The following is a 144,179-nucleotide window of genomic DNA, read 5'->3' on the forward strand; positions in this document are numbered from 1 at the left end:
AATTATTACTCAATGTACTCTTCACCCTATACCTCTACAAACCTAACAGCCCACAAATAACATATAATAAAAATGAATCAATATTAAATCTTCCTGAGATGCAGTCGCAGAATCAGAACCGGAATCAAAATTTGCCTCTAGTATTTGAATTAAGGCCCTGGAAGCAGTCATCCGGGAAGATGCATTCTCAGTTTCCTATCGACAACATTTTCCTCAATTATTGTTTGAAAGGTAGAATTCAGAGGCACTAATGGAAATGTTAATGCACTGAGAATGCTATGTGCTATGCGCAGAAAGTGAAAGTGAAATACAATTCAGTGCAAGTGAAAGATGGATATAAATAGTAGCAAGTAAAAACATTAAATCTTACCTGGTATAGCACCTGGAAGCAAGCCCTCTGGATACAGGAAAAAACTAATTACATGAAAGGATAAAGATAAAATATGTATTCAACTTGCAACACATACATAAAGGCAAACTTCTCAGTATTCACAAGAATCTGTGGTCCATTCCTGGCATCCAGTGCTAGGACATTCCAAAAGTATGTACTACATCTCTTTACTCCGCATCAACTTTGCTATCAAACCCTGCAGGACTTTGGGCAAAGACAGGTTTGGTTCCAATCAGTGCCATTAAGATTAGAAACCTTCAAGCATTGGACACTACTAATCAAAAACGGCTATGTCCAGCCACTGATACCTTGGAATGAATGAGGGGGGTAATATGACTATCTGAAGCTTCAGAACTCTATTGTGGTGTCTGTGTGCAAGACTGAAATAGCAAGATTCATTGTGGGTACGTGGGCCTTTACTCACCCTTCCACCATCAGGGCCTTTTGTCCTGAAAGATTTTGTTTGTATTCAGCAGCAGCCTTTCAGTCTGAAAATGGACTCGTCTCAAATTTGTAATGACTAGGATGAGGATGAAAGGGGTCAGGAGTTCATCTATAATTTCAATTCTATACATATCCTTCTGTAGTGAAGTAAAACTTACCTGCCACCTTCCTCTGCTGATATCCCTATTGTTTCCCAAAGCTCCTTTCCTAGGGCTTGTGAATTATGGTTTCCATTTAGACAATGATTTCCTAGCTATTGCTCTGCTGTTCTCTTTCAAATTAGGCAAATAATTGAAGTTGCCCAATGATGACAAAATCAGCCTAGTCCACTATGATTCAAAAACCTGTTGACAAAACACACATGTGGACACATGCCATACACCGGAATATTCCACAGAGTAAAATAAAAAATGGGGCATCTGAAGCTGATATAACCAATATGTAAGAATTCAATACTTTTTTTTCCCGATTGAGTCTGGTCCGTATCTTCCAGAGAGCCCGCAGCAAGCCGACAGCCAGTCTTGACAAAGCTGCAGCAGTGAAGGAGCCCGCCACTCTCCGCCACTTCTTGCTCACTTCTATTCTTCTACGCCAACATTCTCGACAATTCCAATTCGCTGAGTGAGCGAGGAATCAAGTGGCGTCCCGCGGAGGAAGGATTTCTTTGATCTTTTGTCAGCTCTGCACCCACCGTAATCAGCCATACCCCAGGAGAGTAGTCGCCTGGGCCCGAGCCTGGTTGACCTCCGTGTGGGGGGGCCATCACCCACCACTCAGCACCTTGCTCCCAGTCCCTGGATGCAACGAAAACAAAAACAAAAAGCACTCGCGGCCGCCGGTAGGAGGTGGCTGCGGAGTGTGTGTTCCCCTGCTTGTTTTTCTTCTTTTCTTGCTCTCTCCTGGAAGGAAGGTTCTCCTAAAACAACCAATAACAAAAGCACAAGCAAAAGCCTTGAGGTACAGAGGGCGTAAGAAAGAGGATTGGCTCGCAGCGACTGGCTACCAGAGCGACCAGAGTGACTGGAATGAGCGGGTGGTTGCCTGACACCAAGGGTGAGTCCAGTCTTGTTTAAGATAATTTCTGAGCTATGCATTGTTTCTACTAAAGCGGGTCCACTTACCATCGCTTTTCAATGCCGCTCGGGAGAGGACGAACAAGAATTTCTTTGACTTTGACTTACTCTGCTGAGGCCATCTTTATCCTGACCCGACCAGACCAAAAGGACATTGTGAGCACTACAACATGTGATCCGGAAGGATTAGGAAGCAATTGGCGCAAAAAAAAGCCAAGGTCCAAGCAAAGCAGAAAAGGTGAAGCAAATCATCGTGCAAATTTACCAAATCCGCCACTAACCCCAGGTGCCATATTGATATCACCCTTACCTTCAGTTTTTGAATCGAATAACCCCAGCAAAAAGTTTACATTTTTTTGAAAGCTCCAACAGAGGCCATCTTTGCAACGGCAGACAAAATAGAGGGTCTCCCTAAATCTTTAACACTGGAAAAGTTTATCACCCCCACAGAAGAAGTTGTAACTCCCAGTGCAGATCAGCGCCCAACAGCTCCAGCAAAGGATCCAAAGTACTACATTCTAATTCAAAATTGACGGTAAAGGATATGGAGCAGGTAGATGTAAAAACACATTGTACAGAAAAGAACAAGATAACAGCTTACGACCAAGTGTACATTAGCAATTTAGCCCACTGCCCTCCAAGACAAAAGAAAGAGAACAACAGTACCCAGAAAACAGCTAACAATACAGAAAAGCCACAAAAAATATGGATCTAGTCCAGGAAATGGAAACCATCACAAATCTCCCTGACTGTACTCAAGGAATTACTCAGCTGACAAGCCCACTAGACACTTGGCAGCAAAAAGCAATTGAAATATCGAGCTCCTCAGAATGCCTAACCAGCAATGACATCAAGCTAGTAAATAAAACTCAGACTCAAGATGAGCCTCTAAGCAAATTAAACTCAGCACAAAGTGAACTAATAGTAGCATTCCCAGGGAACCAGTCGTAGTATTCCAGCCGAAGGCCCAGGAGGATGACCATAAATCAAGATCAGAAGAGCTGGCAAGTCAACTGAAACCACAACAGCAAACAATAATTGAAATATGTAGCACCTCAGAGTGCCGAAAGAGTGATGACAATAAGTCAGTAAATAAAAATTAAGCACATGATGAACATCAAAGTAAATTAATTTTAGTGCATAGTAGTGACAGTCTAACAAGTAACTGCAACCCTGGGGACCAACTCATATGTTTCAGCCAAAGAGCCAGGAGGATAAATCTAACATAATAACAGATGAGCAAGCAAATACTTTTCAAACTTCAATCAGCATTTTAAACATGCAGTCAGACAAACTGGATATCCAGATTGATCTGATGAATATCATAGCTGCATACATTTCAGATATAAATTCTAAACTTGATACACTAACGGAATTAATAATAAAGAACAATAGTATATCAGTGAAATTCCAACAATTCTAAAGTCAATATTGCAAGAGGGCAAGCATTTCAATAAGATTCAATAAGATTCCAGCACAATCTAATATGGCGTTGAGTGTCATATCACCTAGGGGCAAAAAATATAACTCCCACAGACGCTTCAAATGAGCCGCGGACAGTCCAACCATTGCAAGCGACAGCAAAGAAAGGCACTGAAGAATCTCTAGCTCTACCATCAAATCCCTCAGATAATATAAATGAACCCCATACAAAGTATGCAACAAGTGGCGAAATAGATCAGCCTATTACAGCTGCTACTAGTCCACGCCAGCCTCATTAACCAACCCTGTAGTGGCCACAAGTCAACCTTCTACTCAGCAGCAAGTAAATGCCCAAAACGATCAACCCAACATACCTCTCCTTTTTCAAACGAAAAGGCAGAGAAAGTGAGCAAGGAAGGCGAGAAAAAGCAAACAGTCCAACAACAGGGCATTGCAACAGGTGACCAAACTTTTTCCTATCTTTGACTTCAAGAACAAAAAACAAAACTCAATTATATCAGTAATACACCAAGAACTAAAGCAAGACTCTATAAACTCCAATAAGATTCTTATGACTTCGGACCTATCAGATACATTGGTAGGGAAATGAAAGGGAGCACACAACCTTACCAAACCCAAAGAAAAGTGTCTCACCGGAGGACTACAGATGGAGATAATGCAAAAAGAACAAATAAACCTTACGGAACGGTCTATGGTGAGTAGGGTAAACCCAAATAAAGAAAACATAAACAATCCACAACTCGCACAAAAAAAAGTGTCTCATAAAACAAGTGAGCAAAGAAACGAAGGCCAAGTAAAATACAAAAGAATGACAATGGCCCCCGCACTATTAGCCAAAAACATCAGCTCATTTAGAGGAGAACGGGAGATTGTGTTACAGAGGTGTCATCAGCCCAATAAAAAATACCGCTAGGCGATACTGATAAATGTCAATATATGCAACTTCAGCGCAAAGGGCAATGATCAGAAACGCCAACATGAAGTTCCAACTCACCGCTCCCCCAATTATCTCGCATTAGAGATAAGGAGTCCCATAGGATACAATATATATCACGGGCATCACAAGACTACCTGAACAGAGGAAATGTTTTAAATCTATTGAGAGTCCTACCAGCATCAAATCACTCTCCGGACTTCCTAGCCATTGAGTTGTCAATCAAGGAATACATAGTCAAAATGAAATAATTCTCTCAACCTGGAGAACAGCAGAGATTGCCTCGTTGATACTAACTGCCATACCCCAGTTCGAAGCATGGGCTATCAAGCTTTCAGTTCCTAAAAAACAATGTTACCCTTCGCCATTGCTCTACCGCCAAAGGATGAAACCGGATAATTCGCCTGCAACCCAAGTTCCCTCGGTTTTACAAAATGCTAAAGGTAACCAAGGCGTGATTGGGTTAAAACTAAATCTACAAAGGGAAATGCACCAAGAAACTGGTGGAGCCAGAAAGGGTGTAACACAAGTATATAAGTAAAAAAAACAACAGCCCAGGGATCGTCACTAAGCCTTTCATCATGGAATATAGCTGGCGCAAACCAAAAATTGCGGGATTATACATTTCCAGACTGCTGGAAGAAGTATGAAATAATAGCCCTCCAAAAAACATGGCTGACATCCCCAATACAAGTTGCAGGATGCATTTTTCACTTTGTAAAAGCCATAAGACCACAGCGCTATGGCAGACCAAAAGGTGGCCTGGCCGTCTACATTTCCACGGCACTAAATACTACTTCCATCCAAATGCCGACCACCACAGCAGACATGCAAATAATACAAATGGACTGGGGAGCCAATAATATGTCAAGCACCATTATCCTCTTTAATGTGTATGCTCACCTGATGCGCTAAACTGAAAAAAATCGTATTCAATAAATTGATACGGGCAATAGAATAAACAAGGTTTGAACACCCAGCTTGGGACATAATAGTATACAGTGATTTTAACTTGAACCTAATCTATACACACCAGATGAGGATGAGGCTACAATAACAGCAAATACAATATGGGCAGTGCAACCCCAAGATCGTCCAGTGCACAAACGCCATGATGTAAATCGTTAGAAACTGGTAGTAGACCTAGAACATTTAGGGCTGTGGGTATTGAACGGAAAATCTGAGCAAGACAAATCCGATTTCTACTTATCACGGCCCCAGGGCCAGGTCTATCATAGATTATACCATTCTTGGCCTGCCACTACTTGAATTAATAAAGGAATTTTCAATCAAATATACCACTGAAAGTGAACATTCAGCCCAACACCTCGTGTTGGCAACTTCTCTCACTAGACACGCAATAGTGAATCCTGAATTAGGATCAGTAACACCGCTTAACCGAAAACGTCTAAGATGGACAAACAACTCCGTGCCAAAAATCTCCTCAAGGGCAAAGGACCTGATCATAACCCTCGGTGCATGGGAAGGCTTACTGACAGAAGTTTGGATCATAATCCTAACAACACTACTGCAGGAATTTTCGCAAACCTACTATCGAAGCCCCATTGTATGCAACCAGGATAGATATCTGAGTAATACAGTATTAAATGTAAGAACAGAACTAAGAAGAAAAATCAAACAGACAAAGAGAAGCACAGTATTGGAACCACTTGGGATAAAAAAACAAAAACTGAAGAGACAATATAAAAACGAATTTGGGAAGATAAAAAAATCAAAACAAATATCTTATGGTCAACTATTTTATTATATGTCAAAAGGTCGAACACATGAGCTTTTTAGGAACTAGTGAACGGCCTTACAAGACCAAAACCGGTGATAAATAACACCTGTATAACTAAGCTAGCCTGGATAACATACATAACCTCAACCTTCTGCATCTCGCCAGGTAGAATGGCTGAAGATGTGGAAAAATGTAATCAACCCTGCGCTAAAGTCTGCAATTCATTGATCCATCCATGCTCTATAAGTCTGACTATACCAGCTACATTAGTTGAAGAAGCAGGATAAAAACTACATTTAGACGCACTACTAACAACGGTTAGGAAACGCAAAGTTTCAGTAAACATTTCAAATGTCATGACGATAATAAGCCCGCAATTTCCTCAATACACAGAAGAACAAACAGCCAAGGTGATCCAAGGTGATCCAGGCAGGAAGACGAGATGGGGCCCCAGGCTCAAATGGGATCCCACAAGCAATCTGCAAACAGGACCCTAACTTTTGGGCAGTCCCGTTGTCTCACCTCTTCGACGAGGTGGATAACCTAAATAGCCTGCAAGAGAGTTGGAAAGGATCAATAATTAACCCAATATATAAAGGAGGGGACCGAGCTGACCCAGCCAACTACCAAACGATCGCCTTACTTGATACAGAAGCCAAATACTATGCATCTCTGATTCTGATCGGATCTGCTAGACTGGTCAGAGACTAATAATAAAATTCCTTGTAACCAGTTAGGATTCTGCAAAGGCGTGGGTACTATCACAAACTTTCTTGCACAAGGCTTTATGGCAGATAAGAGTTTACTGAAAAAAAAGAGCCTACATTTCTGCTTTGTAGACTTTAAAGCACCATTTAACCTCATCCATGCTCATGACGGCTCCCGGCCGTCATGAGTCACGGTGGACGTGTGCTCATGACGGCCAGAGCCGTCATGATCACGCCTGCGATTGCAAGTCCAGCACTGCGGCAGAATTTGCCCCGCAGTAAAGAGGTGAACCGAGTAAACAGAGGTTTACTGAGGCATAAATTAAGCAATGGGGCTTCCAGAAACAATACTAAGAGCCATACAGCTACTACATACGAATACCTGTATCCAAGTCAAATTTGCGGATGGCAACGAGCTCACCAAGAAGATCTATGTAAGTGCCGGTTTGAAACAAGGGTGTGTCTTTGCCCCACTCCTATTCAATCTTTTCATGGACGATCTCTCCCCAAAGCTAGATGAGGTGAATACACATCCACCATGCCTTGGCATATTGCCCATCACCCATCTATCCTATGCAGACGACATAGTGCTGCTAAGCAAGACACAAATAGGGATAAAAAGGGCAATTAATGAAAATCTGATGGAAATTAATATTTCAAAAACAAAGGCCATGATTATAAGTCGTCATGCCCAGAAACATCGCCAATTTCAAATTGACAATATGGACCTGGAAGTAGTTAGCACCTATAAGTATCTAGGAGTGATTGTGGATAATCAACTGTATTTTCAAAACCATAATGAGATCCAAACGAAAAAAGGAAACGGGCTAATATTCGCCTTCTGTTCAATGGCAAGGAGCCTTAAAGGTCCCATATTCACTCCACTATTAGCAGTTATTAAAGCCAAACTCCTCCCCACAGTGGCATATGCAAGTGAAATCCAGCATGGGAAAGATGCGGCTACGCTGGACACCTTAGAAGCAAAAGCTTACAAGATAGTTTTTTCTCTACCCTGTAATTCCTCCCTGGCCCAGGTGAGGTTACAGTTTGGGTTGCAGCAGTGTGTGCAAAGACGACACATAACTATTAAAACATGGTATAAAAGTTGGTCCAATCAGCAAAACCCAATCAATAATGCACTATGTAGAGCTCTAGATAAGGATCCTCAGTCTGCCTATACTAAGTACTTATGATCATCCTTAAAACTTACAAAAACTACAAATCTTTGGCAATTTAATCTTCCATGCTCTTCCTTTCAGTGAACACTAAAGAAAGCGGCTATGAAGCACTCACTAATGGAGGACAAACAAGTTTGAATAAGAGATCACACGCATGGATGGTTCTGCAATCATATACCAAACTACAATCAGCAATGTATTTAGGTCAGACATATGCCCGTATCTAAAAACAAAGTTCTTAGCACTACGTCATGGCTCAATTCCATCAAATACCGAACTACCAAGCTGGCAATATAAAGGCCCGAAAGCATGCAGTCTTTGCGGAGCATTGAAGCAGGATCTAATACATTTAGGGCCAGATGTAGGTGGCCAATTACCGGTCGGTAACGGCCGAATTGGAATTTGAGATGTAGGGCACTCTATTTTACAGAATCGGTAAATTTACCGATCGGTAAATTTACCGATTCTGTAAAATACCGAATCGGTATATTTACCGATTCGGTAAATTTGATATGTAGGTGGGACTCTTCTGAGTCCCACAAGCCTTACCGAATCGGTATTTTACCATCAAATCCATTTGATGGTAAAATACCGATTCCGGTGTGCATGCACATGTGTGCATGGACACCTATGCCATATGACAGGCAGACCTGCCCTTAGGGCATGTATGCCTGCCACATGGCACACAAGCCTCTTTTGGGGGTGTCAGAGGGTGTCAAAGTGACACCCTCGTGAAAGTCGGTATTTACCGATTCGGTAAATACCGAATCGGTAATGCCCATTCATTCCTATGGGCTTCAAAGCCCATCAGAATGAATGGGCATTACCGGTCGGTATTTACCGAATCGGTAAATACCGAATTTTTCCGATTCGGAAAAAAAACATCTGGATTGTCCTACATGTCCCCCCTTCATATTTACCGACTCTTAAATACCGAATCGGTAAAATTCGGTATTTAAGAGTCGGTAAATATGATTTACCTACATCTGGGCCTTAATCTGTGTCTGCCCCAACCTAAAGCCATGTCGCCTTTGGTTCCTGAAAAATCATTTTAATACAAGTGGCATTTGCCCTTGTAGAGCAATATTCAGCCACGGCCCGTGGAGGGAGTTTAGGTGGGGCGGAGAGGCGGGGCGGGGGTTGCTAAAAACCGGAGTATGGATAATTGAAGGTAAGTAAACAATGTAATAAATAAAACGAATTTCGTAGCGCACCCTGCATCACATTTTGCGATGCAGAGCGCGCTACGAAATTCGCTTTACAGCCCCCACCCCGCCTCTCTGCCCCACCGAAACACCCTCCACGGGCCGCGGCTGAAAATATTAAAATACCTTGATTCAAATGATCCACAGCTCAATTGTAATCTGGTAAAAATTTTAACCCTGTATGAAAAATTAATACAATTCGGCCTAAAGGGAGTTACTGAATAACAAACTGATGGGCCCACACTCTACAATGGCACTCGTTGGCACAGTACTGCATTAATACCCCAAAAAGCCCAATTAATGAAGACTGTACCTCATAAAACAGACTATGTTGGCATGATTTTTACTCCTTTCTTTGTCATCTTTTGATACGCTCAAATAAACTGTGATCGATGAACTCTGACTCAATTGATGTTTTTAAAAAAAAATGTTTTGAATACCTCTTTTAATCTTTATTATCATGAACTAAAGCACATCTGTATGGTTTTAATTAACTGAAATAAAAAAATAATTTGTACATTTTTTTAAATTCTTGAGAAAATCATTTTGGATCCTTTATATTTTGTATATCGCAGGTCTACTGCCTACCTTATAGGTGAAAAACGAAGTCTACAGTTTATTCTCCACTCTGCTCTGAAAATAACCATTAGTAACAGATTGCCTTGCAATACCAGCTGGAAAAACATTTCCTTAGTCAATTTAGGCAAACTTTGTGCCTTAGCACTGCAATATTTCATAAAACTAATAAAAAAACAAATCAAGGTTCCGAGAGGACACAATTAGTAAATTAAAAGTAAACATTTCATTAGACATTCAATTGCATAGTCTGATAAATTGGCTGCCCAGTCACCTAGAGATAGGATTTATCAGTCTGTTGCCTTAAATAGTTTTAACTTAATTCTGTGTGAAACCAGCAAGCTGTTGTGAATCTTTATTTCCAAAATAAAAGTGCGTTCTGCATGTACAAATGTTTATTGGGCAAAGCTGCATATTACAGGTTTATTTTTCTTAATCGGAAATAGCTTTCCCCGATGGAGAAATCCCTTTCACTACATACCCACCTATCGGAAAAGGGTCTAATTCTGCCCTTTAAAAAATCTCTGCCCTTTTTTCAGGATACCCAGAATCTCCCAAGTGTGTGGTTGTTCCCACACTTTGCAGGGCTTTCTTTCCCTGGAATGCCCGTGGTCTGCCCTTGAAGTAGGATATACATCTGTTCAATAGAGTAAACCATTGTATACTAACTCTGCACACGAACATACTGTTTTGTGAGTACAGGTTCACGTTTTGGGACTATCTTGCATCACTTAAAGCCATTTACACGTGACATTGTGGTCTTCACTGTCTGTTACCTGCTGCTGATGCCTTTATATTGTACAGCATGGAATGGACAAATCAACTCAATCTTTTTTAAGCAGCCAAATTGACAACATTTCACTGGTTACAGCAAGCTATAAACTACTGTGGTTGAATTCAGTCAGTGTGAAATATAATGCGCCTCCTTCATGTTTATAAAAAAAGGTTTACTTTCCATCACCATGATGAAAAGATGGAAATGCAAGCAGACCTAAGTGCATTGATCATGCCTTGTAAGGGCTGAATTTCTAAATAATTGTCATTTGTTATTCTTTTTGACATCTTGTTTTTGTTTGAACTATATTTGATGAATTGCACTTTCAAATAGGTGGCTTTTCTATACCTGTATCTGGCGGAAAAAGAGAAAATCAGATTTCATAGCATCTACACATAACCCCATGGCAGATACAATTCCTCTCAGGAGGACTCTGGTCCTATGGACGCAATAGGTATTCAAATTCTTCTCACTATGAGTGTGGTGTGATGAAGCACTAGAGGCCAGATCGCAAAACATATTTGACTGAGGCAATACATGTCATTAGTGGTATTTAATGCAGTGCTTGGTGCAAAATTCCCTTGGGAGTGTATTATGAAAAAAGGTTTTTCACGTTGGTAATATCTGACAAGAAAAATAGCGGCCATATGTTGGGTTGCTTTTTTTGGGGGTGGATGTGAGATGTGCTGTTTTTGTGCTTTTGTGTTGTGTTCTGCAATGTTCCAGGGGACTGCTGTGTTGCACTGTGTTTTTATATTGTGTTCAGTTTGTGATGTTTTGTTGCACCGTGTTGTGTTTTAAATGGGTTGTTATGTTGATTTGTTTTATTTTATTGTGTTATGGTGCTTACTTCATGGATTTGGGCAAATGCAGATACATTTCCAGCCAAAAGAATACACTCCTTTAAAGTTGCATTCACAAACAATTATTCACCAGTGACTGAGGTGACAAAATAGAACTGTTTCAGCTCTTTAACTATTTCAGATACCAGTCAATCCAGAACAGTGGTATAGTGCCATCTTAAATAGCACTTTAGGTGTTCAGTTCATGTGACACTGCCACTGGAATTCACTTGCTCACAGTTCTCACTTCAACAGTGAACCGAACCAGGTGACCGGCCCCTTCCTTAAAAATGCAAGGCCACATTCACTAAAGGCTTGTGTTGTCCGTGCATCAAGCAAGATGATGCAAGGCAACTCAAGCTTTTCAGTGGGATTTACTAAGGCATGCAAATCCACCTTGTGTGACTCAGTAAATCTAAGATAATGCAGGCAGCATGTTTTGCTGCTTTGAATTGACAACAAGGGGTGGTGATGGACAGAGTCTCTGAATTAAGCAGAATACTCTCACCCAGTCAAGAGATCAGGGCTAGATCCAACACCGTTTTTTAGCTCATTGCACCATCCCAGTTTCAGAACCTGGCTGTATGCAAATTAGTCTGTCCCTGGCCCAGTGCATCATGGGAACAGGGCAGACCAGACTACAAAAGCCAATTCTTACACTGGGAAGGAAACAAGCTTCCGGGGATCGGTTTCTGGCATTTCAGCCGTCTTCGGCCCGGCTTGCTTGAATCCTGATGGTGCAATGAGCAAGGGACTCACATCTGAGCATACCCTTCCACGCTTAGGGTGGACAAAAATATTTACAACAAGGGGTGGTGATGGACAGAGTCTCTGAATTAAGCAGAATACTCTCACCCAGTCAAGAGATCAGGGCTAGATCCAACACCGTTTTTAAGCTCATTGCACCATCCCAGTTTCAGAACCTGGCTGTATGCAAATTAGTCTGTCCCTGGCTCAGTACATCATGGGAACAGGGCAGACCAGACTACAAAAGCCAATTCTTACACTGGGAAGGAAACAAGCTTCCGGGGACCGGTTTCTGGCATTTCAGCCGTCTTCGGCCCGGCTTGCTTGAATCCTGATGGTGCAATGAGCAAGGGACTCACATCTGAGTATACCCTTCCACGCTTAGGGTGGACAAAAATATTTACAACAAGGGGTGGTGATGGACAGAGTCTCTGAATTAAGCAGAATACTCTCACCCAGTCAAGAGATCAGGGCTAGATCCAACACCGTTTTTTAGCTCATTGCACCATCCCAGTTTCAGAACCTGGCTGTATGCAAATTAGTCTGTCCCTGGCCCAGTGCATCATGGGAACAGGGCAGACCAGACTACAAAAGCCAATTCTTACACTGGGAAGGAAACAAGCTTCCGGGGACCGGTTTCTGGCAATTCAGCCGTCTTCGGCCCGGCTTGCTTGAATCCTGATGTGGCAATGAGCAAGGGACTCACATCTGAGTATACCCTTCCACGCTTAGGGTGGACAAAAATATTTACAACAAGGGGTGGTGATGGACAGAGTCTCTGAATTAAGCAGAATACTCTCACCCAGTCAAGAGATCAGGGCTAGATCCAACACCGTTTTTTAGCTCATTGCACCATCCCAGTTTCAGAACCTGGCTGTATGCAAATTAGTCTGTCCCTGGCCCAGTGCATCATGGGAACAGGGCAGACCAGACTACAAAAGCCAATTCTTACACTGGGAAGGAAACAAGCTTCCGGGGACCGGTTTCTGGCATTTCAGCCGTCTTCGGCCCGGCTTGCTTGAATCCTGATGGTGCAATGAGCAAGGGACTCACATCTGAGTATACCCTTCCACGCTTAGGGTGGACAAAAATATTTACAACAAGGGGTGGTGATGGACAGAGTCTCTGAATTAAGCAGAATACTCTCACCCAGTCAAGAGATCAGGGCTAGATCCAACACCGTTTTTTAGCTCATTGCACCATCCCAGTTTCAGAACCTGGCTGTATGCAAATTAGTCTGTCCCTGGCCCAGTGCATCATGGGAACAGGGCAGACCAGACTACAAAAGCCAATTCTTACACTGGGAAGGAAACAAGCTTCCGGGGACCGGTTTCTGGCATTTCAGCCGTTTTCGGCCCGGCTTGCTTGAATCCTGATGGTGCAATGAGCAAGGGACTCACATCTGAGTATACCCTTCCACGCTTAGGGTGGACAAAAATATTTACAACAAGGGGTGGTGATGGACAGAGTCTCTGAATTAAGCAGAATACTCTCACCCAGTCAAGAGATCAGGGCTAGATCCAACACCGTTTTTTAGCTCATTGCACCATCCCAGTTTCAGAACCTGGCTGTATGCAAATTAGTCTGTCCCTGGCCCAGTGCATCATGGGAACAGGGCAGACCAGACTACAAAAGCCAATTCTTACACTGGGAAGGAAACAAGCTTCCGGGGACCGGTTTCTGGCATTTCAGCCGTCTTCGGCCCGGCTTGCTTGAATCCTGATGGTGCAATGAGCAAGGGACTCACATCTGAGTATACCCTTCCACGCTTAGGGTGGACAAAAATATTTACAACAAGGGGTGGTGATGGACAGAGTCTCTGAATTAAGCAGAATACTCTCACCCAGTCAAGAGATCAGGGCTAGATCCAACACCGTTTTTTAGCTCATTGCACCATCCCAGTTTCAGAACCTGGCTGTATGCAAATTAGTCTGTCCCTGGCCCAGTGCATCATGGGAACAGGGCAGACCAGACTACAAAAGCCAATTCTTACACTGGGAAGGAAACAAGCTTCCGGGGACCGGTTTCTGGCATTTCAGCTGTCTTCGGCCCGGCTTGCTTGAATCCTGATGGTGCAATGAGCAAGGGACTCACATCTGAGTATACCCTTCCACGCTTAGGGTGGACAAAAATATTTACAACAAGGGGTGGTGATGGACAGAGTCTCTGAATTAAGCAGAATACTCTCACCCAGTCAAGAGATCAGGGCTAGATCCAACACCGTTTTTTAGCTCATTACACCATCCCAGTTTTAGAACCTGGCTGTATGCAAATTAGTCTGTCCCTGGCCCAGTGCATTGATTTGAGGCAGGGAGTCATTCCATGGATGAAGTGTGAGTGACCCCACTCATCCACGTGTAGATTTTGGTGCATTCCAAAAATGAAAAAGAGTTGTAAACCTGGTAATATGTCAAAATGGTACACCTCGACCCAGGCTTAATGAGCAGACATATATTTATTTCTCCTCGTTTCTTCCTTTTTCTATGTGTGATGCATTCAACAACACACATAGAAAGAGAAAATTACCTCTAAGTATTGTTTTTGTACAGGAAGGTGTGCCTCCCTGCACAACAACAAATTGACTGTAATGCATGCAAACTTGCCCCATGGTGCAAGGGCGACTGCATTGGCACTAGGCTGAACTCAGAGCAACAGGATAGGAAGACAGCAGAAATGCCCCGTATCTTTGTAAATATGGTTCTACTTCCTTCTTTCACACAGTGAAGCGAAGCAAGTTTCCTTGCTGAGGTGCACTGCTTGTGTGAAATGTTATTAATCAGCCCTGCAGTATTGACACAATCAGGAAGGAATCTTTATGTGCATTGCTTTTTTTCAGTTGGAAGCCCTATCATAGAAGCAGTTGTTCATATGCACAAAGAAAGCAATACATATTGTTTAAAGTAATAGATAAAACTCACTGATATTCTTAAACCCCTATCAGTAATATACAACATAAACGATTCCTTTTAAAAATCAAGCACGAGCTAAGCAAAAACAGTACAATATTAATTAGAGTATACCTTGCAAGGGGAACCTAGGCCAATATAAAATTACAAAAGTCGGTCAATGTAACATTTTAATTACATTGCTGAAATTTCCCAAACATTTTCAAAGTTTTGTATTATTCAGTTTTGCATAACTTTTTATCACCTCGCATAAAAAAAGACTTGGACGATACTGGCAGGAGACTTATTCGCACAAATTATGTCACTCCAGGTTCATTTTTAGCCCGAACCAGTCTTTCAACGGTATCATGCTTGCGTGTTTTACGCTTAAAAAAAGTCATGCGAGATGCTGGCAAACAATATTTTGCTCCGAAAGCATAATTTAGTGTAATGTCACAAAATCTTTATCAAATTTCACAAAATTTCTCAAAAAGGAAATTACTAATTTCTGCACAACACTTATCATACTTGTGCTGGAAGCGGGCAATGCACGATATAATTTGAGAAAAATATCCTCATAGGCAGGACTTGTCCAGAGAAGCAGAAATTACCTAATTCGCCTATCCCACCCCGGTGAGACCCACACTATAACAAAAGAGTCTGAGGTCTTAGCAATTGCAATCAAGCAGGGTTATAATTAGGTTATTAGCAGGTTGACCTGTCCATAGCCATGCTTACTATGAGCCATTTCAGGAAAGAGGATGCTGCTCGTGGAAGACTGTGCAAGGAACTGCAAAAATTGGATTTATGAATTAATTATGTGATGCTTTGCAAGCGGTTTGACACTTACTTTCCCTCTGGCTCCCATTACCTATAGTGGTTCTGGATAGGAAGGCAAGCAAGGTCCATGGACAAGCACAGAATAACAATGTTCAGCGTTGCATTTCCTCATTGCAGTCAGGTATTTTAGCAGGTATCAGCCTGATTCTCCTTTACTTGTTCTTTAAGTGTAGGCTTCTGTTGATTTACAGGATTGTTGTAATCATGAACCATCCAATTACAATCACAGTCGAGGCAAGGACCAAGGAGCAAGTAATTGGCTCCTGATGCGTCTACATGAAAAAGAAAAAGGCTGAATTGTCCTGAATGGTTTGTCTGTACCCAATTATGTTTCCATTTCATTTTCTGTTATTGTTTACAGAAACTGGCGCCTACATAAGTGCAAAGTGAAACAATGGACATCATCTCAACCCAGTCGCCATGGTTCACTGGGCTGATTCAAATCTCGTCAAATATTATGGCTTCTGATTTCCTATTGTGAACTATAATTCTAACTTACTAGAACCCTCATTACGAGTTACTTGGCTGGAAAGGCGATTATTATTGTTCTTTTTAAAATTTGACACCACTGGGGTCGGAGTTTACAAGGTAAGATAATTATTGTCTATTACATGTTGTGCCCTTGAAAATAGTGCTTTTGTAATTTGCACACCAAAATCCGTACGTGCTGGAATCTACCATGCATTTCCCCCTAGTAAAATTCGGCAGGTTTTACCTGCCGAAATGTATCTGGTTAAAATGGCGAGTCATGAGGTTTCTACCACAAATGTTACAAATCCTATTCCTGTGCAAACAGCAGTTTGCGCAGGGACTGGGACAGAATAAGCCACTGGTAATGAGGGTATATGTGTTTTATGAGCTCTTACACAAGTGCTGCACTACAGAGGGACGCAATCCTTCTTTGCCCATTAACTAACAGCAGTACTTCTTAAATAAAAAATAAATTAAAAAATGGCTTAAAATGAGTCCCTAATAAAAAAGGACGAACCTTGCAAGATATCAATGCAACCTGGGACCTGCTCCCCGTCTATGATAGGATTTACCCAGGGCTTAGTGTTCAAAGGTATTTTGAAAGTTGGAAAAGTGATCAATTAATAGACTCACAGGGTCTGTGATAGCAAAATAAGTTTTTACCATTTACAAAAGCCCTTTTATGAGACAGAAAAGTGTTTCTGAATTGTAAAAGGAGTTTTGTCACCATGTTGAAATAGCAAATCGAAAGCAGCGGTGGCTGGTACACTAAGGGCCTCATTACGAGGCTTTCCGACCGACAGTCAGATTCCCCTAGACCATATCAGAATCCTTCCGCCCGACATGGGGGCTGATTACGATCTCGTTAGGAAACTATTCCTAATGAGTCGGGTTAGGAATGCTTGCCATATGAATCGCACTCCTGGAGTCTGACCGACCGAGTACGATGTGTCCGTATGCGTACGGACTCGGTTCGGTCGGACTTCCTTTGAATTCAATGGGAGCCTGTGTACGCAACGTGAACACAGGCTCCCATTGGAAAAAGGGGTGGGTGGGGAAAAGCATGCACCCTGTGGCAGGCACTCCATGGTGCCTGCCATACTGTGTATGCATGGAAAGGGGGCACCCACGGGTACCCCCCTGCAACCGATTCGGAGGGCCCAGGTGTAAGGGGTGCCTGCTATGGCCCCCCAAAGTCCGATTCGCACAGCCTTTTCATCTTGTCAAAACCGACTGTCAGAATCGGTCATCTTACTCGCTCGTTCGGAAAATGATTTGGTCAGTGCAGATGGCTTCCTCGCATCATACTTGGTCGTTCAGAAAGGGGGATGGTTTGTTCAGAAACATAGACTTCGAATCGGATTTGCTTCTCCCGAATGCCTTTAGGAGCCCTTCCTAACGAGACTGTAATTGGCCCCCTTGGTTGGAAACAATTACCGACCGACCAATTATGATGCTCGGGGTCTGAATGGTTCCAACCGCTAATCGGAGAACCCGAGTTGGCGATGCATACAGCTCTTCGGACAGCCTTACCGACTTACTGATTACGATGTAGGATTCTGACAGCCTTTACGACTCGGTCAGTCCGACACAAAAAGGCTGTTGGAAACTGACTTTGGGGGCCTCTTGCAGGCCCCCTCATCCTGAGTCCTCTGGTTTGGGAACGAGGAGGTACCCAAGGGACCCCCCCTGTAAAACCTTGCACAGTGTGGCAGGCACCATGGGGTGACTGACACAGGATGCAAGGTTTTCCTGCAGCCACTCATTTAACCCATATGAACCTGTGTTGTCGGTCGGAACACTGGCTCTCATTGAAGTCAATGGGAGCCCTTCCGAAATTGGTCAACTGGAACAGCCGAGCCGAATCCAACAAGGAGACGGGCGGTTTGTTTTCCGACTGACATCGTAATGAGGCCCTAAATATTTAGTGAGGAAAACAAATATTTAGGGTTCCAGTCACCACTGTGTCAAAGGAGAATATTGCTCTGGATTGGCGCGGATAATACTGTGCCATAATAAAGTACAGTGCACTTTGCAGTGGAGAACATGAGGCATTACTGAGTGGACGTCCAATCCAGGTCAGATGGGTCGTGGGACAGAATCTCTTGCCTGAGGTTGGAATTCATTTCCACTTTTCACATGTTTTAACTGTTTTAATGGCTGTTAAGGAGCATGACAAATGAAAACAAGCAGAAAAAATGAGTCATACCAGCATCTGATACGTTTAAACAATGCCTCCAAGCCTGGAATTAGTGCAATAAAGGAGCCCATACAAGAGAAACAAGCATTTGCAATACAATAGGTCTCGCATTTGCGAGAGTTTGACCTATTGGCATTGTAAATGACAATGCTTTTAATTTATGTGTTTTGCAAACGTGCAAGCGGTGTTTATAGTCCTTGCTTACGAGAAGCAAGGCTGGCAGTAACTGTGCCTCTTTTACTGCCAGCCTTGCTTCTATAAGTACAAAGTGTGTATTTACACATAGTTTGCAAGTTTTCAAAACACATAATTAAAAGGCGTTGTCATTTACAATGCCAATAGCTCAAACTCGCAAATGCGAGCCCTATTGCATTGCAAATGCCTATTAATTGTGATTCCACAGGTTGACCTGGAATTTACCCTGAATGTAAAAATGTGTCTGGTGCACTTTTGGCAGTCCTTGATTCTTGCATCCTCAGTGTTTACAGTGTAAGGCAAGATGGGGGTAGGGGCTGTAGTCAATATGGAAACTCACTGGGCACGCTGTAAACAATCACAAGGCAGACATCTGGGTTTCCCTTGGCAGACTTGGTTAGATAATGACAAAGCAGTGACAGTGGTACTTGAAGACTGACAGAGTCCGTTCCTTCCAGCCCTAGAACAATCCGGTTTTACTCTGTATTACATCAACAAATCTTTCATATTTCCTCAACTACTGTCAATTTTTCTTGCACCGATGCTTCACGACCTTCAGAAGTCTTGCAGACTCCTAAAAGCACAGCCCACCCACCAGAGGTAAAGGTGTGCAATGAAGAACTGCTTCACGCTGGCTCAGTGGGAATAAATAAATATCAGATGTATTTGGTTCTTTGAAAGTGAGAAGAATCAACGGTGTCATGTGTAACGTCCTTGTTTTCTCCAGTTCTCTTGGGTGTCCACTGCGCCCTGGGCTCTCTGATTTACTGTGAGAAAAGGAGCTTACCCATAAGACTACCCTCAGTACTTTTCGCAAATGTGGAGAAACATTTTTAAACAAAATAGGTAAACTGCATGCCAAAGAAAAACTAGTGGTACACTTTCTTAGCAGCAGGCAGTTTAACCCTCTGCGCTGCCTTAGGATGAGTCAAACTTTCCACTACAGAAACCTCCGGTCTGTTTCCAGGAAAGTGATTAATGGCGGGACTTCTCTTGACATTTTAATTGATGTCTGGAAGTTGCTGGAGGGCAGGAAGAAGGCAGCAGCTTCTAAAATGATCCCATTTTCAAAAAGGACGCCCCCACCTCAAGTCAACACCCGGTGCGGTCGCACCGATCGCACCACCCTAGAGCTGGCCTTGGTCGGACCCCCAAGGTAGAGTACATCACTGAATTTCTACATTTTGCTGCAGAAGGAACACAATGAAGGGCTGCTAAACTGTAATCACTGCCATCCTACACTCAGAAACGGAGTCTAGCCGTTGAGCGGGACATTAATTGATATGTGTAAAAATAACTATTTTAATGATACAGACCGGCCTGTGCTAACAAAGATCATAGCTCGGCAACGCCTCACAGACTATGCCAAAGGCCACGCTAATACAAGAGAACAACTATCTATCCCATAAAACTTAAACTTACAGCACCGAAAACCACCCAGTCAGAAATCCTTAAATTGCTCTCACGCAGTCTCTGTAAGCTGCTTCCCAGCTAATTTTTGGTAATTCATACATTTACAGAGCGTCACAGATCAAAACAATACACCCTTGCCCCACCCACCCCCACCACTGGTTATCTCATATGCTCAGTATTCCACCCAGTCCACCGTCCTGTTGCACCTCAAAAAAACTGCCATCCACTCTGAACGTTGCAGGTAAATGGGCCCTGGGTTGGGTTGAAATGAAACATTTTGCCCATGCCGAGGAGGACAGCATCAGCAAATGCACAGTGGGAGGTGGATGACTGGGAAATAAATGGAAAGACTCGGGGCAGTGGCATGCGCCAGAGTAACTGCCAGTCTTGGCCAATGTTCCGCCTCATATGGATCCGCTGGTGCTTCCTTCCGCAGCCCTTCCCTCCTGATACTGTAAAATATTCAGCCCACAGAGCCGTCACGAGTGCAGCGGGGGCATTATCTGAGCGTGCGAAACTGAAAGAGCGGTGGGAGCGCATGAGACGCCGTGAGCGTGCACATCGGCTGTCCCGGTGCAAGCTGAGGATCACCAGAGAAGACATGCCGTCTCTCCTCGCTGAGGCCCCGAGTCTGAATCCAAGGTCGGACTGTCCTTGAGGGGCCGCCTGGGCAGAGAAGTACACCGAGCACCCCTGGAGCTCTGGGGACACGCTGCAGGGCATTGCACTGAAGTATGGCGTAATGGTAAGGAATGCGGGGAGGGAGTAGCCGTATGGAGCGGGCGTTAGGGGCTGAAAGGTTCTGCCGCGATGCCTTCGTCCTGCTGGGGGAAGGAAACGAAGTCTGTAGTCCTGGGAGAATATGGTGGGGTTCAGCAGATGGCGCAGGGCTGGCTGACACTGGAAGGGGTGCAGGGACTGCTGGAGATTGGAGAGGAGCGACCTGGTTAGATATGCAGGACGGTATGTGGCAGTAGGAGGAAGCGCTCGCCCAGGCAAGTACTACTTCGCACCGTCTGCCACCGCGTGTGCTCCTCTGCTGCTGCTGTCTGATGTGAGCGCTGAGAATAAATAACAAGCTGTCCACACATGTTCAGGTAAGCTTGGCGTGCATAGACAGGAGATGTGCACGCGTATGGTGCTAGAAGGATACACTGGAGATGTGTAGGTGCACATGCACATCTGCTGTCCGGCCCCAAGCTAACATCGCTAGAGAGGAGACGCCATGAGTGTGCACATCGCCTGTCCGTGCGAGCACATAGTTTGTCTCCCTTTGGGCACTAAACCCACAACAATAGTCTCACCAAGGTGTAGAAGCACATGCACTGCATTCGCTAGGCGAGACCTAAAAAGAACAATACAGGAAAATGGTGGAATATAGAACGGTGAAGTGGCAAATAGAACATGTATGAAAACAGTACAATCAGGAGGATCCGAAATCACACTACCCAGCAAAGTGTCAAACAGCGCCCAGGTCATGGCTACAACGTGCACAGAAAACTACACAAGTGTGCAGGGAGAGCAGGGATCGGAACTGATGTCTGCTTAAAGTGCTTGTGCTGAAATAATAATATAAAAAAATTTACTTACCCACTCTTGACGGGGGCACGTCCTCCTCTCTGTGTTTCTTCTAGAATACAGTCAGTGTAAGTCCTCCTGGAGCATCAGCCAAGTCCCTTCTATAAATCCAGACGCTGCTCTCTTGCTGCTGATAATGTTATCAGCATGAGAGAAGCACCAGTATTGGTTGGAGTAGGCTGACTTGATTATCCATCAGGCAATAGGGGCATGGGTCCGCTCTCCACCCAGCTGTCTAAGACAACTGAGTGGAGAGTTGAAAATGCTCATGTCAGGCAGGCCGTCGCAAAACAGCTGGCTAAATCGACATGCACAATTTAAACTGAAGCAGCCAGCAACACATGGCTCAGCTGAAATGAAAAATAAAATGGTAATAAAATCTCTTCCTTACCATTTTATTTTTCATGCTTGTTGCACTGTCAGCGAGTTAGGGGGGCAATGCTCATCCACCCTGAGGGAGGAACTGCTGCTGAATGCAAGGAGTGTCCCTTTCCTGTCTGAGATTAGGAGAGAAAACAATCAAGTTTGTGACCACACTTGTGAAAGCACATAACATTCAAGACATACCAACACATGCAAACCATTTAAGAGATCCCAACACCTCAAAGAGAATTATATCTGACTCCAACAGTTTCCCGTTTGGGAATCATGACAGTAACCTCAAGTAGCCCAGGCATTGGCCAGAGGACAAGCGACAAATTTGAGCGACATTTCCCCCCCCAAAGATCTCTTTAAAACAAATACAGATTAGCACCATCCCTTCAATGGACACGGACAATTAAAAAAAATGCTTCCCTGTACTTGCAGGCATTCCCAGGGGATCGCAAACTGTGCCCTGCATAATGCATATTCACTAGGTAGGTTATTCTGTGACTTACTGCAAACTCACAATTTGTAATGCCACAAATCAGTACATTGATCACAGCCACAAATTGCATTACCATTCGCAAACCAGTTGGTTTGCAAATTGCACATCCCTTTGTTGCAGATGGGAATGGTACATCAGGACTCTACTCATTTCAGAATTTAACGAAAACAATTACTGAAAAACATGCTATGGCACTTTGTTCTATGTACCAACCTTGTAAATTCAGGAAATGTGAGCAACACCAAATAAATTATAGTTAGTGCAATTATTCAGTTACCAGCAAATGTGCCTGATTCATTTTCTTAATTTACATTTATTTTCATTGATTTCAAGCACAAAATATGAAACTCACATAAACTGGTTGCAGTACCTGGAAAAGATACATGGATACAATTTTGGTAGTAAGAGCTGTAATCACAATGTATATATAACATGCATCATTCTCTGGACAGCGCTGTAAGGCATTACATCTGTTGTGATCATCACCTAGGGCCAAATTATGTGTTTGGCAGTCTGATGAACCGTCAAACCCATGGTGGTCATGCGGCAAACACTGCATCGTTAGTCTGACTGCCCAATTAGGAGTTTGGCGATCAGACCGTTATTGGACCACTGCAACCTTTGGGTATCCATGGTCCCTTGGCGATGGCACAGTGGTTAGAGGATCACAATATGCTGGCGGTGCCTCAGTAGCTCCGCCAAGCATATTACGAGTTTTCTCACCGCCACAGTTTTCATGGTGGCGAGCCTGCCATTAAAAGTATGGTGGTGAGGAAACAAAGAGGGCCGTACAGAGCCCCCTGTTGCCTCAATGCCTGGAGAGGCATGTATGGTGGCACAAGGTGTACCCCCGTGTGTAATCACCCCCTGTTCCTGCACAGCATGAACTTCTCAGTCCACGCCATGTAATAACGGCTTTGACACTCCCACAGCAATGTCTTGCTAAGGCTCACATATGACCCTTAGCATGGTACCACCATGAGACCGCCAAAGGTCCGCCTGCAAGAACAGGAGAAAACTTCTAATCTGGCAGGCAGTCGATGGTCAAGTTTGATGGCCCAGGAGTGGGCGGTGGTGTGGTGGCCCACTCCCACAACGCCAAACTCGTAATCAAGCCACTAGTCGTGTGAACCAACAGAACACGGCCAGAGCACACATGATGTTTGTTCAACGCCATTCAGAGTGATTTCTCACTGGATTTAGAGTTCATGGAGTTGACAGAATGGCATAGTGTCATATTCCATCAAATCACAGGTTTCCATTGGCGCAGACACAGCAAGACTAATCCACTTGAGCTCATTTGGGAAGTACAGAGCTCCATTTAAATATATCAGGTTTATGTGAAACCTTCCAGTGAACTGGAATCAAATGTTTAAATGTAATTACATCTAATTATTTTAACATGTTACAGCCATTGCATTAAACCCAGTAGGCAGACCATAGGGTCCAGTAAATGCATTTTGTTCATCCAGGAAGAATGCAAGTTTATTACTATGGCTCAGAATCGGCTGACGGTAGTACTGGATCATGCAATATGTATATAATTGTCACATCAGGACCTGCACATCTGGGACATATGTTAGGAATTTTAGGAAACATTTTATGCGTCTACCAAGTAATAAATATGTGTGGTGCCAGTAATTGAATTGCAACATTTCAGGTGTGCATTTGCGGAACCCTGCCCCACAAATCAAAGGGCAGTCATACACGCCCTGTCTGTTAGAGTAATTATGAGATCAGATTCCCAACCAGCCTTAGGCTCAGATAATGGTGCTATGTGGTGGCACGGAGCGATTTATGAAGGTGGAATGACATATGTTGTGTTTGCCCCAAGTAAAAAATGTTGTGATACAAAAATGTTGTCATGAATATCGGGATGTCAAATAAGATCAGCAATAATATGGTAGGTAAGACTATCATTTTAAGTGCTCTTTTTCATATCATTTTTAATAATATTGATTTAGAAAATATATTTTTTGCATGTAATTTATGATAGTGTATTTGATTATATCATTTTTATACATTTTTCTACTTGAGTTTTTAGGAAAATAATTGATCTTTTATGAAATTCCTGAAATTTGCTTTTTTGTTGTTTTTATGTTTAAAAAAAAGGATTTATATATTTTATATTTTAGCAGCAGGATATTGAGTATTCAAGGGATAAGGCTGAGGAGATTATTAAAAAGGGGCTAATTTAATTTAAATTTCATGTACATTATTTTAATGATATGCTAATTAGTGTGTTAAAATGTTTACATTTGTTTTGTTACATTAATCAAGAAGTAATAGTTTATAATAATTTTGAATATATGAATTATATTAAATGAGACAAAATATTATCTATTGTAAATGTTAAAATAAATAATACAAATGAACCTCATTTATGAAAAATACAAATATATCACAAATTATTTTAACAATGTGAAATAAAAAACTGATAACAACATTTGTAATACAAGTTTAAAAAAAATATACCAAATGCAATCAGAATTAAAATAATTTTTTTAAGTATTTTGAAAAAGATAATGTAAATGTTAACACTTTTATGGCCAAATTAAATTTTTATATTTATACTTATTTGAAATGGCTTTGAAATGTTGTTTATTCATAATACGATAATACTGTAAATTGTGTATTAATTATGATGCCTGAATTTATGTTTTGTTCTGTATTTATATGCTATTGGTTTATTTATGAAAACTTTGTTAACAAAAAAACTGCATTCAGATTTTTATTATGTTTAACATTTGAATAAGTTCAGTTGCTGGGAATATTTTTTCTGATATTCATTACATTTAATTCACATTTCAATGTTTATGATTGTTTACGTTGAAGCATGCCATTTTTATGTTAAAATATTTGGACTGGTAGAATTTTTTTTTAAAAGTTCCTAATAGTGAAAAGAGAAATCTAATATATGTAAATAGGTTATTATGAATGTATTGGTTTGTATTTTGCGTTCAAATCTTTTTACAGTAATTTGTATTTTATTTTATAGTTAAAGAATTGTGTGCAAGCATAAAGTATTGAGTGTGTAGTATGACCCTATGTCCTTTTTTCTTTAACTCAGGCCAACCCTGATGTTATTCCATCGTCATGTTTTTGCGGGGTTGCACTTTTACAGGCACCTTTTCTATCATCTACTGGGTGCCTTCTAACTAATAGACTTCCTTTATTGCTCTGCTGTTGTCCATGTTATGACTCCCTCGCGCAGCCTGTAATAAAGCTTGTGAGTGATCCTTTTAATGCAAGCCGCAAACCAGCCTAACTAACCTTACAGGGTTCGCAAGCAACAGTAGTATACAGCCTGAACGCTTTGGGGCTGGTTGGGCACATCGTCATGCGGAGGCATAAGCAAGCAGGAGGTTTGTCAAAAAAGCATAAGAACTCAGTGTCAACCATGGACACTTTTTTACACAGAGCTGTCGGCGTCTTGGACAGGAGATAGAACTAGTTGCTCGACGTCTCTCTCGCTCTCCAGTAAACCAGGGACTTAACTGCCCCTTGATTGCCTCCTACCCACATCCTCAGTTCATCCTGATTCCATCATGGTTTGGGGCTCACCAGGTACTGATTTGGGAGAGGGGAGCAGAATCGGTTTGCATTTGGACCAAGATACCTCTAAATCATTGGACCGGAGGGCAGCATCAGCAATACCCGCTCAGTAATCTGAACCAGGGAAGAGAGCGAGAACCAAAATGAAATGCCCCCCCCCCCCCCCATTTGGGAGTAATGCCAAACAACATAAGAGCAACGCGGTGAATCCCTGTTCCCTTCACACTCCGGATATATCTAAATCAGACCTGACTGCCATGCTGGGGCCCCTCATGGCCGTTGTCACAGCTGTTCTGGTTGTTGAACGCCTATCTACACTAGAAAGGTGCCTTTCCTCCATGAATTTGTCTTTTCAAGGCAACTTTGGGGCAGTAGGTGAAAAGCCCCTGGCTCCAACTGCTCCATTGATCTCATTGACTTGCAGTGCACAGGCGTATGACTTTAGAAACCCACCGGCCCAGCCCAACTCCCCCTGGAGTCAGCATTGGACGGCATCTCCATCCACCCTTGTTTATCCCTACCTCCTATTTACCCACCAACCTCATCCATAACATTGAAAGAGGTCGGCCCTTCTTACCCCAAGCGCAATCCTGGAGAAACTGTGAAGCCCAGAGGAGAGGCAAATAACCTTGGTCAGGAGGCAGCTAACACATCACTCGATGCACAAGTACTCTCCTTCTACTACCAAAATCTACCCCCTTCGTGATAGTTCTTGCAAATGTCCCAGCTCTCCCAGGAGTAGCAAAGGATGAATTTGACCAACTAAAGAACAAGATGGTGCATTGGCTGAGCTCCAATGCTGTTCCAGGACCGAGAGTGGAAAAGCAAATCATAATGTTGAGGAAAATAAGCTGGGTAGGAAGGGTTAGTAAGGTGTGGAGTGGTGATTGCATTGTCATTAAATTCAACACTCGTCACGTTGCTGACAGAATACTCACATCAGTCTTGTAGCCTACCGGTATTGGACCAACTTCGGCCATCAAGGCCCTCCCCTTGGGTTAATTTTACAGGCCCTCAATCTACCCGCTCCTTCCCGGAGCTAGGAGCTTGTGTGGACCAACCGCCTGTGACTGGGGGCCACGGCAGGTGTTCACACATCCAATAGGGATGCACCATTGGGATTGGTTGACCTTTGTGATTGACTCCCTGCCAGAGCCTCTTCTGAACCTAAGACATTTACTATCCAGCAGGCAACTGGTCCCTTGGGGCAGACCAACCAGGTTTCTTCTGAATGCAAATTCCTCTCTTGGAATATCGCAGGGCTGGCAAGCAAGTTTCATGATCCAAGGTGGATATAATATGCCTGCAAGAAACGTGGGCCATTGCCAACAACTTCTTCTTGGAAGGATTTAAAACGTTCTTTGTACCAGGTACTCCCTCAAGTGTGGGCAGAGCCAAGGGGGGGTCTGGTCAGTTTTGTCTCCTGGTTGTCTGTAGTAGGTTTGTAACAGTGCCCACGGTTTTACCCACCATGCAGGCTTTGATGTTTTCAAGGGGGCTAAACAAGTTGTTGGTCATGAACATTTATAACGCTGTTTCCCCTCTTATTGAAAGCTGTAACATCTCCCAGTTGGTCTCCTTCTTGAAAAACCTGTGTTTAAAAAAAAAGAGCCACACTAATCTTAAGATTGCAGGAGATTTTAATATTCTCTTATGTGGGGATTTGAGGTGAGAAAGGTTCAACCATATGGCTTGTGCACGGATGCCAGGGTTGCATAAGGAGCCCACGTTCCAGGACAATTTAGTTAATGCCATTGTAAATAACTTTGATTTGACACTTTCCATGAACGACTTGCTCCCGGAGACTAATGATATCAACCCAACTTTTACTGGCAGAGGGTGTGAGTCATTTATAGATTTTATTTTGTCTCTACTCCCTTTCTTGCACATATTTTGGACTTTTCCATTCAGGACAGTGAGCACAGTGATCTTAACCCCATGTGTATGTCTATTTGTTGGCCCTAGGCTACCCAAACCAACAGAGTAGAACCCAAGGGGTTGCTGTTAACAACAGGCGGAGGGAGGAGATTGAAGTGGGTACAGATTTCTCCAAATAAGTTTTATGAGTCCTTGTTCTCTCAGTGTCATAAAGAATTTGCGACCCGCATAGATTGTCAGGATAAGCAATCAGACATCTTAGGGGCAATCTCAGGTGCAATTGCTAGCTCATTAAAGGCCCTGGCGTCTCAGCGTCCTTCTGGAGCACCAAGATGGTTTGATCCAGAATGTGCACGAGCCTCTAGGAATTTGAGAGTAGCCTTTAGCACGAAACTAAGAGACCCCTCCACTGATAAGGCCTGTCGTAGACTTTTTAAAGCTGCTCTGGCTAGCCATCAATCTGCCTTGAAGGAAGAAGCCTGGGCAAATCTGATAGAAGCCAGTACCATGACGAATAATTCTAAGTTTTGGAGTATCGTCAATAATCCCTTCCTGGCAGGTGATGACACCAATCTCCTGGACTCTCACATTACCGAAGATGAATGGTTAAGGCACTTTGAGGACATGTTCTTGTCCCCTTCTGCCGCAAAGGTAGATCTGTGCCAAGGTGAGGGGACCCCATGTGGTTTTTACATCGAGGAAGTTAGAGAGGGTATAGCAGGGCAGGGCTAACAAAAAAGAAGGCCTCAGGCCCTGACGGGATAGCCCCGGACCTCTACATTTCAAACATGGACACCTGGGTACAGACACTCACCCGGTTAATAATGCCGCAGCTGAGTCCGGTTGTCTGGCCTGTTGAGCACTACAATTGTACCGGTCTTCAAAAAGGTAGACCTGGATAGTTCCCATTGTTATAGGCCGATCTCGCTACTGGATTCAGTGGTAAAGTTGGTAGGCCGCATCGTTCCTAATAGGCTCTCTACTTGGGCTGAGGACAATAAAATTTTGTCTGATGCCCAAAATAGTTTTTGCCCGGGTCGATCCACAGTAGACCAAAGTTTAAACCCGGCACAGTATATTTAGCTTTCATGGACCTGTCCTCAGCTTTTGACCTTGTTCAAAGGTCAAAGATTTGACAGATCATGTTGTCCTTAGGAATTAGCCCAGATATTATACATTTTGTGAGGGACTTACACAGATATACCAAGGATGTGGTACGATATACTAAGGATGTGAGAGTCACTCGCCAGCCCTCAAGAGGGTCGGCAGGGGTGTATTCTGGCTCCCTTTCTTTTTAATTTTTAATTTTTACATCAACAACTTGGAGCAGACTCTTGTGAAGCTGAAAACAAACTAACTATCCACAGGTGGGTCGGCGGAGCCTTCCTGTACTACTGTAAGGCAGACAATGCCACTCTCATGTCTAGGACAGCCAGGGGTTTGCCAATGTTATTGAATTAATTTGCCCATTTTATGGACGATTTGTACTTGCTGGTGAATAACAACTAATCCTTCATAATGCAGGAAGGTTCCTGCCCCAATAAACCTTATACCTTTGCTGTGGGATCGACCCCAGTCCCTAAGACTGATGCCTTCCCATATCTGAGAGTAGTGTTTGACGCTGCCATGACCTGGCGTCACCTCATCAGTAGGAAAAAAAGGGTATTTTGTCAGGGCCAATACTGCCATTTTCAATTTTTCATCTAGGTTGGGCAGTAGACCTATCGGGCCCTCTTAAAGATTTATAAAGCGAAGTGTATCACTAAGGTGGCTTTTGGTAGCAAGATTTGGGGTTATATGGAGCTTGAGGAACCCCAAGTTGTTGAAAATACTTTTTTTCATTGTCTTTTATGTTTACCGCCGAGCCTCCCCTCTATCGTAGTCCATGAAGAAGTGAGGTCGGCTTTTCTCTCTGACTTGTTGTCCTATCGCCCCGTATCATTGTGGATGAACTTATGGCTAAGGGAGGGTATTGCCCCATGTAAGGACATTTTGACAATTTAATCCTCTCCCTGGATTACTATTACTGAACCCTGGCTCAAGTATGTAAGGGACTGTCTTACTCTCCTGGGAATGGTTGATTTATTTATATGTGCAGAAGAGATCAGGGCTGGGTGAAGGAGATTTTTTTTTAAACGACAGATGGACAGGGAAGAATGGGCACTGAAGAAGCCTAGTGTGCGCGGGTACTTCCCATTGAAAACAGTGTCATCAAGCAAGCCCTATCTCTTATGGCTTAAAAGTTCCCATGATCGCTTTCTACTGACTAGATTCCGTTTGAACCTTTTTCATTTCCATCTTGGCCCACCCTGGTGGGGCATATATGAAACAGAGCCTCCTTGCCTTTGGTTGCGATGGGAAGTCTCCACAGGACATGATGCATTTTTTGCTGTTCTGCAGTTTCTACGAGGTACCTAGAAAATCTTATTTTATTCCCATTTTAAAGAAGGGCAATTTTAGACAGGTCAGAACATCATTTATCTTTTTACAAATGCTTACCAGCAACTCTGTGTTACACGTCTTTAGCTTCTTGAGGCCCGCAGTCAAGCTTAGATCTAGCTGTGATTAATTGACATGGCAGAGTCCTTAAAGAAAAGTATATGGCTGTGATTTACATAATTATTCTGGTCCATGTTTCAGTCCGTTTTTATCTCTGTAACCTACCAGGCAGGTGTTCTTGAACTGAACTGTTAAAGGTAAATCATATGGTTTTGAAATATATATATATATTTGTCTTATTTATAATCATAATCATTGTATATAGTTTTAAATGAAGCTTGATAAATTTAAGAGAATCTTTGGTAGACTGAAATGTATAGCCAATCGCTAATTGAGGTCAGCACCTTTCTCCCTTTTTCTTTGATTTTAACTGAAATTGTCAAATCTTTAACTATTTTTGTATCGAACTTATAACCACTTCATCTTCTTGCATTGTACTGTATCTTCTTTTATTTTTCTTGTACTTGTATGCTCTATCTTGTTAGATCGAATAAAGTTTTGTGATGATGATGATGATGATTGTGTATATTCATTTTTTAGCATGTAGAGCCTCGCATAAACTCCTTTACAATGTGATGCAAATAGCTAATGTCACCCCTTTCGTGTCCAAAACGTTCCTTAAAATAGTGTCCAACACCTTCTCCAAATTAATATAGATTCGAGTGGTCACCCCTTTAGTGTCTAACTCCTTCTCCAAACTGATATATATTGAAATGGGAATAATACATGTTATCCCTTTAGTGTTCAACAACTTCTCCTAACTGGTGTAGATTGGAGTAGGAATAGTAAATGCCACCCCTTCAGTGTCCATCGCCTTCCACAAATTGGTTTAGATTGGATTAAGAATAGTAAATGCCCCCCCTTTAGTGTCCAACACAGTATTTAAATTGGTTTAGATTGGAGCGAGAATAGTAAATGTATCCTTTTAGTGTCCAACACATTCCCCAATTTGGTTTAGATTGGAATGGGAATAGCACATTTCATCCCTTTATTGTCAAACACTTTCCCCAAACCAGCTTAGAATGGAGTGTTAATAATGTGTTTTACCCTTCTAGTTCCCTAAATGGGTTTAGATTGGAGAGGGAATACTAAATGTCACCTCTTTAGTCTGCAACACTTTCTTAAAAATAGTTTACCCTGGAGTGTGATTATTTATTATGTATAATTTTAGTGTGAAATCCTTTGTTTTAATCATATTTGTTTGTAGTAAAAATAGTAATTTATATTTAATTATTATTGTTGGTGTTTACAAATATAATACAAAATATTTGCATGTTTGTAATAAATAATATTATTAATTACTTAATTTTATAAAGACATGTACCACATTTTCAAAAATTTAGTTACGTTTTTGCACTTTATTTAGTGTACAATGTTACATTTTCTAACATATTGACATAAACGTAAAAATAAACATTTATATATAGATAAATACTTTTTCTAATACGTTTTTTATTATGACATAAAAAATGTAAAACATATTTAAATAATAGTGTATATTGTATATTTTCCAGTTTCTTTCATGGTTTAACTTTTTTTTTACATTTCGTACATTGTTTTATATACATGTTTTGAACATCATTTTAACATACATTGTCAGTATGTATTAAATAATTGTATACATTTTATACTATTATTTAATTTATACTTTACAATTTATTTACACTTTCTTACAACATTTATGACATGTTTTACATGTTTAATATTGTTTAATATTTTGCTATTTACATTTATAATACATGTATTCAACATTTTTATTTTATTTCCCACCCATTCCTATGGGGAGATAGTCTTTTTTTAATTTTAAGTTACCAGCCATTTTGTAGTCTGTTTGTGTAGTTTTTAGCCTATTTTTGATATTCAGGTCAGGGTAAGGTACTGCTGTTTGTCAGAACAGGTAAGTCCTTTTTAAAGGTATATTTAAGAATTTTGAGGATAGGGGAAATGTAGGGGGGAGATCTAGAGGTTAGTTATAATGTAATTGTGGGGGATTTGTACATATAGGGCCTAATTTCGATGTCTGCCTGCCATATGGTGCAGGGATGTTTAGGGGGAACCATAGGTGCCCACCAGCCCCATTGCAGAGGGTCAGTGGCAAAGGGGGCCCTGCTAGGGGCCCGAAGATACTTTCGAACAGCCTTTTCATGTCAGAAAGGCTGACATGAAATGGCTCTCAGAAAGTGCCATCATAATCCCGAGGGCGCAGCCGAGCCTGGCTCCACCATCATTAGGGGACTGTGGTAATTTGCAATGCTCCAATATGCTTCTTGAGCCCATGGGAACCGCATCAGAATGCCCCCATTGGTTTCATTCTGTACGGCGTCATCCTTATACGGCGGTCAAAATGAAACCTACAATGTAGTAATCGGGCCCTATGTTGTATTAATAATAGTGCTTCTGACCAGTGTGCAGTTTTGGGTTTTAGTAAACTGTATTAGTAATGTATTGATATGTTAAGCTATTTTGTGTTATGTGTCATGTATGTGTATTTTAGGGAATGTAATGTGTGGTTTGCTGTTGAGCTTTCTTTTTGTTAATGAACGTGTCCTTTGGGCATTAGGAGTTACCATTTTCTTTGCAATGAAATCACCTCTGGTTGCTAATAAATCAATATATTTAATTTTGTTTTTTTGTTATGTTTCCAGGACTATTTTTTTTATCACTTTTTTTGATTTTTTTATGGTTCATAACCCTAGAACCTTTTGGATTACTTTGAGAGATCTCTCTTGCATTTTTGGGGAATTTGTTTAAAAATCTTTTTCACATTTTTGATGAATTATTATTTTTGACTTCATAAATTCAAAGGAAGATCTGAAGCTGAATACAAAGGAAGATCTGAAACTGCAGAACAGTAAGTATATTTATTTTAAAGTGTTCTGGTGGGAAACTTTCTTTTAAGGTTTGTATAAATATTATGTGACTGTTATTTTGAAATGTGCGGTTATGTTATGAATTGAGTTTATTCTTTGAGCTTTCTTGTTGATGAGGTTTAGACTTTTTTTGCAAATAGCTTACATATTATTATATTATCTCAGTCTTATTTAATATTGGAGTTTTATTTCATGTTTAGACTGATGTGATAAATTAATATATTTGGTATTTATAGAAAAAATATTTGTAATGTTAGTTAAGATTATGCTATACTCTTTTGGGAGTTTTGTAGGTAATATTTATTTTATACTATTCTTTTGGATATTATTTCTACGTAACTTATTCCTTTGTTGTTAATGAAGAGTTTTACTTTATATTGCAGCATGTAATACATTCTTTTAGCTTGTTTGCTAAGTTTAGGTGCAATTTGGATTAGCGATTGCTCCAATCGTAGTTTTGGTAGCTTTGCTCTTTTTGTAATATTTCTACACATTTATAGCATGTGGATCAGGTTCTGCCTAGTGTGAATTGGGAGGCATTCTGCCATCCTTCCAATGTATTGTTTGTTTTGGCTTCCTGTGCAAAGCTGCTGTCATGGACATTTCATCATGGTATTTGGAATTTGTGTTGGTGTCTGTGTCCAGAGCTACGCAGTCTGTCAAACTAAGGGGTCAATTGTGATGTCAGGCAGATCGCCACCACCCGACTGGTGGTGGTGATCCACCGACATTTTTTCCCAGCCGCATGCCAATTACCCCCACCCTATTATTATGGCGGGGTGCCCATCGGCAGACGGAAAGACCGGAATGGAAAGACATGCCGTGTCTGCCTTTTGGGGCCCATTGCGGGCCCCCGTGGTGTTGGGGGTGCACTCATTGGCATGCACATGTTAAAAAGGCACCGCACGGTGCCTTTCACGTTGTGCATGCAATGCACAACAGGCATATTTGGCATTGGCGGGTGCTGCACAGAGCACCGCCCACCACAATGTTAGCTATGTGGGATGCGACCGCCAGGGTGGCGGTCATATCCTAATGGCCACAGCGGGGCTGCCACGCCTCTGGCGCTCAGTCCTGTTCACCGTTACGGTGTCCGACCGCCATCGTAATAGCCCCCCGGGTATTTTCAAAATAATCCATTGGGGGGTTTGGTCCATTTTCATTGCGATGGTAGAAATGGTTTCTAATAGTAAATTGTAGTGGTTAGGTACCTCTGTGATAAGGACATAGGCTAGTGCTATCATCTTTTAAATTTCAAATGCAAATTGGCTGTTTGCAGCATATTTTACTCCTTGTACAGATTGCTGGAGGTGTCTCCATATGATTTGATTGAATTTGTAGTAACAGCCTTGCATGTCTGTGTGGAGGTACATTTCTTACATTGTGTGTATCATGGCTAGTTCAAAGTCTATGATTATTTTTTGGGGGAAGCAGTTATTGTTTTATGTTCAACAAGCTGCCCGCCCCGACGTTGTCTGGGGATGAAAATGAAAGTTTTGAAAGTTCTTTTTTACCTGTGTAGTTGAGCAGTGCATACAAGGTAACGCTAGTTGTCCATTGCAGCCAAACATGTGCCTCCGCTTGTCCAGCCAGTGTGAGGAAGCGCCACAGTGACTGCGTTTTAGCCCCGCTGCTATGCTGAATCGCCTCAGCACCCGCCTCAGCCCCGAGCAATTTTAGGAACGTCTTTGTCGGCTCCAGTCGCGAACGTGTTTGTCGCAAAAAACACAGTTGATGGACAGAATGTAGAACAATGTCATACATTCACCCCAGTACAAGGATCTGGGCCTAAATCCATCGTTTTTTTGCACTCCACACCACCCTGGGTTAGACACTGGCTATATGCAAATCAGCTATGACCCTGTGCCTCATGGGAACAGTCCAGTCCAAACTACCAAGCCATGTCTTTCCCAGACCGGAATCAAGCATCCAAGGACCAATTTCTGGCTATCAGCCTTCATTCAGCCTGGATAGCTTGACTCCAGTGGTGTGGAGAGCCTGGGACTCACGTCTGAGCATACCCAGCCCACTCGGGGTGAAAATTGCAAAAAACACAGTTGATGGACAGAATGTAGAACAATGTCATACATTCACCCCAGTACAAGGATCTGGGCCTAAATCCATCGTTTTTTTGCACTCCACACCACCCTGGGTTAGACACTGGCTATATGCAAATCAGCTCTGACCCTGTGCCTCATGGGAACAGTCCAGTCCGAACTACCAAGCCATGTCTTTCCCAGACCGGAATCAAGCATCCAAGGACCGGTTTCTGGCTATCAGCCTTCATTCAGCCTGGATAGCTTGACTCCAGTGGTGTGGAGAGCCTGGGACTCACGTCTGAGCATACCCAGCCCACTCGGGGTGAAAATTGCAAAAAACACAGTTGATGGACAGAATGTAGAACAATGTCATAAATTCACCCCAGTACAAGGATCTGGGCCTACATCCATCGTTTTTTTGCACTCCACACCACCCTGGGTTAGACACTGGCTATATGCAAATCAGCTCTGACCCTGTGCCTCATGGGAACAGTCCAGTCCGAACTACCAAGCCATGTCTTTCCCAGACCGGAATCAAGCATCCAAGGACCGGTTTCTGGCTATCAGCCTTCATTCAGCCTGGATAGCTTGACTCCAGTGGGGTGGAGAGCCTGGGACTCACGTCTGAGCATACCCAGCCCACTCGGGGTGAAAATTGCAAAAAACACAGTTGATGGACAGAATGTAGAACAATGTCATACATTCACCCCAGTACAAGGATCTGGGCCTAAATCCATCGTTTTTTTGCACTCCACACCACCCTGGGTTAGACACTGGCTATATGCAAATCAGCTCTGACCCTGTGCCTCATGGGAACAGTCCAGTCCGAACTACCAAGCCATGTCTTTCCCAGACCGGAATCAAGCATCCAAGGACCGGTTTCGGGCTATCAGCCTTCATTCAGCCTGGATAGCTTGACTAAAGTGGTGTGGAGAGCCTGGGACTCACGTGTGAGCATACCCAGCCCACTCGGGGTGAAAGGTGAAAATTGCAAAAAACACAGTTGATGGACGTGTTTGTCAGCTGTACCTGACGCCACTGCGACATGCGAACTGTGTCAGCCGCGAACGTGTTTGTCCGCTGTAGCGCCACTTAGATGCTCCACATGGCGCCAACTGCCAACGCCCACAACATTGCCAAATGCACCGCCCACTCGTATTGGAACGCTAGTCCCACCCAGAACACTTGTTGCATGCGGTGCAATCCAGCTTGGTTTTGACGAATGCCGCGCCCAGCTTGGTTTTGACGAATGCCGCGCCCATCGATCTTTGCACACGCCCCAGCACAACGCACACTCACACAACAGACTACTCAGAACGCTTCTCGCTAGCGGTATAATTCAGCAGGGTTGGGTTTTGACGAATGCCGTGCCCATCGCTCTATGCACACGCCCCCAGCACAACGCACACACACACAATGGACTACTTTGCCCCTAACGTTCTTTTCCCCTTATAATGTATATGGTGGGCTGCTGTATAGCCTATGTCCATCTGCTGATACTGTGTTTTGCAATGCTGTATTGGGTGTTCCGATTGGCGCTGTAGTTCCTGAGCTTACCCGCCTCAAAGGTTTGGGCTCTCTCTTTATAATATTAGTATGGATATGGATGTGGTTTTAGAGTTTGTAGTGAAGGCTGCTTTTGTAATTTGGTATAAGGACACATGTAAAAAAAAGATATTTGCGTTGTTATATTCTCTATGTATGGTCTATTTCTGAGTGAATAGTGTGGGATACATTTTTGAGGCCTCATCCATCATCCACGTTTGACAATGGCTTAGTTTTAGTATGTAGAAAATATTAGGTTTTGTTTATCATTGTTTAGCTTTGTCATATAACAAGAAAGGTTAGTGTTAAATGTTCAGGTATTTCTATGTCTTGGTATTTTCTAGGGCAGGAGGAGTACCGCTGGTGGCTTTTTTAGCTTGTGCAATTTAATGTTTTTTTTAAAGTAGGCATAGGTGGTTGTTGGTCTCTGCTGTGTAATTAAGGAGTTTATCTTTCAGGATTTTAGTTGTGGTTTTGTGGGAGCTAGACCCTGACACTCATACTTTGCAATACCTCCCTTACTACTGTTTCTGTTACGTTGGGATTGGTTGTGTTTCCTAACATGAATTACATCATCATATTTTATAGTGGCTCTTACATAGCATGCAAAAAATTTGGTACATTTCCAATTCAGATTTTCTATTGATGTACTTGTAGGTGTAGCTCATGTGAATTACTAACTGTTTTTCTTTCTGTGATGGTATATATTTTGCTCTCTCTGTCATTGTATATGAAAGTAGTGCTATAGTATAAATAAATACAAATTTGTAAAGTTTATGCGATTGTTATTTACTTATTATGCAACTACTATTATTTTGTACTTTTGTGTATGTTTTGAAATGTTTCACACTGTTTTGCAGCTTTTACGCTGGGGGTGTTGTCATGTGCAGCAGGTGCTTTCTTTTCTGTTGGAAGAAAAATAGGCTTCTGCTTCATTTTAAATGTTTATTTGTTGGTAGTTTGATGAGGTTGAGGTCATTAGGCTTATTTTTACTACTCACTTTTGGAGTGAAGTTATATATTTTAATAATGTATGTATACTTACTTTGTTTTTGCTGGTTTGTGAAAGGTATTTTTGTCCAGCTGGTAATCACTTTTTGAACTTGTGTTTTCTTTTAGGCAGTACACGTAATGAGATAAAAGTTGGAGAGTGCTTTCTTAAATATGTGCCACTTTACATTTTTTATTTATTTTAAAATTAAGTTTTTTTTGTTAAATGTAAGTTTTACCTACTTGGTTAAGTAGTTGTTGAGTTGAACATATTTCCTCTTTAAAGGTCTTGTCAGAGAATCCAGCACAGTTTCCCCATCTTGCAGCATTTGTCATTTTTGAAGTGCTTAGTTGATAAAATTAGAGTGCCTCTTATATTGTTGATTTAATTGTTTGTCTGATTTTATTGGTTACGGTTGGCTACAGTTAGATTTCATTGGGTAGCTTAGTTTTAATTTGAATTTTATTTTTCAGTTATGCCTTTTCACGGTAAACATTAACTTAGGTTTATAAAGTTTGATAGTTTTGAAATTATGTATATATATATATATATATATATATATATATATATATATATATATATATATATATATATATATTACCTACTGGCGGTCGCCAGTAGGTATATATAGTTAGGATTTTTTCTCTATGGGTTTTTTGAAAATTCTATGTCTAATAACTTTGGCGTTTGTGGACGGAATCGGCTGAAATTTTCAGGAAAATGGCACATTTTGTTTCTGAGCAGCCCTTGAAAATTTGGGGGGGGTTCGTCCAGTGGGGGCCGAGAAAAAAGGGGGGTCCCAAAACGTGTTTTTAACATTGAGTTTTCCATAGGGCGGTTGGCCTCACTTTTAGCCCGAACGGCTGAATGGATTTGCACGAAACTTGGCAAAATTGTAGGGACTGGTAGCCCGATGTGCCTTTTGTAGGTCTCAATATATGTGCTCCAGTGGATTTTGAGAAATTAACGTTTAAAAAAAGATATATATCTGTAACAGCGGACCGGTTAGCGCTCTGGTTCGCGGACTTTTCGCGCAACGGAGCTTTGTGAAGCGAAGCTGATTGGTTCTCCGGCGTCTGTCAACATTCCAAACAGTCCGTAGCGGCCGCCATCTTGTCTCTCGGTAGGATCGAGAGACAAGAGGAGGTCAAAACAAAGGGGGAAATAACTATAAGGGGGCATAGTAGATCCTCGCTGACCCCCTAGGTTTGATGTGGAGGTTTTAAAAGGGCCCCGCGGGGCAAAAAAAAATAATAATAATAATAATCGAACGGCTGAATGGATTTGCACGAAACTTGGCAAAATTGTAGGGACTGGTAGCCCGATGTGCCTTTGCTAGGTCTCAATATATGTGCTTCAGTGGATTTTGAGAAATTAACGTTCAAAAAAAGATATATATCTGTAACAGCGCACCGCTTCGCGTACTTTTCGCGTTACGGAGCTTTGCGAAGCGAAGCTGATTGGCTCTCCGGTGTCTGTAAACATTCCAAACAGTACGTAGCGGCCGCCATCTTGTCTCTCGGTAGGATCGAGAGACAAGAGGAGGCCAAAGCGAAGGGGCAAATGACCATAAGGGGGCATAGTAGATCCTCGCTGACCCCCTAGGTTTGATGTGGAGGTTTTAAAAGGGCCCCGCGGGGCAAAAAAAAAAAATAATAATAATAATCGAACGGCTGATGACCATAAGGGGGCATAGTAGATCCTCGCTGACCCCCTAGGTTTGATGTGGAGGTTTTAAAAGGGCCCCGCGGGGCAAAAAAAAATAATAATAATAATAATCGAACGGCTGAATGGATTTGCACGAAACTTGGTAAAATATTAGGGACTGGTAGCCCGATGTGCCTTTGCTATGTCTCAATATATGTGCTTCAGTGCATTTTGAGAAATTAACGTTCAAAAACAAGATATATATCTGTAACAGCGCTCCGCTTCGCGGAGATAAAATTATATGTGTATTACCTAGCTGTTGCTAACACCAGTTAGCGACGGCTAGTAGGAGATAGCGACCATCTTGGGTCCCACTTTGCATGTGAGTGATATTTATCACTAATGACATGCAAAGTGGGCATGCCAAGATGTTAGCGACTGGAAACAGTCGCTAACATCGCTATCTCCTATTATCAACTTTTGGAAATATTCGAGATAAGCGCGAATATCTCCAAAAAGTAACAGCTGCCCTGAGCAGTTCTTAGCCATGTTATCCAATGGGAGGTGGATAACATGGCTAAGAGCATTAGCTCGGTAATGCATGAATATCGCGGAGTTTTCAGCGACATTAATGCATTGCGCTCGTTTTTTATCGTATTTGCGATAAACCTTGATAATAGCAAGGTTTATCTGCGATAATTTCTGACGGTAAAAAAATCTTTGCAATGCATCGTTAGGGATAAATATCGCTTAACTTTGGTAATATGCCCCAACGTCTGTTAACGTTCGATTCGAAGGAAATCAGGAATTGTTGAAAAACATTGTGTGCGCCATCTTGTCTTTTTTCAAATGCCACACTTTTGTCGTGCACGGCAGCCATTTTAGATGCCTTGACCAGATCCACTCTGTGAACGCTGTCGATCCTTAGCATGGCTCCCCACCCTCGCAAGCATCTCCCCCAGGCAGTGGTCACCCCCGCTCTCTGTTTTATGCATGGGTAATAAACCTCCCCCCATCTGCGCTGTTCTTCCCTGAGAATCACACCCTGTGCCCGCCCGACACCTCCCTTTCGCCCTATTCACTACCGCACCCTCTGACACTCCTTTTCCTCTGTGTCCGATTGTCCAGGCCGGTCCTAGGCTATCAGCTAGCCCTGCAGATGTAGTTTATGGCCACAGCTGTAAAGAATCACCCGTCTTCAAAGGAGTTATAGTAGATCAAGGCCCACACTCGATGAGATCCGTCACAGCAGAAGCGTTGCTATTATCTGAAAACCATTCTGTATTGTGATTGGGGAGGGGACCGAGCGTGAAGCGGAAGATTCCAGGGATGACTCTTTGTACATCAAAGTTTTTACAATTATGTGTCACATTAAAAATATATAGCACTCCGACAAAGTAGTAAGATTATAAAACTTTAATAATTTATAAATATATACAAGAAAACAAAAATAGTAATAACATATAAACATTTTTAGAGAAAAACAACGAAGTAGCGGTCGGCTGTGCGAATAGTCCCAACGCAGCACAACGTCCAGATTTCCGGCGTGGGGCGTCGCGGGGGGTGGGTGATCAGTAGCAAACTGTTGTGCGAATAGTTCCAAGGCAGCAGAACGCGCCGAAATCTAGATGACACAAAAGTGATGTCTAGTAAGTTGCCACCCAGCAAATAACGGCGTGGGGCGTCGCGGGGGGTGGGTCATCAGTAGCAAACTGTTGTGCGAATAGTTCCAAGGCAGCAGAACGATGGCACCAAGGTGATGTCCAGTAAGTTGCCGCACTGGTTTTGGTATCCTACAATGCTGCTCCGAATAACGGCGTGGAGCGCCCCGGGGGAGGCGGCGTGAACGGGCCTCTCCAGGTGGAGTCTCGTCTGTTGTAGTGGGGCGCCCCTTTACCGTTTCAGTTGCCATTCCGTCCGCTTTTGGTCCACTGTGTCAAAATCCGCCATTCAGCTGAGTTGCGCCCACTCTTGCGGTGCAGCGATAGGCGGCTGTCACAGGACTCTCAAAATGGCGGCAGGCTGTTTCCTTTTTGGGCCTGGTCCACTGAAATGGCCCTGGGACACCTTGGAAATCGGACGCTTGTCTGCTAGGTCTTGGACCCCATTCTCGAAAGCGTCCCCTCCGCCTTGAGAATTCATCAAAAGTTTTGGGGGCCCCGACTCCTGCAGGCTTCTGGTGGGGAGCGGCTGCCATGATTGCTCGCGGAATGACCACGACGGAGCTACGAGATGGTGGTGCTCTCATGGTGACGCCAGCTTCAGTCTGAAACATCCAGAAACAAGGTGGGGCTTTCATCGTTTGGGGGGAAAAAAAAGTTTTCATCCAATGAAAAGTGTTGTTTTTAGGTCATATGATCAAGCCTTCCATCATTAGGAAACCAAAAGTAAAATGAACCAATGAAAAGTTTTATAAACAAGTCACATGACCTGTTATGCGGCATAGGGTATAAAATGCGGAGAAAATACGTTGGCACGTGAGGCGGCGTCAGTAGCGGACCGATGTGCGAATAGGCCGAAGGCAATACAACGCGCCAAGATCCGGATGGCATCGAGGTGGTGTCATAGTTGAGAGTTCTGAGCAGCGGTTGTAACACTGTCTGAAGCTTATTTGCAGCTGCTGCAGCTTCACTACGCGCCAAGATCCGGATGGCACCGAGGTGGTGTGTAGGAAGTTGCCGCACTGGTGTGGCCATCCTACAATGCTGAAAGTCGGCGTGGGGCGCCCCGTTGGCCTGTGAGTTTGCGTCAGTAGCGGACCGATGTGCGAATAGGCCGAAGGCAGCACAACGCGCCAAGATCCGGATGGCACCGAGGTGGTGTCTAGTAAGTTGTCGCACTTCTGTGGCCATCCTACAATGTTGAAAGTCGGCGTGGGGCGCCCCGTTGGCCTGTGAGATGGTGTCAGTAGCGGACTGATGTGTGAATGGGGCCAAAGGCAGCGCAACAATATTTTCTACTATATTTCCGGTGTAGAAGAGACCACAAGGCGCTGAGATGCCAAGATCCGGATGGCACCGAGGTGGTGTCTTGCAAGTTGTGGTACTGGTGTGGCCATCCTACAATGCTGAAAGTCGGCGTGGGGCGCCCCGTTGGCCTGTGAGATGGCGTCAGTAGCGGACCGATGTGCGAATAGGCCGAAGGCAGCACAACAATATTTTCTGACTGACACCACAAGGCGCTGAGATGCCAAGATCCGGATGGCACCGAGGTGATGTCTAAGTTGCGGACTGATGTGCGAATGGGGCCAAAGGCAGCGTAACAATATTTTTTGTATGGAAGATACCACTAGGCGTTGAGATGCCAAGATTCGGATGGCACTGAGGTGATGTCTAGCAAGTTGGTGTGGTCATCCTACAATGCTGAAACTCGGCGTGGGTCACCCCATTAGCCTGTGAGATGGCGTCAGTAGCGGACCGATGTGCGAATAGGCCGAAGGCAGCACAACGCGCCAAGATCCGGATGTCACCGTGGTGGTTTCATAGTTGAGAGGCACTTCATCTGCAGTGGGGCGCCGAGATCCGGATGGCACCGAGGTGATGTCTAGCAAGTTGCTGTACTGGTGTGGTCATCCTACAATGCTGAAACTCGGCGTGGGTCGCCCCATTAGCCTGTGAGATGGCGTCAGTAGCGGACCGATGTGCGAATAGGCCGAAGGCAGCACAACGCGCCAAGATCCGGATGTCACCGTGGTGGTTTCATAGTTGAGAGGCACTTCATCTGCAGTGGGGCGCCGAGATCCGGATGGCACCGAGGTGATGTCTAGCAAGTTGCTGTACTGGTGTGGTCATCCTACAATGCTGAAACTCGGCGTGGGTCGCCCCATTAGCCTGTGAGATGGCGTCAGTAGCGGACCGATGTGCGAATAGGCCGAAGGCAGCACAACGCGCCAAGATCCGGATGTCACCGTGGTGGTTTCATAGTTGAGAGGCACTTCATCTGCAGTGGGGCGCCGAGATCCGGATGGCACCGAGGTGATGTCTAGCAAGTTGCTGTACTGGTGTGGTTATTCTACAATGCTGAAACTCGGCGTGGGTCGCCCCATTAGCCTGTGAGATGGCGTCAGTAGCGGACCGATGTGCGAATAGGCCGAAGGCAGCACAACGCGCCAAGATCCGGATGTCACCGTGGTGGTTTCATAGTTGAGAGGCACTTCATCTGCAGTGGGGCGCCGAGATCCGGATGGCACCGAGGTGATGTCTAGCAAGTTGCTGTACTGGTGTGGTCATCCTACAATGCTGAAACTCGGCGTGGGTCGCCCCATTAGCCTGTGAGATGGCGTCAGTAGCGGACCGATGTGCGAATAGGCCGAAGGCAGCACAACGCGCCAAGATCCGGATGTCACCGTGGTGGTTTCATAGTTGAGAGGCACTTCATCTGCAGTGGGGCGCCGAGATCCGGATGGCACCGAGGTGATGTCTAGCAAGTTGCTGTACTTGTGTGGTCATCCTACAATGCTGAAACTCGGCGTGGGTCGCCCCATTAGCCTGTGAGACAGCAGTTCTTTGGATTTGGGCCTGGCTCGTCTGCTGTAGTGGGGCGCCCCTTTACCGTTTCAGTTGCCATTCAGCTGAGTTTCGGCTGCTCTTGATGCTACAGCGACAGGCGGCTGCAACAGGACTCTCAAAATGGCGGCCTGTTCTTTGGATTTGGGCCTGGTCCACTAAAATGGCCCTGGGACACCTTAGAACTCGGACGCTCGATTTTTTTTTCCTTTCCTGTACATGCAAAAAAAGGTAAATGCCCGGTACGTTACACGCTTCATCTGCCACGATGAACTCTCTAGAGGAACCGAAAAAAAATATAGTTGTGGTAACTATACCATGCATCGTCATATGGAGAGGTGGCAACAATTAATTATAGTGCTGCATAAAAGAGAGATTTGGAGGAGAACCCCTGACCTGCTAGTACATTCATCAAAGAAGTGGCACTGAGAGCTTCAGAGGCAAGGGAAACGGTCCCAAATATTTAGAAGAAATTTGGAAAGATTAAAATGACATGTTTAGATTGTGGCAAATTTATTTCATGTGGACATCTGAGTGTTACTCTAATAAATACAGCATATGAACATCATCATAGTCGATGGTTGGTAGAGACATTTTGACTATATCCTGGACCTGCCCGTCCTCGCCCAAAATGGCGCCAGAATAAATGGGACTCGTAACTCCTTGTTGTGTACTGGTTGCAGAACCTTGAAATCACGAGATACGTATGCAGTTTTGAAGCACATGGCGGGCGGGGACGAGAATTGATTGAATATTTCGACATCCCTATTGATATTAAGTTCTGATGTGTTATTGATTACTGTACTGTTGAAAGTTCGAATTAACGTCACCCATGGTACTTGCCCGCAAATGTATATCTAGATAATTTTATTGTAACTGGCCCTGTCGTATTTTAATTATAAAATGTACGTCCACCGATTCCGTAACTGTTAGACACCTTAGTTCTTGCAACCTAATGGCCCGCCCGTTACGTTCCTCTACAGTGTAAATGTCTATTTATCATATACGATTACAGTTTGCTCCGTGGCCGGCCCACGTGGTTATAGGCTCGTATTTGTATAATGAAATTTTCACAATAAAGGTTTTTAAAAGAAAACATGGTAGTAGTATATACATTGGTAAAGTTTTTAATAATAGTCACTGTTTTAGAATCATTAAAAGGCAAGTGAAATAAAGCAGACCAATTACATGAAGGGTAAAAGGTATAATACGAAGGAACGCAGTAAAGATAAATGGTCAAGGGCTGTTGTGTTTTCTATTCCTGCAACATAAAGTGATCGATAAGAATCTCATATTCAGGCGTATCGGCGACTAAGACAGCAGGTCGACTCTCTTTTGCTCAACGGCTCCGTCATGGGACGAAGAAACGCTCTTTTTCTCGAAAAAAGAATATATTTTACTTGCAGGACAGTTGTAAAATTTCCGGGAAAGTACATTAGCCTGGAACATTATAACATATATTTAAGAAAAAATAATGTTCGGAAGTAATGAAAAGCGTAATTTTTAGGTCATATGATCAAGCCTTTCATCATTACAATAAGAAAAGTAAAATGAACCAATGAAAAGTTTTATTAACAAGTCACATGACTTGTTATGCTTACGTTACGCGCTGCGCGCCCCGGATGACTTCCGGATGCGCTAACGCGGCGCGTCATATGACGCATTACGCGACAACGCAGGTACAGAATATAGTCAAAATGTCTCCACCAACCAGCGGTCGGAACACAACCCCTTTCAGCAGGCTAAATAGTTCTGTTAAATGACAACAGAAGGGACAGGCAACAAGAACCATCAGTCAAAGAGGGGAGGGCTAGTTCTTCTCTACCGGGTTACATTGGGGCGCTACCGGAACTGATCGAATTGGTAGTCTACAGTGTTTCTGGATGTTTCAGACTGAAGCTGGGGTTAGCATGAGAGCAGCACCATTTCGTAGCTCCGTCGTGGTCATTCCGCAACCAATCATGGCAGCCGTTCTTTATCGTTATTTTGGGCGGGGTGGGTGGCGGAGCAGAGCTGTTTTGCAGCCATCATTGTGTGGAGTTCAGTTCATCTCACTAGTTTTGTATTTGTCATGAGGGGTTGTTCCTAATGTTTCTATTTTAGCGAGGTCAAAAAGAGATCCCATTAGTGGCCTACTGATTTTGCTCGATTCCTTTTCTTTTTTTTTTACACGATTTTTCGTTATCTGCAAAGACTAAACAGAGTATTGCGACTCTGTGTTTGTTTGTAAATAGAGAATGAACCAAAGAGAACTAATTCTAAAACAGTAAATACTTGGATAACAATGAATCAAATGGAGAGAGAAGCAGGCACGACGGATTACAATGGGGGCAAAGACCTGCGTTAACTACCTTTCACTATCTGCAAAGAGAGAGTACTCCTAATAGAAATGAGGGGGGGGGGCACCATTCAAAGCAGATCAGTGTGCATAAACACGAAAATGTTTTCACTTACCACGTACTTGACATTCGACAGCTTATGATATTTGCTATTAAAAAACCATTGAAATTCACTGAAAAAACCATAGGTTATAGACCATATATAGTTAGGAATTAGCATTTACAAAACCTTGAAAATTCACTGAAAAAACCATAGGTTATAGACCATATATAGTTAGGAATTAGCATTTAAAAAACCTTATTTTACTCACACAAAACCATTGAAATTCCATATATAGTTAGTTGCACTAACTATATATCGCGCACCTGCAATCCACTGCTGATGATGTCACATATTACATCATTCATGACATGGTCAGTGACATCACTGATGACATCACTGATGACATCTCAAATGACATCACTGATGACATCACTGATGACAACATCCAGTGACTGTATGTTTCTGTAAAGTTAAAATGTGTCTTACATATTGAAGAATGAGTGGAAGTATAAGTGTCTGGACAAAGGATTTAGTAGGTGCATGACTGAATGCATGAGTGAGTGATTAAATGTGTCTCACTGAGTGCATGGGTTAGTGACTAAAGTGTCTTAATTTGTGCATCATTATGTCTGTTGTTCTGTAAACTGCTGCATGTTTTGATCAGTAGCTATATGATTAACTATATGGGTTACTGATTGATTGTCCAAGTATTTGTATGGGAGACTGAGTGTGTGTGTGGCTGGCTGGGAGGTGTGTGACTCTGTGCAGATCAATGTGTACTTGTATCAATGATTGTATAACAAGGTAAGTATGTGTTAGTATATGTTTGAAAATGTAAGGTGCTCTATGTTTAACTGTATAGACAAGAAAATGGAAGTGTCATTGATTCTTTACAGGACTGACTAGGTGTGTGAGTAACTCCATGGATGAGTGGCAGACTGTGAGTGTCTGTATAGGTGTATGAGTGCATATGATAGTGTTGTAAAGATGAGTGATTGTATGTATGAATGATAGTATGGGTGAATGAGTGAAGGTGTGTGTAGACGTAGGAATCAGTGAGTGCGTATGTAGTAACTAGTATTGGTGTGTCAATGGTTTCAAAAATTATATTCTGTATTTAACACTGGGTGAAACAGAGGTTATATTAAAATGTGAGGAGATGCATTGTATTGTCACATGAATGATATCATCAGTGATGTGGTCATTGATGTCAAATGAGATGTCATCAGTGATGTCATCAGTGATGTCATTTGAGATGTCATCAGTGATGTCATCAGTGATGTCACTGACCATGTCATGAATGATGTAATATGTGACATCATCAGCAGTGGATTGCAGGTGCGCGATATATAGTTAGTGCAACTAACTATATATGGAATTTCAATGGTTTTGTGTGAGTAAAATAAGGTTTTTTAAATGCTAATTCCTAACTATATATGGTCTATAACCTATGGTTTTTTCAGTGAATTTTCAAGGTTTTGTAAATGCTAATTCCTAACTATATATGGTCTATAACCTATGGTTTTTTCAGTGAATATATATATATATACATATATATATATATATATATACATATATATATATATATATATATATAAATATATATATATATATATATATATATATATATATATATATATATATATATATATATATATATATATATATATATATATATATATATATATATATATATATATATATATATATATATGCATTCCCCCGTTGAGACGAGGAGGAGATAGAAATGCCAAACTGAGAAAGTTTAACTTGGGATTTTATTAGTTTACAGACTGCACAGTAAGCGCTCCCACTCTGGACTACATATACCAGAAGGCCAAGCTGTCAGGCCACGCCCAACAAGCAGGTGATGTTCATCAGCGCTTCTGTGCAGAAATTAGATGCCACTGAAGAAGAGAGCAGCCCGCTCTCGAAACGCGTTTGGCAACAACTTTGAAGCACGCATACACCCAGAACGCTGTTAGCAGGCTGCCAACAGACAGCGTGTTTCACTGACTTCCAGGCGCCAGCTCTTATAAATGGGATCTGTTATGGCTGGATATATATATATATATACTTGGATTATGTGAGGGCGGACATACGAGGGGGTAATAGATTGAAAGAACTCCGCAGATTAGAGTCAAAACTGATTATACAATACAGGACCCTTACCCCTTCAGGCCATAATTTTGATGAGGAGCTAGCCGTCCATCTAGGTTAGCCAGCTTTTGCTATTTCATAAGGTTTTCCTCAGGATATCCACATGATGCCGCAGAGCTAATGATTGTTTTATATATTTTATATTTTATTTTTATTGTTCCTTTGATCTAACTGTGTTTTGTTTTTCTATTTATTTGCCTTTTTTGACAGAAGTGACACTATGTATTTCACTTTTATTTTAGATCTGAACCGCAATGCATTGAAGAAATGAACTTGAATTATTGTGTTATAGATGCTGCTTACAAGCGATGAACTTTTGGAGACCTAGCACACAAGCCCACTTGGTCGGGACTGATGAATTAAATGTTTACCCATTTCTCCATATAACAGTCTACAAGTACGATTCTGCCCACTGAGGCTTGATATTGTAAATAGAATGATTGTGGTACATACCAACTTAGACTGTTTGGATAAATCAATGGGGGAGCTATAGTGCGCATAGAGTCTCTAAACGAAACTTTATTGAGAAATACGAAGAGAACATTATTAGCTCCGCTGGTTTTTTGAAAGCATATGCAATTATTTACACAAGTTGTTTATTTAAACAGAGGCGTTTTTTTGTATCTTTGTATTGCTTTATTTTTTTGTGCACACAATATTAGTCATATATTCGGCTGAGTATATGTTTAGCAACATTGAGGCTTTTGGTAATCTTAAGTTGCCGAGTCTGTTTTCACTTACTCGAGTGTCACGTGGTATTTAAAAATGTATGCACCAGTAGATCAAACACTCATGACTAAGGTGCGTCTGCACTGAAACGCATCGAGTGTTTTTCTTGCCTGTAAGACCATTGAAGAATAAATCTCAGTCTGCTGCACAGATTTATGGTGTGTGTCCATTGCTATCGTGTCCTAGCAAAGTTAAAACACGTTTTGGTGGAATATATATATATATATATATATATATATATATATATATATATATATATATATATATATATATATATATATATATATATATATATATATATATATATGCCTTCCCCCGTTGAGACGAGGAGGAGATAGAAATGCCAAACTGAGAAAGTTAGAGACAAAGTACATACTGGAGATGGACACTAAAAGTCCAAATGGATTGAATTCCACCGAAGATTTTTTTACATTTTTATGAAAAGATTCTGTTTTTAAATGTAAATATCTTTGAGTTTTTTTCATCAATGAATTTAAACTTTGCCGCCTGCTGAATATATGAAAAGATATAGTTTTTATTCACACACATTTTGTATAATTTTAAGTTGGGTACACATATTATAACAACACTTGCACTTTAATCTGGACAAACTCTTGCATTGCCCACTTGGGCTTCACTGAGTATGTGTTATTGCCACTGATATATTTGATGCTGCTATTTTCTAATGTGCGTAAATTATTGTAATATCATATTGTGAATTTTTTGCTGATTTGGAATTCCTTGCACAGATTGTAATTAATCGTGTTTTATTAGCTTTCCAATTCTGTGGCTTTTATAATCGCATTTAAATTGATTTTAAATATTTATTACAAATATTTATTTCATGCACTTTGCACAGAAAACTTGCAGATACTTGCACAATCAATATACTGTATTTTACAGGTATAATCAAGCAGTGGTTGACACTTAATCTGTTGTCCATTTCTATTGCACTTACGTTTGCACTGTCACTTTAAATTGTATGAGCTTCCCCATGTAACTTGTCATGTGATCAAGGTCCGAGGAGGACCGAAACGCGTCATGGCGGAGGTGCTGGGTGAAAAATAAAAATATTGCAGCACGACTTTGGGTTCGCGTCGTCTCTGTGGAGATTGAATTCCTGTGGGTGAGACGACTTCCAGGATATATATATATATATATTACCTACTGGCGGTCACCAGTAGGTAGTTATAGTTAGGATTGATTTCCATAGGAAATCCACAACATTCTATTGGGAATAACTTTGGCGCCGGTGGACGAATCTTCGCAAATTTCTCAAGGAAGATGGCCTGCTCCGTTCTGCTCCTTCCCTGAAAGTTTGGGGGGGATTCGTCAAGCGGGGGCCGAGATAAAAGGGGGGTCCCAAAACGTGTTTTCCCCATGTTAATTTCTTTAGGGCGGTTGGACTCACTTTTAGCCCGAACGGCTGAATGGATTTCCACAAAACTTGGCAAAATTGCAGGGACTGGTAGCCCGATGTGCCTTTGCTATGTCTCAAGATATGTGCTCCAGTGGATTTTGAGTAATTTAGGTTAAAAAAAATATATATATCTGGGCGAAGCCTAACCACACATCTGATCTGATTGGCTGTCAGCACTTCATCCAAGAAGTGTTGGCAGCCATCTTGGGACCAATATACTTGATAGCACCTCATTAAAAAGCATTGTAGTTAATAGAGGGTTTTAGGACTTTAGTTACATTATAAATCATTTGTTGATGGTACCATACTCATTTTAGGAATTGTGGTGTGTTCTAAGGTGATTTTACTATGTGAAAAAGCCTTCTGCTGTGATATCATGAATCATGTTTGAAAGAAAACTAATATCTCATGATTTTCCCACAGTGGTTTGGAAGGGGATCTATAAGCTAAACTGAAAGCATATTTTCTGTAAATTCACATTATCTTTCTCAGTCATGTGAGAATGAAGTCTGACATTCTCAGTAAAACATGTACATCCAACAAGTACAGATACTGTCAGTTGATTCCTTTGTGTTCTACTGCAGCCTCCTAGAGTGTTCTAAAGAACAACTCGAGCGCTAACAGTCCTACTTATTACAAAGGTATAGCACACCTGAAGCCATCGTGATGGGAATAAAGTGGTAACTCTTAAAACATTTAATTTAAAAAGGAACAAAATGAGGGGGTATATTATGCCATAGAAAGTATTATTAGTGCTGCAAAAAGAACAATTAGGGCACATTTTGAGTGACTTCTCAAATCCTCTTCTATTTCATTAAAAAATTCTGACATGCAGTCTCCCAAGATGGCCACCAGAGACAAAAGAGCCCAAATGTAGCGCAAATATCACCCAGATGTAGCCCAAGTATAGCCCAATGACAGAATGTCCCAGAGTGTTCTAAAGAACAACTAGAGCGCTAACATTCCTACTTATTACAAAGGTATGGCACACCTGAAGCCATCTTGATTGGAATAAAGTGGTAACTCTTAAAACATTTAATTTAAAAAGGAACAAAATGAGGGGTATGTTTTGCCATAGAAAGTATGATTAGTGCTGCAGAAAGAAAAAATAGGGCACATTTTGAGTGACTTCTCAAATCCTCTTCAATTTCATTAAAGAAATTCTGACATGCAGACTGAAACATGCACTTTGAATACCAGCAGCAGACTTCCCTTGTGAGCAGTAGCTTTACTACAGTGATCTAATGAGCAACTAGAGTGCTAACATTCAGAATTTATGGCAAATGTGTGACACATCTGAATGCCTTCTTGATGGAACCAAAGTAAACACGCATTGAAAATGCAATAGATCTCGCCCTCGTTTAAGTTAAAGCCATTCTGTTTGTAATGAGGTGGCTTTTTAGCTTTGCTTTTATTAGTGTTTTTTAAACTTTCATGTAAATAACATGCATCTGTATGCATATATGTATATGTATGCATGCATTTATATTTGTATTTATATAGATATACAGATTATATATGTTTATATATGTATGTATATACATACACATACAGATATATAAATGCATATGCATATATATGCATATATATATGTGTATATGTGTGTGTGTAGAGAGAGGTAGAGAGGTAGAGGTGTAGAGGTAGAGAGGAAGAGGTAGAGAGGTAACAGTAGAGAGGTAGAGACTAGTAGAGAGAGAAGTAGAGAGAGGTAGAGAGGTAGAGAGTAGAGAGTGAGTAATAGAGAGTAGAGAGTGAGTAGTAGAGAGTGGTAGAGAGCAGTAGAGAGAGTAGCAGAGAGTGAGTAGTAGAGAGTAGTAGAGTGAATATTAGAGTGAGTAGTAGAGAGTAGTAGAGAGTGAGTAGTAGAGAGTGAGTAGTAGAGAGTAGTAGAGAGTAAGTAGTAGAGTGAGTAGTAGAGAGCAGTAGAGAGTGAGTAGTAGAGAGTAGTAAAGAGTGAGTAGTAGAGAGTGAGTAGTAGAGAGTAGTAGAGAGTGAGAGAGAGAATAGTAGAGAGTAGTAGAGAGTGAGTAGTAGAGTGAGTAGTAGAGACTAGTAGAGAGAGAGTAGTAGAGAGTGAGTAGTAGAGAGTAGTAGAGAGTGAGTAGTAGAGTGAGTAGTAGAGAGTGAGTAGTAGAGAGAGAGTAGTAGAGAGTGAGTAGTAGAGAGTAGTAGAGAGTGAAAAGTAGAGAGAGAGTAGTAGAGATTAGTAGAGAGTGAGTAGTAAAGAGTGAGTAGTAGAGAGAGAGTAGTAGAGAGTGAGTAGTAGAGAGTAGTAGATAGTGAGTAGTAGGGAGTGAGTAGTAGAGAGAGAGTAGTAGAGTAGTAGAGAATGAGTAGTAGAGAGTGAGTATTTGAGAGTAGTGGAGTAGGAGAGAGTAAGTAGTAGAGAGTAGTGGAGAATATTCCAAAGTTTGGCACAGCACCACTTGCACAATAAGTCCAATCAAATCATATCACTTAGAGTCCTTATTGAAGCGCTGAATCTTGGTGTATATTCAAATGCTTTTATTTTCCTTAAGTTTATGTACCACAGCCAGCCGAAACGTTTCGTTCAGTACAACAGAACTTCTTCCGGGCGTTCTTATTTCCTTCAAGTTATGTCGGTATCCTGTTGTCATATAACTAGATATTTCTTCCAAATGTTAGACGAGACGTAAGTACATTCTTATTCAAAGTGACTAGGTATCAATTTTACCCACACAATTCGGGCAGACTTGAGTAATTTATAGCATCCTCAAAGTCAGTCTTTCAAAAATTCCAAAGTATAGGACATGATAATCCAAATCCAAATGTTTCTCAAGAAAAGTCATTTTCAATCGTTCGAAATATCGGTGTTTGGGCAGATATGACCCAGGGACCCCCAGTATGCAAGGGGAATTAGTCCCCCCCTCTGCAAACGCGCCAGTGGCCTGCGTTGCAGAGAGGTGTAAAAAGGGGCATAGCCTCATTACACCTCTGTGCAATGGAGCCCCCTGGCGCATACTGGAGGTTCCAGGTGGGCTAGTTGGCCCCCAGGGACCCGTAGTATGCAAGGGGAATTAGTTCCCCCTCTTCAAACATGCTCGGGGGCTGCGTTGCATAGAGGTGTAAAAAAGGGTGTGGCCTCATTACACCTCTCTGCAATGCAGCCCCCTGGCGCATACTGGAGGCTCCTGGTGGGCTAGTTGGCCCCCAAGGACCCCCAGTATGCAAGGGGAATTAGTTTCCCCCTCTGCAAACGCAGCAGGGGGCTGTGTTGCAGAGAGGTGTAACAAGGGGCATAGCCTCATTACACCTCTGCAATGCAGCACCCTGGCGCATACTGGAGGTTCCAGGTGGGCTAGTTGGCCCCCAGGGGCCCCCAGTATGCAAGGGGAATTAGTTCACCCTCTTCAAACATGCACGGGGGCTGCATTGCAATGCAGTCCCCTGGCGCATACTGGAGATTCCTGGTGGGCTTTCAGGTCTTATATAGTTAGGAATTAGCATTAAAAAAAACTTTGAAATTCACTGAAAAAAACATAGGTTTCAGGCCTTATATAGTTAGGATTTAGCATTTAAAAAACCTATGAAATTCACTGAAAAAACCATAGGTTTCACACCAGTTATAGTTAGGAATTAGCATTTAAAAAAACCTAATAAATTCACTGAAAAAAACATAGGTTTGACACCAGTTATAGTTAGCTGGAAATTTTACTGACATAAAACCATTGAAATTCCCACATTATTATAGTTAGTTGGACTCACTATAACTTGCGCGCCTGCAATGCACTGCTGATGATGTCACATATTACATCACTCATGACATGGTCAGTGACATCACTCATGACATCACTGATGACACCATCCTTGTGACAGAGTGACAGACCTCCTTTCAGTGTAATGTAACCCTTGAAATACATATTAAAAAATAGAAACTCAAATTTTCAAAAAAATAGAGATACCCATACCAGTTACAACAACCAATTCAGTAATACCACCATCTATATACACATCCACTCATTCACCAACAGTTCTATATAGTCACTCATACATATATTCACTCATCATATCTAGTGAAACACCTATACATCCTGTTACACATCGACAGTCATCCAAAAGTTACTCACACACATAATCACACATGCATATAAACTATTGAACATCCATTTATTTGCATATACAGCTATACACACACTACCACCTTACTTCTAAGGAAACTTACACATACTTACTCTCTTAAACAATCACTTATAGAAACACATACTTATTTAAACAAGAACTCTTTCAATCTCTCACTCTCACATATACTCACTTATATACATCAATACTCACATATACTAGATTAAAACATATGTAGTTACTGATAAAGACACAAGTGAGACAGTCATTCACTCACTAACACACACATATACACACTCATCCACCCATACAGTCCTGCACATATGCTGTCTTCAAAACACATACAAACAGTGAGTCAGTCATTGATGCATCTATGTGCTAAGTAACACCCCCACCAAACCATACAGACACTCATACTGATACTAAATAAAAATCTAATAACCCATATACACACACATGTAGCTACTCACCAACCCATGCAGCCACTTATACACAAAGTGAAACACTGATACAAACATTTAAATATTTAAACAATACTCGCTAATATATGTATTCACTAAGATACACTTAATAAGCCAGTTAACCAATCATTTTTTTTAAAAACATCCATTAAGACACTTATTTAAACATTTATTCTTCCATCGACCTTTACATATACATATATAAAACATATTTATTTTTCAGAAAGACACACATTCACTGGATGGTGTCATCAGTGATGTCATGAGTGATGTCACTGACCATGTCATGAGTGATGTAATATGTGACGTCATCAGCAGTGCATTGCAGGCGCGCAAGTTATAGTGAGTCCAACTAACTATAACGTGGGAATTTCAATGGTTCTATGTCAGTAAAATTTCCAGCTAACTATAACTGGTGTCAAACCTATGGTTTTTTCAGTGAATATATATATATATATATACACACATATATACACACACATATATATATATATATATATATATATATATATATATATATATATATATATATATATATATATATATATATATATATATATATATATATATATATATATATGTATATAGCACAGCACCAGTCTCCCAATTTCCAAAACTGTATTACGAGTGCACTCCAAAGCCTTATATCGAGTCAAAGCAAAGGTTTCTTTTTATTCCATAAGTTACAGCGAAAGTTGACAAACGCGTTTCAGCATTTCTGCCTTCATCAGTGTCCTGATAAAGGCGGAAACGCTGAAACGCGTAAATTCATTATTTGTTAATTTCATTATTTGTGTGACATTATTGAAGACAATATTTTTTGTGACATTATTGAAGTCAATATTTTGTAAAGTGATACTTTTGACATTTTACATGTTTATTCAAAGGTGATAATATTTTTGTTTTCAATATTTGTTTTTTTCGATATGAGTAAAAATGTATATTTTTAACAATGACATTTGTGCTCTGATATTTGTGGTGTTATTAATTAAGTAAAGGAAAGCAATATTTTTGTTAACAATATTTATTTTCTGATATTTTTGTATTTTGATACTGTATGCATAGATGTTATGTCAGTGACCTGTCTTTTTCAGCTTCCCATTCAGAAGGTCCCTAAAGAAATATTATAGGCACTGTAAGGACTGCATGTGTCAAAAATTGGGCAGGAAAAAATGTTTTTTTTTAGTTGAAAAACACATAAAGGGCATCAGCTACCCAAACTTGTATGTGTCCCATCTGAGTGATGTCTGCATTGGTCCATGCCATAATGTAAATGTTCCAATGAGCTTGGCTCTCTCAATGCAGCAACCATATGGGTAGTTCTGGTGCATATGGTTGAGCTTGTTTAGCCATTTGAAGGTGCCTGCACCAGCAGTGTCGAGCAGCAACAATTAAAACAAGACTCACCATTTGGGAGTTGGCCCCTGCTGAATAAATATTTTATAATTGTAGTTGTCCGTAAAGAAGAGGAAAGGAACCATATCTCAGGGGAGTAAGGAGAAATTAACCATGGAAATCTCCATTGAAATTGTGCAGCTCTATAGAAGGTTGATTGAAAAAGCTTTATTCGAGTTATACACTCATAAAAGCACACACATATAAATTTATACATTTAAAACTTTAAGCAATAAATTCACAATTGAAAATACATGATAATACACACACATAAAAATGATCGCCAAGAGAGGTTAAAATAAGCTTTCTCATAAAGTGCAGAAACTAAATGCATGTTGAGATGTAGAATCCTCTGCCTTGCGGACCATTCCCAAATTTATACAATCAAAGCTCTTAACATACATATTAGCAGCATTTTTATAGTTAAAATTCATTCCTTACTCCCAGTAGGTGCTAACAAGGATAAATCAAACAAGCGGAAGAAATAAAATTCAAGGCACATTAGAGGATAGAGCCCTCCTCCTAATGGACCATGCCCACCCCAGGTATTTTGCCGTTCCAACTACAATGGACAATTCAGTGGAGGAACAAATAATTCTCAGCCCCTCAACTCCACTTAGCACACCAAGGTTCCTACAAACAGGAGCCAACCAAGATTTTCTGGGATTTACATAAGCCTCGCATAAAAATAAGAAATGTGCGATACTTTCTTTGGGGGCCCCACATGACGGGCAGGACGAACTACTGCTAGTTCTCCAACTGGACGTCAAACACCTCAAGGGGAGAGAACCTGCCCTTAACTGGAAAAATAATTTCCTGTCTAGTGGAACAGTTATAATGTCCCAAAACTTTTCTAGGGCTGGTCTTGTTTTGATTTCCATAAATCTACCCCCCATGGATTCCGAGGTTACGCTCCTCCAAAGCTTCTGATCAATGTAATCCCAGTATATTTCTTTAATACTGGTTTTACTAGGGAACACTTCCCCGAGGGGATTTTCCCAGAGTTTGGAGAGGCCAAGCTCAGCAAGGACATCCCTTAGCACTTTTAGCCATGTAATTTTACGAAACACATCTAATTTGGCTAGTGCTAGGAAGCCCTCAGCATAGTGTCTTATTTCCATGGTTGTCCATAGCCGTCTCCAATAAAGGATAGGCCTCAGACGGGCACGATCACTAAGCGATCTTCTGCCTAAATCAAAGCCAAGCGGTATTAATGGGGTGCTTTGGGGGAGACTAGTTATCCCTCTCACAAACCTGTTCTCGGATCTTTGAAGAGTGGTAAGACTCTCAAAGCCCCAGACTTCAGCCCCATAGAGGGTTGCGCCCAAGGCTTTTGCGTCATATACCATGAGAACAGGTTTTATAGGCCTAGTTTTCGATTTTATTTGCTCTACCCTGAGCACTCCTGAAATCTGCTGGTGTTTCAGCACCGCCTTCTCAATGTGTCTCGACCAACCAAGTTTACTTGAAATCTCCACCCCAAGGTATGTAAAAGCATTTACTAACTCTAATTTGATGTTGTTCAAGAATACCCTCGGTTGGGATTGGCACTTTTGCCCAAAGGCCATCAACTTGGTTTTATGTACATTAACCTCGAGCCCCCGTTCTTTGCAAAACATGTCAAATATGTTCAGGGCTCGCTGGAGACCCGACGGGGTCTTGGACACGATCAAGGTATCGTCAGCGAACATCAGGATTGGGACCCTGATGCCCGCTAGCGAAGGTGCGTCTACCATTACATCCAACATCCTATCCACAATGCCATTGATGAACAGGGAGAACAGCAGGGGTGCCATAGCACATCCCTGCCGTACCCCCCGCTCAACTGGGAAGTTGGTGGTAGATTCCCCATTCCTCCCCCACTGTACCTTGGCATAGTTGCTTTCATGGAGGCGCATTATCAATGTGAGCAAATCACGTGGGACCCCTATCTTGGACAAAACTGCCCACAGCTTGCTCCTAGGCACCAGATCAAAGGCCGCCCTTAGATCTACAAATGCTACATAAAGGCTGCCTTTACCCAGGAGTACAGTCCCCCACCGTAGCATGGTGAAGTGAAAAATTTGATCGACCGTACTGGTTGCCCGTCTAAAACCTGCCTGGTAGGGGGATAAAGCATTATTGTCATCTACCCAGGCCATAAGTTTGTCAACCACCATCTTCCCCACTACTTTTTGCATAGTGGCCAGCAAACTTATCGGTCTATAATTTGCCGGGAGTGACCGGTCACCTTTCTTGAAGATCGGTATTATTATTGCCCCCTTCCATATGTTGGGGATTTTTGCCCCCTTGGCGAGGCCATTTCCCAGCAAGGTCGCATATTTTGCCCACCGAACCTTGTCGTACTTAAAAATGTCTGAGGGGATTCCATCTAGCCCAGGGGCTTTCCCCCCCTGCAGGGTTGAAATTACAAGTTCCGCATCCTTAGTTGGAAACAAATCACCCTTGCAAAATACCATAGGAATTGGTTCTATGGCCACTATAACCCTACTCTCCGCATACTGGGGTTTAAAATACTCGACCCACAATGCCTCATCGACATTGTTGTCGGGATTTTTGGGGGTACCACCTCTTCCCCATTTCACAATTTTCCAGAAAAGTCTGGAATCCTTTTGCCCAGAGGCCTCGAGTAGCTCCTCCCAGTGCTCCTCGTCCTACCGCTTCTTAGCCTTGCGAATACTGTCATTATAGTGTTTCCTGGTAGCACTAATCAAAGACTTGTCCCTACTTTTAAGTGCTCTGCCCAACTCCAATCGGTTTACCCTGCACTGTTTGTTGAACCACCTCGCCAATGTGATTGGTGCTCTATAGAAGGTTTCCAATATAGCTGCCCAAGACCCCCTTCTTCAATTGGTAGACAAAGTTTGGGCACGGCTAAGCTGAATGTGCTTTCCCAACAGCAAATTCAACTCCTGGAAAAACCGACTCCTCAGAACTACCAAGATAGTAGTGAAATAGTGTAAGAAGAGGGGTAGCAATACCATTTTAGATAACGAAATCCTACCAATTGGGAATAAAGGTAGTTTATGCCACAAGTTCACAGAGGTTTAGGTATGAGCTAGCTTCCTATTTAGGTTACCCTCCAGTCAGTCAGAATGCTGTCTGAAAAAATTGACTCTCAAGAATCTTATAGTGTGTGAGGATAGTTCTAGGTCCCATATATGCATGCCAGTCAACAAATCTACCCCTATGTCAGTCAAGTGGAACGCCTATGATTTAGATGTATGTATGCAGAGGCCAGACGCCCTCCTAAAGGCTCCAAGGTTTGGAGGACCAATGGTAGTCCTTGATGAATGTTGCTCACATACAGTCGAATGTTCCTGATCAACGAGTGTTTCTCCACAACACAATGGAAATGTGTGCTCCAGATAAGCAGTTTTGTCATGGAACAATAACTATGTAAGAGCTGGTTGAGCTGGAAGTGAAATGTGCCTTGCAATACTGAAGGAAAGAGAGTGAGAGAGAATGTGTGTGTGTGTGTGTATGTATGTGTGTGTGTGTGGGGGGGGACTGTGCACAAATTGTACATCTATTTCTATTATTGAAAATTTCGTCACTTTGTATGCAATTCATCTGTGTCCCCCAAGATGATTTGAGTATTTTTCCTCAAGAACCCGAAGCCTAGGATTGCAATTTGCCTTAACTGAAATTTTTTGCAGTGGCAATTTTGCACCATTTCTCTCCATGTTTTATTTATTTGATGAGAATGCAACTGGCTTTCTTGAAGGATCTCAGCAGTGAGTTATCTTCCGGCACCATGTCTCACAGTCCAAAATCCAGTTTGATCTGTATATGTATTTCTTTGTAAGGGAAAGTAGGCAGATTCGGACTGGGGCAAAAAATAATCCCCCAAAATAAAAGTAGACACATTAGCGAAATAGATAGCAAAGAATATTGTCCATATTGGCAAATACGGTTGGATTTTTAATTTTAATGAGAAGTTATGTACGTGTTTTGCAAGATATGGGTGACTGCATAGTTTTGTACCGGCTGCATGTAATGTTTGTGGTGATTCCAGATATAAATCAGCCCAAAACACCATAAAGCAGACCTACAAACACCCAGCAAAGCCTTTCAGACACTGCCAGATTGCCCTAATGGTCAGCCCATCCCTTAAGGTGAGTCACAGATGGCTTGTTTTGTGTGTTTTTATTTTCACTTAAGGCTAGCTTTATTCTCTATCATGAGCTAGGGATGCTAACTGCCTGCTTTTCAGATCTGTCCTGAAGTTGACCTGTGTCCTGTCGACACTCTACTTTGCTCCCACCATCTTCTGCTGTCCATCTCAGACCCTTGCACTCTGTGCACTTCTGTACATATATGTTGCAACCTAAGTTACCTAGATGAATGCACATTTTTCCGTATATCTCGGATAAGCCACTGCAGTGTCCAGCTAGAATGCCCTTAATTACAGATATTCCTCTGCCTTGGAAATGTTGCTGACAATTTATTGTATACCAAACGTTTTTGTTGTATCACTTTTTTGGACTGACAGACCGTTCTGTTTCAGACCCATAAAACATTGATGGATATTTGTTTATTTCGCTTCATATCATAGTTGCTCATGGCCGGTGTCCACGTCATAGTGCTAGTGAAGCATCAAGTGAACTGCTAGCCCACCTTGTAGACCCTTGAAAAACCTGTGCAAAACATCCATGAATCCTAAGAGCAAGGTTTACAAGGATGGTTGGGCTTCATTTAACTTTTTGTTGGGTTGGAAGGGTACTGGATATGGGGCACATGATTGCATTTATTTAGGTCGTTAAACAGTTTCATGGAAGTTTCTGATGCCACCAGTTGGATATTCCCTACTGCCACTGGCAGGGGCAGCTCCTCCATTTGAGGGGAGGAGTGTCACCCCCACTGAAATGCCCTCAAAGAAAAAAGAAAAAGATAATGACGTTAATGTATTACTATTTTGTTTTTCTTCACCCGAGGGCGAGGTTGCTACTGAATGACCAGCAGAGAGAGCAAGGCACTTTCAGGTTAAAGTGCACATGTTTTTTTGTCCGGCCGTCTTGCAATGGCCATCTTCACATGAGAAAAAATCATTGAGGAGGACGTCGCGCTCGCAAGAAAGTTCTTTTCACTTTTATTTATTTTTTCATCTCCCACCCACCCTACTACCCTCGGGACATGCCAGCCACCACTGCTCACTGGTATTTAGACTGGACCACATTCCAGTCCATCATATTTTTTGCTGACTTTGCCACACCCAATAGAGACCAGCCAGCTGTAAATCAGTCTTGGTCTTGCTCCAGATGTGTTCCATATCTGTTCACCTATTAATCAAATTTCTTGTAAAATGTGGCTACTCACCCATTAGGGTCTCAAGGCGCTGAGAGGTGGGGCTATCTGTGGTTCAGTCGAAGAGCCTGGTCTTGAGGTCCTTCTTGAATTGTGGCATAGATGATGATTGCCTGAGGTGCAGAGGCAAGGAGTTCCAGGTCTTCGCAACAAGGTAGAAGAAGGATTTTCCTCTCGCCCGGGTCTTGTGGATCAGTGGGGTGGTGGCCAGGGCCAGTTGGGTGGAGCAGAGACATGGTGTTGTGGAGGTGTTTGTAGACATGCATGAGGAGCTTTAAGGTAATTCCTTTGTTGATAGGTAGCCAGTGAAGGTCTCTCAGGTGGCCAGTGATGTGGCTGCAGCATGGGAGGAGTCTGTTGGAAGCGTTCTGGATATTTTGCAGTTTCCTTAGGAGTTTGGGGGTGGTGCCGGCATAAAGTGCGTTGCTGTAGTCGAGTCTGCTGCTGACGAGTGCATGGGTGTTCGTTTAATGGACTCTGGGGGATCCATCTGAAGATCTTACGAAGCAGTCAGAGTGTGTAGAAGCAGGAGGATGAGACAGCGTTGATTTGGCAGTTTTTTGAGAGAGAGGAGTCCAGGATGGTGCTGATGGTTTGTGCGTGGTATGTCGGTGTGTGAGGGGGGGGGTTCTGAGCACTGCAGGCCACTAGGAGTCATCCTAGGGGGATTTTGTTCTTGTCTGAGTTGAGCTTGAGACAGCTGCCCTTCATCTAGGTGGCGACTGCCTTTAATGCTGTTGTGAAAGTTCCTCTTGGCAGCTGTGGGTTCATCTGTGAGGGAGAGAATCAGCAGGGTGTCATCAGTATAGGAAACAATGTTGATTCTGTGGCTTCTGACGATGGCTGCAAGTGGGGCTATGTAGATGTTGAAGTGGGTGGGGCTCTGGGATGATCCCTGTGGCACTCTGCAACAGGTCTCTGTGAGTTCTGAGATGAACGGTGGAAGTCTGACTCTATGTTTGGCTGATGAAGAAAGAGCAGATCCATTCTAGGGCTTTGTCGCAGTTGCCAGCGTTGTGGAGTCTTGCGCAGAGGGTGTGGTGGAAGACAGTGTTGAAGGTGACTGAGAGGTCTAGGAGGATGAGGGTGGCAGTCTCACCTCAGTCGAGCAGGGTGCAGACATTGTTTGTAGTGGCAAGGAGAGCTGTCTCATACTTTACTTTACTTTGTGGACTTGTTAAGCGCAAGCGGATCATCCCCGAAGGGCTCTCTCGGCACTGTGAAGGAAAGATGATGGCGACACAACCAACTAAAACAGCCATGTTTTTAACAATTTTTTAAACCTGGGTAATTCATTACAAGCCCTAATATTTGCTGGTAGTTTATTCCAATGTCTCGGGGCCAGATGACAAAAGGCTTTACCGCCCAGTCTTGCCTGCTGTATCTTCTGTAAACAGAGAAGGTTGGCATTACTGGATCTCAGTTGTCGGGCCGGTCGATACCGCCTGAGTTTATTGCTCCGATAAACAGGTCCTTTCCCCTGTAATGATTTAAAGACGACAACGAGCATCTTAAAAATGGCTCGTTTCTTCACCGGGAGCCAGTGAAGCTGCTTCAGTAAGGGGGCGGACGGAGTCCGTGCTGGCTTATTTAAGGCCAGACGGGCTGTGGTGTTCTGCACCACCTGTAGGCGCATTAATAGGTCCTCCCTAGCCCCCACCAGCAGCGCGTTGCCGTAGTCCAGCCAACTCACCACGAGTGACGGGACAAGAGTTTTCCTCACCGACAGAGGAATCCAGGGGAAGATTTTTCTTAGCATTTTCATAGTGCCGAAGCACATACCGGATACTATCTTAACCTATTCCTCCATGGATAATTGATCATCTATCCTAACACCCAGATTCTTGGCCCAGCTCCTGTGTGGAGGGGCCTCCCCTAACTCGGGTGGCCACCACTCGGGGGACCAAATTGTCTCCGCTTTTCCAAAAAGCAGGATTTCAGTTTTTGAGGAGTTCACTTGCAAAAAATTCCTCCTCATCCAGACAGCAATACTGGACATGCAGCTTCTAAATCTCCCTTGGGTTGACATAATATCCTCCTCAATGGGAACAATTAGCTGTGTGTCATCCGCATATGAGATGGTTTTAAACCCATAAATTCTGATGATGTCTGCCACGGGTATCATATAGGCATTAAACAGGGTCGGGCTCAACTCTGAGCCCTGCGGAACACAACTGTCTACCCCTGCTGTCTGGGATACAAATGACCCCATCTGGATACTCTGTGTCCGTCCCCATAGAAAACTCTGGATCCATTCAAGAGCTTTACCCCTCACCCCGATCCCCCTCAATCTGTCCAGCAATAACCAATGGGAAATGGTATCAAAAGCTGCTGACAGATCGAGGAGGACAAGGATCACTGGAGTCCCTCTGTCTAGTGTCATTCTGATGGAGTCTGTCACTTCCAGCAGTGCAGCTTCCATGCTGTGAACGGAAGCCAGACTGAGAGGGGTCAAGGAGATGGTTTTGTTCCAGATACTGGGACAGCTGTTGGTTTACCAAAGTTTACAGAACCTTCGCACAACCGGGGAGTAGTGAGATAGATCTATAATTCTGTAATTCAGACGGGTCCGCCGTCGCCTTTTTTAGGAGAGGCTTGACCCGCGCTCTTTTCCACACATATTGAAATATGGCTGTCTCCAACGAGATGTTATACATTTTGGAGAGTACATCAGCTAGGATGGGGCTAAGTGTTGACATCACTGTCGGTGGTACAAGATGAAAAGGTGAGCCCGACTTTACCTGACTTAATAGGATTCTTACTTGCTCTCTGGTTATGGGAACAAAGCAATCCAACCCACAGGGAGAGTCCTCTACCAGCCGGGGTGCTTTAAGAACATCTCCCTCTCCCTGTTCCTCCCTGGTTGTATCAAAGGACTGATAGATCAGGTTGATTTTATCGGTAAAGTGCCTAGCTAGATCATCACATAGTTCCTGTGTGGGGGGAGGTGCCGTGTTATTCGCCTTCGGATTAGTGAATTCCTTCAGTATCTTATACAATTCTCTTGCGGAATTCTTGGCCTCCGTAATGCGTGCACCCAGATGGAACCTCCTTGCTGAGTTACAGCTATTTAAATAATCTCTATGAGCTTTCTGGTATAGAAGTTCATCTTGTTTCCTCTTTGATTTTCTCCAATTCCTCTCCAGAATTATACACCTGGACTTCTCCTTCCTAAGTGTATCCGAATACCAGGGAGACGGGGTTACCCTCTTCTGGATGAAGGCTTTTTTTAATGGAGCTATGATGTCTATGGCTGCCTGAATTGCTCACTCTAATTCTTTCCAGGCTAAGTTAAGGTCCGCATCCACATTAGGCGGGGGATCCCTATAGATTTGACTGATGCTGTGGTTGCTTCTGAAGCCAGATTAGGAGAGGTCCAGGATGTGGTTCATTTTGATGGACTCAGAGAGCTGGGCGTTGATGGCTTTCTCTATGGCTTTGGCTGGGAAGGGGAGCAGAGAGATGGGTCTGCAGTTCTTGAGGTCCGTTGTGTCAGCTGAGGGTTTCTTCAATAGGGGTTAATCTCTGCATGTTTCTAATTTTCGGTGAAGGTGGCAGACTCGACGGAGCAGTTGATGGTGTGGTAGAGTTCGGGTGCCATGAAGGTGCAGGCTCCGTTGAAGATGTGGTGAGGGCAGGGATCCGAGTGAGCTCCGGAGTGGATGCTCTTCATGATCCTGAGGGTGTCGTCAGAGGTGTGGGAGGTCCAGTTGGGCAAGGGCTGCTGGGGTTTGGAGCCACTGGGTGGGGTGTTTGCGGGAAGGTTGGGAGCTTCTTGGGTTGCAAAGCTGTCATAGACCTCCTTAATCTTGAGGTGTGAGGTTGTCACAGAGGTCTTGAGAGGGGGGAATGTTTGCTGTCTCTGTGCTGTGTATGGCCAATTCTTTGACCACAGTGAAAAGTTATTTGTTGTTGTGTGCATTGCTGTTGATGCATTTCTGTTTTTTTATTGTTCTGATGAGTAGGTGTTGTGTAGTGACAGCAGTTTTGAAGGCATCGTGGTCTGCCACGATCTTGCTGCACCTCCATCTTTTCTCGAGCTATCTTCTCGAGCTATCTGCAGGTGCTCCTAGACTCTTGGGGAGTGGGGAGAACCATCTGGCTTTCTTGGAGGGCTGTTTGTCAGAGGGTTTATTTAGGGCAGCCAGTGTGTTAGCGCAGTCAGAGATCCAGCGGTGGAGGTCGCGCTGATGTGTTGACATCGGTGGATTTCGGTGGCGTGGTTTTGCTGAGGGAGGTGGTGAGCTGGTCTTCAGGGATCTTGTTCCAGCTTCTACGAGGATAGCGGTGGGTGAGGTGGCGTATGGTGGGTTTGGTGAAGGAGAAGTGGACACAGTGGTGGTTGGTCCAATGTGGCTCGGAGGTGTGGCTAATGGAGATGTTGTTGCTTGTGGTGAAGATGATGTTGGGTGTGTGTTCTGCTGAGTGGGTTGGGGCTGTGACCAGTTGTTTGAATCCAATAGTGATGAGTTTCTCTTGTAGGAATGAGGAGTAGTGATCATCAGGGTTGTCCAGGTGTAAATCGAAGTCGCTGAGGACAATGTAGTCTGACGCGGGACCGACAGGTCTGTAGACAAGGGCGCCACGGAGGGTGGTGTTCAGGTTGTTTTGGATCTGCAAGTGGAGGTGTTCCATGTCAGTGAGTGGTCATGGGAGCTGGTTGTGAGGCGTATGGTTTTTTTGTGTACGATGGTGATGCCTCCTCCTGGTTGGTTGACACGGTCCTTGTGGATGATTGTGTAGCTGTTGTGGATGGCGGTTGTGATGTCTGGGGCTGAGGAGGTGTTCATCCAAGATTCCGTGCAGAATGCAACAGTGGGTGAGATGGAGTTTAGCAGGTCCCAGATCACCAGAGCATGTCTTTTGAGGGAGTGGATGTTGAGTAAGATGCAACTGAAGGGGTCAGGTCCAGTTCTTGAGTGGTGTGCGTTTGGCGGGTCTGGTGTGTGGAGGGAGACAAAGGCGCAGGTGTGGCAGGTGATGAGGCTTGGGTGTTCTTCAGTAATGTGAGGTGGCAGGTGGGGTGGTGGAATGTCAGAGGTTGTGTGCGTGGAGGGTGGTGGTGTCTCAGCAGTGGAGGCTACAGGAACCAGGGTCTGTGGAGCTTGGTGAGGTCCAGGCATAGATGGGTGCAAACAGGCTTGCCTTTGGTGTACCTTCGGCACGCCTGTTGAAAATAAGGGTGGCACTACCAACCAGAATATAAGATCCTTAAGTATTGCCCGGCGGTGTCGCCTCTTAAACCCACAAAGAAGTTAAGCTATTGAAGAGGCAGGCGCTGGAGACTGGAAGGCAGGAAACAAGGTTTTTATTCTCTCCGGAGGAGAACACAACAAAACGGGCAGAAGGTATCGTTCTGAGGTGCTCTAACTGCATCCCTGAGGCCTGGCCTCTTATACACAAGTTTATCTCTTTATTGCATGTAACACATTCTCGTCGATACTTTGATGTACGGAAAGACATATTCAGAATCCCCCTTCCCAGCCCGTTCCCACGCAAGGTTACAGTGGAAGTCCCCGCCCCGTTCACAACAGGTGATGATCATCGCGCAGCTGGATATTCCGCCGATTCACGGAGTGTGTGGGGTTCGATCGGATCTCGTAGGGCGGGGGGCTTTGATCAACCCGGGGATCCCTTGCTGGGGGGGAAACTTTCTATTGTACGGGGAGGGGCAAGGAACAGTATCGGCAGAGCTGGGTGTCGGCCTGGGAACGAGGAAGACGAACGGGCACACGGGGAAAAGGGGGTTTGCATCAAAGGGCCGGGGATCATAAATGGGAAGAAGGGAGGTGTTGCGCTGGGAACAGGACGAGGGCCTGGGGCAGAGCAGCGCCGAAGAGGGGTTTTATGATTCGCGGCAGGTGCAGGCAGGGGGGGTTGTCAGCGAAGCTAGGAGGGGGAGAGAGGCGCGCTGGCTCTCGGCGAGAGCAGGGAAGCCATGGTGCTCAAAATGGCGGCTGTTTTACGCGCACAAAAGGTTTAAGGAGAGCAAGAGGGCGCCGATAATGTTGACGGTTTCAGCCCAACTTTCAACAGTCCCCCCTTTTCAACATATCTAGCCACCTTGCTTTACTCAATGTCAATTTTCATCAAATTCCTAACTTCGGTATCATACAATGCTCTCATATGTTCGCTTCCAATGTCCACAGTTTTGGGAAAAATACAACTCGCACATAAAGAACACATAGGTGGCAGACATTGAATTCCTAAGCATAGGCCACATATTACAACTACGGGAATCAGGATAATGGTGAGCAGTCTCCAGCCCCAGCTTTTGACGGTGTCCCAGAACCAACCACCAAGCGACCATTCTTCTTGCTCTTGGTGAACTTCCGAAGAGAGTCTGTGAAGATGTTCGATGGCTTTGTACACTGAGGGTGAGTTGTCCGGTATGTATGTACAACAGCTGGACCCAATAATGCGGCATGCTCCTCCACGGTCCGCCAGAACCACATCTAGAACGAGGCGGTTCTGAAGAGCCACCAAACGGACCGCTTGGAGCTCGGCAGTGTTGTTGGCAAAGATGCCCGCTGTGATGTTCATGGTTGTCTCGACTGCCTGAGTCAAATGTCGGATGGCACGGCTGTTTGCCATCGGGCCCCAGAGGGGGACGAGTCCTTTCATAGCATCGAGGAACTGCGCCCCTGTTGAGTCGGCTTGCTCAACGTCTTTGGCTCGTTTTTGCCTGTGGTGATTCGCTGGGGCCACATAAGTTGGAGGAAGGACGAAGGAGATGTAGCAAGTGCCCCCCCAGCCTTTGGGGAGCCAGGTGTAGGCCTTCGTGCCGCAGATGAAATACATGTTTGGGGATGACACAAAGGAAGGTGGATCCGTGGAATCCAGAGTGCTGGTAAAGCGGCAAGCGCTGCGACCCACCAGCTGTGTCCCAAGTCCTTCTACACACATGTGGCCTGTGACGTTGATGACCGACAGGGCCACAGTCAGAGTGGCAGCCGTTCGTTTCCGCAGATAGGAGAAGGTGGGTCTGGTTGGATTGTTGAACACCTGCATTTCGATTCGTTCTTTAGCCGGAATGTCCATTTGGATCGAGTCGCTGGGGGTCAGCGGGCAGAAGTGTGTCTTTGTCTTGTTTCGCCCGGCCCCGTGAGAAGAATGTGCTGCAGTTCTGCTGGAGGTGGCATTGCCCGTATAGCTCTCTTGCAGGAGGATCAGCCAGGCAAGGCAGGAGCCGTGGACAGAGAAGGGTGAAGGGATGAATGGTATTGAATGTCCAGTGGCATGGGGTAGCAACCCACAGATCCAGCAGTTGGTGGTGTTGGTGGCAAGATTGTGCTGGTGAAGTAGCTGCACGAAAGAGTTGTTCCAAAACTCCTTTCGCCTCTCTCTTAGTTGAGGAGAGAGCGAAATTAGATAATGTTCCTTCATGGTGGTAGGCTGAGCAGTGGTTAGGAATGTTTCGTGAGCAGGTGCGTGTTCTTCCATAATCCAGAGCGTAGTCATGAGGAGAAAACAGAGGAGGATTACGATGAAGAGTGCAATTGTCTTTGAGCTATGGAGTCTGTCTGTTCTCGGATTTCTGTAGTGGGTATTTCCTGCTGTCTCCGTCGGCTTCTTATTTGGCGCTTCCATCATCTTCTTATCTGGGGCTTCCATCATCTTCGTCTTCAAGGTGCTCGGTAGTGGGCAGGACCACAGACTTAGTTTTAGCTTCTCTCCAGGTAACCCTTGGTAGTTTGGGTCACCGTTCTGAGATCCTTTAACCTAGTCCGTGGCCTACTTAGCCGAAGCTCCCTCCTTTCGACGCAGGAAATACCCTTCTCGAGATGGCACAGTGGGGTCAGGATGTTTTGAAAGTTCAAGTGTCTCAGTGTCAGGATAACAGTTCAACGATGGTCGGTCCTGGTTCAGGAGCTCTTCTTGGGTGTTGACGGTGTCTGTTGTGGCCAGGGCTGGAGAGACCTTTTTGCAGTGATGAGCGTGCAGCCAGTGTTTCTTCCCCTCCACTCGAAGTGCGGTCCGAGTGGTGATCAGCACTTGCCAGGGGCCCGTCCACCGGGGTTCCAAACTCTTTGATCGCTGAAAATTTCGGATCAGCACGAAGTCCCCCGGCTGGATGGCGTGACCCGGACCCCTGGAAGCATCGGGGATGGCCTGCTGCACCTGCTGATGAAGGACAGACAAAGTTTCAGTCAATTTGTACAGATAATCAGACATTAGGACGTCCGGAACGTCATGAATGGAAGTTGGTTTTGGGGCAGACCAGACGCTCATGGGTCGACCGAAGACAACTTCATAAGGGGTTAAGTGATGTCGGGTGGGGGTAGAGCGCATCGATAGCAATGCCAATGGGAGGGCGTCTGGCCATTTCAGGCCCGTGGTAGCCACTATTTTGGCCAGTTTAAGCTTTAGTGTGGCATTGTGTCGTTCGACAAGCCCAGCAGATTGAGGGTGGAAGACTGCGTGGAATTTCTGTTTAATACCCAGCCCATTTAGGATGAGCTGGATAACTTTGGCTACAAAGTGGGGGCCATTATCACTCCATAAAACACGACAGAGGCCATAACGGGGGAAAAACTCCTTTAACAGAACCTTTGCAGTGGCCATAGCGGAGTTGTCACGGGTTGGATATGCTTCCACCCACTTGCTAAATGCGCACACCACGACGAGTACATATTTCAGGCCTTGGCATCTGTCTAGCTGGATGTAGTCCATCTGCAGGACTTCAAATGGGTGGTTTGGGACCCCAAATCCCCCCCGGGGTACTACAGTTCCTTTCCCGGGGTTGTGTTGCAGGCATATTAAGCATTGTTGGACCAGGCGTTTGGCGGAATCTGGGATCTTGTCATTGTGCCAAACCCTGGAGACAAGTTCGATCATGGGGGCTGATCCTATGTGGGCAGGGGAGTGTGCCATGGTTAATATGGGAATCAAGTATGAATCAGGTAGCAACCATCTGTTCGTGTCTTTTGTCCGCCAGCAGCCTTCATCGTCTTTCAATCCCACCCGTGTCCATTCAGTCAATTCGTGTTGTGTGCTAGCCGTTTGTATGTCTCTAATTGTGTCCTTGGCGTCAGTCCAGTTTTCTGCTTGTGACCTGGTCACGTACATATGTGTTGTCGTTCTATTTTCAGCTGTCGTTCGGGCGGTGATGTCGGCTAGTGCATTTCCCTGTCCAATAATGTCTGTCACTTTCTTGTGTGCCTGGCATTTGATAACGGCAAGTTTGTTGGGGAGGAGGACAGCTTCGATTAAGGCGGAGACTAAATCCCCGTGCAAAATGGGTGTGCCGTGTGAGGTCAAGAATCCTCTCTCCCTCCAGAGGAGCCCAAAATGGTGAACCACCCCGAAGGCATACTGGCTGTCGGTGTAAATGTTCGCTGTGGTTCCTGTTGCCAGGATGCAGGCTCGTGTCAAAGCAATCAGTTCCGCTGCCTGGGCAGATCGCTGGGCGATGCGGGCTGTTTCTACTACAGTTCGAGCCGTGGTGACTGCATAGGCAGCGGAAGTGGTACCATCGGAGAGTTTGATGCAAGAACCGTCCACCCACAGCTCCCCGTCGGGGTCAGGGAAAGCCGTGTCTCTGAGATCGACCCTACTCCTGGTCTGTTCGTCCGTAAGAGTCACGCAGTCATGTACGGGGTGCACATTGGGATCGTTCTCTGGCAAGGGTAACAGAGTTGCTGGGTTCAGTGTGGTGCATCTTTTCAGGGTGATATGGGGGGCAAGCAAGGTCAGTTCGTATCCAGTCAGTCGTGCACTCGTCAGATGTTGCGTCTTGGTTTGGTTCAGGAGGGTGTCGACTGCATGGGGTACCAGTACCGTGAGGGAATTCGAGAGTACAATCCCCTCACTCTGTCGGATAGAAATTGCAGCAGCAGCTACAGCTCGAAGGCAGGCAGGCAAGGCTCTGGCGACAGGGTCAAGAGTGGCAGAGAAGTAAGCGCACGGTCGTTGCTTAGGGCCGATGGCCTGGGTCAGGACAGATAAAGCGCACCCCTCCCTTTCGTGAGTGTAAAGGGAGAAGGGCTTTTTGTAATCAGGGGTACCTAGGACAGGGGCTGAGCAAAGGGCATCTCGCAGTTCTGTGAAGGAAGTTTGACACTCAGGGGTCCAAGGGAGTGGGAAAGGGACGTCTTTGTTTAGCAGAGAAAGCAGTGGTTTTACCACGAGGCTGAAGTTTGGTAACCATTGTCGGCAGAAGGAGGTGAGGCCTAATAGGGAGCGAACCTGCTTCTGGGTCTTAGGGACAGGGGTATCTAGAATGGTTTGGATTCGATCTGGGGTGAGTTTTCTTCCATCTTTGGACAAAAGGTGGCCTAGGTAAGTGACCTGGGGTAGGCAGAATTGCAACTTCTTCTTGGAGACCTTGTGGCCATTTTCCGCAAGGAAGTGCAAGAGTTGAATGGTGGCGGTAACCGCTAGAGGGGTGGTGTCGGCTGCCAAAAGGATGTCATCGACATATTGTACCAACACCACTCCGTCGGGTAACTGGACTTGGTCTAGTTGTCTTTTGAGGGCCTGGCTGTAAATGCTAGGGCTTTCCGTGTAGCCTTGAGGCGCTCGGCAAAACCTATATGAGCGGGCTTTTAGGGTAAAGCCGAAGAGATATCGGCTGTCTGGGTGGATGGGGATGGAGAAGAATGCGTTCTTGAGGTCGATGATGGAAAAGGTGGTGGCAGTGGATGGAATCAAGGTCAGGATGGTGGTGATGTCTGAGACCACAGGGTACTGGGGTACCACCACTTTGTTGATCTCTCGGAGGTCGATGATGAAACGGTATGCTTTCTCATCTCCCTCTCCCTGCTTCTTGATAATGGGCAAGATAGGGCTGTTGCAAACGTTGCTAACCACTTCCTCTACCACTCCTGCGTCTATCAGTGACTGGATAATCATTACCAATGCCTTCTCGCCCTCTGGCGATATCCGATATTGTGGGAGTTTTGGGAGTGTTGCGTCTGGTCGGACAGTAATGTGCACTGGGTCAATTAACATACGCCCTACGTCCGAATCCGCTTTGGCCCACAGATACGGAGGTAGAGTGTCAAGCAGGGACGCGTCAACGTCGGTGATGGAAAACATGTGTCGGGGGGAGCAATGTCTAAGCAGAACGGGGTTGTCGTAAAGAAACACTCGAACTCCATCTTGAGAACACCTGATCGTCGCTCGGAAGTGTTTCAGTAAGTCAAGTCCCATAATGGCGTCAGGGCTATTGGAGGAAAGCAAGAACGTGGTGTCGGTGGTGTTGTTTTCTACGTCAAAGAGAATCGGGGCAGACAAAGGGTTGGTGGAGGGCGTTCCATCGAAACCTGTCGATGTTATGAGTGAGCCAGACAAGGGTGTCCTTGGAATCAGTCGTTTAGATAACGCACTACGTGTTGCGCCAGTGTCTACCAGAAATGGAGACTTGGTACCCAGGACCTTAGCAGTGACATAAGGGCCCTGCTGGTGAACATAGAGCTCAACTAGATCCCTCCCTCGCCCTTGGCTGTCCTATGCGAAGGTGTGAGTATCGTCATAGTCAGATTGTTGATATTGGTTCTGCCTGGGTCGGTCGAACGTATTTGGTCTGCTTGATCTGTCGTTAGTCGCGTCATTTGGGGGCCCTCGTTGTTGTCCCTTAGGTCTCGGTCCGTTTGCTACGTCCCTGGGGTCTTTGTTTCTGATCATTTCCAGAAGAACTGGGCACTGGGATTTCCAATGGCCAGTCCCTTTGCAGAAAGCGCACTGGTTTTCTCTAAGGTCTGTGCGTCCACTGTAGGAAGTCAGAGTGCGGTCCTGGGGAAATGTAGTCTTAGGGACGTTTGTCTGGTAGTTTCCCCGGTATTGGTCTCATCCTATAGTCACCCCTTGCAGTTTGGCAATCATCACCCTCTCTTTTAAGTCCTTCTTCTTTTTCTCTGTCGCCCTATCGTTTTCATTTTTCTGATGCTCATAATATTGGGCCATTTGGAGAATCGCTGTAGGTTTGGAGGCTGCCCAACTACTCTCGCTGGCCTGTAGTTTCTGGGAGATTTCCGATGATAGGCCCTTAACATAATTCTGGACAAACAGATGGTGTCCGGTTGCAGTGGTCATGTCCTGGCCGCTGTAATCGGAGAACACCGTTTCAAACCGGGAGAAGTATTCCGATACATCCTCCTGGGGTTTTTGGCGACAGGCTGTTACTATCGACCAGTCCACTTTCTTTTCTGGGATTAGGGTTTTTAATTTCTCTACGATTTTATCTGGGAGGTCTAGAATGGATTTCAAAGGCTTTTGTCCTGGTCCCCGTTGTTTATCCAGGTCATTGAGTTGTGACCAGGTATGTCCAAACAGCTCAAGGTGGTCGACTTTCCGGATTTGCTTCCACACATCAGCTGGTAGACATAACCCGAAGAACAAGTCGATGTCAGCCAGGGTCATAATCGTTGAGCCCAGGGCTGTACCCAATTCAGTATAGAAGGCAGTGGGGTTTTTACGTAGGTCGGGTAGAGATTTCCGGAATGTCAGTATCTCTTGCCGGTCCCATGGCTGGTAGACCCAGTTGTACACTACCCTTCCCTTCGCATCTTGGTTGTTTGCATCATCGTGAGTCCCTGTACCCCGAGGAGGAACCCAGTAAGGGGCAGCCTCTCGTATCGGCATCATGGTGTTAGATTGCTCGGTTGGTGGTTCGGTCACTACGGAGGCTGCGGATTTAGCTCCCGGCTTTCGTTCAGTGAGGTGGCGGAAAACCTCAAGCGTACGCGTAAGGAGGTCCGACACATCACACTCGCCCTCATCCCCGATATCGACCTTCCGGTACAGAGTCCTTAGGCTCTCGGGACCTTTGTCTCGATATCGGTCCTCGTATGCATTCAAGACATGATAACACAGTCGTACGGTAAAATGTCGTCTGTGACTCCCTGTATACGAGCTGAACACATCCGTGATGTACTCTTCATCCTCCTTCCTTTCTACCAGTGTCCTTGCTATTTTGTCGATCCCCGCTCGCTCATCTTTGTCTAGTCTGTTTGTTCTTGCAGGGCCAGCCCCTCGAGTCTCATGGTCGTCTATCGTTGTTGTGGATGCGGGTTTTAATACAAGGGGTTCGGCTGGCACAGAGGCCATTGGGGCCGACGCTGTGGCGGTACCTTCGTTTGTACCTGGGGGTGGCGCGTGCTGCGCCAAGGGTTGAGAAGGGGCATATGGAGGGGGCATGTAGATGATAGGAGGACCTAACAGCAGGTCCTCATTGGCTCGTTGTTTCGAGGGTAAATCGGGGTAGAGCATGGAGGGGGTTCTAACCGGACACTGGCTTGGCGTTTCCATTTCTAGTTTCTGTTTAGCTTTCTCTCTTTCCTTTATCTCTTTTTCTAGTTTCTGGGCAGCTAGGTGGGCTGCTTTTCGCAGCTCTTTTTCCAACCTACTCTCAGTTTTCTTTTTACGTTGTTCAGTTTCTTTTCGCCACATGCCGAAGCTGTCAAGCATAGTGGGTGTTGTCTTGTTTTTACCCAGGGCAGTTTCTAGCGTTTTTATTTTATCATCATCGAAGGATCCTATCAGGGGCCACTGACTTTCTTGACCCTTTTTCGTATATTTATGCCATAGTTTACTATAGGCTATAGCGGTCAATCCATGCTTCATGAACATGTCCTTATTAGGGGTGCCTTCCAGTGGGGCTGGATGGTCCATCTCTAATAGGCGGTCCGGGCTAAACAGGCTACTAATCAGTGGGGAGAAGACAGACATGACGGCTCGTAACGAGGGACTAAAAAGTCAGCACTGCCTATCTTATCACTAGGTGCAAAGACTGAACAGAATATTTCTATTCTACGTTGTTTGCAGGCAGTGAATACCTCATGGATCAAAATAACAAAAGACCAATAAATAACAATGGGGAGAATGAGTAGGTCCGCAAAGATCTGCGTTACCTACCCTTTTCACTATCTGCAAAAAGGGTGGTCTCTTCCCTGTTTGCAGACAGGGAATCTCCAGGAAACAATAGTTTTGCGAACAACAGTTCAGTTTCAAGTGATTATTGAGTGGGGGAGAAAAAATAAGCACGGCTGCTGCCCTACCTATCCTCCACTGCTTGCAAAGAGAGAGCCCGTTGTTTCTCCGTTTGCAGACAGTGAATCTCCAAATAAATAAAAAGAGCAATACTAGTATTTTTTAAACAATCAAGCAATCAAGCAATCATTTCGCAACTTGTCGTGATTACACGACCTTACCCGGACCGCATGGACAGTTTCTTGTCTTCCGAATCCAGCGCCCGATCGTCCTCTCTTCTCCGTTATCCTCGCGGCACTCCTTATGGTTCCCAGTCAGGACCGTAGATCACTCGAGAGAGGTCTGTTCGGAACCAGTGAAGTTCGGATGATCGGCTGTCAGACGAGGGTCTATCGGACAGACGCGTTCCCGATCGTTGCAGTCGTTCACTTTGTCGTCAGGACCTCTCCCACTGGATCCATGGGTCGCTGATGGGCCCCACGCTTGGGACGCCAATTGTTGAAAATAAGGGTGGCACTACCAACCAGAATATAAGATCCTTAAGTATTGCCCGGCGGTGTCGCCTCTTAAACCCACAAAGAAGTTAAGCTATTGAAGAGGCAGGCGCTGGAGACTGGAAGGCAGGAAACAAGGTTTTTATTCTCTCCGGAGGAGAACACAACAAAACGGGCATAAGGTATCGTTCTGAGGTGCTCTAACTGCATCCCTGAGGCCTGGCCTCTTATACACAAGTTTATCTCTTTATTGCATGTAACACATTCTCGTCGATACTTTGATGTACGGAAAGACATCCTCAGAATCCCCCTTCCCAGCCCGTTCCCACGCAAGGTTACAGTGGAAGTCCCCGCCCCGTTCACAACAGGTGATGATCATCGCGCAGCTGGATATTCCGCCGATTCACGGAGTGTGTGGGGTTCGATCGGATCTCGTAGGGCGGGGGGCTTTGATCAACCCGGGGATCCCTTGCTGGGGGGGAAACTTTCTATTGTACGGGGAGGGGCAAGGAACAGTATCGGCAGAGCTGGGTGTCGGCCTGGGAACGAGGAAGAGGAACGGGCACACGGGGAAAAGGGGGTTTGCATCAAAGGGCCGGGGATCATAAATGGGAAGAAGGGAGGTGTTGCGCTGGGAACAGGACGAGGGCCTGGGGCAGAGCAGCGCCGAAGAGGGGTTTTATGATTCGCGGCAGGTGCAGGCAGGGGGGGTTGTCAGCGAAGCTAGGAGGGGGAGAGAGGCGCGCTGGCTCTCGGCGAGAGCAGGGAAGCCATGGTGCTCAAAATGGCGGCTGTTTTACGCGCACAAAAGGTTTAAGGAGAGCAAGAGGGCGCCGATAATGTTGACGGTTTCAGCCCAACTTTCAACACGCCGTCAGCGCAGCCTTGCAGCGGTTGCCATTAAGTGGTGCTGGGGAGGCAGGAGGCCTCGTCAGCTGGGGGGCAGAAGGCAGGAAAAATTGCACTTTGAAGGGGGCTGCGCCATGGGGTGTGAGCAACGGCGAGGGTGGGAAAGGGGAACCAGAGTGAAAGTGAAGGACAGAAGCAAGAAGCAGCGCAAAGAAACACAGAAGGCAATGAAATAAAATGACGGAAAAGAAAGAGCACCAATAGTATAAAAAAGGAAAAGAAAATAGTCAACAGCAGCCAGAAGAGCTCACCACTGGGCCACCAGGGATGAGACGCAGGGGAAGTGGGGGGGCTTGCGAGTGAAGGAGGGCCTCGAACTGCGAGCCAAGGCCTCAGTAGAGCAGACCACTACACAGTGGAGCTGGGCAGTGGGGGAAGCAAACAAACACTGACAAGGTCAGTGAGGTTGCTTCTTCACCATGCAGTGGCTTCCATTAAGTTTTGCTGGGGAGGCGGCAGGGCTGGTCAGCTGGCAGTTGGAGGCATGAAAAACAGCGCTGGGAAGGGGTTGGCCGCGAGGAGCAAGCAGCGGCATAGGCGGGAAGGGGGGACTAGAATGAAAGTGAAGGACAGAAACAAAAGGCGGCACAAAGAAAAACAGAAGGCAATGAACTAAAATAAAGGCAGGAAGGCAATGATAAAAAATAAGGGAATAGAAAGAGCAACAATAGAATTAAAAAGAAAAGAAAATAGACAACAGCAGCCACTGGGATACCAGGGATGAGGCGCAGGCGGGGTCCTGCGGGTGGAGGAGGACCTCGAACTGTGAGCCAAGGGCTCAGGAGGGCAGACCACTACTAGGTGGAGCTGCGGGTTGGGGGGAGCAAACACACACTGACACGGCCATTGATATCGAAACAGAGTGATGAAGTGCACACACTGACAAGGTCATCGAAGTAGAGTGATGAAGTGAGCAGAGCCCTTTCTGCATAAGGGCTGCATGCCCATTACCACTTAGAAATAGTCTTAGGGTAGATGTATTATAAACAAAAGAGAAAACACGAATTTAGAGTGTGAAAATCGTCAGGCACAAAGTTTTATCAAGTATCATTTTATACACAAAGTTTTCTGAAGAGAGGTGGATAATCTAGCGCTGATGAACGCTCTGTTGGTTCAATAAAGCTGCAGACAGGATTCATTTGTTAAGGCTGGTGAACAAACAAAAACCGCATTAATTTTCGCCTTGATCTGATTATTATCTGCTCGTAAATTCTTTACTCCCAAGATGGATCGCTCATTTAAGAAGACAACATTGTTCTGCACCAGGGTGACGCTTCATCACCTAGGTTTTCAGACGTCCCCTGATAACCAGCTCGGCGGAGATCCTATTGATTTGCAGCACGCCCCTGGATCGTTTGCTCTTTTGTGCACTAGGTATAGATTTTTCTTAAGACTTTCAAGGTTGAATACATTTTTGGAAAGCCTATTTCTATTGCTCACGAAACTGATTTGTTAAAGGACAAAATGTAAATGAGTGAACTTGTGTGTGACTGCATGTAATAACAACTTGTTCTTGTATAGCGCTTTAAGCCAAATTTCTGAACTATACAATAAATAATAATTATTACTATTTAGAAATTTATGTTACTCAATTTACAGGCTTCAAGAGAACTAGCCTGCCTTCCTGAGATGCACATTTCTGATGCTCAGTTCACCACCTTTGTCAGTAGCGAGTGATTAGCTCACTGAACCATCCTTTCTTCCTGTTCTATATGAGGGGATCTTGGTCATAGATAAAAGGCCAGTGAATAATATAATGTGTACTCCAATCTCAGTTCAGGTAATTGTACTGTAAATTCAAGGACATCATTGCAAGTCAGTGTCCGAAAACCGAAACATTACAGTAAAGTGGAATTAAATTGAACTAAAATAGGTGACGGGATAGGAAGATGGAAGTGGGTTTTTCAACTGTACCCAAATGTTTTATAATAGCTTATTGATGCCTTATGCTGAGAGCTGTAATAGTTTTGAATTAGTTATCCAGCAATTATAAGCCAGTGAGGAAGGTGAGGGCGCATAAAAAAGATTAAAAGCATATAACACCCCATTCTGCCCCTAACATGTGGGCAATATTCAGTGTCGGATTGGGATCAAAAATAGGCCCTGACGTTTCCGAATACATAGCCTGGTTAGAATGAGGGTGCTAAATGTGAAGTAAATTAAAGCGTTTTAAAGCTTGTAGGGTCAGTAACATTGGGTGATAATGCAAACACTGCGGCTGTAAAAACGCAGGGCCTCATTTATGAAAAGTGGTGTATCACTGGTTGAAAACAGCGATTCAACACCTTTCAATGCACCCTCCTTGCGACACCATAGATGCGCTATCTTTAAACTATGGTGCAGCGCCGTATTTAAACTACTGCACTCCATTGCAAGGATTGAACTGATAAGTCAGGAATCTTTACGTATCTGTTGGCACAGATAATAACGCATTGCAGGAGTGTGTTGGAAAACAGACGCAACTCCAGCAATGTTCCTTTACACATGGGGTGAGTCCCAAGTGACAGGCCCTGCATCAGACCTTACACCTGCTTAAAGCAGGCGTTAATGATTTGACGCAGTGAAGTCGTAGAAGTGGCGCAGATTTCACTGCGCCACTTCTACAAGTCTTTATTACCGGGGTATGCTCACCCTGCATACATTATACCTGACACAAGTACAGTGAAGCGCAGGGCTTTACAAAGTGGCGCATCTGCCTAGATGCGTCACTTTGTAAATAGGGCGCAGTGTGGCGCATTGATTACGCCACCTCAGCATCACAAAAAAGTGACACACCTGCAGTGTAAGCCCATCATAAATAAGGGCCGTCATACTTACTAGCAGTACCAAATCCTTGTAGTAGGGTGTAATAAGATAGAGAAGGTGATGTGAATAGGCATCTTTAAATGTTTTGTCTCAGGTCTCTAGGCTGGAAGAAACTGTGGGGCATATTACCAACGTTAAGCGATATTTATCGCTAACGATGCTTAGCAACACATTTTTTAACGCTAAGCATCGTCAGAAATTATCGCAGATAAACCTTGCTATTATCAAGGTTTATCGCAAATGCGATAAAAAACGGCCGCAATGCATGAATATCGCTGAAAAGTCAGCGATATTCATGCATTACCGAGCTAATGGTCTTAGCCATGTTATCCACCTCCCATTGGATAACATGGCTAAGAACTGCTCAGGGCAGGTGTTAGTTTTTGGAGATATTCGCGCTTAGCGCGAATATCTCCAAAAGTTGGTAATAGGAGATAGCGATGTTAGCGACTGTTTCCAGTCGCTAACATCTTGGCACGCCCACTTTGCATGTCATTAGTGATAAATATCACTGACATGCAAAGTGGGGCCCAAGATGGTCGCTATCTCCTACTAGCTGTCGCTAACTGGTGTTAGCAACAGCTAGGTAATAGGGAGATAATTTTATCTCCGCTTTCTTGGCTTTTAAAGCCAAAAAAGCGGAGATAAACCCCCTTGATAATATGCCCCTGTGTTCCTGCCATGAAAGTTCACCTAGGGCTGGCTGCTGAAGCATAAGAGACCAAGCAGCTGAACTTAAGTAACTAAAAAACGCCTGGGAAATGTTGCAGGCTGTTTGGGTATAGGTGACAGTGTAACTAAGTGAGAATGAGTGAGTCAGATTGAAATAAAATAAGTGAGTCTAAGCTGGAATTAGAGAGTAAGTAAAACTGAGTGCAAGCGAGTTTGAAGAAGGGTGACTGAGAGAGAATGAATAATGGTGAGGAAGGTCTTTCTTGGCATATGGGATACCTGGGCAGAATGCTGGCACATAAGAAATAATCAGTGGTATATGGGACACCTGTGGCACAGTTCTGGGTCTACCATACTGGAGATATTCATGACATTATAGAGGGCAACATGGCATAAGGGGCATGGGAGGCAGGCAACCATGACAAAATGCTGGTCGTGACAATCCTAGTGGTCATTTTGACATATGGTCACTCATCCATATATAGACACACTCAGTGGTATTCTTCTGGCATGAATGTGCCTGCTTGGCTGGGAAGGAGTCAAGTGAAAGATATTTGCTTCCTTGCCAGTCCAGGGTGGCCAAGGTGAAATTGTCCAATGGCCAGAACACATGACCTGGGCTCCAACTGAGGCCTCTCAGCCTGTTCACCCTCCTCAATGCCCCACCCACCATGGCCTCAGTGTACCAGCCTGACAGAGGAGGAGTATGCAAAGACAGCGCTTCTTCACTGTATAGCTCCACCGTCATCCCGCATCCTCACAGGGATAGACATCAGAATGGCCCAAAGGCCAGATCAACAGCACGTGATGCTGCTGCCCTCCTTCGTCCATTATGGCCTTAGTAAAACGGCCTGGTGAGGAAGAAGTAAGAGAAAGATACTGCTTCTTGGTTCTGAGCTGGGCCCAGAAGGGCCTAGCTGAAGATGGTCCAAATGCAGCTAGAAATACTGGCCAACAGTTGGCACTCAGACACCATTCCATCGGCCAGGGGCTGACTGCCCACTGTGCCAATCGGACCCTGCCAAAATTGACATCTAATGCCAATCACACTGCCACCACACAGAAACACAGAGCCCCGTTGTCTCAAGTCCTTTAACATGCTCCAAACTTTCACTGAACTTGCTGGATGGACAGATAATACTGGTTGCTAAATATCTGTAATTCTACCCTAATACATCAAGAAATGTTAGACTGAAGCCATTTGTAAATAGCCTCAGTCATATCCTCACAGTTGTCTTGATAACTGAAACCACTGATGACACATCACAGGGAAATTGCTTGCTAATTTGTGCATCCACACTCCATTATGGTCAGTGTCAAACTGCACCTAGGTCACAGTCTACTGTGGTCATTGGCTTTCATGGGCACTTTGTGCTTTTTTAATTAAAACTTTAAAAACTCAAATATCCGGTTTTGTCATTTTGGCGTCATTTTGTGAGATTTTAATTGTTTTACATTTAGACTTTATTACAGCTTTGGTACTGCATAAATGCTTTACACAATGCCCTCAGTTAAGCCTGCTTATGCTCTGTGCCATAGCTATCAGGATGTTGAGCTTAGGTTAATTTAGTGACTTTGAGGATTCACTCTGACAAGGGCTATCATTATGACACGAGGTGGGTATCTAAACCCCTCACATAATATTCTAATTTCTTACAACGAGTAATTGCAAATAATTTATTATGCATCTGAGTTCACTATTAATTTGAAAATCGGAAATTCTGAGGTGTGAAATTACCAGGTCATTATGAGTGTTTCCCTATAGCATAGGGTATTACTAGGTAAATTAGAAGGTCCAGACATAAAATACTCCAGGGATAACCTTAGAAATATGCCCATGGACACATGTGAGGTAACATAATATATAGAATTACTAGAAGTGTTATTACAATATTCTGAATTCTTTATTTATTCAGAAACTCTGGTTACCATCTGAATTGAGAATTCTTCGTCTCTCAGAACAAGAACCAGTGTCCTTACTGCGAATGTATTCATATACCAGGACTTCAAAATGTCCCATTGACAGTGCTTCAGGAGTATTTCTCATTTAGAGTTGGAGGCTAAAGCATGCTTAGCACCTCAGTTGTTTCCTGGGTACCCAAGACAGTTTAGATTGAATACGGACAGGTTAAGTCATCTTTCAAAGCAAACACAAGGAGATGATGGGGTGAGCTCTGAAACTTTTCATACACTCACCCCCAGTTACAGATCTTGGTTGAATACATCATCATTCTTTAACTCACTTCACCACCCCAGTTCAGACCCAGCTATATGCAAATAAGTGTTGACCCTGTGCCTCATGGGAGCAGTCCAGCCCAAGCTGCCAAGCCAGGACTTCCCTGGACGGGAACCAAGCATACTGGGATCGGTTTCGGGGTAACACCCCTCATCAGCCAGGCTAGCTTGAATCCAGTGGCAAAGTGAGAAAGGGACCCACGTCTGGGCATATCCTGCCAACTTAGGGCGAACAAACTGTAATGGCATGGGGAGCAAAAAGCAATGGATTTAGGTCCAGATCACTGTACTGGGGTGAATATTTGACATTGTTCAACATTCTGTCTATCAATTCTTCGTTTTGCATTTGTTACTCCAAGTGGGACGGGTTTGCCCAGAAGTGGGTCCCGTGCTTTCCATGCCACTTGAGTCAAGCTAGCCTGGCTGATGAGGGATGAAACCCCGAAACCGATCCTAGGATGCTTGTTTCCAGTACAGGGAGGACCTGGCCTGGCAGTTCAGGCTAGACTGTTCTCATTGGGAGCAGGGTCAAGACTGATTTGCATATGGCTGGGTTTAAACTGGAATAGCATGGGGAGCACAAATATTATGGATTTAGGCCCAAATCTCTGTCCTGGGGTGTTTTTTGAAATTGTTTAACATTGTGTCCATCAATTGTTCAATGTGCATTTGTCCCCCCGAGTGGAACGGGTATGCCCAAACGTGGGTCTGGTGCTCTTCATGCCACTGAAGTCAAGCTAGCCTGTCTGATGAGGGGGTGAAACCCCAAAACCGGTCCTAGTATGCTTGTTTCCAGTCCAGGGAGGACCTGGCCTGGCTGTTAGGGCTGGACTGTTCCTATTGGGAGCAGGGTCAAGAGTGATTTGCATATGGCTGGGTTTAAACTTGAATAGCATGGGGAGCAAAAAAAAACCGATGGATTTAGGCCCAGATATCTGTACTGGGGTGAATTGTTGACATTGTTCAACATTTTGTCCATCAATTGTGCTTTTTTGCAGAAGTCATCTTTCAAACAAGGGACCACAACATGATCCAGCAAGATGAAGCCTCGAGGTGAAAAACACCGGACATGCATTGTACCTGCCGTAATGCTTTCTAGTGGTTCCATCAAAATTGAGAGATCACTTATTTTGTAGCACTAGGAGTGGAAATGACTTGAGCAGTCATCTTGGCAAACCTCCACTGGGAGTCCCCAGAGTCTGCTGACATAATCAGATATCTAAACAATGGCTCTGGTTTGTGTTCTCTTGTTTTAACTGAAAAGGTTTTAACAAGCGATTCTTCTTTACAAGTAGCAGTGGTGTAGCAAGGGGGGTGGCGGTCTTGGCTATCCGCTTTGGGTGGCACAAGTTATGGGGTCTCTTACCTGTGGCAGCGCGGGGCTGCAAAAGCAGGAATCAACCCCCCTTCCATCCCCCTGCTCCTATGGCTGCCGCGGGATGGCAAAGGCTGGGACCGCCATTGGCGGTAAAAGGCCTAGCTACGCCACTGAGAAGTAGTACTATTCAGTTGTGTTCATTGTCAAAATACCCCATATCAAATCAAAATACCCCTGATCAAAACAAACCTAAGAGTAATTTACACCGCCTCCAATCTAGTTTGATTTGCTGACGTATTCACATGTAACTTGCTGGTTATATGCATAATGGTCTCACACTTCAAACATCAAATATTGGCTTTTCAACCCATCATGTTAGCATGACCCAGTCTAAAACTGCTGCTGCTGACTAAACTTGAGATCAAAGCAGTATATGAGAATATTCCGTGCAACTTCCACCCAGATATATAAAAGTAATTGTAGTTTATTTGGGTTGCCCAACAAACTGCTGTTGTGTTAAAGACCTCGGGCAGATTTACAAGAAACTAACGCAGCGCAGTGCCACAAGTCATTTTGCTATGCTGCGCTGCTTAGTTTCAAAGCACAAAGATGATGCTAGGGTGGCGTAGCATTCTAACACATTTCCAGATGTATGTATCCTCCTAAATCTGGAAATGCGTCAGTGGACATGGGTGTTCTGCAGGAACACCCACAGTAACACCCATGTCACGCACCTAAAACTCAAAGTGTGTGAAAAAGGGCGATATTTATAAGCACAGGTAAAGTCACGCAGGGTTGCTTTACGTGTGCTTGTGAATATCACTCAGTAGGTTGCACCGCAGGTGCATCATGCAACATGAAACACCGGCGGTTGTTACAAGGGACGTGTAAATCTGCCCCCTCGTCTCCAGCCTCCTGGGACATGACCGCCCAATGCATTTACTGATCACAGCCTACTTGGCTTTTTTTTTGTAAAAGTGCTTCTACTGTCATATGAGTAGCATTTTGATCAAAACTGTAATGCTGGACGATTATCTTGTTGTTTTCCAGCAACTAGCCCTATTAGCTGGGATTGGTACAAAAAATATAAATCACAATATCCCAGCCCTGTCGTACAGGAAGTTTTCTCATTGCATGAGGGGAAATAGATATTTTTTCTGCCCAAGTCTAATGTGTCTCACATTGTGGGTCTAGTCACGAAAAATATGCATTGGAAAGCATGCTTTATATATTGCAGACCTTCTGATGTAGTGACCCTGTGGCCCTTTGTGAAATGGTCCACCAGGTCATAGGTTTCAAACGCTGAAACCCCTTGAGGCTGCACAGGCAGAAACCTAGCTGTTTCACCACCTATAACTGAAGCAGTGTTGCCTGGTGAGAGCCATGTTGAACTACAGCTGTGGCTTCTGCTCAGTCAAAAGTAAAAGAAGCCCCAAATTCCTTAAAATAGGATGATAAAATCAGATAAGCAGTTTAGGAGCAGTTTACATTAACACATCCCTTCTTACGCTTCTGATCCAGATATTGTGATCCACCACTGTACTTATTAGCGGGGGCAGCTCCGCCAAGTGGTTGGGGGAGCGTCGCCCCACTGCTTTTTCGCAGTGCGAGAAGCAGAAACTTAAAATGGTATTTAAATACCATTTTATGTTTCTGCTTCTCGCATTGCGAGAAAGCAGAAGTGTATGCCTTGTTGGGAGCGGGCGGGTGGGCGGTCCTGCAGGAGTCCAGGGGACATGCTTTCCCACCAACCACTTAACACCTTGGTGCGTTGCTCTTTCATGTGAAAGAGACAGCATATTTGCAAACATGAAGAATAAAAATAGAAACTGTAGTCCAAAATTAAATACTGCTTAAACCTGTAGCAAAAATATATATCAGAATTAGTTCAATACAAGGACGTTTAAAAAAAATATATTGTAGTAGCTCAGAAGGTGTAGAAACATTAAGAAATACACTAGCGTTTCTATAATTATCTAAGGCATGTACAACATTTTTTTGGGAATGTGGGTCTCTAGTTGGCAGAGGTATGCACCATGTCCAAGTAGGGACCCTTCCTTCTAGTCAGGATAAGGAGATTACACACTTAGATAATCCCTGCTCACCCTCTTCTTAGCTTGGCATGAGCAGACATGCTTATCTTAGAGGCAATGTGTAAAGTATTTGTACAGACCCACATAGTCACACAGTAAAAACACTAGAAATGGACACCACACCAGTTTAGAAACATAAAGTATCTTCATCTAAACCAAACAAGAGTTTGACGACAAAAGTCCAACATACATATATCAAGATATCACTTTGTAGAATGATTTTTGCTAAAATGAAGATCGTAGAAACATAGAGCTTCAACTCGGGCTATTACGATGTCATGACAAGCACAAATCCAAAGTACCGCACCTTCTGCGTGGTGCGCGGTCTGGGCACGGTGTCACACAGGCCCCCAAGTAACTGTACCTTGGAAATGAAGTCAACAGACAATGCAATGCGTCATGGAGGTGAGGCAACAAAGCCAAGGCAAGGCCGGATCCTTACTGCCACATGGGAGGAGAGGCATCAAATGTGTGTGGAGGCGAGGTGTCGAGTCCCAGCTGGCAGTGGCGTTGAGGTGGCTTTGGTGGTGAGGAGTTGGTTCCATTCAGCAGTGTGGTGTCAATGAGTTTTTGAAGTCACACACGTCAGTTATCGTTTCCACAATGACAAGATGCAGGCACTGGCAGCAATTGCCGTTAGTGTGAGCGCTAGCATTGGAGAGGTCGATAACTTGCAGGTATCGTGGGCATCAGCGGTCATCGGAGCTGCGGTGCAGTCACGATGTGTGTCATGCATTTCACGAGTGGTGCCCATGGCCTCCGTGCAGGTCACAACCTCACTTCCGGAGGCACTGACAGTGCCAGTATTGTTTTTCTTGGATTGCAGCACTAACCACACAATTCCAGGGGCCAAGGAACTGGAATTGGCACACTCTGGTAATCAGGAGTCCAGCAGAGGAATCCACTTGCTATTTAGCAAGTTGCAGGTGAAGTCTTTGTGTATCTGAGACTTCAGAACAGGAGGCAAGCTCTTCTTCAAGCCCTTGGAGAATCTTCTTACGCAAGGTACCACAGCAAGAAAAAATTCTAGTCCTTTCCACTGGCCACAGACAAAAGCAGCAACTTCAAGCCAACCCAACGAAAAGCGACACACAGTAAAGTGGCAGTTCTCCTCCTGACAGCTCTTCAGCTCTTCTTTTTGGCAGGGTCCCCTAAGTCTAGAAGCAATCCAAAGTTCTGGGCATTTTAGGTCTAATATGTATACCTCATTTTCTCTTTGTAGTCTTTGTTTCAGGCTCTCTGACCTAAGTAAAAAACAGCTCTTTCCTCCGTGATCCAGCTTGACCACAGTAGGTAAATACAGCATTGTGCAGAGCAGGCACAGCCTAATCAGGTGTTAGTGAAACCTCCTTGCAGAACTCTAAATGCAGAAAGGTCTATTCAGCCCGGCTATGAGTCACCCAGGAAAGGCAGAACTCACCTCAGCCCCCTTGTGACTGTCACTCCAAAACCAGACAGTGAATACACAAACAGGCAGAGGTACAGGGGATGGTTAAACAAGAAAATGCCCACTTTCTAAAAGTGGTATCAAGGGAAGTTAGGCCTAATGGACCAGGCTCGGGCTGGGCCGTTTAATAATGTGTAAATCAAAAGAGACATTCCAACTTCATACAACCAATGAAAACAGAAAAGCAAAAAGAAGAAGCCTGCGTATTCATAAACAATTAAAAAAACAGTTAACATTTATTGTATATATTAAAAGGTCAAAAAGAAAAAAATCAAAAGAAAAAATGATGATGCTCAAGACAGAATGTTGGTCAACAAAAAACAAACAATTTCACAAACCAAACAGGTGTCAAACAAACAGACATTACATGTGCGAAGGAACAACAAAGACAAAATAATGTGTCCTTTTAAAGTTTTTTGGCCACAAGGAGCGTCAATGGCGTTTCAACCGCTAGGTCATTATGCGGTCATCATCAGGACTTGAAATAGGCTTGAGCGATACATTGCTTTATACAAGACTGGCCAATCACAAAATGTTGAAGGCTGTCGCAATTAATCCAGCTTTTAAAAAAGTAAATTTCAAAAAGCATCAAAGATGTCCAGAAAATCATGTATTCCACATATGGCGTATAAATAGCATCCCGTTGATACCACTCGCAGCACCGAGCTCTCGACCGAACTTACATTTTGCCGATTGATTGGGCATACACGTGGGTGCTATTTATACGCCATACGTGGAATACATCATTTTCTGGACATCTTTGATGCTTTTCGAAAATTACTTTTTTAACCGATTGATTGGGCATACACGTGGGTACATCCTTGTGACACTGTGGATGCGCCATATTTACATTACAGCACTCCATGTCACAAGGATTAAACAGCTAAGTCATGAATCCTGACATATCTGGTGGCATAGTGATGACACATTGCAGGAGTGTGTCAGAAAACTGACACTACTCCAACAATGTGTCAATACATATCGGTGAGTCCTATGTGACAGGCCCTGCATCCCTACTTACACCTGCGTGAAGCAGGCATAAGGCTTGTGATGCAGTCAAGTCGTAGGAGTGGTGCAGTGAAATCTCATAGATTTCACTGTCCCCTCTACAAGCTGTTTTTACTTGCTAATACCCATCCTGCATACATTATACCTGATGCAGTTATAATGTAGTGCGGGGCTTTATAAAGTGAAGCATCTGCCTAGATGCGTCATTTTGTAACTTGGGTGCAGTATGGCGCATTATCTACGCCGCTGCAGCATCACAGAAAAGTGCTGCGGCGCAAGCCCTCATAAATAAGGCCCCAAATCTCTAGCTGTTGCCAATTGAAATTTACACATGTAAAATGTTACTAGGTAGCTCCAATGATAGCCTATGGGAGAGCTAGTACTATATAATAGTGAAAAACAAAATGCACAGCATTTCACTGTCAGGACATGTAATACACACCAGCACATGCCCCACCTTTCACATATACTACACCTTGCCCATTCTGCATACCTTATGGGGTAAACCACATGCAGTAAAAAAGAAGGATTTGGCCTGGCAAGTGGGTGGTTAAAACTGTGTGCAGACACTGCAGTGACAGGTCTGAGTCACATTTAAAAAAGTCTGCTTTTGTGGGTGGCACAATCAACATTGAATGTCCCCTAGTAGTATTTGAGTTACAGGCCCTGGCACCCTCAGTGCAATTTACTAGGGTGTTACCAGTATATCAAATATGTCAATCATAGATAACCAATCATAGCCAATCATAATTACAATTTACACATTAGCACCGATCAGCAGTGGTTGAGTGCCCAGGGTCCTATAGCCAACAAAAACTGGGTCAAAAAAAAATAGGAGGGATGACAGAAGCAAAAGGTTTCGGGATAACACTTCAAAAGAGCCATGTCCAACACAACCCCTTATCAGTCTAAAGCCAAGGTGGAGCAATGAATAACTTGATGGACTTCCCTAATTTGGGGTTCTACACCTTCCTGAACCCAGTTGGTTCTCACTGCCCATACTCCCAGGGCTCACTAAGCTAAACCATGGGGAATCCTTCTCCTCACCTGTGGACCCCATCTGTGCAGCGCCTAAATTTACTTTGCTCACATGTGTGTCCCAGCAGGCAGACAGTATCCACATGACCAAGGCAGTGGTATGGCCCAGTCCATCCTCGGGGTGTGACTTGTTTTCCCCCTCCAGGGCCAACACTATCTACCATGACAGCAAGCGACAGTGACCACTGCTAGCTGTCAGTGATGAGAACCCGGCCTGTGTGTTTCAGAGCTCTCTACCCTCTGTGGTCTCTGAGATTGGGGGGTGGTATCCCCAGGTGCTTGGCACCCTTTGTCCTCTCTCCCTCCTGCCAGGTCAGGGATATCATCCTGACACTGGTCCACCAGCCCAGGGTCTGTACCCTGAGGCTGAACGGGAGACTGGGATGGGCTCTCCCACTCCGTGTCTTCCTCCCTGGGGGTCTAGTACCCTCCACTGTGGTGAGACACCCCATATTCCAGAACTGCTAGGGCACCTGGGACCAGTGTCCTGCACAAGTCTCCCACCAGTTGAAGGGTACTATCCTGCAACTTGTCTCCCAGTCCAAGCTCTACACCCTTCCTTTCCTTTATCCCCCCTCCTGGGGCTCTGCCCCCTCCCACCCAGAGCAGGACCCCCCAGAATGCAACACAGTAGGGACACTGTTAGCAGTGGCCCCTCCTTCCAGGTTAGGGGATACCCTGAACCTGGCCCTCCAACCCAGGGTCTTGCGCTGAAGCTGGACCTGTGCCTGGCAAGCCATGACTTCCAGGAATTTTGGGTAAGTAACCCCCCCAAGGAAAACACATACCTCAGCTCCCTATCCACCTGACAGTGCATCAAGACCCTCCCATGCCAGAAGTGGCTCCACTATGGTCAGTCCTGGGGTGCTCTGACCTCAGAGCTGGCAACACTGAACACACTTGTCCTCCCACTACTTACTGTACCCACTCACCCCTTTATCTGAACTCATGCACCCTCCCACTTAGATTGGTTCTGCCAGACTCCAGAACTGATGGGACACTCTTCAAAGCTGCTCCCCTCAGCTCTCCTGACACTAAAAGATCCCCCTCAGACTAGGCCCCCCTCCTGGTGCTCACTTGAGGAACCAACCTGGCCATGGGACTGGGTTTCATGTACCCTGGGACTCAGCCCACCCCCACTCGCTCTACTCTGAGACAGGACATGGTACATGCCACCCATCCCACTACAACAGGGACTTATCTGGGTTACTACAAACCTGCCCCACCTCACTTGGATAACGAAAAGCTGAGCCACCTTCTTCAGGATCACTCGCTAAACCTTCTTAGACCTTCTGGAATCCACCAAAAGGTGTGACTCCAGTGCAAGCTCCCTAGGGTCAGAGAACTCACACTCCACCGGGTGTTGGCATAGCTCTGGAAAACTGGGATTGAACATATGCTTTCCAGCAATCAGATCACATAGCTCCTCACAGGTGTTAACCATACTAACCTTCACCTTGTCATCCAGTGCCTTGTAAAAGTACCCAACATCACCCTCCTGAGACTGGTGAGAAATTGTCTGAGTGTTTCTGTCCCGGTGGTCTAAATACTCACTTATCAGGGCTTCGGCAATGGGGGAACCCCTCTACCTGTACCTCTCATCAAGATTCAGTAGGGTGTCCCTCCCTTCACCAGGAATATGACTTCCTGTGCCAGTTCCCCAATCCTCCTCAGTGACCCTGAACACCACTGGAGCTACCTCATAAACCCCCTCCTTCAAGCTGGTCACCAAGCTTCTGGGTGCGTGTACTTCTCCAACCGTACTAGATACCTATCGTTGGTACCACCATCTGAGCTGGCCTCCGCTCTCATGGCTTCCACCTACAGCCCAGTAAAGCTTAGTTTATAAGCTACACTCCTTTCCTTCTCCTTGGCTAAGGCACACATGGCCTCCGCCCTCTTGAGCTCCTTGTCAAGCTCTCTCAGACTCTGTTTGCAAGAGAGACTCCATTCTTCTCTCTCTAGTTCTCCTTCATGGCCACTGCCCTCATGTTCTGAGATGTCCTCCTCCTCAAGAACATCTGATAGTGTTGCTTTCCAGCATTCTAACTCATTACAAAACAGGGCTGATTCAAGATTCTGCCTGGACCTACTCCTCAGTGTCAGTCCCCTTTCCTTACAGAAGGCTTTTAGCTCCCTCATTTTATTGATATAAAAGTTCCATAAGTTGATTTCCATTCTGTAAAGGCCTCACAGGTACAGAAACCACTGACCAGAGTTCCAAGTATCAACAACAACTCCAAGAGGACACCAGAGAACATAAAAGGTAAAAACAGTATGTGGCCACGTAATGATCTACACCATACTAATAGTATACTAGTAGTTTGCTGCCCGGTGATTCTGCAAGTGCAGAGGGCGGCTGGCTCCAGCACCCACAAGCTGGCTGACCTGGTTTGGCGAGTACTTGGAGAGGGGATTGCCGGGTCACCCGGGTCTGCGTACCGGAACGGAACTCAGCAGACGTTGAGGTTTACTGCCCAGGGATACTGTGAGTGCTGAAGGCTGCTGGCTCCAGCAAGGAGGACCTGGGAGTGCTGTGCTCACGGAGCTCAGCAAGAGGCTGCTAGCTCCCGCATCAACACTATGACACCCATTGCTCTTTGAGGGCTGGTCGGGCCACACTGGATGCATGGGGGGCCTCTGGCTGCAGAAGAGTATTGAACTGAGGCATGTCTGATTCTCTCCCCCCGGCACTCACCTTGCTGGAGACTCCCTGCCTCCCCTCATCATCTCCTGCTGGAGTATTCCCAGTCTCCTCAGCTTCATACCCCCTCCTGGTATGAGCTTCTGAATGGAGTAATGCTAACTCTAGCTCATTTGACATGGGTTTTTGAAAGATTACGTTTCGACCAGTTCAGCAATACATCTTAAGCGCACTGCTTCATTGTCTCCTCCATGGAGGGCATATCGTGGGAGACTACTTGCCCAGCTGTACACTGCCTTCTCGGTGCTGTGTCAGAGCATCACGCTTGATGTAACCGGTTCTGGATGTTTTCTGGGATATCCCTTTTCAGTCGAAATTTCACTAGCAGCCATTTTCCCTCCCACAACGTGGCCGTTTTATGCCTCTCAGAGTTGAGCTTGAAATATAGAAATAGAAGAAGCACTCATTGCTCTTCTTGCTCATAATAACTGAGATAGTGCTTGCTTCACTAGATATAAAAGAGACATTCACTGCTCTCTCTCGACCTGAATCTGTCCTTAGGGCCATAGAAATTGAAAGAGTACTGTTATACCCCCAAGAAGGACAGCCATCTTGGATAGGTCAGCCTCCTCCTAACCACATCCTTGAACATGCTACTTTCGTCACACTGCCTTCCTTTCTCATGTTCTTACTGACTGATTCGTGAGCTCTAGCAGTTCCTATCCCACTAATTGGAGTGAGCTTTATGGTGGCAAGTGATCATGAGGTCCAGGAGTCTTAGAGGTGATCATTGCCTCTCAGCTTCCGCTCTTGAGCCTTGCCTATACCCTCTTACTGTCCTATATATATATTTTTTTTTTAGGGTTGAGAGATTTCTTTCTTTATTCGGTATTTCACATGGAAAACCATAAAAGAAGCATTAAAAATACAATTTACATAGTTACACAAAAATGCAAATTATGTATAGGTTCCAAAGAAATTCATACAAGGACAATATACGATAAAAATAGAGAAAAATATTAAAATACTGGAGTTCATCATTGTTGCATTTACGCGAAGGTGTTTTACAGATTTTTCCTGTGGTTCATAATACATTTTAGAAAATTAAGAACTGTATAACAAACATCTTCAGATTCTAGCATTTGTAATCGAAGGAATGCTGGTCGACAATGTCTAAGGCCCCAGCGCTTAAATGAGGGGAATAGCCAGATTTTTCTGTGTGGGTGATAAAATTTACAAAACATGATCACATGTATGTTGGTCTGAGTAGATTTCCCATCGCAGGGACAAAGGGGCAGAGTTGAATCCCAACCGTTGTTCAGGGGAAAAACAACTAGTCTGAAGAAGGTATCCAATCTGAATCTGGTCATCAGCATTCTCTCGTATGTTGTAATCTGGAGAGTTAGATACGGTTGAATACCATATGTTGCCTGCACCAGATTCGCATGGATAATTGATGGTTTTGGTGACTCAGATGCCAATCTCAATGTCTCTAAATGATGGAGGGCTTGTTGCTTTAGGGCCTTCCTTGACAGGTCAGCTATGGACTCTGGTTCGAAATAATAGTTCTCGAAGCCAAGGTCTTTAAAAAAATTCCTGATATAACAGAGCCACTTTACTTTTGAGGACTGATCAAGCGACATTGTATCAGCCACAAATGACTGAGTTAGCGCATTTTTGTCAGATGTCCAAATGCGCCGCCACAACATCAGTGGTTGAATTTTGAGTAGGTCCTCTAAGTAGGGAATTCCCAGTTCCATATGAGAGGCATAAGTTGACGTGCCTCTTGGAGTGGCTAAGAGAAATCTTAAAAAGGTGTTTTCTGCTACCTGAAGGGCTCTGGTATCCGTATGACCCCACACTCCCGCTCCATACAGGGCGATGGCCTGGCACTTAGCATTATACATTTTCAGTAATTCTACTGGTGCCCTCCTCCCCAACTTCTGAGAGAAGCTCTTTAGGGCCGCTATCGATCTTTTGAACAAATGACATCTTGTCTCCACTGCTGGTTTCCATGTCAATCTATTGTCTATCATGATCCCGAGGTATGGGTACTGTGCGGTGATCTCAAGTTTTTGGTTATCGAGGAATATCTCTTTTATAACTTTTTTCCCACTCCCTGAGATCATGACAAACGTTTTCTTTACATTCACTTTTAGGTCCAGGCCGCTCATAAAGGTTGTGTATCTGTTCAGGGAGCTCTGGAGTTCGTGCGGGGTTCGCGCAAGAATGACGGCATCGTCCGAATAGAGCAAGGCTGGAATCAGGCGCTGTTTTACATGTGGGAGGTCCTGGGCCCCCCTCAGCATGTCCCCCTCCAAACCATTGGTATAGAGTGAGAAGAGGAAGGGGGCCAGGACACAACCCTGCCTGACTCCACGCTCTACGCCAAAAGGTGCCGTCAGCTCGCCGTTCTTCCCAAAGCAAACTCTTGCCGAGGCTCCAGAATAAAGCTCCCTCAGAAAATCTAGTAGGGGGGGATCTACTCCCATTTGAGTTAGGACCGTCTATAGCTTTGAGTGCGAAACGCAATCAAATGCGGCGGACAGGTCCACATAGACCATGTACACCATATTCTTCTTAGCCTGAATGTATTTACTCATTATCAGGCTAAGATTGAGGGCCTGCTCCACCGTTCCGAACCCCTCTCGAAAACCAAACTGGAGGTCGGAAATGATGCCTCTTTCCTCACCCCACTGCTGGAGTCGCTCTAGGATCACTCTCCCCACAACTTTGCCAAGCGAGTCCAACAATGAGATGGGGCGATAGCATTTCACATCCTCGCGCCGCAATGCATATACAATTAAATACCTGCATAACCTATCAAAAAGCACATCCAAAAACTTTAAACACAGACTTCTAAACGTACACCCAGAAACCCTCATTTCGGATCCCTCTTCTGTATAAAAAAAGGTTTGACGATAAGTGATGTTATCTTCTGTGCGAAAAGCACGCTAAATGGAGGTTGACATTTTACTCACTTCTCCAAATCATCACATCCAAGAAGACCCCTCATTGGCTCATCCTCCCAAAGTCCCCCTTTTTCCACTGACAACCCCAAAAGCCTCAACTGGTGTCCTCTCACAGTCTTGACATACCGGGAGACCCTACCTCTTCCCGTCTTGACTCCACCACAGGGACCTGCTTACTAAATAGAAATACTTCTCGGACATTAGGCAGGTTAGAATCCCTCTCTCCCCATCTCCTAACTAGTCAAAATGATCATCAATCGCCTAGAGCCACTAGGTTGTAGTCACCTAGCCTTCTATGGCACACCATCATCCTTCATACACCCCAGTCCACCATGGACACTCCTGTAGTGTCCACGACTCTCCCCATCCCCACACCAGTGCTACATCCACTTTCTTATCTCAATACCCAGGCCAGCAACTTTACTCATAATCCCCAGGACTCATAAGCCCCAGGTACCTCTTCATAACCAGTTGCAACCCCTCCCACCGCGCGATGCACTTCACATATTTACCATGACTCTGCACTTCGCTAACATTTACCCCCTAGAGTATCCCCCTCACAGCTTCTATCCCCAAATACCAGGAACCTGCTCCCACACTGCACAAGAATCCAGACTGGATACAATTTCATTTGCCCTCCACCAACTCAAGGCTGATGTTCAAAGCCTCTTACTCCTCACCTCCGAGCCTTCTAGTAATCAGACGTCTACAGGGTCCCTGGAGACTGTGTACCACAACTACACGCATCTCTCGGAATCCGGCTCCAGGCTCTCTGCATGCCCCATACCCACTATGGCAGCAACACTAGGGGCCCCCAGGCACACAAGATGGAAAATTTCACCCTTCCCTAATGACTCCTTTCAGAGTAAAAGACTCACTCCAAAACTCAGATATTATAACCCTTCTTCTTTCCTATGACCCATCATTTGCTACTAACATAGATAAGGTGTGCCAAATTGAAGCAATCTACTCTGACCCATTTAGAGTACCTATGGTTAACTTTAGATCCTTAAATAAGAACAACCTCACTAGAGTCCCCACCACCATTACTTCCTCAGAAGATCCCAAACCACAGTTTAAATGCATGCTTCTCAACTGCAAATCAGCAGTATAACATGTTCAAGACATTGCTGCCCTCATCCTTGATCATGATTGAGACATTTTAGTACTGACAGAATCCTGGCTTAACGGTTCATTGGTACCAATAATCGAGACTCTAGTGCCCCCTAACTATGACATCATCTGGCTGGATAGACCAGGTTGGCTAGGGGGAGGCATTGCATGTATTCATCGTGGCAATGTATTAGTTAGACTGATACAATATGATTACCTATCGTCATGTGAATACCTGTGCTTAGAGCTCTCATGCAACAACAGGCAAGCATGCAAATTCCAGTTCATGAAAAATCACCTCTACAAATTTGGAGCATCATGATACCCAGATCTTCCTTGGAGACCTTAACCTCTATTGGAATGATTTGAATGACTCGTCAATCAAAAGCTTAAAATACTTCCTATTAGACCTTAATCTCACTCAAATATGTGCTAGCCTTACTCGCATCAATAGACCTACCTTAGATCTGGTCATTGGTAAGATCAACTCCATTCAACTTGAATCTATCACCCCATGTGAATGGACGGACCACCATTGCATCTCCTTCCTCGTCTCAGAATCGGTGAGAACCGTTAAAGCTCAGCTGAAGAAACCTAGACATTGGCAAAGAAGTCTAAGAAACATTAACTTATATGATCTGACTTCCCGTACTGATAACATCCTGCCTCCTCTGGACATTTATGATGTTGATGACCTTACAAACCACTATAATTGCTCCATGACTAACATATTAGATTCAATGGCACACCTACAGCTAAAAATAATGCCCTCCAAAATCTCCAAACCTTGGTATAATGGGAGCCTAAATACTGAAAGAAGAAACTTGAGACTAGCAGAGCGTCTGTGATGATGCCTTCCCTCCCTTGACCATCTCACTCAGCTGAGATTTCTAAGAAATCTATATAAGAAACGCATCAAAAGCTCTAAAGTTAGTTATTTCAGAAAACAACTAGAGCAAGCGAAAAACCGATTGAAAAAAATGTTTGAACTCAACAAGCTTCAATCTAACAGCCAACCTAACCCTCACTCCTTGGAGCTCTGTCAGCAGCCTAACTGTGAGGAGTTTGCAGCCTTCTTCCGTGATAAGTCAACAACGATCAAAATGGAACTACAGGCAGCCTTGGAGAATCAACCTTCTACCTATACACCCTCTGGGTTGGGTGTGCCCCCTAAAACTCTGGTTCTTCCTCCCAAAATCAATGCTTCCTGCAGCCCATTCAAAACAATGGATGTGAGCACCATTCGCAAAACTCAGGCTACACTGAAACCTTCCAACCACTTTAGAGATCCCTTACCTTACATTTACCACCGAACCTCTTCATTGAGATCAGATCTTCCTAACTCCCTCTCCGGACAAATATAGCTAACACCTCTCTGCTTCAAGGTTTGACCCCGGAATGCATAAATTGCGTGCAGGTCACCCCCATCCTTAAAAAACTGACGGCAGACCATACTAACCTCCACAATTTTCATCCTATCTCTACCATTCCTAATCTGGCAAAGTTCCTCGAAAAATCCATACAGACCTATGTAGCCACATTGAACAATTCCCACTGTAGGCCCAATTTCATTCTGGCTTCTGTCAGCATCATAGCACGGAACCCGCTTCTACCGACATTGTGGATGATGAATTACAAAAAACATGATACCCTTATTGATCTACTGAAGCATAGGATGCGGCTATCAGGGACTGTGCTAAACTAGTTCTTATCATTCCTACATAATAGAATACCAAAGACTCAAGGTTAATCAGTCTCTGTCTAACCCCTCTCCACTCTCTCTGGGGTTCATGGAACCTCTAACAGAAATCCTGAAATTGTCCAACATCCACTATCACATGTATGCTGATGACACTCAACGGTACCCGAAAGTCTCCTCCCCAGAGGACATCAGGTCTCTCAACTCGGTACTTCAGGAAATGCATAGTTGGCCGACATTCAATCACATGAAATTAAACACTCTCAAAACTGAATCCCTCCTCTCGCTCCAAACAAACAGGCTCCAGACATTACATGCAAAATGGTTGAATCAACTTACAGCCATCAACTGCACTCCAAATATCATCGATTCCATCATCGATTCCACAAGCTCTCTAGGAATAATCCTGGATAAGCATATGAACATGCAGAAGCAGATTAGTGCTCTCACAAAAGGAGTGAACTTCTAATTGAGAATCCTAAGGAAAATAAACCGTTCCTCCCCCACCACGACCTCAAGATTGCGGTGCAAGCCCTCGTGATTGCTAAACTGGATTATGGTAGCGCAACCCTATGTGGACTTCCTAGATCGAAGATGGAGACACGTAAGGCCTCTCTCAATGCTATCATCACATCACGCCTGAGCTGAAATCACTAAATTGGCTCCCTTATGAGGCAAAGATTCATCTAAAAATTGCATGCATGACCCAAAAAGCTTTCCATTACAACACCCAATTATATCTTGCGCAATAACTTGAGCTGTCTGGGGGCTCTAGATTCTCTAGGGGCTCCAGTACTTTACTATTCTAGCCACAGAAATTCCAGAAAAAGAAAACCTACAATCAAGCATTCTCAGGTATTGCTCCAAGAATTTGGAATTCCCTGCCACCTGATATAAGACTGAATAATTCCATGACTTCCTCAAATATATTCTGATTAAGAAATTTCTGGGCTAGATCCCCAGTTCACCCTAGGTCTTGCTATCTCAATCTTGTCCTTATTGAAGTGCTAGGAAGTTAAAGAGATTTTGATGAAGACATTTGTGGGCCAGATACCCAGGTCCTCCTAGGTCTCGCTATCTCACTTTTGTGTTTATTGAACTGTTATTACTGCTATGTTAGTTTGTTGGCCTCTTCGTGTCCAATGTGCTTTTGTTTATATTTCTTTTATCCTTTGTTACTGCAACTCTGTAATGCACTCTGATACCCCCTGTGGTCATGTTCACACTATACCAAACTCTTTCAATAAATAAAATAAGTGTATATCAATTACTGTGGGTCAAGCACAAATACAAGTTCAATCCTCACCGCTGACACCAAAGTTAGAAATGGGGCCCCTAGTTAGCAGTTATGCACCTTGTTTAAGTAGGGACCCTTCCTTCTAGTCAGGGTAAATGGATTACACACTTAGATAACCCCTGCTCATCCCCTTGCTAGCGTGGCATGAGGAGACAGGCTTAACTCAAGGAAATGGTGGCAAGTTATCATGAGGTCCAGGAGTCTTAGAGGTGATCATTGCCTCTCAGCTTCCGCTCTTGAGCCTTGCCTATACCCTCTTACTGTCCTATATATATATATTTTTTTAGGGTTGAGAGATTTCTTTCTTTATTCGGTATTTCACATGGAAAACCATAAAAGAAGCATTAAAAATACAATTTACATAGTTACACAAAAATGCTAATTATGTATAGGTTCCAAAGAAATTCATACAAGGACAATATACGATAAAAATAGAGAAAAATATTAAAATACTGGAGTTCATCATTGTTGCATTTACGCGAAGGTGTTTTACAGATTTTTCCTGTGGTTCATAATACATTTTAGAAAATTAAGAACTGTATAACAAACATCTTCGGATTCTAGCATTTGTAATCGAAGGAATGCTGGTCGACAATGTCTAAGGCCCCAGCGCTTAAATGAGGGGAATAGCCAGATTTTTCTGTGTGGGTGATAAAATTTACAAAACATGATCACATGTATGTTGGTCTGAGTAGATTTCCCATCGCAGGGACAAAGGGGCAGAGTTGAATCCCAACCGTTGTTCAGGGGAAAAACAACTAGTCTGAAGAAGGTATCCAATCTGAATCTGGTCATCAGCATTCTCTCGTATGTTGTAATCTGGAGAGTTAGATACGGTTGAATACCATATGTTGCCTGCACCAGATTCACATGGATAATTGATGGTTTTGGTGACTCAGATGCCAATCTCAATGTCTCTAAATGATGGAGGGCTTGTTGCTTTAGGGCCTTCCTTGACAGGTCAGCTATGGACTCTGGTTCGAAATAATAGTTCTCGAAGCCAAGGTCTTTAAAAAAATTCCTGATATAACAGAACCACTTTACTTTTGAGGACTGATCAAGCGACATTGTATCAGCCACAATTGACTGAGTTAGCGCATTTTTGTCAGATGTCCAAATGCGCTGCCACAACATCAGTGGTTGAATTTTGAGTAGGTCCTCTAAGTAGGGAATTCCCAGTTCCATATGAGAGGCATAAGTTGACGTGCCTCTTGGAGTGGCTAAGAGAAATCTTAAAAAGGTGTTTTCTGCTACCTGAAGGGCTCTGGTATCCGTATGACCCCACACTCCCGCTCCATACAGGGCGATGGCCTGGCACTTAGCATTATACATTTTCAGTAATTCTACTGGTGCCCTCCTCCCCAACTTCTGAGAGAAGCTCTTTAGGGCCGCTATCGATCTTTTGAACAAATGACATCTTGTCTCCACTGCTGGTTTCCATGTCAATCTATTGTCTATCCTGATCCCGAGGTATGGGTACTGTGCGGTGATCTCAAGTTTTTGGTTATCGAGGAATATCTCTTTTATAACTTTTTTCCCACTCCCTGAGATCATGACAAACGTTTTCTTTACATTCACTTTTAGGTCCAGGCCGCTCATAAAGGTTGTGTATCTGTTCAGGGAGCTCTGGAGTTCGCGCGGGGTTCGTGCAAGAATGACGGCATCGTCCGCATAGAGCAAGGCTGGAATCAGGCGCTGTTTTACATGTGGGAGGTCCTGGGCCCCCCTCAGCATGTCCCCCTCCAAACCATTGGTATAGAGTGAGAAGAGGAAGGGGGCCAGGACACAACCCTGCCTGACTCCACGCTCTACGCCAAAAGGTGCCGTCAGCTCGCCGTTCTTCCCAAAGCGAACTCTTGCCGAGGCTCCAGAATAAAGCTCCCTCAGAAAATCTAGTAGGGGGGGATCTACTCCCATTTGAGTTAGGACCGTCCATAGCTTTGAGTGCGAAACGCAATCAAATGCGGCAGACAGGTCCACATAGACCATGTACACCATATTCTTCTTAGCCTGAATGTATTTACTCATTATCAGGCTAAGATTGAGGGCCTGCTCCACCATTCCGAACCCCTCTCGAAAACCAAACTGGAGGTCGGAAATGATGCCTCTTTCCTCACCCCACTGCTGGAGTCGCTCTAGGATCACTCTCCCCACAACTTTGCCAAGCGAGTCCAACAATGAGATGGGGCGATAGCATTTCACATCCTGGCGGTCCCCTTTTTAAAAAATAGGGACCATAATTGACCTAGTCCATGAGTCTAGAACTCCCTCGCTTGCCACAGCCGTACACACTCTTGTGAGAATGGGCGCCCATAGGTCCAAGTTGTGTTTGAAAAGATCTACTGGGACACCATCGGGGCCTGGAGCTTTCCCGGACTTACTTATTTCCAGGGCCAGTAATATGTCAGATATATCAAAGGACAGGGGGATTGGATACTGTACCTTTATGGGGGAATTCGTCGACCCACCTAGATTCACGTCGGCTTTAAAAATATTTGTGAAGTGGGCCACCCAGGTTTCTTCATCTATAGCCACCTCAATCCTGGGGGTGTTATTATCTGTGAGATAGGGAGATCTAACCGTACGCCAAAAGGCCTCACTGTTTTTTGAGATAGCACTCTTGTGCAGATCTTCCCAGAGTTTCTCTCTCAATTCTTGACTTCTTAACTTACGTTCCTGGGTGTATAGGCGTCTGGAAAGTTGGATCTGTCCCGCATCTCTAGGTGAGTTGTGTAAGGCAGATTTTAATGCAGAAAGGGCTCTGGTGCAGCTGTGATTAAACCACCCTTGTTTGCTACGATGTTTAGGCGTTGGTTTAGCCGTGACCAGTCCCTTGATTATCTCTAGGATTACTTTGAAATTGTTTAGAACATCATTATGGTTTACCGAAAGGTCCAAGCATTTAATTATGTTAGGATACGCCCGCTCCACCAGTTTTTTTGTGATTTCATTAGGGTTAATTTTTTCCCATTTTATTGTGTAGCCGTTCTTTTTTCCTAGTTCCAGCCTATTTTGGGCGAGGGTATTAGCTATTTCAGTGTTTTGGGGTTTATACTCAGTTAAATGAAAGTCTATCCTCAGTGCAGAGTGATCGCTCAATGGATTGGGTATAACCTGATAGTCTTTAGTTATAGGTAACAGTCCAGGAGACAGGAAAATGTAATCAACTGTCGTTTGATGGCCTCTACCCACATAAGTCGGGTGGAAAAAGTTTTTTTCCAAGCTTGGGCAGTTAGCAATTACCAAGTCCAAGTCGGAGAGCAGGTTATTCATTGCGTTCCCCAACTTGGTGTGGACAAAGTGAGCTAATGGAGCCTCAGATTCATCCACGAACCCACAACATTGAGAGTTTGCCATGGGGCATGGGTGAAGATTAAAATCCCCTCCCCATATAATATGCTTGCTTTCCAAATAATCAGCAGTGGTCACTGATTGTTACAGAATTCTCCTGTATAATCACCCGTTCTCGCCTCACATGCATTCATCTTAGTAGGTTCACTGAATACAAAGAGCTCTGCACTCATTATCACCAGGTTCCACGACCCCAGCTGTCTAAAGCCTGGCTATAAATCCAAAAGCCTATAGACCTATCCTTATGAATTTGTAGCCATCGCGCCGCAATGCATATACAATTAAATACCTGCATAACCTATCAAAAAGCACATCCAAAAACTTTAGACACAGACTCCTAAACGTACACCCAGAAACCCTCATTTCGGATCCCTCTTCTGTATAAAAAAAGGTTTGACGATAAGTGATGTTATCTTCTGTGCGAAAAGCACGCTAAATGGAGGTTGACATTTTACTCACTTCTTCAAATCATCACATCCACGAAGACCCCTCATTGGCTCATCCTCCCAAAGTCCCCCTTTTTCCACTGACAATCCCAAAAGCCTCAACTGGTGTCCTCTCACAGTCTTGACATACCGGGAGACCCTACCTCTTCCCGTCTTGACTCCACCACAGGGACCTGCTTACTAAATAGAAATACTTCTCGGACATTAGGCAGGTTAGAATCCCTCTCTCCCCATCTCCTAACTAGTCAAAATGATCATCAATCGCCTAGAGCAACTAGGTTGTAGTCACCTAGCCTTCTATGGCACACCATCATCCTTCATACACCCCAGTCCACCATGGACACTCCTGTAGTGTCCACGACTCTCCCCATCCCCACACCAGTGCTACATCCACTTTCTTATCTCAATACCCAGGCCAGCAACTTTACTCATAATCCCCAGGACTCATAAGCCCCAGGTACCTCTTCATAACCAGTTGCTACCCCTCCCACCGCGCGATGCACTTCACATATTTACCATGACTCTGCACTTCGCTAACATTTACCCCCTAGAGTATCCCCCTCACAGCTCCTATCCCCAAATACCAGGAACCTGCTCCCACACTGCACTGGAATCCAAACTGGATACAATTTCATTTGCCCTCCACCAACTCAAGGCTGATGTTCAAAGCCGCTTACTCCTCACCTCCGAGCCTTCTAGTAATCAGACGTCTACAGGGTCCCTGGAGACTGTGTACCACAACTACACGCATCTCTCGGAATCCGGCTCCAGGCTCTCTGCATGCCCCATACCCACTATGGCAGCAACACTAGGGGCCCCCAGGCACACAAGATGGAACATTTCACCCTTCCCTAATGACTCCTTTCAGAGCAAAAGACTCACTCCAAAACTCAGATATTATAACCCTTCTTCTTTCCTATGACCCATAATTTGCTACTAACATAGATAAGGTGTGCCAAATTGAAGCAATCTACTCTGACCCATTTAGAGTACCTATGGTTAACTTTAGATCCTTAAATAAGAACAACCTCACTAGAGTCCCCACCACCATTACTTCCTCAGAAGATCCCAAACCACAGTTTAAATGCATGCTTCTCAACTGCAAATCAGCAGTATAACATGTTCAAGACATTGCTGCCCTCATCCTTGATCATGATTGAGACATTTTAGTACTGACAGAATCCTGGCTTAACGGTTCATTGGTACCAATAATCGAGACTCTAGTGCCCCCTAACTATGACATCATCTGGCTGGATAGACCAGGTTGGCTAGGGGGAGGCATTGCATGTATTCATTGTGGCAATGTATTAGTTAGACTGATACAATATGATTACCTATCGTCATGTGAATACCTGTGCTTAGAGCTCTCATGCAACAACAGGCAAGCATGCAAATTCCAGTTCATGAAAAATCACCTCTACAAATTTGGAGCATCATGGTACCCAGATCTTCCTTGGAGACCTTAACCTCTATTGGAATGATTTGAATGACTCGTCAATCAAAAGCTTAAAATACTTCCTATTAGACCTTAATCTCACTCAAATATGTGCTAGCCTTACTCGCATCAATAGACCTACCTTAGATCTGGTCATTGGTAAGATCAACTCCATTCAACTTGAATCTATCACCCCATGTGAATGGACGGACCACCATTGCATCTCCTTCCTCGTCTCAGAATCGGTGAGAACCGTCAAAGCTCAGCTGAAGAAACCTAGACATTGGCAAAGAAGTCTAAGAAACATTAACTTATATGATCTGACTTCCCGTACTGATAACATCCTGCCTCCTCTGGACATTTATGATGTTGATGACCTTACAAACCACTATAATCGCTCCATGACTAACATATTAGATTCAATGGCACACCTACAGCTAAAAATAATGCCCTCCAAAATCTCCAAACCTTGGTATAATGGGAGCCTAAATACCGAAAGAAGAAACTTGAGACTAGCAGAGCGTCTGTGATGATGCCTTCCCTCCCTTGACCATCTCACTCAGCTGAGATTTCTAAGAAAACCATATAAGAAACGCATCAAAAGCTCTAAAGTTAGTTATTTCAGAAAACAACTAGAGCAAGCGAAAAACCGATTGAAAAAAATGTTTGAACTCAACAAGCTTCAATCTAACAGCCAACCTAACCCTCACTCCTTGGAGCTCTGTCAGCAGCCTAACTGTGAGGAGTTTGCAGCCTTCTTCCGTGATAAGTCAACAACGATCAAAATGGAACTACAGGCAGCCTTGGAGAATCAACCTTCTACCTATACACCCTCTGGGTTGGGTGTGCCCCCTAAAACTCTGGTTCTTCCTCCCAAAATCAATGCTTCCTGCAGCCCATTCAAAACCATGGATGTGAGCACCATTCGCAAAACTCAGGCTACACTGAAACCTTCCAACCACTTTAGGGATCCCTTACCTTACATTTACCACCGAACCTCTTCATTGAGATCAGATCTTCCTAACTCCCTCTCCGGACAAATATAGCTAACACCTCTCTGCTTCAAGGTTTGACCCCGGAATGCATAAATTGCGTGCAGGTCCCCCCCATCCTTAAAAAACTGACGGCAGACCATACTAACCTCCACAATTTTCAGCCTATCTCTACCATTCCTAATCTGGCAAAGTTCCTCGAAAAATCCATACAGACCTATGTAGCCACATTGAACAATTCCCACTGTAGGCCCAATTTTATTCTGGCTTCTGTCAGCATCATAGCACGGAACCCGCTTCTACCGACATTGTGGATCATGAATTACAAAAAACATGATACCCTTATTGATCTACTGAAGCATAGGGTGCGGCTATCAGGGACTGTGCTAAACTAGTTCTTATCATTCCTACATAATAGAATACCAAAGACTCAAGGTTAATCAGTCTCTGTCTAACCCCTCTCCACTCTCTCTGGGGTTCATGGAACCTCTAACAGAAATCCTGAAATTGTCCAACATCCACTATCACATGTATGCTGATGACACTCAACGGTACCCGAAAGTCTCCTCCCCAGAGGACATCAGGTCTCTCAACTCAGTACTTCAGGAAATGCATAGTTGGCCGACATTCAATCACATGAAATTAAACACTCTCAAAACTGAATCCCTCCTCTCGCCCCAACCAAACAGGCTCCAGACATTACATGCAAAATGGTTGCATCAACTTACAGCCATCAACTGCACTCCAAATATCATCGATTCCATCATCGATTCCACAAGCTCTCTAGGAATAATCCTGGATAAGCATATGAACATGCAGAAGCAGATTAGTGCTCTCACAAAAGGAGTGAACTTCTAATTGAGTATCCTAAGGAAAATAAACCGTTCCTCCCCCACCACGACCTCAAGATTGCGGTGCAAGCCCTCGTGATTGCTAAACTGGATTATGGTAGCGCAACCCTATGTGGACTTCCTAGATCGAAGATGGAGACACTTAAGGCCTCTCTCAATTCCACCGCAAGGTTCATTACAGACTCCAAATGCTATCATCACATCATGCCTGAGCTGAAATCACTAAATTGGCTCCCTTATGAGGCAAAGATTCATCTAAAAATTGCATGCATGACCCAAAAAGCTTTTCATTACAACACCCAATTATATCTTGCGCAATAACTTGAGCTGTCTGGGGGCTCTAGATTCTCTAGGGGCTCCAGTACTTTACTATTCTAGCCACAGAAATTCCAGAAAAAGAAAACCTACAATCAAGCATTCTCAGGTATTGCTCCAAGAATTTGGAATTCCCTGCCACCTGATATAAGACTGAATAATTCCATGACTTCCTCAAATATATTCTGATGAAGAAATTTCTGGGCTAGATCCCCAGTTCACCCTAGGTCTTGCTATCTCAATCTTGTCCTTATTGAAGTGCTAGGAAGTTAAAGAGATTTTGATGAAGACATTTGTGGGCCAGATACCCAGGTCCTCCTAGGTCTCGCTATCTCACTCTTGTGTTTATTGAACTGTTATTACTGCTATGTTAGTTTGTTGGCCTCTTCGTGTCCAATGTGCTTTTGTTTATATTTCTTTTATCCTTTGTTACTACAACTCTGTAATGCACTCTGATACCCCCTGTGGTCATGTTCACACTATACCAAACTCTTTCAATAAATAAAATAAGTGTATATCAATTACTGTGGGTCAAGCACAAATACAAGTTCAATCCTCACCGCTGACACCAAAGTTAGAAATGGGGCCCCTAGTTGGCAGTTATGCACCTTGTTTAAGTAGGGACCCTTCCTTCTAGTCAGGGTAAGGGGATTACACACTTAGATAACCCCTGCTCATCCCCTTGCTAGCGTGGCATGAGGAGACAGGCTTAACTCAAGGAAATGTCTAAAGCATTTGTACAAAACCACACAGTAACCCAGTGAAAACACTGCAAATGGACACCACAACAGTTTAGAAAAATAAAGTATTTTTTTCATTACCAAACAATACCAAAATGACAAAAATCAAACTTTCATAAATCAAGATACCCCCTTTTAGAATGATTATTGCAAAAGTAAAACTGGTAGAAACATATAGCTCTAACTGAGGCTTTTACAACATCGTGACAGGCACAAATCCAAAGTATAGCACCGACTGTGAGGTGCCTGGGCCAGCCATTGAGTCACATGACCATCAAGTAACAGTACCTTGGAAACAGTCAACAGATGGTGCACGACATCACAGAGGTGAGTCGTTGAGACCAAGGCAAAGCCAGTTCCTTACTACCACACAGGAGGCAAGGTGTCACATTCACGAGGAGGTGAGGTTTCGAGTTAGGGCTGGCAGGGGAGGTAAGGTGGCGTTGGGTTGAGGCTTCGGTTCCATTTGACAGTGGGGTGTAGATGTGTCCGGAAAGTCACCCGCATCGGTTATCGGCTCCGGGGAAATGAGATGCAGGCGCTGGCAGCGACAGGTGTCGGTGAGAGTGCTGATGTCAGGGATGTCAATACCTTGTAGGCATCTGCGGTCGTTAGAACTGCGGTGCAGGCAGGTCGGTGCATCGTGCACTTCACAAGCGGTGCCCACAGCCTCAGTCCAAGTCGCGGCATCACTGGCACTGACGGAGTCGGTTTCCTTTTTCTAGGGGTTCCAGCACCAACCACACGATTGCAAGGACCCAGGAATTGGAATTGGCACACTCTGGCAATTAGGAGTCCAGCAGTGAAATCCGGGTGTTGTTTAGCAAGTTGCCGGTGATGTTTTAGTGTCCCTGATACTTCAGAACAGAAGGCAAGCTCTACTTGAATGCCTGGGAGAATCTTCCTAAGCAGGATACCACAGCAAGGAAAAAGTCTAGCCCTTTCCACTGCCCACAGAAAGAAGCAGCAACTGCAGACCAACCGAGCAAAGAAACACATAGCAAAGGGGCAGTACTCCTCCTGACAGCTTTTCAGCTCTTCTTCTTGGCAGGGTCCTCTTAGTCCAGAAGTAATTCAAAGTTTTCGGGTCTAAGGTCCAATATTTATACTCCATTTTCTCTTCACAGTCTTTGTTTCAGAGTCCTTGAGATTAGTGTTGAGGTGTCTTGCCGGCAGTGGCAGAGGTCTTGCCATCCTCACATCCTAATGATTTGCTTAGATATCCCCTGGTGTGGGGGATCCCCAGCTGGAGGTGCCAGGGGAGCAGTTAGTTCTTCTGATGGCAGGGCCTCTCAACCTGTGGCTGTAGCTGATGTCAATGGCTTTGATGTGGTAGGACCACAGGAAGGGTTAGATGGTGCTGGATAAGCTCTGCACATGTGGGTGTAAATGTCTTGCAGCACACCAATCAGGGAGCTCATATTGGAATTATGGGCCTCCATCTGTTGGTTGAACTCCCTCTGCCACTGCTTCATACCCAGACCTCAGTGAGTACCTGGCCCATCATGTCTTGAGACTGATGGAAGACTCCCAAGACTTGGTCGATGGAGGTCTGGGTTTCAGTGACCTCAGTGGACTCAGTACCCTGGCCCACAAACACCGCCCCATGACCCATAACCCCACTACCCTGTGCTCTTGATCTAGTGTGTCCCATCTGACTGGTTCCTGGATGAGCTGGAGTTAGTGGTGGTGTGGTCTCAACATCACGCGGGACTGGAGGGCACACTATCGGTGTCTTAGTGAAAGGGACACAGGATGTGGAGTCTTCATATTTCAGAGGTGTCACAGCTGGAGTGGGAGTGGTTGGTATGGGTGCAGGGAGTTTCACCTCAATCTGTCTGGCCAGATGACCAGATGTACCAGGCTCCTCAAGCTCCTCCATATCACCAGGAGGGCTGTCCTCACTGAAGGCTTGATCCTGGGTTGAAGTGGAGGGTCCCTTAGTGGCTGGAACTTGCCAGTGTGGTCATCCAGCTTGACCTATTGAGAAATGGAGAAAATTCTTATTAGAAAAAGAGTGTATTGTACATTCAATTCTTTTAAAACAAATAATGTAGATTATTGCGAAGATAGCTTCCAATAGTATTAAAAATATTACCCAAACCTTTTTTCTATTTCAAACAGTAGAACTTCAAATCAGCAGGTATCAGATATCCTGCAATGTTCATGAAGTGAATAGGGAGTATAGATGACATCTCCCAACCATGCAGCCCAACTCAATGGAGACATGGAATATATAATGGATATTTCCAAGGCCTAGTTGACTGCAAAACAGCAATTTCCACTACTTGGATGGATGTTTGGTATTAGTCATCATGTGAACAGTGCAGCACTAATATGTGTAAGTACTACTTGTATTCAGTTTAGTCAGTTGCATACATGACAAATTTTGTGTCAACTCAGTTTGATAACTGAAACTTATGACTTCAGTACAATTGTTTGAGTGGTACAGGACAACATTCAGAAAACAACACACACTAATTTAATTAGAGAACATTGAAAAGGTATTGATCACTACATGACAATTTACATTGTATTGAAATCTGTTAGGAAAGAGAGAATGAGCAACACGACATAGCAATATTTTTTAGAACAGAAACGCGGCATCATGATAGTTGTAGTCCTTTTAAGGACAACTTCTCAACACTTGCAAAATGGTTAATGTAACATGCCTGTGGACGATATGCAGTGGAAAAGGCCCAGACACTTACATTTTGGTACATAAGTGGGTAACGGGTTATTTTTGTTGTAACACTTACAGACATCATACCATCATATGACATGTAATAGAGATTGACACCTGTAAACTTAGATGCAACACAATACATTCATAGAAGCAATGATAATTATCTGATACTTTGAGGTTTGTGTGTTAGGAAAATCTGGCATTGGCTACAGCTTATTTGAGAACAATCAGGACATTGAGGTTTATAGTGATTTTCCACAGCGTCCCTTACCAGACTCCACCCCACCAGGGTTTCAGGATGTAGGATCTGAAAGATCTTCTACTCCCAGGGCATGAATAGTATTGGATGCCTGGGAGAACACCTACCAGTCCTGTGGGCCTCTTTGTGACGCATGGAGACCAGGGAACACACCTTCCACCACAGGTCGTTCCACCTCTTCCTAAGTTCTTCCTGTGTGCACAGGTTGTTTGCTACAGCATTCACTTTGTCAACTACTCTGGCCCACATTTGCGTTTTCTGTGATAGGGGTGTATTTTGGACTTGGGCTCCAAACAATTGTGGCTTTACTCTTAGTGTTTCATCCACCATGACTGACAATTCTCCATCAGTGTCTGGAGCCTGGCATTGCTCACAAAAGGAAAATCAGTAAATTATTAAGTACCAGGTACCAAAGGAATGGAGAAAAAGGGACAGGAAACATGGAAAGTGAAAAACAAAATGGCTCACTCCTCTGGCAGACTCTCTGGGATCAAACTTTGTGGTGGAGCTGAAATGGCAAAGGAGTATGGTCTGAAATGGGGTGTGTTCCATAGTGTGGTATGCAGTGTGTTTCCATTTGGCCAATTGACATCAGGTTGTTCTCCTAGCATCCATTCAATGGCCATAGTGATGGTACATGTTTGAGCGTGTCTGGGACCCGCCACTAGTAGACAGCTGCTAGTAGACCTCCAGCACAACGGTGCAATTGTAATCTATTCGGGAGGACCTCAGTGCCCTAACAGCGACAGAGTAGTATTCACCAGCATAGGTGTCCACAGTGTTGGAGGCAGTGTGCCGTGAGCGCAGCGGAAACACTCTGTCAACACGGACGGTGAGACAGCCTGCATGCATTTAAATACAATGAACAAAAGAGAGTTGACACGGCGGAGTACAGGACTACCAGCATGGTGGGACAGGGTTATACCACCAAGATCTAAATCAGGCACTAAATAGAGCTCCTTATTGTAATGGCAAAAACTTGTCTTTCAACTTGTCTGTTGCAGAAAACATCTAAACAACCATGCGAAAGACAATTTTTTGTCTCTAAACTTTCTACAAATTCAAAAAAGATTAAGAGCATAATCAATAAGCGTTGGGAACTCTTACAGAATGAAGCAGATTTCAACAATTTATTTACACTCGAACCTCTGTATGCCTACACTCAATCAAGGAACCTAAAGGAAATATTAACGGCCATACAGAAAATCACTACTGAGGAGTTTAAAGGGACCATGAAATTCTCAAATTGTGTACCTTGCAATAATGTGATTGTAGGTAACAAATTAAAACACCCCCATACTGGAGAACAGATAAAGTTGTACTACAACTCAGATTGTAATTCACAGAACATCATTTATTGCATAAAATGTCCGTACGGACTGCTGTATGTTGGAAAAATGGAAAGAAAAGGTAAAACTTGTAAGTCAGAACACAAATGCACGATTAGAATACAGAACACAGCGAGTAGCCTGGCAATACATTGGGCATAGGCCCGTCACACGATAGCAAAATTCAAGTTTCAATTGATAGAGAAAGTAGCACAGTTCCCATGGAAGGATCTAATGAGATCCTTGCTCCAGAGATAAATTTACTGGATAAGGAGACATGATACACAAGACTCCAGGGGTCTGAATGAGAAAATTGAGTATGGTTGTTACCTTTGACACTACATACTCATGTGGAGTCTGTTTTCCAATATATGTAGGACATGTATTGGAATTCATGTTAAGTAAGAGTACCTTTTAATACACTTCTTTCTATTCTGCCTTTTATGTGGTTTGGACCTTATTTTTTATTTTATTTTTATTATCAATTTTTTTAATTTTAATTTAGGCTAGGTCGTTTGATTTAGGTGATCGAGGGAGTTTCTCTGCCACCTAGGCGGTATTCGTAGAGCCGACAGGCTCATTGCTGTTCAGTTCCTATGGTGTCTATAGCGACTATCACCTACGATCCAGATGAGTCAGTTTTCTATCTTGTAGGACGCCAGGTACGTCCTCTTCCGGCGTAATTTTGCGTTCATAAACGGAGTTGAGTACGGTCACTAGTCACACGTCTTGAAGATGGAGATGTGAGCCATTTGTTATATAGTCCACTTCAGCAAACTAAGAGGTGAAGAGAGCATTCTCGCGTAGGAGGTATGGGGTTTCTTCCCCGGGTTGCATAATAAGGCTCATGTGAACTTTTGTGTGGTTCCCTTACAATCTGAGTAGTTTTGGTTTACACGGTGCTACTGTCCAGGAACCGGCGGAAGAGGTTTCCGAGGTAGTTCCAGGTGTGTTGAAGTCGCGAGTATTGTTGAATCGGTGAAAAGAGGGTAACTTTATATAACCCTATGCTCATTTGGATTGCATTTTTTCCTTACAGAGTGATATTTACAAGTTTTACTTTAGTGCGTATGAGACATTTAGCGGGTAGTGGATAGCTGGCCACGTCATTAGTGGTGTTGGACTCTTTCACTATAAGGGCACCTTAGAGTTATGTTTTAGTTTTTCTTCTCTTTATTTTATTTTTCATTCAGTTCCTTACTGTTTATTTTTCTCTTGGTATTTTCCCTCTTGGTATTAAATCCATTAAATGTAGAGGCTTGTCTCCCCCTGTGGGAAAGTATAAATATACATAATACTGTTGTTGTACAAATCTAGCAACTGAGATGTTTATAATTTAGAATTCCCTGCACAATGAGTGTGTTATTGAGTTATGATAGTTGTTTTTGCATTTCTTTAGATTTGAGCCCGGAAGAAGGGCCACAGGCCCGAAATGCATTGTGCAAGAATGAAATTTGAAGAAATCTTGGATATATGTATTGTCATGTGATCCTCTAAAATAAATGCATATGAACTTATCAAACACGAAGGATTGTACTGTGTTGTACACATGTCTGATAAATAGTATATATATTGTCATATTATACCTTTTGATAATTGTTTTGATATTTTGTGTTGAATATGTTAGCGCATTTGCATTGAACTACAGTGCATAGTGGTCTGGTCACACAGACCTGAAATATGGTGGTTTGCATATCTGTAGGCCATAAGAATAAATCAAACTATAATGGCTACCTAACTTTGAAAACAGCAACATTATACTTGAGAACAAACAATATATTTACTGGGTTCACATAACATGTATGTGGCATACCTTTTATATAGATCTTATATCACTGACATGCAAAGCGGGCAACAAACCGCTCGCTATCGCCTACAAGCTGTCGCTAACTGCTGTTAGCGACAGCTTGCTAATAGGGTGATAGAATTATCGCCGTTTAGCAGCCGAAAACGTCCGCTAAAGCTGCGATAATTTCCTATCGCCACCCTTGATAATGTGCCCCCTGGTCATTATCCTGAGCAGACTCTGTAATAAGGTTCGGAAGAAGAGGACAAAGGCATAAGGTCAAATGAATCATCACATGTCCTAGGGATGTTGTAACTAGTGTGTGAAAGTTGTAAGCACATCCAATTCATATTGAGTCCTACATATCAGTCAGGTATGTTACACATCAGGGATGTTCCATTAATGGTCTTAACCAAACAGGTGCCCAATTCTTACTTACTTAATCCCATCAAAATATGGGATACAATGAGATTTTGCTCTTGCAGACAAGTAAAGTCACATGGTATCCCAAAGTTTCCAGCAAAGGTTTTTCTGCAGGTGACACCTGGAAGTATATTGGTGTGTACAACACCTGGACTAATGTGCAATTGACAGAACTCGGGTTGTACAAAAGTAAAGGTGCATATACACTTGAAAATTTGGCAGTATGCACCCAACCCACAATATGCCCAGTATAGTGCTACAACTATAAAAGGAAGCAATGTTATGAAGGGAGTGCATATCTGCCAGCAGCTGTGAGGTGCTTCCAGCGTCCATACCCTGACTTGCCTCTTCTTCCGCACATGATCAGAAAGGTATTTGAGGTGATGTGAATCCATCAACACCTAAGGTGTAATGTTTGTTGTAGGCCAAGACATACCAAACCATCCTGTTGATGTAATTCTTCTGTTTTTATATCCTGTATTCCACAGGATTAGGACAACTCAGCATTTTTCTTTTCAACGTTTCCACTGCACACTCTTAATTGCACCCTTGAGGGGATACTTATTGCAAAATGGCCAAAAACTACACTTCCTCTGCTTTGACTACCTTCTCTGCCAAGACTCAAGTACTTGGTTTAGGAACAGCAGCCTGCACTGCCTACAGGTACTTGTAGATGTCATTCTATGTGAGAGGTGGTGCAGATAATCAGCTTTATCACCACATGCCTTGAGGTTGCCTCTTGGATATGGAGGTTTTGGGAGGAGAATCTGGGAGCACGCATTTTCTCGGTTACTGTTTTCGAGCCTTATTGCTATCATAAATCTCCAGCATAGTTTTATTATGGCAGGTTCACAATATACATTCACTAGGGTTGATGGAAATGTGAATGACATTTCTGTGGTTGGAAAACAGTCACAAAACCCCATTTATATTACATGCTTGACATCAACACAACCATCTAGCCTAGATTTAAACAAGGAGTGAGTATATCAGAATAGAGACAGGTGCAAATGTCAAACACACCTGAAGAGAGCATGTGATCCAAGTCCGAAGCTGCAGGTGATTCAATTACTAGGTTGAGCTACAAATTACCATCAGAGCCACACACATCACAACCCATGCACAATCAGAACAGGGTGGACCTGCATCCACAGCACACACGCATTTCAGTGGTAAGATGAAGTCCAGACAAAACACACTGCGGAGAAATCTTTAGACATACCACAAAACAGGTCATTTACAGGAAAAACTGTGGTACGTAAAATCTGTAAGCAAATTGTGACATTATGAGACTAAGAGGTTGCTTAATAGTTTCGCTTCTGAGCAAACCCTGTTTGGGCGTGACTGGAATTCTAAGTTTTCCAAAATGTACTACACCTTGGCCGATCCAGGACGTCGCACTATATATTTCAGTTTTCTACATCAAACACATATGCACAAGCACTGACTAGTTAAATTCTTAGTCCAAGGGAAATGAAGTGATTTATTGAGAACCACACCATTTTGAGATGCATCCTCTGATAACAAATCAGGATTCTGGCTGCCCAAAATGGCAACTTAACCCCTAGACCACAACTCTGCACTCAGGCAACAAGAATAATGAGATTATATATATATATATATATATATATATATATATATATATATATATATATATATATATATATATATATATATATATATATATATATATATATATATATATATATATATATATTACCTACTGGCGGTCGCCAGTAGGTATATATAGTTAGGATTTTTTCTCTATGGGATTTTTGAAAATTCTATGTCTAATAACTTTGGCGTTTGTGGACGGAATTGGCTGAAATTTTCAGGAAAATGGAACATTTTGTTTCTGAGCAGCCACTGAAAATTTGGGGGGGGGTTCGTCAAGGGGGGGCCGAGAAAAAAGGGGGGTCCCAAAACGCGTTTTTCCAATGTTAATTTCCATAGGGCGGTTGGCCTCACTTTTAGCCCGAACGGCTGAATGGATTTGCACGAAACTTGGCAAAATTGTAGGGACTGTTAGCCCGATGTGCCTTTGCTAGGTCTCAATATATGTGCTCCAGTGGATTTTGAGAAATTAACGTTCAAAAAAAGATATATATCTGTAAGCGCGCTCCGGGCAGCGCTCCGGTTCGCGTACTTGACGCGTAACGGAACTTCGCGTAGCGAAGCTGATTGGCTCTCCGGTGTCTGTCAACATTCTAAACAGTCCGGAGCGGCCGCCATCTTGTCTCTCGGTAGGATCGAGAGACAAGAGGAGACCAAAACAAAGGGGGAAATGACCATAAGGGGGCATAGTAGATCCTCCCTGACCCCCTAGGTTTCATGTGGAGGCTTTAAAAGGGCCCCGCAGGGCACACAAAATAAATACATTTTTTTTGTTTTTTTGCGTGGGGAGCACCCGGTCCGCGAACCGGGAAGCGTTTTCTGAGGATGGCTGAGGAGGCCCATATGTGCGAAAAAAAACCATTTTTTACAAAATTTCGCGCGGTTAGCTTCCGGTTCGCGTACCGGGTAGCGCCCCGGGGAGCGTACTTTGTTCAAAATTAGTGAAAAAAGTTAGAGTAAAATAATCATTGTGAGTGATCAGATGTAGGGTAGCTCTGAGAAGAGCTTTTGGGTTTATGGTACATTTAGGTACTTATAAGTAGGTACCAATGCAGAGTCTTAAATTCAGAATGAAAACTCTGTTCCCTTCATCTGAGAAGTGAACTCCATCTCCTCTGTAGATATCTTGCATGTAGTAACGCAAGTTATTGTTGTACAAGGAGCCCATTCCATGGTCTCTCATGTAAGCTGAAACAGATTTGTTTACATGCTTCCTCGATTTCTCAATTTGTGGACAAAATTGGTTCGACCACCTCCATTTCTGTCTTTGGCATATATTTGAATATACCAAGGCAGTTTGAGGAAAAAGTGCCATCAATTGCTCAAAGGTGTCCTTTAAAAGCATTTCCAGACCTACACCAGTCAAAGTGCCCAAGTCATTACCTCCACAGTGCAAAATTAACAGGTCAGGTTTAGGCAAATGCATAAAGGTTTTCACCAATGGTATCAATTGGTGACATTTTAATCCTCTGTGGCCAAACCACTTAATTTCCACATCTTGTAAATTGAGGTTAGGTAAATTTCTGTTCTCAGCATACCTTTGAGCCCAGTAGATGTAACTATGTCCAACAATCCAGACAGAAAACATGGTGAGAGAAGGTTCTGCTGCAGTCAGATGAAGTGTGGCAATGAAATGGCAGTTGGAAAAATAAGAGTTTAAAATGAAAAAAAATGTGGAGTTTCTGTGTTGAGGAAGCAGTAGCAGTGATTGGTGGATTTTGATTGCTGAAAACAGAAAGTTAGGGTGCATGGATGTGTTCTTTGAAAGATGTAATTTGAATGGTCAAGAAAAAATCGTTTAATGAAAGATTGCACTGGATACGCAGGTGCACTGAGAGTTCAGAGTTCAATTGAAACATTGTTGTGTGAACTTGCAAACATCAGAGGTCTTTCAGGAGGTGGTTGCTATGCAAAAAAGGCAGAGAGGGCAGAGGGGGGAAGGGTGTTGATTTGAAAAAAGTGAGGGAAGAGTTTTGATTGGGTGACATGAGAGATATGTGTGATGGGTTACAGCATTTCTGTGCTTTTCATAGCTGCAGACTCTGGAGTGCATACCTTTTGCTCTGCTAAAGACAATTTGGTGTGTTTCTGAGACTGTTTTGAAACTCATAAAGTATTTGCTAAGGTGAGAAAAGATTCATTTAATTTAGATAGAGAATAGTATGGTTTAGGGAGAAAATTATGAAGAAAGTTGTGTATTTCAAATGTTGCTTTGTGTCAAGTGTTTTACAAATAGATTTTGTTTCTTTGAGTTACATAGCCATGTTAAAAGTGACCCTTAAAAAAACGCTTTCATGTGTCTTAGGGCATTGTAAGTCATGTCCCGATGAATGTAGGTATATCATTGATTTTGTTGATGTGTTTAAAATCGTTTTTTGAAAAATATTAGGTTTCTTGATATGTACTGCTAGTGCTTCATAGGTTGCTTGGGGCATATTTATAAGGCATTTGAGTCTCTCTGATGTTATTTTTCCCATTTTAATTTAAGACCTTTCCCCGTGGAGCAAGGTCCTTGTAAATATGCCCCCATCTGTGCTTGGCAAATTTAGATTTTAATTCTTTGACTAACATAGCCATGTTAAAAGTGACCCAGAAATGGTGCAAGGGCCTTAAAACAACGCTTTCATGTGTCTTAGGGCATTGTAAGTCATTTCCCCTTGAATGTAGGTATATCATTGATTTTGTTGATGTGTTTAAAATCGTTTTTTGAAAAATATTAGGTTTCTTGAAATGTACTGCTAGAGCTTCATAGGTTGCTTGGGGCATATTTATAAGGCATTTGAGTCTCTCTGATGTTATTTTTCCCATTTTAATTTAAGACCTTTCCCCGTGGAGCAAGGTCCTTGTAAATATGCCCCCATCTGTGCTTGGCAAATTTAGATTTTAATTCTTTGACTAACATAGCCATGTTAAAAGTGACCCAGAAATGGTGCAAGGGCCTTAAAAAAACGCTTTCATGTGTCTTAGGCCCTTTTAAGTCATTTCCCCTTGAATGTAGGTATATCATTGATTTTGTTGATGTGTTTAAAATCGTTTTTTGAAATCAATTAGTTTACTTGATATGTAGTGCTAGAGCTTCATAGGTTGCTTGGGGCATATTTATAAGGCATTTGAGTCTCTCTGATTTTATTTTTCCCATTTTAACTTAAGACCTTTCCCCGTGGAGCAAGGTCCTTGTAAATATGCCCCCATCTGTGCTTGGCAAATTTAGATTTTAATTCTTTGACTAAAATAGCCATGTTAAAAGTGACCCAGAAATGCGTCACTCAAATGCATATGATGGCCGTGCGCCTCTTTTGCGCCGCTGTGGGTCAGTTTTGGGTAAAAGATGCACCATGTTGCAAGATAGGTTTCAGTTCATCTCCAGCAAGATACCATCAGTTTAAAATGTATATAATTAGCAATGTGTAGGGGGCATGCAGAAGCTGAAGCTTTTGTAAGTGTCAAAGTTGTTGCATGCAGTGCTGCACTTCTGGGTACTGTTTCATATGCTGGACTACATCTGCACTATGAGATACCTAAGCAAAGGAAACACAGGTGATGTGATTGTGAAATGAGGAAAAGAAACTCCACATTTTTCAATTACATCACCTGTGTTTCCTAAGTTTACGAATGACATTGTGCAGATGAAGTTTAGGTCTGTCCACGGACACAAAAGAGGTCTGGCCTTTGTTCAAGAGTGAAGTGGACATGACTTACTTCATTGGTAGGCCTTCACATGTATTATCTCCTCTGTATTCTTCAACAAGCGTAAATTTGATCTGCATCCCTGAGTAGGCCTCACCTTAAACAAACCTCTGGAGAGGCCACACCTTATCGTCATCCTGAATTAATCATTTAAAATGTTAGGGACAGATTTATGATAGGTGTATGCCTCTTTTGTGCCACTGTGCGTCACTTTTGTGACGCAGTGGCGGTGGAAAAGATGTGCTATGAGGCGACAAAATTACAAATTGATGCATCTAGGCAGATGTGTCATGCTGTAAAAAACCCGTGCCACATGAAACCGATGCAGCAGTGATGCAAAAGATTCACCATGTTGCAAGACAGGCCTCACTTCATCTCCAACAAGATAAGAAGCTTAGGGGCAGATTTATGATGACTGGCGCATCCCCAGGGATGTGCCAGTCATCCTGCACTGCTGCTCCGCCACCCATGGTGCGCCGCATTTACAATGCGGTGCACCATGGGGCAAAAACGGCACAGATGCGTGACGCATCTGTGCCGTAAAGGTGGCGCATTGCTGGAGCTGCATCGCAAGCGCGACGCAGCTCCAGCAAGGCTCAGGGGTGCCCCATCTCCACAATGCTGCGTCAAGACCTATGCCTGCTTCAAGCAGGCGCAGGGTTTTGACGCAGCATTGTCCTAAAAGTGACTGAGTGAAATCTAATAGATTTCACTCAGCCACTTTTAGGAGGCGTTCCTGCGCAGGAACGCCCCCCCTGCGCAGGAACGCCTCCTTATGGCGCAGGGCTTTACAACGTGATGCAACTCCTAGATGCGTCACGTTGTAAATAGGGCGCATTGTTTGCCCCGCCGTTGCGTCAAATAAAGTGACGTACCGGCGGCGCAAGGCCTTCATAAATCTGCCCCTGAGTCTTCTGTAATGTCAAAATTGTTGTATACACTGCTCAACTTCTGTGTACTCTTTGATATGCTAGACTCCATCTGCACTATGAGATACCTAAGCAAAGGAAACACAGGTGATGTGATTGTGAAATGAGGAAAAGAAACTCCACATTTTTCAATTACATCACCTGTGTTTCCTAAGTTTACGAATGACATTGTGCAGATGAAGTTTAGGTCTGTCCACAGACACAAAAGAGGTCTGGCCTTTGTTCAAGAGTGAAGTGGACATGACTTACTTCATTGGTAGGCTTTCACATGTATTATCTCCTTTGTATTCTTCAACAAGCATAAATTTGATCTGCAACCCTGAGTAGGCCTCACCTTAAACAAACCTCTGGATAGGCCACACCTTATCGTCATCCTGAATTAATCATTTAAAATGTTAGGGACAGATTTATGATAGGTGTATGCCTCTTTTGCGCCACTGTGCGTCACTTTTGTGACGCAGTGGCGGTGCAAAAGATTTGCTATGTGGCGACATATTTAAAAATTGATGCATGTAGGCAGATGTGTCATGCTGTAAAGTCCCGTGCCACATGAAACTGATGCAGCAGTGATGGAAAAGATGCACCATGTTGCAAGACAGGCCTCATTTCATCTCCAACAAGATAAGAAGCTGAATCTTCTGTAAATGTCAAAATTGTTGTATACACTGCTCAACTTCTGTGTACTCTTTCATATGCTAGAGTCCATCTGCACTATGAGATACCTAAGCAAAGGCAACACAGGTGATGTGATTGTGAAATGAGGAAAAGAAACTCCACATTTTTCAATTACATCACCTGTGTTTGCTAAGTTTACGAATGACATTGTGCAGATGAGGTTTAGGTCTGTCCACGGACACAGAAGAGGTCTGGCCTTTGTTCAAGAGTGAAGTGGACATGACTTACTTCATTGGTAGGTCTTCACATGTATTATCTCCTCTATAGTCTTCAACAAGCGTAAATTTAATCTGCAACCCTGAGTAGGCCTCACCTTAAACAAACCTCTGGATAGGCCACACCTTATCGGTATCCTGAATCAATCATTTAACATGTTAGGGACAGATTTATGATAGGCGTGTGCCTCTTTTGCGCCGCTGTGCATCACTTTTGTGACGCAGCGGTGGTGCAAAAGATTTGCTATGTGGCGACATATTTAAAAATTGATGCATCTAGGCAGATGTGTCATGCTGTAAAGTCCCGTGTCACATGAAACCGATGCAGCAGTGATGGAAAAGATGCACCATGTTGCAAGACAGGCCTCATTTCATCTCCAACAAGATAAGAAGCTGAATCTTCTGTAAATGTCAAAATTGTTGTATACACTGCTCAACTTCTGTGTACTCTTTCATATGCTACAGTCCATCTGCACTATGAGATACCTAAGCAAAGGAAACACAGGTGATGTGATTGTGAAATGAGGAAAAGAATCTCCACATTTTTCAATTACATCACCTGTGTTTGCTAAGTTTACGAATGACATTGTGCAGATGAGGTTTAGGTCTGTCCGTGGACACAGAAGAGGTGTGGCCTTTGTTCAAGAGTGAAGTGGACATGACTTACTTCATTGGTAGGCCTTCACATGTATTATCTCCTCTATACTCTTCAACAAGCGTAAATTTAATCTGCAATCCTGAGTAGGCCTCACCTTAAACAAACCTCTGGATAGGCCACACCTTATCGTCATCCTGAATCAATCATTTAACATGTTAGGGACAGATTTATGATAGGTGTATGCCTCTTTTGCGCCGCTGTGCGTCACTTTTGTGACGCAGCGGTGGTGCAAAAGATTTGCTATGTTGCGACATATTTAAAAATTGATGCATCTAGGCAGATGTGTCATGCTGTAAAGTCCTGTGCCACATGAAACCTGCGTCAGTTTTCATAAAGGTGTTTTGTTGCAAGGTATGCATTAATTTGCAAGAAAGCCCTGTAAAACTAACACAGTGAAATTTAGAAGATTTCACTGAGTCAGCTTTATAGCATTGCTGAATCAAATCCTTACGCCTGTTTGAAACAGGCATAAGGAGTGATGCACCATGCAATGTGTGGCTTGCTCCTGTGCATTGCATTACGACGTGATTCCTGCAATGTGCTGCTTTTGCGGCACAGATGCGTGACGCATCTGTGCTGTTTTCACTCAATGGTGCTCCACATTGTAAATGCGGCACACCATGGGTGGCAGAGCAGCGGTGCACATTAACTGGTGCATCCCTGGGGATGCGCCAGTTAACATAAATCTGCCCCTTTACATTTAAGTATGAGCAGGGGACACAGAGTTGGTGAGGCTTATCCAAGGTTAAGAAGAGATGAGTCCTGTTCACTGAAAACTTGGACATAGGCCTCACCTCCTCAGCATCGCTGGACATGGCTAAATAATAGCTGCAAAATGTTACTCTTGTTAAACAATTTTACTATTATAATCTCTGAGATTTGTCTCTTACTCTGCAACATCTCATTGTTGTTCTCTTTCTTTAAAGATAACGACAACATCAACCATGAGTGACAATCAGCAATCAGTTGATTATGACATTATCATTGAACTTGTAATTGAAACGTCAGTGGAAGTAGATCCCTTGGATGATTTAAATTCTGAGGATGATGAAGAACACGATGAGGATGCCGATTTGTCAGAATTGTATGACATAGGGTGGGAAGCTGACGTGCTTGAGCCTATGGAACTATAAACATTTATTTTTAAAATTTATAATAAATGAAAAGTAAAAATGTAAACCGTTTGATTTATAATTAAACACACCTTCAAAAACAGGTTATGTCTAGTGTCTTCAATAAAATATTAAAATATGCTCATAAAATTAGATCAGATTCACATATAAAACAGCACAGGTAAAATGAAGAAGAATTCTATTTCTTTTCTGCTATTTGTGTATTATAAATTTGCCAAAGCACTAAAAAATGTTCTATGTAAAAATGTCAAGTAGTGTGTTAAGTTTTTGATGACTGTTATTGATTTACTGTTTGGTAACAGTGGTTAATAACATTGTTTATTATATTTTACCACAGATTCAACTGCAGACCATTTCAAAATTTGAAAATGCCAACTAAGGCTCGAATTAGAAAGGCTACAAAACGTCAAAGACAGCAGGTGTATCAAATACTGCAGCAGTCCTCTACACAAAAAAGTTGTCAAGTCACCAAGAAAGCACCGGGTAAGACCACGAAATCATTCATAAGTAATATTTGTAGTAAAAAAAGTATTACTACAGAAAATGTTTCAGTCCAGAAAAAGAGAAGCAATTTAAACGGAAAGGAAAGGCCAATGAAAAATGTTACTGCTAGAGCAAGAGATAACTCTGTGCATGATAGTAGAAGGAAACAACAGTTTAGGGACATTCGTAAATGAATGTTCCGCAACAGGATAATTGGCAATTTGTTAAAAAATATTAAGAAAGGTCAACAGAAAGTGGTTTTTTATAAGAGAAAAAAAAAGTTGAGAAAGTTATTGATCAGGCATTTGAAATTAAACGTAAGTTATTTATTTTGATAATCAATAGAATTAGGAAGCTAAACAAGGCAATTTATGATTTCAAAAGAAATAGTAGATGGAAGAGAATAGTTAATCGTAGTAATTTTTGTGAAGTTTTTTCCGGAGAATGGATGCATAGTTCAAGTTGTGAGGCATTTTTTAATGAGGAGAGTTATTTCCAGGATAATGATTTGGTGCATGCAGTTGACACCAGTGGTCGAGCTTATGAAGTGAAAGATGGTTGTCCAGTTGAAAAAGAAAAACTTGTGACAACAGAGACAGAAGAGGTGTTAGGTAATGAGGTTTTAGGAAGACGTCCTAAGGGTCCTGTGTACACCTGGGAGTGTAGTAGTATTTGCAGTGTGCGACAGGATTCCATCAATTTGCTTTGTGATTTTGTACGGACATTTAATAAGAAAAGTTTGAAGCAGAAAATGAAGTTGTTGCAAGAATTAGATCCTTGCAGAGTGAGAGAAGTGACAGGTTTGCATGGTCATTCACTGGCTTGTCTTTCCAGGAGAGTATGCCAGAGTGTTTTTCATCATTTCAGGATGCTAGCAGTGCATCATAATAAAGTGAGGAAATTAGTTAGAATGTTGTATTATGCTAAGAGTCCAGCAATTATGCTTAAACAATTATGCGCTGCTCTTTTGCATGGTTCTGAAATAGATGTGAAGAATATTTGTGAAGAAATTGAGTTTTGTTACTTTGGAAGTAAAGAGGAGAATGTTGAAATTGACCAAGAAGAAGAGGGTAATGTGGAAGATAGTGTACAGGTTTCCAGTACAGATAATTTTCAGAGGGAAATTGCGACGTTTCAGGTGAAATCAAATGAGAGGCCTAATTTCACTTGTGTGTGTTGTCGACGCACTTATTATAAGAATCAGACTAAGTTAGTGGATTTATATGCAAAAAGTGAAAGGGAAAATAATAGTGAATGGAAGGATTTCACAACATACTTGATGGTAGAAAATTGTTTTGATTTGGGATCGGATCAACGTGTGTGTACTTATTGTTGTAGCAAATTAAATCAAAACCAGATGCCTGCTAGAGCAGTTCATAATAATCTGGAATTGGTTGAGATTCCTTCTGAATTGAAGGATTTAAATACTTATGAATCTATTTTGATTCAAAGTATCCATCCCTTTCAGGCTATTGTAGGAATGGAGCCAAAGACAGGGAAATTGCCTCCATCAGATTTACAGAGAGGATTAAAGGGAAGAGTTGTTTATTTGCCTCTAGATTTGAAGAAAAACATTAACACAATTGGAGTAGAAAAAGTGGAAGAGGAACCTCTGGTTATCTTAGTTAATGGGGTTCCAACAAAGAATAAGAAAATATGGCAAGATTTAGTGGATGTTAGGAAAGTCAAAAAGGCAACATTGTATTTGAAAAAAAATAATAAGTACTATAAGAATGTATATGTTGCAGAAAAGGAAGTAAGTGAGGAAGAGGATAGCGATTTGTGTGCTGGTCAAATTGAGAAAGTAGAACCCTCTACTAGTGAAGAAATATATGAACATTATAGTGTTCATCCTTTGCAGTCCAAGGAAGTCATGGGGAATGCTATTGAGTTGTTTCAAATGAAACAAGCCAAAGGGAGTCCCATTAGTGTTTGGGAGGAAAGTTTGGAAGCTCGGTGTTTCCCACAGCTTTTTCCAACAGGTCAGGGAGGAAGATATGATGAGCGACCTCATCAAATTCCTGCTTCTGAATACCGGACTTTGCGATTGTATGCAGGAGATGCTAGGTTTCGACAATGTATTCCCTATTTGTTTCATCTCCTGTTTGAAAGCGATCTGTCTGGACTGTCATATGCAGTGAACCACATCTTGAAAAGTGGTATACACATGCAAAACATCTCGGCAAGTGACTTTATGGATAAAGTCAATGTCCAAGACAGTATTTTGGATTGTCACCTGATTAATCTCATGGCGTGTCAGCGTGGTACTAATGAGTACTGGTACCGTCGTCATGGTGATTTAAAATGTATGCTGAGGAACTTAGGAACTCCCACATGGTTCCTCACTCTGAGCTGTGCCGATTATGGCTGGGAAGACTTACTTGAATTTCTACGAGAGGCAAATGGAAACATCGAATTCACGACACCCGGAGAACTGTGCTCTTTGGATCCAGTCAATGTATGCAGGTACTTCAATCATAGATTTGAAGCTATGATGTCTTTCATCATGAATAAGAAGAATCCACCTCTTGGAGAGGTGTTGGATTTCTTCTGGAGAAAGGAGTACCAAGCAAGAGGTGCTCCTCATATACATATGCTGCTGTGGATCAAGGATGCATCTAAATTTGGAATGGATCCAGAAGACTCAGTGATGAGTTTCATACAACAGTATTCTACGTGTGCTGTTCCAAACGCAAAGGAGAAGAAAAGCCTAAGAGAAAAAGTTCTACGTTTCCAAAGCCATCGTTGTGGAAAGTACTGTCGTCGTAAATTCCGAAACAAGGACAAGTTCTACACCAAATGTCGTTTCGGCTTTCCACGACCGGTGATTTCTAAAGGAAGAGTAAACAGTTTGATGTCTTCGCTGCGAAATAATGTGATGAAGAAATCACCTAAAAACACATACAATTTGAAGAGGAACAAAGAGTCCAAGTACATCAACGACTACAACCCAGTGATTTTGTCCATGTAGAATGCTAACATGGATATACAGTTTGTGGCTGATAACTGTATGGCTGTGGCTCGGTATGTGACATCTTACATCACCAAAAAAGAAAAGACAGAATTGAAGGATATGTGGGAGGACATTTCCCATGAAAAGAGCCTCAGTAAGAAGTTGTACAGTTTCAGTCTGAAGATGTTGTCGCATCGAGAAATCGGAGCTTACGAATGGTCTGACCGGTTGTCTTCAGCAAGTCTCTATGCCAAATCTAGGAGTATCGTTTGGGCGAGTCTTGGTCTTGCTGCAACGCGTAATCGAGTTCTGAAACCTGTGCGGGAAATTGAGTATTTGGTGGAAAAGGAGCCAAACAGTACCGACATTTTGAAGACCAACATGTTGGATACATATTATCCAAATCGAAGCAGTCACCTCGAGAATGTTTGTCTGTATGAGGTTCTACAAAATTACATATTCAAGAGGAACATCAAAGAAGATACTGAGAAAGGAGTGTATGCTGTAATTGGAAGTGAGGGATGTCTGGTCAAGCAAAGAAAATGCCACTTGGTAAACCATCGAAAATTGAGTGGCGAATCTCCTGAAAAAAAGGAGTTTTTCTATTTAGCACTTTTGCAACTTTTCAAGCCTTGGCCTGCAGAAGAGGAACTGCTTGGAGATTTCCTCTGTTACGAAGACTCTTTCACTGCCGCCAAGGAGACCATAGAATGTCCTGCTTTTCCCAAATATGTAGAAATGTTGAATGCGGAAATCGAGCAGGAAGCAACGATTGCAGCCGAGATTGCCAGAGACAGTTCTCAGGACAGTCAGAGTTCTGTTTCATTGAGTCAGGATCCACTAGGAGGACCTGTTATCGAAAATGAAGCTGCCACTGCCATGAATGAAGTGGAAAGAGCCATGGCACATGCTCAGGAGGATGCGGTTAACTTAGAAGACTTGGAAAGACAACTCAACGTTGAGCAGAGGAAAATATATGACGAAGTTACCAAGCAAATTGATCATGGATTAAGTCATGAGAAGAAAGAGTGCTCATGTACGTCGTTGAAGCCTGTCCGACTGTACGTGAGTGGTGAAGCGGGAACTGGAAAAAGTTTTCTGATTAAAGCAATTGCATCTTATCTGCAGAAAAGGACTGAATCACCGCTGTCTTGTGTTGTTACCGCTCCAACTGGGCTGGCAGCACATAACATTAAAGGGATTACTTTACATCGTTTACTGATGCTGCCAGTGGAGCATGACAACAAATTACAATATCACAAGCTATCTGGAGATGCTAGTTGTGAAGTTTCAAGAGTCTTGAGGAAAATGAAACTTCTTATCATTGACGAAGTAAGCATGGTTTCCAATGTCATGCTTGCCTTTGTGCATTTGAGAATGCAAGAAGTTCTCAAAACAGAGTATGATGTGTTATTTGGTGGCAAACACATCATTGTTTTCGGAGATCTTCTGCAGCTGACACCAGTGAAAGGACAACCTGTGTTCAAAATGCTCACGCATGAAGATACCAGGAAGTGCCTAGGGAGCATTGGCAACGTCAATATATGGTTAAACTTCAATTATGCTGAACTGCATGAAAATATGCGTCAGGAGAAGGATGAAGTTTACAAGAATATTCTACAAGATGTTAGAATTGGAAAAGTGACCGAGCATGGGAAAGAAGCTTTACATGCACGATTACTGTCAAATTTATATCCAGAACAAGATGTTGTGCCTGAGAATATTTTTCAGAAAATTACTGAGAAGAAATCTGGAATATGTTTGATGCCAACTCTTGCAGAATGTGCCATCTTCAACAACAAAATGTTGCATTTAGAAAAGCAAGAGATTGTGAAACTGGAAGCTATTGACAGAGTAGAGCATATGGGATCAACAATTATTTTGTCTGAGAATTTGAAAACAAAATTGGATTCATTATAGAAGACTATATCTAAAACTGCAGGTTTTGAAAAGACTCTGAATGTGTGCTTAAACTGCCGTATAATTTTAAGAAGGAATTTACATGTTGAAAGAGGTCTGGTAAATGGATCAATGGGTAATGTTGTTGATTTTGTGAAATACAGAAATAGAGATGGAATTGAATTTTTAAAAATTAAATTTGATGGCATTGAGGAAGTACAGCTAATTGGTCGTTGTTCTGCTAGTTTTTTGCTTGTAAAAGACTTATATGTTCGCCGTAAGCAGTTTCCTGTTTGCTTGGCATATGCGGTGACAATCCATAAATCGCAAGGTTTAAGTGTAGACAGTGCATTGGTGAATATTGGCAGTTCTGTGTTCAAGGAGGGTATGGCATATGTGGCATTGTCACGAGTTAGAACTTTATCGGGATTGTACTTGATTGAGTGTGATGTCACAAACATTTGTGCGGATCTAGATTGTGTTAAGGAATACAATAGGTTAAGAAGAGAGTATGCGCCACATTTGCCTCAATATCCTTTGTTTGAGAAATGTGTGGTAGGCTGGAAACGAAGAAATGTGACCAATACTAGGGAGGTTGTAGCAAAAAGACGAAAAGTCGATGAACCTGAAATTATAAGCAGAAACAAAAAGGATTCTGTTGCAGATGTTGTTGGTTTTCAATTTGAAAACAGTTCTGGTGTCAACTGCTATGCTAATGTAGTGGTTAATGTTTTGTTTTCTCTAGAAAATGTAAAAGAAGAGATTGTGGTCAATTCTGATCAAAGATTTTGCAGTTTGTTAAATTCTGTGTTAGAGAAATGTAGCACTGATAGAACAAAAATAGAAAGTGTGTCTGAAATTCGAAATCTGTTAGAAAGATGTTCAGGTCAAACACAATTCTCTCAAAATATTCAGCAAGATTGTCAGGAGTTTTTAATGTATATGCTTGATGTATTGCATGCTGAAGGTGTAGATGTAGATCACCTGTTTGGGCTTTCTTATCAATGGCAGCATGACTGCGAGAACTGTAGGATATCAAGTACTACTAGTGTAGACTCAGAAAGATTGATATATTTAACTTTGCCAGACAGTAAATCAGTCTCTTTTAATAAGCTAGTAAAAGCAGCTGATCACAACATGGAGTGTAGCCAATGTAAATCTGAAATGATGTCAACATTATTTATACGAACATATGGCCAGTATGTCATTTTAATGTTCCAACGATGTAGGCCTGATGGAACAAAATTGACAACTTTAATTAAAAATTTTGTGGCTTCACAGTTGTCAATATCAGGAAGGACTTTTGTAACTGCAGCAATTATATATCATGACGGACCTTCAATAACATCAGGACATTACACAGCTTATTTAAAGTCTAGAAATGGCTGGTCATTCTGCAACAATTCTGTTTTAATTTTCAAAAATAAATTGCCGGATGACCTTAAAAATTCTTACCTGGTGTTTTTAAAACCAAAATTTTAGGGAAAGAATCTCGGGATGTGCTCTGAGGATTTCAAGAGGTTCTAATGGCTCCTACACGATTTGGCCTTGAGGATAAGTGTAGTACAGAGACATAACTTCTTACCATAACACTTGACGTCATGGAAAAATAACTGCACTTTGAATGAGTTCAGAAAAACTGTTTCTTTTTATAAGCTAATTGAAGCAGCCAATCAAAACATGGAGTAGAGGGAATGTAAGTCTGCAATGCTGTCTACTGTTTTATATTGCTTTGTGATTAAAAGTGATGTAGAGAATTAAATAATTGTAGTAGTGTAAGTCTGCTTCATAGTAAGCAGTATCAGTGTCACAGGAAATGTAGAACATGAGTGAGCAAGAAGGGTAAGATATTACTAGTCCAGGATTGTGAAAATGATCTTCAACATTTTAATTCTGAAAGTTGCGGAAATACAAAATGACGGGATTGGCTTACAAGAATTCCAAGAGTTATAAATGGCTCTTACATGATTTGGCCTTGTGGAAACGTGTGGTAGAGAGCGAGAAGTCATTTATTGTATGTAACATATTTTTCAAAACGATGGAGGTTTTCTTTCAGAAAGTGGCGGGCTGAAAGTAATAACAGCACAACAGAGTGTAAGCTGTTCATAGGACATCCTTCGACGTCATGGAAAGTAAGTTAATTTTATGGAGTTCTGAATTCTGATTTGTTATGTTGTATGGGTTTTTTAAACACAATCATTTTGATTGTGGTTTTTTTTCCCCGCTGTTATATGATGAATACCTTCAAGTCACTGTTTTTAGTGAAATTTGATACATTCTGAGAACAGCAAAAATAAACCATTTAACATGTATAATTAATTCTGTACTGTTTGCATTTATGATGTACATTTAGAACTGTGTAGGAGGCATGGAGAAGGAGAGGCTTCTGTAAGTGTCAAAGTTGTTGCATACAGTGCTCACATTCTACGTAGTCTTTCATATGATAGACTACATTTCCACAATGAGATACCTAAGCAAAGGAAACACAGGTGATGTGATTGTGGAATGAGCAAAAAAAATTGCACGTTTTTCAATTATATTACCTGTGTTTCCTAACATTACACATCACATTGTGTAGATGAGGTTTAGGCCTGTTCCAGGAGACAGAGGAGGTCTGACATTTGTTCAAGAGTGCAGTGGACATGACTCACTTCGTTGGTAGGCCTGCACATGTATTATCTCCTCTGTATTCTTCAACAAACCTAAATTTCATCTGCAACCCTGAGTAGGACTTACCTGAAACAAATCTGTGGATAGGTTACACCTTATCTGCATCTTGAAACAATCATTTAAAATGTTAAGGTCACATTTATGATGGCCGTGCGCCTCTTTTGCGCCGCTGTGGGTTACTTTTGTGTAAAAGATGCACCATGTTGCAAGATAGGTTTCAGTTCATCTCCAGCAAGATACCATCAGTTTAAAATGTATATAATTAGCACTGTGTAGGGGGCATGCAGAAGCTGAAGCTTTTGTAAGTGTCAAAGTTGTTGCATGCAGTGCTGCACTTCTGGGTACTGTTTCATATGCTGGACTACATCTGCACAATGAGATACCTAAGCAAAGGCAACACAAGTGATGTGATTGTGAAATGAGCAAAAGAAATTGCACGTTTTTCAATTACATCACCTGTGTTTCCTAAGTTTACGAATGACATTGTGCAGATGAAGTTTAGGTCTGTCCACGGACACAGAAGAGGTCTGGCCTTTGTTCAAGAGTGAAGTGGACATGACTTACTTAATTGGTAGGCTTTCACATGTATTATCTCCTTTGTATTCTTCAACAAGCGTAAATTTGATCTGCAACCCTGAGTAGGCCTCACCTTAAACAAACCTCTGGAGAGGCCACACCTTATCGTCATCCTGAATTAATCATTTAAAATGTTAGGGACAGATTTATGATAGGTGTATGCCTTTTTTGCGCCACTGTGCGTCACTTTTGTGACGCATTGGCGGTGGAAAAGATTTGCTAAGAGGCGACAAAATTACAAATTGATGCATCTAGGCAGATGTGTCATGCTGTAAAAAACCCGTGCCACATGAAACCGATGCAGCAGTGATGCAAAAGATGCACCATGTTGCAAGACAGGCCTCACTTCATCTCCAACAAGATAAGACGCTGAGTCTTCTGTAAATGTCAAAATTGTTGTATACACTGCTCAACTTCTGTGTACTCTTTGATATGCTAGACTCCATCTGCACTATGAGATACCTAAGCAAAGGCAACACAGGTGATGTGATTGTGAAATGAGGAAAAGAAACTCCACATTTTTCAATTACATCACCTGTGTTTCCTAAGTTTATGAATGACATTGTGCAGATGAAGTTTAGGTCTGTCCACGGACACAGAAGAGGTCTGGCCTTTGTTCAAGAGTGAAGTGGACATGACTTACTTCATTGGTAGGCCTTCACATGTATTATCTCATCTGTATTCTTCAACAAGCGTAAATTTGATCTGCAACCCTGAGTAGGCCTCACCTTAAACAAACCTCTGGAGAGGCCACACCTTATCGTCATCCTGAATTAGTCATTTCAAATGTTAGGGACAGATTTATGATAGGTGTATGCCTCTTTTGCGCCACTGTGCGTCACTTTTGTGACGCAGTGGCGGTGGAAAAGATTTGCTATGAGGCGACAAAATTACAAATTGATGCATCTAGGCAGATGTGTCATGCTGTAAAAAACCCGTGCCACATGAAACCGATGCAGCAGTGATGCAAAAGATGCACCATGTTGCAAGATAGGCCTCACTTCATCTGCATCAAGATACTGTTAGTTTAAAATGTATATTTTTAGGACTGTGTAGGGGCATGGAGAAGCAGAGGCTTCTGTAAGTGTCAAAGTTGTTGAAAAACTGTTTGTCCTTCAATCTTTTCCCTTGTCTTTTCTAATTTTTAAAAACATGTTTTAATATTTTTCAAATGTTTGTTCTCTCTTTCACAGATTGAAAGTATAAAAATAACAAGTGACTAACTTAACGACAATTATAAGGTAAATGTTTTGTACTCTTTTCGTTACATTTCTATCACATTTAACTTCTATTAGTTCCACTGCTTCATTTCTTTAACCCTCACTTTCCTGCCTTTGCTACTTCCCTCATTCCTTTCTCTATTACTTAATTACTCTACTCCTTCCACTATTTTTCTCAGTCCCTCTCTTCTCATACTTCTTCACTCTTGTTCACTCACTCTGTCTCTATTACTGTCACTGTTTCTGACTGATCAAAATTTTTTTTTTTTAAAAAGAACAGTAAGTATAAGGGAAGGGAACAGACAGTTATGTTAAAAGAAAGACAGCTATAGGGAGTAAACTAGGGATACTGTTACCCGCAATCCACTGCTGATGATGTCACTGACCATGTCATGAATGATGTAATATGTGACATCATCAGCAGTGTATTGCGGGTAACAGTATCTCTAGTTTACTCCCTATATCTGTCTTTCTTTTAACATAACTGTCTGTTTCCTTCCCTTATACTTACTGTTCTTTTTTAAAAAAAAAAAAATTTTGGGTTCGCTCCCGGTTCGCGTACCGGAGAGCGAACCCGGAAGCGAACTAAGAGAAATAGAGGTTGGCAGAGTTCCAAATATTCTACCAATTTTTTTATAACGGGGAGGTAGTTCTGAAAAGAACTTTTTTTTTTATTGTTTTATATTTTTTTTATTATTTTTCTGAACATTTTTTTACTTTTTTTGTATTTTCTGAACGGTTTTATATTTTTTGGGGTTTTTTTGGGGGGGGGGAACGAAAACGATTCATTGTAAAGGGCTCAACAGGAGCAACAAAAAAAAAAGAATTTATTCTCTGGGGCGTTTCGGACAAACATGATTGTCGATAGCTCTGTTGATCAGAGTGATGCTACTTTCTCTGTAGCAAATCAACTGATTACAACGCACGCACACTTGTTCGCGCCTTCGCGTACCGGTTCGCTTCCGGGTACGCTAACGTGGCGCGTCATATGACGTATCACGCGACAACGCGATACGTCACGCTGACGCGACGCGTCACGATGTTGTTTTCTAACGCGACAGTTGCGCAAACGGAACGTTTTCCGTTTCGCGGCTTCAAATTGAGCTAATACAGACATCTCAAAATGAGATTCACTAACCGGTTCGTGGACCGGGAGCGAAACAAAAAAAAAAAAAAAAAAAAATTTGTATTAAAAACATGTGAAATATATTTTTCGATTTAAAAAAGAAAACATTTTAAAGGTTTTGATATTTGCTATTAAAAAACCATTGAAATTCACTGAAAAAACCATAGGTTATAGACCATATATAGTTAGGAATTAGCATTTACAAAACCTTGAAAATTCACTGAAAAAAACCATAGGTTATAGACCATATATAGTTAGGAATTAGCATTTAAAAAACCTTATTTTACTCACACAAAACCATTGAAATTCCATATATAGTTAGTTGTACTAACTATATATCGCGCACCCGCAATCCACTGCTGATCATGTCACATATTACATCATTCATGACATGGTCAGTGACATCACTGATGACATCACTGATGACATCTCAAATGACATCATTGATGACATCACTGATGACATCTCAAATGACATCACAGATGACATCACTGATGACATCTCAAATGACATCACTGATGACATCACTGATGACATCTCATATGACATCACTGATGACATCACTGATGACATCTCATTTGACATTACTGATCACATCACTGATGACATCATTCATGTGATAATACGATGAACCTCTTCAGACTCTAATATAACCTTAGATACACTCAGTGTAAACAGACACTCACAGACTGTCACTCATCCATGGAGTTACTCACACACTTAGTCAGTCATGCAAAGAATCAATCACACCTCCATTTCCTCAACTATACAGTTATACACACCTTACTTATTCAAACATATACTAACACATATTTACTCTCTTTTACAATGCCTGATACAAGTACACAATGATCCATACAGCCACTCACACATTCACTGGCTCTTATGCACAGTTATTTATATATGTCAAATGTCACATGTACTGTGTTTTACATATGTACTTACTTTGACATGTAGCACTGAGATATCCATTCACTCACCAATGCACTCAGTCAACCGCCCATACAGGTGTTTCCACATGCACTTTTGAACCCATACATCTAGTGAATCAACTGCTCACACATCTATGCACAGAGTCATACACCTCCCAGCCACCCACACACACACACTCAGTCTCCCATACAAATACTCGGGCAACCAATCAATAACCCATATACTTACTCATATAGCTACTGATCAACACATGCAGCAGTTTACAGAACAACAGACATAATGATGCACAAATTAAGACAGTTTAGTCACTAACTCATGCACTCATTGACACACATTTATTCACTCACTCATACAGTCAATCATGCACCTAATAAATCCTTCATCCAGACACTTATACATCCACTCATTCTTCAATATGTAAGACATATTTTAACTTTACAGAAACATACAGTCACTGGATGTTGTCATCAGTGATGTCATCAGTGATGTCATTTGAGATGTCATCAGTGATGTCATCAGTGATGTCACTGACCATGTCATGAATGATGTAATATGTGACATGATCAGCAGTGGATTGCGGGTGCGCGATATATAGTTAGTACAACTAACTATATATGGAATTTCAATGGTTTTGTGTGAGTAAAATAAGGTTTTTTAAATGCTAATTCCTAACTATATATGTTCTATAACCTATGGTTTTTTCAGTGAATAAATATATATATATATATATATATATATATATATATATATATATATATATATATATATATATTATATATAGATATATATTATATATAGATATATGTTATATATAGATATATGTTATATATATATATATATTACCTACTGGCAGTCGCCAGTAGGTATATATAGTTAGGACCTAGTTTCCATAGGAAATCTCCAACATTCTATTGGAAATAACTTTGGCGCCTGTTGATGAATCTCCGCGAATTTCTCAAAGAAGATGGCCCGTTCCGCTCCTTCCCTGAAAGTTTTTGGGGGATTCGACAAGTGGGGGCTGAGAAAAAAGGGGGGTCCCAAAACGTGTTTTCCCCATGTTATTTTCCATAGGACGATTAGACACGGCTACAGCCCGAACCGCTGAACGGAATTACACCAAACTTGGCAAAATGGTAGGGACTGGTACGCAGTAGGGCCTTTTGTTTAAATTGTGTAAATCCCTCCAGTAGTTGTTGAGAAAATTGAATTTGAAAAAATATATATATCTATATAAGCTTACTGTAAGCTTACTGTACTCCGTACCTTCCCGAGTATGAGCTGCATTCTGATTGGCTGCCAATGTCTGTCAACACTCCAAAACAGAAATTGTTGGCAGCCATCTTGTACCTCGGTAGACTGAGATACAGGAAAGCTGAAAAACAAACGTGTAGAACTCAAAAATGGGGCAGGGTAGAAGCACCCTGACCCCCTAGGCCTGTTCAGGGGGTCCCACAAGGACCCCCTAGGCCCAAAAAAAAAAAATATTTTTTTTTTTAAATCACAGGGTACACGGGAAACTGATTCTACAGTTGGTTACTAGCTATGTGAAAGTCTATATTAGTTATTGATTAGTTAACTGAGTATTTGTATGGAAGTGTGAACGTGTGTGTGGTTCGGTGGGGGGTGTGTGACTGTCCAAAGATGTGTGAATAGTTGATTCAGTAGATATATGAAGTTAAAACTACATGTTCTCACAGTTTGGGTGAGTGAATCTCTTTATGGGTGTGGTGATGAGCAAATATATTTCTCAATGGTACATGTCCAACAAACTAGAAAAATAAAAGGCAGTGTATGTGTCAGTTGTTGTATATAAATAAGTATACATAAGACTCAATGATTGTGTGAGTGACTGTATGGATAACTGTATGCTTGTAATAATGATTTTATAATTCACTAAGTATGATTTACTATCTAAATGAATAGATGAAGTGGTGTTTGTATAAGTGTTTTGCTAAGTAAATATGTAAGTATGATCCATTGTTTGCATAAGTGAGTAGGATGACTTCATATGTGAATAGGATGTGCTGTTGTTTAATGTCGATATAGGTGTATAAGTATTTTTGTTTGGGTTCTATTGTTCATTGACAGCATGTATGAGTGAATCTACAGGTAAGTGATTAGATGTGTGTATACATCTATGAATCACTGAGTGGATTTTTAGATACTTGTATTGCTGTGACAATGGATTCCAATATGATACTCTGTACTTTACAAAGAGTGATGAAAGATTTTAATAGTGTATGAAAAGGTGTATGTGATTGTCACATGGATGATGTCATCAGTGATGTCATCAGTGATGTCATTTGAGATGTCATCAGTGATGTCACTGACCATGTCATGAATGATCTAATATACGACATCATCAGCACTGGATTGCGGGTGCGCGAAATATAGTTAGTACAACTAACTATATAGGAGCAATTTCTATGGTTTTGTATGAGTAAAATGTCCAGCTAACTATAACACCACTAAAACTTATAGTTTTTTAAGTGAATTTCAAAGGTTTTTTAAAAGCTAATTCCTAACTATATAAAGCCTGAAACCTATGGTTTTTTCAGTGAATTATATATGGATATATATTATAGATATATATGCTATATTCTACCATGATGCACTGCGCTGCAGTTAGACTTTTATCAAACACCCTAGCATGATTATACCAAATTCAGCAACACATCACACTTGGAATAGTACAGTACTAAAAACACATTGAAAGACAGCAAAAGCATGCGACAAATCAATGCAGGTTGAAGTTTGTTAATTAAAAGCAAAGGTTTCCAAACGATGTCTAACCAAAACTGGGGCCTTATTTAGAGTTGGGCAGACAGGATACTCTGTCACAAATGTGGAGGATGCCGCGTCTGCTATATTTGAAATGCGCTGTAGTTCATGGCATTTGTACCATAGTGGATGGGATATCACCTACGTTATGATGGAGTATCTCGTCCGCCAAACTCTAAATGAGGTCATAGGTTTGCTATTATCAATCAGTGATCATTCGTTGCTAAGTCCATGAACGTTCTTGAGTGAAAATGATGATACTGATAAAAATGGCTATCACACAGACAGCAGAATTTCATTCTCTGTGTTTTGCTGACTATGAGCCCGCCCCCACGATGATATATAGTCAGTCATACAGAACAGTGTTGTATTTCATTCAAGGGCAAAATGATTTTTAAGTCAGCAGAAGCCCAAGAGAACAATATATCTTTGCCGTACTCAAGTCACTCTGTGCATTTATCATCTTCTGCCATGAAGAGGAACATCTTTTATAAAATGTTGATATGTTTTTAAACAGCAAAACTAAACAAGGAGTACCATTTTGATTAATGCTGAAGTCAACAGTTATGGGTGTAGTTGAAGGACTATTGATGATTTTTCAGAAACAACAGGATCATATGCACTTAAGAGTATGGTGGCTAAGGACTGGGTGTTTGATCTGTGGCTAGAAGTGTTGTAAGTGTAACAATTGAATTCATAGGAAGCATTCTAGCAACTAAAACATATCCAATAATTTGGGATAAAAGAATCAGAACTTTATTAAAGGCACACATATGAATATTATAAAGCTTCAAAGAAATAATGTTAAACACAGTGGGCCTCATTTATGAAAAGTGACGTATCGCTGCGTGAAAACAGCGATGCGTCACTTTTCACTGCGCACTCCTTGCGACACCAATGATGCGTCATATTTACAGTATGAAGCATCATGGCGCAAGGAGTTACAGATACGTCAGTATTTCTGACGTATCTGTATGGCGCAAAAGTGACGCATTGATGGAGTGTGTCACAAAAGTGACGCAACTCCAGCAATGTGTCATTTCACATGCGGCAAGCCCCATGTGAAAGGACCTGCGTCAGTCTTACGGCTGCTGTGAGGCAGGCGTAAGAAATTGATGCATTTGTGTCCTATATGTGGCGCAGTGAAATCTTATAGATTTCACTGCGTTACTTCTATGACTCTTGCTTGCGTCAGAACGCCCCCCCTGCATACATTATACCTGGCGCAGGTATAATGTGGCACAGGGGTTTACAAAGTGACGTATCTACCTAGATTCGTCACTTTGTAAATATGGTGCAACAAGGCACATTATTTACGCTGCTGGTGCGTCACAAAAAGTGACGCGCCGGCGGCGTAAATGTGACGCACGGCCTCATAAATGAGGCCCAGTATTTGAAATACACTGTGGGCCAGGTTTATCACTTCACGTAGCTCTACGCGAGCTGCGTAGTAGCATGTTCGCACTGTGCAAGATGCGTTTTCAATGATTGCACAGTGCGAACAAGCATCCGGCACTGTGCAAGCATTGAAAACGGCATCTTGCACAGTGCGAGCTGTAGTTTTCTGCTGCTCGAGTAGATTATTACTCGAGCGGCAGCTTTCTCAACGCGAACAGGTAGTTTCTCATTGAGAGCGGTTGCGAGCATGCGCAACCACTCACAATGAGAAACCTAACATCCTCGCTTTGAGAATCTCGCGGGGATGCCATTTTGCTTGCTCGCGGTCGCGAACATGACGTTCAGGACCGCGAACAAGCAAAAAATGACCGCTGCACTACGCTACGCTGCACTACGCATGTTCGCACTGTGCTACGTGCAGCTCGCGTGGTGCGAAGTTGCGAAAACTTCGCAAACTCCGCGAGCGTAGCGTAGTGCTTCGCCCAGGGTTAATATCAACACCATTTAGAGGTAATTCATGTTTCCAACTCCCCATCTGTCTCCCCCATCTGTCTCTCCATCCGTCTCCCCAATCTCTCTCCCCATCTCCCCATATTATCTCCCCATAATATCTCCATTATACCTCCATTATATCTCTGTTTTATTCACATTTTATCTCTGCTTAATCTCCATGTTATTCATGTATTATCCCCATTTATATCCACTTTAGCTCCATTTTATCCCCATTTTATCTCCACTTTATCCCCACTATAGCCCTATTTATCCCTGTTTAACCCCACTTTATCCCCATTTTAGCTCCACTTTAGCCCAGTTTTAACTTCATTTTATCCCCCATTTTTGCTCCAATTTAGCTCCATTTTATCCCCAATTTTCCTCCATTTTATCTCCATTTTATCCCCAATTTATCTCCAGTTTATCTCCATTATCGCTCTACTTTATTTACATTAAATCTCCGTCCCTTACCATCCAATCTCCATCTCTGCATCCCATCTCCATCTCCCCTTTCTATCTCCAACTCCCCATCTCCATCCCATCTCCATCTCCCCATCTCATCTCCATCTCCCCATCTCCATCTCCATCCCATCTCTATAAAATTAGCATGATCATAGTCATTTTCCTGCTTCTAGGGAGCCAAAACTCAAGATTTGGCACATGGGTAAAAGTGACTCAAAATTACCCAAATGCTCACTTTGAGGGCTTAAAACATGTTTATTCACTGTAGGAAGTGATATAAACACCATAGAGGTATTTCATGTTCATGCGAGAAGGTCCGATTTTTCATGCAAAAGTATCGATGACCCGTGAACTGAGGAAATTGCTCTGAGAGGAACAAAATGTCCTTTTTGAAAATTTCCGTCTTTCAACTAATTTTGACTTTCAGATGTGGAACATCGCTTTTGGAGATAAAATGACCATATTTGATGACCCGCCACCTAAGGAAATTGCTCTGAGATGACCAAAATGGTCCGTTTTGAAAATTTCCATCTTTCAACTCATTTTGACTTTCAGATGTGGATCATCACTTTTGGAGCTAAAATGAGCATGTTTAAAGTCATTTTCAAGCTTCTAGGAAGCCAAAACTCAAAATTTGGCGCAAGGGTAAAAGTGACTTAAAATGACTCAAATGCTCACTTTAAGGGCTTTAAATGTGTTTATTCCCAGCGTGAAGTGATATAATCAACATTTAGAGGTAATTCATGTTCATGCAAGAAGGTCCGAATTTTTATGCAAAATAATCGATGATCCGCGACCTGAGGAAATTGCTCTAAAATGACCAAATGGTCCGTTTTGAAAATTGCCATCTTTCAACTAATTTTGACTGTCAGATGTGGATCATCACTTTTGGAGCTAAAATGAGCATGTTTAAAGTCATTTTCATGCTTCTAGGGAGCCACAACTCAAGATTTGGCGCAAGGGTAAAAGTGACTTAAAATGACTCAAATGCACACTTTGAGGGCTCTAAACAAGTTTATTCACTGCAGGAAGTGATGTAAACAGCATTTAGACATATTTCATGTTCATGCGAGAAAGTCCGATATTTCATGCAAAATGATCGATGACCTTGGACCTGAGGAAATTTCTCTGAGATGACCAAAATGGTCCGTTTTGATAATTTCAATCTTTCAACTAATTTTGACTTTCAGATGTGAATCATCCCTTTTGGAACTAAAATGACCATATTTATAGTCATTTTCATGCTTCTAGGGAGCCAAAACTCAAGATTTGGCGCATTGGTAAAAGTGACTTAAAATGACCCACATGCTCACTTTGTGGGCTTAAAACGTGTTTATTCACTGTAGGAAGTGATATAAACACCATAGAGGTAATTCATGTTCATGCGAGAAGGTCCGATTTTTCATGCAAAAGTATCGATGACCCGTGACCTGAGGAAATTGCTCTGAGAGGAACAAAATGTCCTTTTTGAATATTTCCATCTTTCAACTAATTTTCACTTTCAGATGTGGAACATCGCTTTCGGAGATAAAATTACCATATTTGATGACCCGCGACCTGAGGAAATTGCTCTGAGATGACCAAAATGGTCTGTTTTGAAAATTTCCATCTTTCAACTCATTTTGACTTTCAGATGTGGATCATCACTTTTGGAGCTAAAGTGAGCATGTTTAACCCCTTCCATGTTTATGACAGAACGGTTCCGTCATGAGCGACGGTTGAGCTGTGCTCATGACAGAACCGTTCCGTCATCGTTCCATTGGCTCAATGGAACGTTCAGCACAGCGCAGGTATCTGCGCCGCGCTGAAGCGGTTAAAGTCATTTTCAAGCTTCTAGGAAGCCAAAACTCAAGATTTGGCGCAAGGGTAAAAGAGACTTAAAATAACTCAAATGCTCACTTTGAGGGCTTTAAATGTGTTTATTCCCTGCGTGAAGTGATATAATCACCATTTAGAGGTAATTCATATTTATGCACGAAGGTCTGAATTTTCATGCAAAATAATCGATGATCCCCCTGAGGAAATTGCTCTAAAATGACCAAAATGATCCGTTTTGAAAATTGCAATCTTTCAACTAATTTTGACTTTCAGATGTGGATCATCACTTTTGGAGCTAAAATGAGCATGTTTAAAGTAATTTTCATGCTTCTAGGGAGCCACAACTCAAGATTTGGCGCAAGGGTAAAAGTGACTTAAAATGACTCAAATGCACACTTTGAGGGCTCTAAACATGTTTATTCACTGCGGGAAGTGATATAAACACCATTTGGAGGTAATTAATGTTCATGCGAGAAAGTCTGATTTTTCATGCAAAACAACCGATGACCCGCGACCTGAGGAAATTGCTCTAAAATGAACAAAATGGTCCGTTTTGAAAATTGCCATCTTTCAACTCATTTTGACTTTCATATGTGGATAATCACTTTTGGAGCTAAAATGAGCATGTTTAAAGTCATTTTCATGCTTCTAGGGAGCCACAACTCAAGATTTGGCGCAAGGGTAAAAGTGACTTAAAATGACTCAAATGCACACTTTGAGGGCTCTAAACATGTTTATTCACTGCGGGAAGTGATGTAAACAGCATTTAGAGATATTTCATGTTCATGCGAGAATGTCCAATATTTCATGCAAAATGATCGATGACCTTGGACCTGAGGAAATTGCTCTGAGATTACCAAAATGGTCCGTTTTGATAATTTCCATATTTCAACTAATTTTGACTTTCAGATGTGGTTCATCACTTTTAGAGCTAAAATTAGCATGTTTATAGTCATTTTCAAGCTTCTAGGTAGCCAAAACCTAAGATTTGGCGCAAAGCTATAAGTGACTTAAAATGACTCAAATGCACACTTTGAGGGCTTTAAACATGTTTATTCACTGCGGGAAGTGATATAATCAACATTTAGAGGTAATTCATGTTCATGCAAGAAGGTCTGAATTTTCATGCAAAACCATCGATGACCAGCGACCTGAGGAAATTGCTCTGAGAGGACCAAAATGGTCCGTTTTGACAATTTCCATCTTTGAACTAATTTTGGCTTTCAGATGTGGATCATCACTTTTGGAGCTAAAATTAGCATGTTTAAAGTCATTTTCAAGCTTCTAGGAAGCCAAAACTCAAGATTTGGCGCAAGGGTAAAAGTGACTTAAAATGACTCAAATGCTCACTTTGAGGGCTTAAAATGTGTGTATTCCCTGCGTGAAGTGATATAATCACCATTTAGAGGTAATTCATGTTCATGCAAGAAGGTCCGAATTTTCATGCAAAATAGTCGATGATCCGCGACCTGAGGAAATTGCACTGAGAGGACCAAAATGGTCAGTTTTGAAAATTTCAATCTTTCAACTAATTTTAACTTTCAGATGTGGATCATCATTTTTGAAGCTAAAATGACCATATTTATAGTCATTTTCATGCTTCTAGAGAGCCAAAACTCAAGTTTTTGGCTCATGGGTAAAAGTGACTTAAAATGACCCAACTGTGCACTTTGAGGGCTTAAAACATGTTTATTCACTGCGAGAAGTGATATAAACACCATTTGGAGGTAATTAATGTTCATGCGCGAAGGTCTGATTTTTCATGCAAAACAACCGATGACCCGCGACCTGAGGAAATTGCTCTAAAATGACCAAAATGGTCCGTTTTGAAAATTGCCATCTTTCAACTAATTTTGACTTTCAGATGTGGATCATCACTTTTGGAGCTAAAATGAGCATGTTTAAAGTCATTTTCATGCTTCTAGGGAGCCACAACTCAAGATTTGGCGCAATGGTAAATGTGACTTAAAATGACTCAAATGCACACTTTGAGGGCTCTAAACATGTTTATTCACTGCGGGAAGTGATGTAAACAGCATTTAGAGATATTTCATGTTCATGCGAGAAAGTCCGATATTTCATGCAAAATGATCGATGACCTTGGACCTGAGGAAATTGCTCTGAGATTACCAAAATGGTCCGTTTTGACCATTTCCATATTTCAACTAATTTTGACTTTCAGATGTGGTTCATCACTTTT

The sequence above is a fragment of the Lissotriton helveticus genome, chromosome 7 (genome assembly GCF_964261635.1).
Source record: "Lissotriton helveticus chromosome 7, aLisHel1.1, whole genome shotgun sequence".
In the NCBI taxonomy this organism is placed as follows: Eukaryota; Metazoa; Chordata; class Amphibia; order Caudata; family Salamandridae; genus Lissotriton; species Lissotriton helveticus.